This window comes from Tiliqua scincoides, chromosome 1, assembly GCF_035046505.1.
Source record: "Tiliqua scincoides isolate rTilSci1 chromosome 1, rTilSci1.hap2, whole genome shotgun sequence".
Classification (NCBI taxonomy): domain Eukaryota; kingdom Metazoa; phylum Chordata; class Lepidosauria; order Squamata; family Scincidae; genus Tiliqua; species Tiliqua scincoides.
This window is the reverse complement of record NC_089821.1, coordinates 229,822,445-229,942,716: the sequence shown is the minus strand read 5'-3', so window position 1 is coordinate 229,942,716 and position 120,272 is coordinate 229,822,445. Positions and strand designations below refer to the sequence as shown.

The following is a 120,272-nucleotide window of genomic DNA, read 5'->3' as shown; positions in this document are numbered from 1 at the left end:
TTTCTGAGCAGATCCAGTTTTAAAATTCGTGTTTGGAACAAAACTCCCCACCTACTGAGCTACCAAACCTCTTAAATGAAAGGTTTCTGTCTGATAGGAGACAAAACTCATGCCCAGAATAGCTTGGCATGTGACATTTTGCTAAAAATGCAGTCCAAATGTTACTGAGATCAGGCTGGTGCAACTGACAGCTGTACCTGCTGGCTTGCAGACCATCTCTTCTGCCTGTCTTGAGTACAGAAATGGGCAGTTGTCAGTCATCTAGCCAGCTGCCCTACTTGGCTGGTGGGCTGTATTTTTTCATTGGGTAAGCTGAAAATTGTATGGGGAAAGTTTTCTTCCTTTGCTCCTGGCTGTTTGAAAATAACTTCAGAAAACATGGTGCAGTACTTGTTGCTGCCCTAGAGAGTGGAACTAGATCTCATGGACTGTATTTTAGTTGAACAGGGGGGCAAATTTTTTAATGGTAAAAGCAGCTTGACAATGAAACTAGTTTCTGGTGTGTGCGTTTGGGGAGGGGGTCTCTGGAAGGTCTTTAAGCAGTGGCCAGAAAGGTATCTGTTGGGAATGCTTTAGTTCTGGATTTTCTGCATTGAGCAGGGGATTGAACTAGCTATCCCACAGGCCCCCCACCCTGCTTCAAACTCTCTAGCAGGCTGATTCAGAAGTACTGAAATGTGTTTTTTCAGAGCTTAACCAAGCAAACCATTTCCACCCACTCATTTGCATGCTTCTCAACTGCAGTGCTCTTGAGGCTGTCTACTTGGCTGCATTCTGATAACTAGTCCACAAAATAGCCAATGAGTCATAGCTGCAGCACCAAAGAAAGTAGCAAAATTTGTTTCAAGCCTGCAGAAGGCTGAGAAACATCTTTCCCATGTTCATGTTTTGGCGATTCACTTACTCAAAAACCATTCTTCCACATGGGGGCATATACAAACAAATCTTTGTGTGCTGTCTTCTCAATTTTTTTCTTCTATGCCTACTATATGTTATACTACTTGTTCAACAATCCTATGTTTATGACATGGTAATCGTAATTTTGTGCAGACAATGAAGAGGGTGTAAAGGCATGGTTCCTTTAAGAGATCAACTGAAAGGAAAGCAGATGGAGGTGTTCAAGCTGGTGTGTGTGAACAACCCCACCACATAAGAATAAACCTGTTGGATCAGTACAAAGGCCCATCTAGTCTAGTTTCCTGTATCTCGGCAAATGCATCTGGGAGTTCACAAGACAACAATACCTGTATCCTGCTGCCACTGTGATAGCCTTTTCCTCCATAAATCTAATTGGCTTTTAAAGGCATCTGTGCCAGATGCCAACACAACATCTTATGGCAAAGTGTTCCACAGATTAATTATGCATTAGGTAACAAATTTCCTTTTGTCTTTACTGACCCCCCTACCAGTCAATTTTAGTGGCTATCCCCTGGTTCTGGTGTTGTGCAAAAGGGAAAAGAACTTCCCTCTATCCACTCCATCTCATGCATAATTTTATGAGCCTAATCCTACTTTCCAGCACCAATGCAGCCCTAAACAAATGTTCCCTTATCCTGAGGAGGCCTTATGACACTGTCCCGCTGCAGGATGCAGTTCACACCCGATTGCCACACCTGCATCAGTGCAGGAAGGTTGGATAGGATTAGGCCATCAATCAAGTACTCAGGCACCTTCTCCGGGTGTTGTAGCCTTTTCTTGTATTGGCAGTTTTATTCTCAATCTCTTTTTACATTATCTTGAACATGGAAATGGAACTGAACACCACCACCCTAAAGTCTTTCTCCCAATCTGTCACAGACAGCTCAGAACCTGTCGGCATATATGGGAAATACTGATTTCTTGCCCCAATGTGCATTACTTTACGCTTACATTGAAACACATCTACTAATTTGCTACCTATTCTTCCAGTTTGGAAAGACCTTTCTGGAGCTCTTCACAATCCATTCTGGACATTCTGAAATGAATGGTGTCTTGGTTCTCTCCAGGTTGAAACCAGGAGAACATGGTAGAAGGTTCTCAGTAATGGAATCCACAATGTATAATTTTCCTGTCAGTGCTGTAAATTGGGTGTTGTCACTATTCAACAGGACTTGTATTAAGAAAGGAAACATAGATGGAGCCCAGATGCAGAGAACTGAGCTTGACATCAAATGTTAAAATAATTCATTGACATTCAGGTGACTTGTGATACAGATATTTATAAGAACTACAGACAATGGTTGGAAATGATTTGCCCTAGAATCATTTTGGGACAGGCGTGGGTATTGGTCAAAAATAAACTGTGGCTTTATCTAATAGGATAGAGGATAGACGCAAAGTTCAGTTTTCCATATTACACAAACTTGCACTGTTAGAATTTTTATTAATTTTTCAAGGGTAACTTGTCTGTTTTGCGAACAACAATTCTGCATATACTAAACATCAGACTCTAGGTTTTTGTTTTTTGAGTTTTTATTAGCTGTCCCAACTTGCTAAAGAACCATACTTTTCTTCACACTCCCTCATTCATGTTAGGATAAATACACGTTAACAGTAATATTAACAAAATGAGCCTGTTTCTTATGACTCACATAAGTGACAAAATTCACTTGTCATGCCAGTGAACCCTCAGTGTAGTGGGCCTTGATTTAACAGACTGGAAATAACAGGTGTTGGTTGTCTCTTTAAAACTAGTCATATGTTTTGTGCATCTGTGTGTGCATTGTCATAAACTTTCAGCATTAACAGACACCCTCTCCCTCATTAATCAAGGATTCACTGTAATTTCTTTCATTTACAGCTTCAGATTTCTATAGCTTCAATGGAGTGAGGTGGGTTTGGCTTCTTTAAAAAATAAACATTTTGCTGTTCAATAAACTAGTTTTTAAATATTTTTATTTGTGAGTCAATACTGGTCAAAATATTTTTGTATAACCTGGACATCTTGTGTCACCAGAAAAATTAATCTGAACAATGTTCTTTATAATGTGCATTGGCATTTTAAACAAAGCAACTTCTGTACACAGTGACAATACGAGAAGTCTATAAATTTAAAGCACTCTTTCCAATGTAAAAATAGGTAATCAAAAATACAGAACACCCACCTTTTCTTTGAAGGCAGAGTCTTAAGACACTCTTATAGCGAGTCTTTGGTATAAAAGGAGGCTCACTGACTGAAGAGAGCTCTTCTGTGTACATGTGTCCATGTGCATTAAGTACATGTGCACATTTTTGCAGGATCACAGCATAGACACAGCATCTTGGAATGAGAATATAACTACTGTAGATACTTGCCTATAAGTTGAGAAATTTCTACCAATAAATCAAGGCTAGACTGACACCTCGTCTTATCTGTGGGTCACTCAGGGATCAGGGCTGTTCAGGCTGTCACGGCAGACAGGAGAAGCCTGGAGGAGCTTTAAAAGTGCCTGCTGAGGGTCTGTGAAGTGTCTGAGGAACATTTTCAGTGATTGCAGACATCTTGCGACAGGCAGCTTTTGTTTACATTTGCTGGAGCTCCGTTGTAGAGTCTTCTGAGCATCCTCCTTAATGCCAAACCCAGCAGTGCCTCTTAAAATGACAGTGAACAGCATAAAAAGTCATCAGGCAGCAACTGAAGTAGGGTATTGTGCTGTGGTAAGCTGTTTATGTTGCTTTATATTGGTGCTGTGCTTGTTTTGGATGGTTTTTTAAAACTGCAAATGCTTTTCTGCAGATTCAAACCTGGATTCTTTTAAGCAATTCAATGCGATATTCAATTATGTTGCTGGGGGTGGGGGAATGGCACACAGTACGACATAAGCACCTTGTTAATACTTTCAAAAACAGTGGCATGGCTCATATTCTTTCCTCTTTCAATCAGTCTCCAGGGCAATCAGGCTCCAGGGCTAGCTGCAACTCCTTCTCACAAGAACCATTCCCCAAGTTTTACCCCCAATTTATACGAGGTCATAGAACATTCCGTGATTTTGGCAGAAAACCTGTCCTTCACTTATCTGTGAAATTGCTTTATAGGAGATTATCTGAAGTGCTGCCTAGTTTCATAAAGTAAACCTGACACTTTTTTTTCCTCCCCTACTTTTCCATGAGTAATGCTACACACCTGACCCTTGTGTACCATTGCTAATTCACAATAACAACATCTCACAATTCTGAGAACCCCAGACTTGCCATGCTTTGATGTTACTTGGGGCTTGGTCGTTCAGTCTCTGACAGATAATCTTGCTGAAGGGATCCAACGTGAGCCATAAAGCTGTTAGTCTGATATCCCCAGTCATAGCAATCAGGGGAGAAACTAGAAAACAAAATTTTAAATTAAAGATAACTTTGCTAAGAGTGAAGATAAAGCAATGTTTTAGGTCACACACTCTTATAAGATTTCTTCTATGCACTATTCATATTTTGGTTTCATGAAATGTGTAGGCATGTTTTGCTGAAATCCTAGAATGGTTCCTAGAATGAATTCCAACTATATGTGCCCAGGAATTTGCTTTGAGGCCCCAGGATTGAAAGAAAATGTACCACGAGTTTCAACTTAAGAGCGCAATCCACAACACATGCTTGGCCAGCGCATGTCCTCCTTGCCCAGGAGTGTTGCAAGAATGCCATAAAGCATGTTTGTGACTCCTCAAAAGCCAGCTAGGCTAGTGCAAGGACATGTGGCAGCCCCAAATCTAGACCTGGAGGGAGTATGTTTGTCCCGGCCAAAGCAGGCTGGCACAGGGAGTGGGAGAGGGTGACTGGAGGGAGGAATGGAGGGGGTGTTTTGGGGTGGGACAGAAGATGGATTGGGCACAGGAGAGGGTAAGATTGGCTGTGGCACCACAGGCTAACCCCCACCTAACCCCCATCCCTGGCCTGATTAGCCTTACCCGGGCTGCTCAGATCTGCACCTGCAAAATTGCTGGTGCAGATCTGAGAAATCCCACAGGGCTGGCTGGGATGTCGCCTGAGGCAAGGGGAAAAATATCCCCTTACCCCAATTTGCCTTCCAGCAGGCCCTTAGCTTGCACTGGAGGCAGCCTCCAGGATTGGGCTGTAAATTTTAAATTGTTAAGCCAGGTATTAAAAGTTTCACACTAAAAGGTTCCAAATGTACTATGAAAATAAATCAGAGTACAGGTTGTGTTGCCACACATGATGTGCCACATACAGGAAAGAACATTGCAACAATCATTATTTGTGTGTTAAAATAGCCAGAACCTGTTTAACTGGTCTTCTCAGCAACCCATAGGGTAATGTACTGTGGGAAGTAATTCCTATTCTTTTGCTGCCTCCCAGCATTGTTCAATTTAGTGATGCAGGATGAAAAAAGAAGCTCCAATTTCCCTGGAGTGTGTATGAAGCGAAGGCTAGACCTTCATGCAGTTGAGCATCATCCGTGGTTGGTGATGTGCTGCAAGGAGTAAATTGCTATTGTAGGCAACATGTACTGGATTTAATCCAGCAAATTTATGCATTTATAAACCGTAGCATTTCAATGTTAAGAGTGTAGCTGACACTGACTGAAAAACAAATTGGGTCCGCTTTTAATGAACCAGCAGAATCCATTTGCAATGGTAGGTGGAGCTCTCTAAATGCATACAGTATATGATCACGCCACTCTTTTCAGCTTTTGGTGCTGTTGTCTTCAGTTTCACCAGCTGTGTCCCTTCCTGCTAGCAGCCCATATACACTGTATGCATGTCTCCTTTCTGTACTTGGCTAGGAGACTTAAGACCCATAAGAAAACAAGATAACAGAGTGCTGTGAGGAACCGTTCGTTTCTGACATGCACCTTCCATTTTCATCCATCTGCCTCACCTGCCATGCATGCTGTGTGGTGAGATGCTCCATGCCAAGTCATCGTCACTGTCATATCTACGAGGATTGTCAAAGAAGTAAGACCTTGGACTGAATGCATGAGTTGGTACTATCCCTGGATTTGTCTGGGTGAGAAAGAGAGGTTATTTGTCTTGCAACCCTTTTCACTGTAGAGGTCTGTGATTTGTGTCATTTAGAGAGAAAAACAGGGAATTCTTCTCATGGCACTGGAGTCAAAACCCTCATCCATTTTCCTCATTTCCCCAGACACCTTTTCGAAAATGTCTGCCTATGAATACCACAATTGCTCTCTCTCTACAGCTGCTGCTACTCTTTTTCCTTATCACCTTTACTGGGAGGATGGGAGAGAGGAGACCAGGCAATATGAAACTTGGCAAAGTTTCTGCAAAGCCGATTGTGGCAGTTTCAGAGGCTTAGCTCCATTTGGTAACATTCTGAAATCCATCTTCCCTCCTAGAAGAGCATGACCTGTCATTTTTTGAGTCATAACAGCCTGCCAGGTCTTTAACAAGTGTTATGTATTAGTGCCAGAGTTCCCAAAGGGTTTGTTTGTTTGACTCGTCTCCTTCAGGAGCAAGACTCTTCATGATCTTCCACTCTTACTGTGGGATGGACATTCAGTACCAGCACTCCTTGCAACACACCCTGTGTGTGCTTCCAAAACTGAGTGAAGTCACTCAGTGAAATCACTATCAGTTCAATCCTCATTTTTAAAGACATTCATGGTCCTGCAAGAAGTCTATGTGGCTACAGTAGCAAAGCATTTAGGAGTTAGGTGAGTTACATATCAAACAAAAACCAACCATTTCCTGTCCAGACCCAGGAAATATTTTTCTTGCCTGTATCTGACAGGTGCCTCTTCAGCCTATTCTTCAAACTTTGGCTCTTTCTACTATTGAATCATTCTTACAATACGTATTTAGAGCAAACATTTGTGGGGCTGGAGGAAGCTGTGACACTGCTGTGTGTTCCACCTGCAGGGTACAGTCAAGAATTACTCTATTTTGTGTTTAATACTGTTCCCTTTTTCAGTTTCAAAATTTTTTTTGAACTGTAATGAGTATGAATGTCCAATGAGGCTGGCAATGATTAAGCCAGGCTGAACACCACAAAGATCCAACCTTTCTGTTACTATATCTTAAAATGGACATAGCATCACACAGTATCTGTATATAAGCTGACAAACACTAGGTTACCTTGGCATTATTTGGTATTTTTAGCTTTGAATATGTTCTACTTACATCTGGAGTGCCTCATTATTATGGTGACACACGTCTTCATATAAAAGTTATGTAAGTGGTGGAAATAGTGAACTTAGATAGATGTGCAGCCCAATCCTAACTAAGAACGAAATCCTGAGCTCTTAGCACTGGTCCACCACTGGCACTGAGTGTTGCAAACATGCTGTAAGGCACATCTGCAGCCCTCCGCATTGGTCCACTACTGGTGCTAGTTCAGTGTCTGCCAGTGCTGGGTTAGCACCAGTGGACTGCTGCTGCTGTTGCCTGAACTGCTGGGTAGCAGAGAAGTAGGTGGGGACAAGGGGAGGAGGCATTCCAGGGCAGGGGAGGCGTGGAGAGTGTGGTGAGGAGGAGTGCCAGGGGGAGGGAGCGAGGTGGGAGGGAGGTGGGACTGGAGGAGCTCTACTCCTCCGCATCCAGAGCCTGGCCCGACATGGAGGTTCTTGATTCTATGGCAGCCCAATGGCTGCCGCAGAACCAAGTAGCCCCATTGCGGGGGAAGGGGATGAAGTGGGGGAAGCGGTGGCTGCCCTGTTGCATGCAGGATGCCACAGCAGTCGTTTTGGTGCCAGAGAAGTCTGGGTCCAACAGGCCGCTCAGGATTGGGCTGTAAATCCTTAGATAGGCAGTTAGCCTAATCCTAACTAATCCTTAGACGGGCAGCCCAATCCTAACTAAATTTTTGCACAGTGATGGAGACGTGCCAGCACAGACTATGCTGCATCCTACAAGGAATTTTGGCTGCTGGAGGTCTCTTTGGGATGAGGGGACATTTCTCCCCTTACCCCTGGGTAAGCCATAGCAGCCCCTATGGGTCAACTCAGACCTGCAGCAGCTATAGTACTAGCACAAGTCTGAGTTGATCTGTGCAGGCAGTTCAGGCCTGGAAGGGGATAGGATATATCAGGTGCTGGTGCCGCCAATCACACTTACACTCACCTCCTGAGCCAAATCCGTCTACGCCTCTGCTGTCCCCCCCACCCTCTCCACTTCTGAACCAGACTCACTGTCCTTCACTCTGCCAGCATGTGGAGGAAGGCTGTTGCAAAGTGCTTTACAGTGTTTTGCAACAACATGTGCCAGTAGAACACATGTTCCACCAGTGCTTTAATTCAGTAACGGATTTACCCGTCACCACTCCTGGGGCAAAAGTCTGCGATGCTGCCCCCCCCACGCTATGCTGCCCCCATACTTACCCAGCACAACGGAGCCTCATGCAATTCCAGGACCAACTGGGGAAGCATTCTGAAGCTTCACTGCAGTCTTAAAAAGTACTTCTGGGAAACCCAGATCTTCCCCAGATCTGCAAGGACTACTATTACATATGATATTTTCTTGAGAGCAAGCCCCATTGAATACAATGGAACTTACATGTGAGTAGACATGTATAGGAATGCTCTGTTAGATAATAAAAACTTGGAGCAAAGAGCAAATGTTGACATACAGGAAAATCAAGCGATGTCATGAATTTTCATTGTTAATTTAACAGCTCTTGTTACATACTATATTGCTGTTCTCTTATGTGGTTTTGCCCTCTAGTGGCTAATTACCAGACCATCTAATGTTGATGCTTTATTAAAAGTATAAATTGGAACTCTTATTTGCCTTTTAGTATTTTGGGTTTTGTTTTCTTTTTAAGTAATTTTAGAATTTTTCAAAGATATAGGAAAAAGAAACTATAACTCATTTTTTAGCATGGGTCATGACATAATATGAAGAAACTACAGACATGCCCCCATATCCGTGGGGGTTCAGTTCTGGAAACCCCCTGCAGTTACCTGAAACCACAGATACAAGGGAATGCCTGCCCTTTCCCTCCGGAGCCGATGGAAGGTTAGCTCCCCTTGACTCTGGAGGATCCTCTAAGCCCAGCAGACTGAACTCTACAGCTTAAAACACATGACTTCCAGTTTCATGGAGAAAAAGAAAGTGACTTTTTAATCCCTAATAAGGTATCAGGAGGCCTGGGGAAGGCCTCTGGGTGCAAAGGAATTCGTGGATCTTAGTGCTCTAAGTGTAAGTGTATAAAAAGAAGAGTTCTTCAATGATATCATTGCGCATTCAGATTTTTTGCAGTGGGGAGGTCCCACCTGGGGATCCCACCTGGTTGGACTGACCCAGTAGTGGTGACAGTGGTACTACACCAGGGGTAGACAACCAATGGATATACGTGAACTACTTAACAAAATGACTAACTGCCAAAGATCTACTAACAGGATTTTTCATTATTTGCATACCTTTTTAAAAGCAAATTAAAAGCAAATTCTGTTTGAACAGTGGACCCAGTGCCAAAAAGTACCAAGTCTAGAGTGTACTATCTTAGACACTGTGGCACATCATGTACCAAAAAGGGTTTAGCATTCACTGGAGATGCTCTCTCTCTCTCTCTCTCTCTCTCTCTCTCTCTCTCTCTCTCTCTCTCTCGAGAGAGAGAGAGAGAGAGAGAGAGAGAGAGAGAGAGAGAGAGAGAGAGAGAGATGGAATGCACACTAAACCTCAACTCAGCTTTCTGGAAGTTGAGTTTTTGGAGCCAAGATGCTCCAAAGACTGAGAAAGAACAAACATACGTATTTGCTTTGTTATTTGTGCAAACATACAGTTCAGATACTGGAGGAATGTGTAAGTTGGGGTGGCTCCATCTAGCATGGAATGGATGTATAACTCGGTCCACCTAAAGGTTGCAAGTACACAAGGAACAACATTACCTGTGGAAGCCACTGCCTGTAGATAGGTAATGTCTCAGGAGAAGTCAGAAATGAATACAAAGCTCTGCTATGGATTGCCAACACAAACCTAACAGCCATAACAACCTCTGCCATTCCTGCTACCTAGCCCAGCCACCAGCTCTTTGGGGTGTGTGAAAGAGCTGAAGCACACAATCTTTTGGCCTTCTAAGTACCCAGGACATACTCGGGTATTTCAGCGATAAGGGCCAAGGAGATACCCAATTAAAGAGTGGTGCCTGAAAACTCTGCACACATGCAGAAGCAACTCCATTTTATTATTGCTTCACACATGCCTGCCATCCAAAACATGTCTGTAATCAGCCCTGGTTTAAATTATATGCTAAAAGAGAACCTAGAATAGTGACCAAATAGCTCACACAGCAGTGGTAAAAGCAAAACATTCTTCTCTTTTTCTCCTCAGGATCTTCTCAGAACAACACAATCAGCCCAGGAACAACACAGAACAACTTATCCCCATTCCTGGATTGTACCCTTCCCCCCACACACACACTTTGAAGAAGCAGCTGGGGGAGGACGTTCCTGGATTGCTATAGACAGACTATAGACAGACTATTGCTATAGACATACCCAGCAGAAGTAAATAATATGGAACAGGGATCTCAGAGCCAATGGAAGGGAGAGGGAGGAAATTATTCTGGATTGCTGCAGACACAAACACTCACCCAGAGAAGCCCACCACAACCATGCACGCCACACAGAGAGGGAAAAACATGCGCAAGTTCCTCCTCCCTCCCAAGTGACCGGCTGCCAGCCCAATCAGCTGCAAAGGAGGTGGTCGCAGCCCTTTGTCTGCTGCGAATTACCCAAAAGTAATGCGTGAACTACCAGTATCTTGTGAGCTACAGGTTGCCTACCTATGTACTATGCAATGCACCATCAAGGCATGGTCAGAAGGCACTGGGGAGGACTTCAACCTAGGGCCACAGCAACATGACACTGATCCCCAATCTTGCCCCAGAAACAATATGTAGTATTTTTAAGCCTAAAACATCGAACCAGCTCTCAACCATGAGACAGTCTCTAACTTCAGAGGGATGTGCCATTCTGAGCAATGGTTATGGGTTAAGTGGAAGAATAACTATACTGAAGTGAAGTGTTAGTGTTGGATCCTTCAGACATAGTCAGACACGTTCATGCGCCCAGTAGCCCCTTGGACTTTAGAAAGGACTGGTTACACTGCATGTGACTTGAAAATAGTTTGAACTGTGGAACGTTAACCTGTAATGAATGAAAAAGGCAACTTACTAGGTCTTTCGTAGGGTTTCGAACACGGAAGAAGAAGACAACTAAGGAAGTGGGCAAGAGCTCCCACACAAATAGTATTACTCCAAATACCACATATCCAGCATCACCCAGCTGGCACTTCAGGTCTGCCTGTGGCAAAATTAAAGTTGAATCTGTTACACATAAACAACTGGATTCAATGTTTGCAAGCAACAACAACACCCACAGCAGTTACTGTAGACAATAACTGGGAAAATAAAAATTCCTTTCATGCAGTCCTGAGCCATTGCCCAATTTAGGTGCAAAATCAATAATGTGAACTAGATCTCTGGGGTTATCAGAGATAATCTGAATGCATCTTGAATTTTCTTGGGAGTGACTGCTGCTTCCTAGCTTTCACAGGGATCTCCTGACCCCCAGATTCTGCTCATCAGAATGTCCACCTCAGTGGGAACCTACAGACTACTGACTTGCAGGGTTCCAGACCATCTACTGCAAGCTATCCTGGGAGAAGTGGGATTCAACTATGAGAAAAACAAACCCTGAAGATTTGCCCTAATTCTAAGTCATAATGATGGAAGGATTACATTCCTGAGTAAGCCAAAATAATTTGATAAGCTTCTGAATTTCTCAACAAATCTAGACTGACTGAGGGTTATACATGAATATGAACTTGACTGACACCTGATATTTTCATCATTGGAGTGACTTGAGTGAAATATGTTTTATCAAAAGCCATTATTATTATTATTATTATTATTAACTTTATTTCTATCCCACCTTTCTCCCCAGAGGGACTCAAGGCGGCTTACAACAAGGTTAAAACAAATTTAAAACATAATTTAAAAACAGATAAAAGCATATTTTTATGCTAAGACCTTGTTGGCAGATGCTATGGCTTTAAAACTACAGTAAGCTTGAAACCCAAGATCTACCATTGACGGTCATGTGGCAAGGTAATTTTTGATGGAACCATGCCACAACAACACATATGCCCCTGGTTATATTTCTCAGGATTGGTGATCCCTTGTGCATGTGCAACTCTCCTGTTTACAGAAGGGGCTTCCATCCATGAAGCACTATAGAAGGGGTGCTCAAACTTTCAACTTTAGGGATGCTGGACCTTTAACAAGTGTATAGAAAAGAGAATTCAGCAGGTGTAGCTTGTCATCTGTGGGATGACAAGTTGCACCTGCTGCAATTCTCTCTTCTATACACTTGTTAAAGGTCCAGCATCCCTAAAGTTGAAAGTTTGAGCACCCTTGCACTATAGCATGGAAGGTTGGGATACCACCCAATATTTCACTCTGGGGCAAAGCAGCTATATTCGCTCTCTCCAAACTGTACACTACAAAAAAACAAAACCACCAGAAAAACAACAAACTATATGTCCTCCAGTTAAGATTTGACTAAGATTTGCCTCTTTTTAAAGTCTGGTAAAACTGGTATATAAAATCCTATGTACATCTTGCATAAGACACATCTACACTTCCTATTCATGTTCCTACTTTCTACAGTATTTACTGTAAAGTCTGAGCAGAACCTCTGGTAAAAACCTGCTTTTGACTTCAGAGTGTTTGTATGAGGGCATGACTTCTATATAGTCAAGCATCTGAATTAAGAATTTGTTGTCAGAAGAAAATAATATACTTGCCTGATCTGATACATTGTACCAGTCATAATCAAAAGAATTTACTGTCTTGTTCTGAGAAAATGTTAAAATGCACAGATTGTAACAGGCTCTTGATGTATAGAGTAATATAACAGTCACTCCTATGGTTGTTAACTGACATACAGATGAACCCTAGAAGAGAGAGGAAAATACACATTAGCATATTTATATTTGGAGTCTGCAAGTGAGCACTGAAATGGTGCAGTTCTGGTTCTTGGAAGAAAAGCAGATGCAAAGAACCCAGATGAAACCATCTCAATCCAACAAGAACTTTATTGGTTTAACAAGGTTTGTTGGACGGAGAATGAGTGCCAAGCTTTTTGGCTCTAATCAGAGCTGCCTTGAAAGGTGCATCTAGATCATAAAGGCACATGGCACAGTATGGGACGAAAAGACCAACAACTGTAAAAATGTTAATTGGAATTCTTATTTGCCTTTTGGTATTTTGGTGTTTTTTTTAAATTCATTTTATAATTTTTCAAAGATACAAGGAACTATCCCTCTTAACATTATATGAATAAACTATATCAGTTATATTCAGACAAGCCTTTTCTTAGCTATCCCTCTGGAATATATTCAAACAAACTCACTTGCACCATATATTCAATTTTAAAACCCAACTCCTATTTTTATCCACCTCTTATGTGGCAGGAGAGAAAAATACACAACTTTATCTATAGTGTATGTAGTACCTGAAGTGTTCAAAGTATTTTTCAGTCTTTATGTTTTTTGTTTCCACAACAAAACTGTGATGCTGAGGGCCTGGCTCAAGGCATGCTGGCCTTATAATTCAACTTTCATTCTCATAACTAGAACAGGAGCGGAGTCTGAAAGATAGAGCTTTGTGCAGGAGTCAGGGCCCCTCAGATAATTCCATATCCATGTCATTCTTGAATCTCAGTCATTTTGGTCAACACTCCTTGTGGCTTTTACTGGATCATGCTGGTTAAAGAGGGCAAATCTAAATGACTTTGTTGCACACCCTACTATTCTTTTGCCCTTCCACTATTTGAACAGTGACATACTCTACATGTTTACAGAGAAGCTTCATGAGGTTGTTCATTTTCACAAACAAGTGTCACTCTTTTTGCTAACAGTCACAACATGCAGCAATGAACCCTGTGCTTAAGTTCTTTTTTCTAGGGACATTGAACCCAGTTCTTGATTCTCAAATTCTCAATGCAAATGCATTGATTCCCAAATGCATAGCAACACACAGAGAACAAAACATCATATTGTTGTCTGCTTCAAAATCAGTCTGAGGTCACGGTACTAAACTCAATGGAGCAATAGTCTGACTCGATAAAAGGCAGCATTATATAGTAGGGAACCTACAGCGCAATCCTATGCATGTGTACCCAGAAGTAAGTCCCACTGTATTCAATAGGACTTACTCCCAGGTAATTGTGTACAGGATTGCAGCCCTAGTTTCATTTTTTTTATAATCCAAAAGAACTAAGGGCACAACACTAACCCACTTTCCAGCACTGACATAAGGGCAATGCAGCTCCGAGGAAAACATTCCCTTACTTTGAGGAGGCCTCTGTAAGTGTTTCCCAACTGCAGGATGCAGCACATGCCCCATTGGCACAGCTATGCCAGTGCTGGAAAGTTGCTTAGGGTTTGGATCCAAGTCTGACTGCATCAAATGCAGAGCACAAAAAAAATATTATAATTTTAAATCCGTTACTTGAACAAAGCAAATCACTTAGTAGGAAAACATAACCATAAACTATTCTGTCAGCCTACTCCTACTACTACTACAGCATTTTTGTCATTTTTTAAGAGATGACATTTAGCAGGCCTCCATAGGGAATGAGGTAATACATAATCCACCACCATAATTCAATCTGAAAATTGGGTGTGGGAAAGCCAAAATGGGTAAAATTTGAACCTGCAAAGTAATGAAGGGGAAAGAAGGGCAAAGGCATCAATTACATTTTTTGTCCATTATTGAGGGATGAAAGAACAGCAAAGAAATAAAAAAGAGGATTCCCCCACTCATCCTGCTCTTTTCACTGCAATGAACTGAGGAGAACTTGGCTCAGAAAAATTTATTGGGCCCAATCCCACCCACCCCACCCCCACAATCACCACAGAAAGAGACAGCTTTCTTCCACCCACCAAATAATGGTGGTGATGAGAAATAAAACTGAGCTCAGAATTAGCACACAATGGGTATACTTTTTCTGAGCTCAGTTCTCCGTTTCCTTGCCCCCACCCAAGCATTTTAGCAACAAAGAGAAACAGCCTTCCTTCACTGCAGAAATTGTCATGGGATGAAGGAACTGGTTTCAGAGAAAGCATGCCCTTTGTGCACTGTTCAGGGCCCAGTGGAACCAGAGTTGATCAGGTTGAACACTGGTCAAGAGCCCAGGCCCATCACAGTGTCCACCAAGCTAGGTTGACCCTGAATTGTGATCAAGGTAGCACCCAATGCACCATCATGGAGATAGGTGTTCCACAGGAGGAGGAGTACACTATAGGACTTTGCTGCAGGTCCCCAAGTAACCTGACACCCCCATTACTTCAGGAAAGCTGCCATCTTGCTTGCTGAAGCAACCATAGTGGAGGAGAGGGGAGAGAGAGAAACTTCCCGGAATCTTTTCACTTCATGGTTCCTTGTGTTGACTGAGGGGAAATGAGCTAAACTTCTTACCCCTCAAGCAAGACATTCCCATAGATCCAGGCTTAGCACATGCCCCACTACCTTCTGTTTCTAGGGATATTCCTGATGATATGAGGGAAGGGTGCGTGCACAATCCATGTGGATTTTTTTTTGTGGTGGTGGTGGTGGTATTACATTCTAAATTATTTTTCTGTAAGTGTGGGAGGTCTTTACTATTGTGATATTGTGCTTTCCTTGCCCTCTCTCACTCCAGTTTGGCACCCACAATGTCCTCACAGTTGACCTCTACTTTAGAGACAGATAAGTGTTCCTTATTTTCCATGGTTCACCTTCAGTTTTCACATGTTAAAAAAACCCCACATTAAGAGTTGGAAAGGCATTCTGAGTATATGTGGGGGGAACAGGCCTAAAGTTCACAAAATGAGCATGAATTCATATAGGTTTAATGGAATAATTTTTGGAGTTAAAGCAGGGCTTTTCAAACTGGGGCGTCGCGACGCCCCAGTCTGTGGGCCCTGGCCACTTTCACCTTAAGGGGCTGGGGCAGCCAGGAGGCAGGGAGGAGGCAACTTTGAAAGTGAAAGCAGAGCGATTGCGCCCCGTCTCCGCTAAAGTGGAAGTGAAGCTGCTGCCTTCCCTCCACCCCTGCTGTCTCTCCCCGCCCCTGCAAGAACTTGGAGCGGCTCAAACTCTCCAAGATAGTTTGAAAAGCACTGCGTTAAACTATAAACTGAAACGGCTTACTTTAATTTATGTTCAACAAGGCAGAAAACAAACTTCAGACTTTAACATCACTTATCTCTACTGGGAATACCATTCCTCCAGATGTTTTAAAAAATTCTAAGTTGTTCTTTACCTTGGATTCCAAGTAAATATTTGCTAAGGACATCTTGGAAATCTTGTAGAGACAGATGGAGAGTGAGATGGCGCACAGGACGAACAGCGTGTCATTAACAGCAACCCTGACCAATACAATGACTTCCCGATCTGAATTCTCTTTTTTCACAAGCACAGCACATGTCAAATTCACCAAAAGGAAAAGGAGACTGACAAAGAAAGACACAAGGTAGAGAGGCAACCTAAAGGGAGGGAGGAAAAACACAGAATATTTTCAAACACCAGAATATCTTAAAAAGTGATAACTGATTACATTTTCAGCAAGTTGCTGAATTTTCAGTAAGTTGCTTAATAAGTTGCTTAGTGTTCTCCAGGAAGATATACTTCCTGTGTTGCATGGACAGGTATGTGGGTTAAGAACAAAAACAAAACAAAAAAAAGCAAAAACAAAAAGAAGTCTCCATCTGTTCCAGTATCCTTTTTGCCACAGTGCCCAACCAGATGCTTCTGGAAAGCTCACAAGCAGGACACGTAAGTAAACAGCACTCTCTTTTGGTCATTCCTTCAGTTGGTATTTAGAGGTATATTACTGCTCAACCAGGAAGTAACAGGAACATTACTCATATAGCCAATGACAGACTTGTCCTATATGAATTTGTTTAATCTCCTTTTAAAGCCAACTTCTAAGCCTATGGACATCAATGCATCTTGTTTACATAAATTAAATGAGATTAGTATTTGTGATATGAGATTAGAACTTCTTTCATCTTGGATCCTAAGGCAGTTTACAAATAAAACATAAAACAATGGGTTGCATTACAAGGTCCTTCTTCAGTTTATGGAAGAGGCTCTAGCTGGGGGCTTCTAGTGGGGGAGGATGACTTTCATGCATGCTCTCTTCCCACTGCAGCTCCCTGCACCTCCCAAGTGTTCTTTTGGGACCCCAAGCCTTCAGGAATAGATTTTCAGATACAAAGGGCTGGAAAGACTGGTACAAATCACCCTGCTTGCTTCTACAAACAGGTTTTTCCACAAACATAAAAAAGCAATGAAGCAGGGGTGGGTGGGTGAAACGACAGGAAAAAAAGGATACCACCCAATATTTACTTTTTAAAAATACAGACTTTAAAAACAAGAATGATAAAGGAAAAAGCTCTCCATAGAGGAATAATCCACTCCCTGCCTCCAAGAGTACTAAACTAGCTGCGCAGAAATGACTGGAACTGGATCACAATGGATGTCAATAACATATAACACCTGCTGATCCAACTCGGGAATTCCAGCAGGCATAAAGGACAGCCCTATATTTACACCAAGGATTGAGGAAACAGCTTGTATATTAGCACAGTGAATCAGGCTATTCCCATGATAGCAGGCTAGTAAAAATATAATATATTGCTGAATTTTGGTGCATATAAATACAAAATAGATGCGAAGATGACTGTTTTGTCATCATGAGGGGAAAGCTGTGATTGAAAGAGCATTTTGGGTGTGGTGTAGTAGGTCCACATGCTCTGGATATCCTCAGATTTTTTTTTTTCTGATTACATCCCCTTGTGCTATGTTTGACAATGCTCATTATGTTCCCACATGTTTTAGGAGCATGGTGGGGAGGCTGTATTTGGAAGGATAGTTCTTGGAAACTTTTTCATAGCAGCGTTACAGGCCATATCCACAGAAAGCACCACTGTTAACAGAAATGTTCCAGGAAATGATACAACAAAAGCCTAAACATGTGCACCCCAATCAAGCAAGGAAGAGCCATGTGCACAAGCAACCTTCTGCACATGCAACCAATGTGTCTCTAGAAGCATATTTGCATCTTTGGTGTAATACCCCTAAAATCCCCAATAAATTGGATGCATCTGTCTTTTGATGAGGATGTGGATGCACCTCTCCTTGTTATGTGCAACTAATTGTGAATTAGTAGATTGGCTGACTAAGGCAGAAAATGATCAGAGGGCTGGGGCTTTTAAGCTTGGAAAAAATGAGATTAAAGGGAGAAATAATTGAGACTTAAACCTGGACAAGAGATGCAGAAACCCAAGTGGAAACAAGCATTTTCCAACAAATAATGCACATTTTGATGCAAAATCCTTGTGGGTTTCCTTATCTGTTAGGCCATTTCCCATGACATGACCCAAGTACCATTTTCATTTTTTATTCCTAAGTAGCAAGTCTTCCACATGGGTTTTGAATTTATGGTTTGCAAAGCTCATGCGATTGTCAACAGCTGTGAGTCTGGAGTCTTCAGAGGAGGTGAGATGGATCCACCCCCTATCACCACAGCTCATCCTTGTTTTCAGCTTTAAATGGCAGCCATCTCCTCCCCCTTGCTTGTGCCAAGTAGGTTACTACTTACCCGGAGAACATGATGGGTTCATGATGGCCACTAGCTTGAATGTCTTTAAAGGGGGATTGGACACATTTATGGAGGACAAGTCTATCATTGCCTATTAGTTATGATGACTATATGGCACTTCTGGGTCCAGTGGCAGTGAGCCTTTGTATATCAGTTGCAGGGGGGCAATGGTGGGAGAGAAGTTTGCCTCTCTCTTCTGGCTGTGGACTTCCCAGAAGTGGCTGGTGGGCCACTGTGGGAAAAAGAATGCTGCATTAGATGGGGGGAGGCCTTTGGCCTGGTCTAGCAGGGCTTTCCGTGTTTTTATCTTGAGCTCTTGAAATACTACTGCAGTTTTTAGTTTTTCCACATAAACTACTTGATCTGGGAACTTTGCCCATAACTATTATTTTCTGGTCTGCAGAAAAGTGTAGAACATATGCTTGAGAATGTAGGTATCACTTAAATAGCAAGAAGGTTTTAAATGGTTAAAATGCACTGTTTTTCTCTGTTTCACAGCAGCAATGAATGCAAACATTGGAAATAAATACAGAATATTTTACTACTACCAGTTATTCTACTGCTTCAAGTGACTTTTACATCTTTTGGGATCCAGCATGGTGAATAGATTCACACTTTTTGGCTTCTCACAACATGCATTAAAGGTGCTACAAGGGCTCAGATGGGGGCAGGCATTTGTAGCACCTCCTTAGCTACATTTTAAAATGTTTGATTTGTTTTATTTTTCACATCCATATACCACCATTCCTCCAAGGGGCACAGGGTGCAAGATGAAGGGCTCCTCCTCCTCCTTTTATCCTCATCACAATCAGTGTGTTAGAAATACCACTGCATTTGTTTCAAAGGAGGAGAGACTGAAATGCTCCCCCAAAGCACTAAATTCTGCTAGAAAATATTTTAATGAAAGAATGACTTCATTGAGTAAATGAAAATAACTCTTACTTGATGTATGGACCACCTCAGAATATGTACTTCTTACCTGTATTTAAGTAGTTCTGGTGAGTATTTTGACTTAGCTTTGAAAATCACCTGCAATAAAATGAGAACACATATCGTATTACACTTATAATAAAGATGACAAATGCAGATGCATGCAGTGGCATTGCTAGGAGGGTGTGGGGGGTGCAGGCGCTACTGGGTGACACACACAGGGGGGTGACACCACTACTGGCCAAAATAGATAAAATCATAGGTTTTAGGAATAGTACCATCATGTTATGTATCATTTGATGTGTAATTTCATGCAGAATGCAGTGAAACAAACCACGCTGAAACATCTCTATTATATCCAAAGTTATAGCCAAAAAACCAGAGGGGGTGGGATGATGATATGTTTTCCCACTCACCACCTGGGGTACTGCCACACCCACTGCATGGGAGCAGGTCCATCATAGAGGTGACTGCTGGCCTCCCACACCGGGTGACAAAAAACCCTAGTGATGTCACTGGTTGCATGCTCTTGTATTCTAGACACACGTTCTGATTTCAAACAAATTATAAAACCACACCCATGCGTTTTGTGGGACAATTTTAATTTACATGAAAAGTACTGCATTGCAGGGCATTGGGGCAAAAAGTCTCTTTGTATTGCTGATTTGCAAATACAGTATCCATTTTCTTAAGGACAAACCAAGTGTTATATGGGAGCAAAAACAGATTTGCTGTAAAGTATACACTCAACAAGGTATTGTAGCCAATCCTGGCCCTGTGATGTGATATACCTGTATTTATTTATTGAAAATATTTATCTCACCTTTCCCCATGTAAACAAAGGTAACCAAGGCAGCTTACAATAATAATTAAAAACAACCACTGAATTAAAAGACATCCAAATAAACCATTAGAAAATATGGTCCAGCTGGAAAGCCAACAGAAATCCATTCATAAAAGGGAAGGCAATGATACATGTGCTTCTAAATATGTGTTTAGGCTTATCTCATTAACAAATGACATATTTATACATGCAGCTGAGAATGTAATGCATGAAGCAATCTCTAGAGAAGTTGAGTAATGGAACTTCCTTGTCGGGGAGACTGAGATGGAGTCCATTGGAGACATTTTCTCACCACCTCATAAGAATTGTGCTGATTTACCACTCTTACTGCCTGCATGGGCCTTTCCCAAAGAACTAGAGCAGAATTCAAGTTTAGGGCATCAAGGTGAAAGAAGGACACACTGGATCATGCACCAACTTCCTCCCTCCCCTATATCCTGCAATGAATGCTATCAGCTTTTAGCTTGCAAGGAGGCAGGAGATCCAAGGCAAAGCTAACCACCACCTCCTGCAGAAAACCTTTGTGAAGTGCAGTTCATCACTGTAAGCCAAAACCATTCTTTCCTGACCTGGAAATGTGGGTACTGCACTGCGACTGCATCAGTCCTGGAGAGTTGGATAGGACTGGGCCCTGAGACCAGGAAGGGGTTAGGATATCAGTGTGCACTGCCACTGCTGATAATGCCCCTTCCTGGCCCCTGCCCATTCCTCCCCCTCCCAGCATTGTTCTGCATCCCCTCACCTTCCCAACTCCATACATGAACTTACCAGCACCGGCTAGTGTCTCCAATCCACTGGTGCATAGACTTGGCTGCTCACCACTCACTGCCTGGTGGTGGTCATGCCATGTCATGCCAAATGGCTTGTCATCTTTTGCAACCACTGTAAAGGGCCTTACACTGCCAGAATGAACGTTCCAGTGGCACAAGGTCTGCTTAGAACTGGGCCATTATACATAAAGAATATAATACAGTTCAATCAAAACCCTGAGTTCAAGTATCTTGTCAAGAAGCATTGCATGGAGTCATATATCTGGAATGGACCACAAGGTTCACTGCATTTGCTCACATTCACCAGTAGCTATTCTTGCCACTTCCTTTCCTCCCTGCATTCCATGGTTTTATTACCTTGCCTGCCTGCTCCTGTGTTGTCTTTCACAACCACAGTGGAATTTCAAATTGCAAACTTTGTGAGCCAGGACCTGTCTTCTACAATACTTTCTTTGCTTATCTTCACCCATAAAATGCCATGTACACACACAGCTAGTGCTGTAAAAATAGATAAGAAGCTATGCTAGTTACATCCCTTGCAGATGAGTTCAAAGTCTCTACACTCACAGCGCAATGATTTGCATGTCTACTCGGATGGAAATCCTGCTGGGTTGATCCTCCACTGCCTTAGTGCCGGCGCTGAGACTGTATTGCCAGCACTGGGTATCGCAAACATGCTCCAGCCCAGCAGGGGTGGAACTAGAGGAGGCCAAATCCTATCATCTCTCCTGGGCTCAAAAACCCAACATGGGGCTTCTTGAGTCTGTGCCAGCTATTTAGCTTGTGCAGCTCCAAGAAGCCCCACTGAGCAGGTGGGGGCTTTACTTGGGGTAAGGAAAGGAATGTCCTCTTACTCCGAGAAGACCTCTAGTCTGCTCAAATCCAGCACAGGATGCAGCCACTGCTCTTGTGCTGGATAGGATCGCTAATCCCCAGTTACTGTGTACAGCATGGCAACATTAATCTATGATATATGCTCATTGTTTCTGGCACATGTGTGTTGGGGGAGCTCTTTTAATATCCCAGGGCTCCTGATTGTTTGATTGCTCAGCTGTTTTAGCTGTATGACAGATTTCCTGATATCCAATAAATAAATTCAAAAACCCATTATTTCTTGCCCTTTTTCTCAATTGCGTCACATATTACTGTTAGAAGCAGGTGTGTTTTAAACATTTAGCGTGCACCCACTACTACCCTAGAACTAAAGGCGTTCGAAAAGTGTTATTTATTTTTACTCAGAAGTAAGCCCATTGTGTTCAGTAAGACTCTGTGGTGTAAATGAGTGCACAGTGTCATTTTTCATTGCCTCCCAAATGTGCACAATGAGGTAGACAGTGAATTTCTCTCCTTCCACAACTACTGAGGGCACAATCCTATACATGTCTACTTGAAAATAAATCCCATTGTGTTCAGTGGGGTTTACTCCCAGGAATGTGTGCATAGGATTGTAGCCAAAGTCACATAGCCCGAGTTCTAAATGGAAGCCTTTTAAATGCCTAAAATCTGACATATTCCCCCTTCTTTTCCTCTTTGCTAAATATATCTTGTTCCATTTCCCCTTAGTGTGTCATGCCTCATGTGTCATGTTTTCCAAACTTTTTAGTCATATTTATTGCTATCCTCTAAAACTTCCTCATTTTGTTTCATGATCCAAAAGAGTTCATGAGTAGTTTTAAGGAAGGGGGTTTTGCTGCCATACTCAGAGAATAAGGGTGAGTACCATAGATGTCTTCACAGAAGCTCCATGTGAGCCTGCTTTGACATTTCAGTGTTAGAGCAGGGAACTGAAAAGTGAGAGCAGGAAACAGTACATGGGGAAAGCAGGCATATTTTCTCTTGCATCCATGCTATGAATTAGACAAATCCCCATTGTGGAGGCACCATGGTTCCATTGTAGAGCACATGCTTTGCATGCAGAAGTTCCCAGCTTCAATCCCTGGCATCCCCAGGTGGGATTGAAATCCTGAATCCCTGAATGAAATCCTGAAAAGCTACTGCCAGTCAGCGTACACAGGGCTAAGCTGACGGACCCATCATCTGACTCATCAGAAAGCAGCTTCCTGCATGCGTACAATCTACTGTGCTTCCCACAATTGTCCCATTTGCAGTGTGAACTTTCAATCTGGGGGAAGGCGTAGGTTAAAGACCAGATTCATGTGTCAAATGAATTCACCCAGTAGCCTAAAAAAGTTTGCCTGGCCAGCCCAACACTCTTCCTTGCCGCTCACAAGCTATAAAACTCAAAGGAGATACCATTGTCTTTTGATGTGAAGCAGAAAGCAAACTACACAACTTCAGAAATCTCTTCAAGCTGAAATGAAAAGCAGAATATGTTACCGTCCCCATAATGTAGCTTAAATCTGGCTTGCATAACCACTCAGTCTAAAAAGGCAAAGATTTTCAGCTATTTCAGGAAGATTATATCTTAACAAATCTTTTGAGTATCAAAGATGTGTTCACCACAGTACAAAGAACATGGAATCTGAGGTAGTTTTCACAGAACTCAACGTTATTCCTTCCTGAATCTAGCACACTTCTGTATGTTTTTGCCCAGTTGTGCCTCTTAAAGATATTGTTCAAGTTCTCCTTGGGGGTCAGGACTAAAAGGTCAGTGATGCTGTGAGTAAAGTTCTGATGACAATACAATCATCGCATATCCAGCTTGTGACACTGCAGAGCAGAATGCCACTTTGAGCTTGTCGAGAACACACAGGTTGCTTTTCTTCTGTACTCCAGCTCACACTGGGAATCCAGGGCCAACTTTGGATCCTTCAAGCACGTCCAGACGGTGAAGAAACATGGCTTGACAAATTGTAGGGTTTATACTCCATGTAGACATACGAAGTAGCTTTCCAACAATGGGGGGATGCCCCGGTTTTTAACTGAAGTGAAGAAAACTGGAAAAACTACAGTATGTTCCCAATGATCCAAAGCAACTGAACTGAGTAGAATGTGGAATGTCCATGTAGCGCCGTGCAATCAGTCAGGTCATCTTGGACATGCAGTAAGGGTCTGCAGTTGCTCTAGATTCTCAACGTGAGTACATTCAGTGAAAAAATAGGATATACAGGAAGGGCCTTGGTATCCATTGAATACACTCACCACCTTACTGAGGTCCACCTTTAAATGCCTTGTGACAAGGAACAAAAGCACCAAAATTCAATTTCCTACCTATGCACTGTTAAATAATTATAATTTCAATCCACTAGATTCCATTATTCCCCCATCTAGTGGCTGAATGTGGTTTAGAATCTATACCAATGCATTCTGGGGATACAACGGAGAAGCAAGAAACCTGGAAGTAGGTCTTTAAAGTTATTTTTCCACTGATTTGGTATCCACTGATTTATTTATTTTTTAATTCACTGGGATTAAAAAAACGGAACCCTGGTGGATAACGAAGCATGTATGACCTGTATGAGCTTCAGGAAAGGAAGCAATGCAGGTAAGAGATATGCTAATCAATCTGTTGTTAATTTTGGAAACCCATCCTTGGGCAGACTGAGATTAATTGCACCTGAAGAATTAGCATTTAAAGGGCACAATCCTAACCAACTTTCCAGCACTGACATAGCTGTGCCAATGTGGTGTGCACTGCATCCTGCAGTGTGAAGGTAGTCAAGGGGGCCTCCTCAAGCTAAGGACAAGTTTGTTGCCTTACCTTGGGGGCTGCATTGTGGCTAAGTCAGTGTTGGAAAGTTGGTTAGGATTGAGCCCTAACTTATTTGTGCTATTAGTCTCTGGGCATAACTATTTTGCTATGTGCATTCATTATATTTTTTGCTCACTTTGATAGAGTATTATAGTGAATTTCCTAACCCGTTATGTCAGTGCTTTCCAGTGCTTTCCAGCACTGACATAAGGGCAATGCAGCTCTAAGATAAGGGAACAAACATTCCCTTACTTTGAGGAGGCCTCTGTGAGTGACACCCAACTGCAGGATGCAGCACATGTCCCATTGGCACTGCTATGCCAGTGCTGGAAAGCACTGACACAAGGGGTAAGGATTGCGTCCTGTATTGATTACTGCTTTGACACCTTGTATTTAGCATTTATTATTAGTCACTTTGGGCTTCCTTTCAGGAGAAAAAAGCAAGAAAACAAGGTATTTAAAAATAATGTCATGTTCTCATGACACACTAATCTTGTTACATGTAAAGGGGTGACTGCTTTAGGACATCTTCACACATGAGATTTCAAATGGTTCTTGCTCCAGTTAAGTTATTATGTGAAAGTAAAGCCTACATTGATCAAGACACTCCCTTGCATTACAAATACCTCCCTTCCACTTTGCCTGAACAGTTAGCAGAAATTCACAAAAGTATTGCCAAGGGGCTGTGCTGGCCTAGTGCCACTCCATGGCCCACTTGAAGGGTAATTTTTACGCCAAAAATTAATAGATTATGTTGCCGTCAGGATGGAGAATTTGCACTCCCAATCCTAGGGAAACGCTGGGGGTTCCTTCCTCCTCCCATTTCTCATCTAGGATAAAGAACCATGGTTCCCTCAGCATGGAAACCAGGTGATATAGGAGCAGTCTGGGAAGTCAACTGACCAAGCTAACCCCAACTCTTCTGCATCCACACTTGCTCTGGGTGGCAAGAGAGACCACTAAGGATAGGGGCAGGGAGATAGCTCTGAGCTCTGAACAGGTAAACCAGGTAAGCAAACTCATGAAAACAGAGTTATTTAAATTAATGAAAACAATGAAGGGAAAACTGTACATAAAAAGATACAAACAGGCCCTTGCAATGGGTTAAAAACAGGTCTTAAAGGCAATGAAAGCAATAAAAACTGGACACAACATGTCTAGGCAGTAAACGCTGCCTAGAAAAGTACTCACAGAAGCAAATTCTCCATTCATCTCCAGGAGCAGCTAGAAGGACCATCAAAAATGGACAAGTAACCTTTGTCAGTTCTTGTACCAAGATGCTTTCAGATTCAAACTGGTCTGCGCCTTTTAAGCACTTCCTCTTTTCCCTTCCCAGATTCTGCTGATCGGCTAACCCAAAGCTGTGCAGCCTAAAGACAGTCCCTCGAACCTTCCCTTGGCCATGAGTGTATGGACTTGACCAATGGACTGGCAGATGCAAAATATGGCAAGTGTATTAGCTAGAATCTAGCATTCCTCTTCTGCCAAATGAAGAAGATAAGCAATATACAAAATAGCTAGCAGAAACCAACAATACAGCCAGCCTTAATGGGAAGGGGGGGAGTTCCAGCATGACTCAGCGGAAACTTTTACATGGTAAATCTACCTAGCAGGGATGGCCCAATGGGATCCGCTGCCTGAGGCCCATGACCTACCACTGCTGCCACCACCACATGCACTGCCTCCCTGTAAAAATCCCACAAAGGAGCAAAAATGTAGCCTTGCTCCTTCCTACATGATTCTTTTTGACAAAATAGGAAATAGAAAATGTGGGTCATTTTGGGAACTCCCAATGTTTCCCAATGTACTTTCTGTTTTATTTAAAGGGACTGCAAAAAACGAGTGAGGTGAGGGGTTTGGGAAGCAGAATGATGCAGCTCTGTCTATGGAGGGCTAGAGGGAGGTGGTGACAGTCAGTGCGAAAGACACCCCGAGTCTGCTACTCCCCCTGCCTCCTGCTGTGCAAGATGAGCCGTATCATTCCTGTCAGGGATTCACTTAGGGATTCACTTAAGGATTACCTTAAGGCAGTGGCTCTCAAACTTTTAGCACTGGGACCCACTTTTTAGAATGAGAATCTGTCAGGAGTCAGGACACACCAGAAGTGGTGTCATGAATGGAAGTGACATCATTAAGCTGGAAAATGTTTAACTACCCTAAGCTGCAATCCTAAACACATTTACCCAGGAGTAAGTCTCATTGACTATCATTGTTTAAAGCATATACATTGTAGCCTGTTAAAAATAAAGATCTGTCACATTTCCCCAAATGCAGTCACATACCATGGTAGCATCAAACCTAATATATATATATAAAAGAATTATAGCACACTCCATAGAATAAGCTATACACATTGTCCCGAGGGTACATCATGGGTGGCAGAGTTCAGGGGCAGCAGAATTTTGGAGTGAGTTCAGCCTGCAGATTGCCTTGGGCCAAGCCTGGACAGACAGACAGACACACACCTTCAGCTAATAGGTCAAAGTTAAGATGACTGCTAGTCATCAAACTATGTTTTAGATGTGAATCTGCTGCTTTTCTGGAGTGTTCCTCCTTCTGCTCACCCATGTTTCAAGCAGTGCGTTAATGAATAGCACAGATTAGCCCCATTGTGGGCTTCCAGAGCCCTCTCTTTGTGCTAACAATCAGTAACTTTTCTTCAGACTGAAGCAGCTGCTTCAGTGCATGATGAGGCAGTCTGCCGTCTTCTTTTTATTTGGGTCAAAGTTGCCTCCACTCAGGTAGTGATTTCCTCTCCTCCCCTTTCCCACTTGCCTTTGCTTGTCTGCTATGTCAATGTAGGTGTACAGGTATTTTTTTTTAACAGGGCAGTCTTGACTCTATGTTGAATTACAAGCCAAACTTGTCACCTCTTGATTATAGTGTGAAGTTATCAATTAAAGTAGGAATGTTTGTAGCTTATTCTGTGGAATGTGCTATAATTCTTCAGAGACTTTTTCTACATTTCTCAGCTTCTTGCTTTCTTTTATAAGCAAAATCTGGCACAACTGCATTTTCGCTTTTGGTGTTCTACTTCTGCAAATCCCTTTTCAATGCCAACAACATAATATCCTAGCCACACGTAGGCTAGGGGGCTATATTTTTTTTAATGCGTAAAAGTTTTTTCAGCTCTCTTTATGGCCCACCTCCACCATCATTCTGTGAGACGTCTGCATTTGTCCCACTTTACAAATGGGGAACTGAGGACAAAAATCCAATCCTATGTACATTTCCTTGATACTAATATGACTTCCTTCCAAGTTAACATGCGTAGAATTGGATAGTAAATCACAGACATTCCCAAACAACTCAGTAAGTAACTAAATAGGTATAGGACTTGAACAGAAGTTTCCAAGGGCCTTCACAAACTTTCTATATGATGTGTTTTAAAGAAAACACACACAATTGCTCGACCACACTTAGACTAAATAACTGTTTCTGAAACTGTCCCACTAGGTGGGTCATGAGCCAATTTCAGATGGGCCCCCATTCATTTCAATGTTTAATTTTTAGTATATTAGACTTGATGTTAACATAGTATGTGACTGCATTTGGGGAAATGTGACAGATCTGTACTTTTAACAGGCTGCAATGTATATGCTTTTAACAATGATAGTCAATGGGGCTTATTCCTGGGTAAGTGTGGATACAATTGCAGCCTAGGATTGTTAAAAATTTTCCTGCTTGATGATGTCACTTCTGGCCATGATATCACTTCCAGGTTAATGACATCACTTCCGGTGTGTCTCAACAAATTATCATTCTAGAAAGTGAGTCCTGGGCTAAAACATTTGAGAACTACTGGACCAAATATTAGGACTAAACAATCCAGTTAGGTCCTATGATCAAATTGCTCAGATATTAGTCTTTCAAACATACAGCGTATTCCAGGTATTCAAAACTCCATGTACATTATTTGTTATTCTTACGATAGCCTTGGAAAAAGGCCAGAAAGGGGCGACGGGGGGGAGGGGGGCTGAGATATTAATAATGGCTGACCTAAGACCACCTAGCAAGTTTGTGGCTGAGGTGAGAATGAACCATAGACTTCCTGGCTCATTGCTAACACTCTTTACCCTCGCACCACCTCAGCTTTCTTCCTGCACATAGTTTTGCACCATTTTTTTAAATAGCCAGGAATAATGAAATTAGTTTAAAATTATTCCAACATGCAACATCTTCTTCCCCGTGGAATAGCATTCTAAAGTTCAGCTTGATGGAAGAAACAGCTTCTGCATCAAAACAAAGGACTGTATGGGGGTTTGCAGCATCTCTCATTCAGCTTAGATTCACTTTTTAACATAAATCCAATGTAATTCTGTGTGAGTGAGATCCCAGAACGGCACTAAAAATCAGATCAACAGATGAAAATGAATTGAGAAGTCTTCTTTTGCGTTGTTGTAAGATCAGCTGGCCTGCTGAATGTGCTGAGCAAAGTGATTTTCACAGTATTCCTCAGAGGATCAGGATGAACCATTTCATCTGTGATTTTTAGGGGAGGGGTGGTAGTTCAAGGGTAGTGTATATGCTTTCCTTGCCTGTTGAAGAAACCAAGTGCAATCCCTGGCATCCTCAGGCAGCCCTGAGAAAGCCCCTTTCTGAAACTCTGGAGAGTCTTTGCTAATCAGTGCAGACAATACTAAGCTAGATGGATCACTGGTCTGACTCAGGAGAAGGAGGGAGCTTCTTAAGCTTAAGGTAACTTCCACATTCCCAGGAATGAGAATTCCATTAATACTTCATGCAATAAACAATAAACCGGAAATGTTAGGTGCTGTACCTTCAATTTTTTCCAACGACGCAGAGAAAGGCAGAAAATTGAACTTCCTGCAGAATCCCTTCCAAAACAACTCTGCCACAATCCCATCAACCCAAGTGCAGAAGTGACCATTCCCTTACCTGAGTGAAGTAAAGGTTCATCAACGTCAGTGTGAAAAACTGGAGGCACACTGGGAAGCAATAAAGAAGCCAGAAGATGAAGGGGCTGAGGGAATTTGCAGTGACAAAGTCTTTGAAGTAAAACGAAAAAAGCACTGTCCTAAGAGAGGCCCAGAGCAGGCACAGAAATAAAAAGACCGTTTGATAACTAAACCTCTTGTGCCTGTAGTGGAGGACCAGCCAGAGCTGGATGTAGATGAACACAAACAGAAGTGAATAAAAGACACTGTAGGCAATTGTCAGACCCAGCTTGACATATGGAGGCACAGCCGGGCTCAGAGTTGGTGGAAAGGTGTCATTGGTCAGCAAGTCCCATTCCAGGGCCTCCATCTGGAAGCAGGCAGGCCCCCCTGGTTAGCTCTGCCTGTTGCTGCTTCTGCCTCCTTCGTCTTTCATCTTCCTACAGCAGAGGAACCAAGAAAAAGAAAACAAGCTGCACTTCCTCTTTAGCAATTCACTGATGGCTTGTAGCACATGATCATAATCCAGAATGATTCATTAGGACTGCCTCCGTCAGCAGTTGGCAAGGAGCAACTCTGAAAAGCTGCTCTTTGTGTTCACTCCTCTACTTGCCCTTTAAAATGAAACGGTCCTCTCCCCATTTTTCAGCCAAGAGTTTTTTTCCCATAAATGTAATCATGGTTTTTTTTACAAAAGAAACAGACCTGAAGGCACAAATATGAAAGCAAATCAGCAAACCAGTCTACTGTATTATATTTATTATAAACATGACACTTGATGCTTCTACTTAATATTGCTGTTAAGTATTCTGAGCTCTAGGAAAACTGGAAGATTTAGCATCAGTGTGCTGGTGAGTGGGAGATTTAGGGGGAACAGGACAAATCAGCACCTTGCCTCATTTGTTCCTCCCTAAGTAGCTGTCTGGATCTTTCAGAGAGGCCTGACTCACACTGCGAGAAACATGGATGTTCCAGATGAACTCCTTAGCCGGAAACTATGAAAATTCCAGGCAAAATGTATGACAAATTTACATATAGAAATAATGATGGGGAAATACAGTGGGCAATTTGACCATCCTAGTCTAAAGCAGCGACATTCAACCCATGTGCTGTGGCACACTGGTGTGCGGTGAAAGATCTGCAGGTGTACCACAGGAGTTGGGAGCACTGTGGCTGAAAATCACTGAAAAACTCTTCCAGGTTCTGCGGTTCTGTTTTTAGGGCAATTGTCTGTAAAAATCGGCTGTCCCACTTCCTCTCCCAGCTCTAAGGAGGCAGCTGCTTCTAATTTCTTGGTGCATCTAGTCATCCAAACATACATTTTAGTCTTAATCAGGAAAGTATCCCCCACACGCTCACACTCACATAGTATTATCATAGAAGCAAGACTTTCCAGTTCTTGGTTGGCTGCCTTCATATACCCAATTATTTAAAGGTGCCCATGATAATAACAGTCTATATAAATTAGCATCTTTTTGTCAGTGACTCTTACGTATTGTTTGTCCATGTGTGTTTAAAGCTGCAATCCCATATACATTTACTTGGGAGTAAGTCCCATTGAACTCAATGAACTTACTTTTGAGTAGGCATGCATAGAATTGTGCTGTATAAGGAGATGAGAGATGAAAAGTGAAATCTAGCAGTGGTTTTGACTTCTGCCCTGTGAAAGCAGCAAAAGTGTTTTCATATCTATTTCCTGTATAAATAAAAAGTCACAAAATACACATTATAGACCAGTGGTTCTCAAGCGTTTAGCGTCGGGACCCACTTTTTAAAATGAGAATCTGTCGGGACCCACCCGAAGTGTCGTCATGATCAGAAGTGACATCATCAAGCAGGAAAATTTGTAACAATCCTAGGCTGCAATCTTACCCCCACAAACCCAGGAGTGACTATCATTGTTAAAAAGCATATACATAGTAGCCTGTTAAAAGTACAGATCTGTAACATTTCCCCAAATGCAGTCACATATCAGTCTAATCTATTAAAAATAAAATATTGAAATGAATGGGTACGCACCTGAAATTGGCTCACGACCCACATAGTAGGTCCTGACCCACAGTTTGAGAAACTATTTTAAATGCTTGTGGGAATTACAGAGCTAAGAGCTGATGCATTCTGTAGGATTACTTTCCTTTAGTAAAATAAAGAATATTGTCCATATTGAATTTCTGCCAGTGAAAAACTGGGAAGCAATGAGTGCAGTGCAGCAGCCACTGATTTTGTGACACCTCCATTCATTTCAGTGGACTTTGCTTGGTTGACTCTCACCATTTCGACTTCCTATTTAAGAAAGGACTGTTTACTAGCTGTAACTTCTCTCAGAGGTCACTGCCCATTTGTAAAAGTAATCTACAGACTGGGAGGCCACTCTAATACAATCAGTCAGTTTTTTTGAACCCCGTAGACAAAAAACAACAACACCCAAAACAAAACGATTTACTGAAAAACCACACATCATAACGAGCAACTATGACATGAATGAAAAGGTGCAGTTCAGTGGATCAACTGCAAAAAAGAAATCATCAATACAAATCACAATTCACACGTCACATTGGATTACCTCCCAGTCACACCTGCAACCAGCTGGCAGGCCAACACTGGTACGTAGGTTGATAGACTGACCAGAGGGCTATTTTGTATGTTTAGTGGGACATCCAGAAAGTCTGCACCAGTTCATGTCCTGCAATAAGCAACACAGTTTTTTTCAGGCTGAGAGGACAGGCCAGAGACTGCCATTCTATTAAGACAGGAAGAACCCCATTACACTTTTAAGCACCTGATCCTGCTGGGCTTGAAAGCTGCAGTATGGTGTCTACTCATCTGTAGGGAGAGACCAGGCCAGCAGTCCCCAGTACATCAAGCTGCCCTGCTGACCTGCAGAGAGGGTGTCAGTGCCCCATTGGCAGCATCTTCCCTGTCTTTCCTTTGCTGATGTATTCTTCCTGGATTCCAGCTATGATATGCAAATCTTGTAATTTTATTGGTCATAAATTTATCAGACTCTTTTAATAAGCAGCTCATCCTGTGCAAAACAGATTGCTAATATTTGTTTCAGGGAATTACATAACATCAGATGCATATTATATCTGCCTATCAAATGCCAAGCAGGGAGTGGAACTTGGAGCTCCAGCATTTGTGTTCACTCATTCATCCCCCACAAATTCACTGAACGTTGGAAGAGTGAAGTAGGACCATGTCCACAAGTCTGGCTCCCCCATGTCAATGCACCCACTGGGACCCCTAATGGACCCCTAATGTCCCATAATGGACCCCATAAGGACCCCTAATGTCCTTATGTTCAATATTACTGCAAAAAGGCCTGTGTGCTTACAGCTCTATGCCCATAAGGCTCCTTCATGTGATCAGGAATCCTGATTACCCCCGGCTTCCTGATCATGCATGTTCAATTGTATGCACATAGTCCCATTCCACAGTGACCGGGGCCAGCCTATTCTCAAGGCCAGCTGATACAGGTTGCATCAGTAGCAGATTGGTAGGGGTCAGAGGGGCCACAGATTCAGGGCCCCTTTCACCCTAAGTTGCTGCTACTGCTGCTGCCAGCTCCCTCCAACCAGCCACCAATGCAAGCTGCCAAGCAATTATCTGCTTCCCACTCACTCAAATGAGGAGCAGATCATTCTTCGATACAGGTGGGGTCTCGGTATCTGCAGGGGGAGGGTCTGTTCTCAGATACCCCCCCCCCACAGATGCTGAAACATGACGTTAATAAAATCCTTGATTGGCCCCTTAAACCCTCCAAAGGGGACCCTTCATTCCCATCTAGAGCGCTTTCTGAAGCCCGCAGAGGCAGCAAATGTCTGCCCGCTGCTTCTGAGGGATTTAGAATGGCTTGTAGAACCAAAAGAACACAACTTCTGGTTTCCTGAGGAAACAGAAAGTGATGTTTTTATGCGTTTTAAGGCCTTCTGAGGCCTGGGGAAGCCCTTAAAAGGCATAGAAACATCACTTCTGGTTTCCCTTGGGAAACTCTCTGGTTCCCCTCACATTCTTTTGGTTCTACAACCCATTCTGAAACCCACAGTGGCAGCAGGTGGACGCGCGCTGCCTCTGCAGGCTTCAGAAAGCCCTCCAAAGGGGACCAGAGCATAGCTCTGGTCCTTTTCAGACAGTTCAGGTGGGGCCTGATTCTGGCTCAACGCAGGACCTGCGCTGATCTGTGGATTTAAAATCCATGGATGAACATGCTCCACCTGTACGCTTAGAATGTGTTTCCTATTCTAAATGAGGGTCAAGCTATTGTCTATGGAAGGCTTAGGTGTATATACAATTGCAGCCCTACACAAATAAATCTAATATGATATTCATCTGTTTTTGGGCAGGACGGGTTTGCCCAGCACATGTAACTGAATTCACGCAAGTTAACTGTGCCTAGTATGAGATTACTTTAGGATTAGGATTAAGGGATTTTCCATAAAGTTTTGGTCTCAGATCTGGACCACATACTTCTCGGATGGTGGCAAAAAATCATAATCTAGTTTTCAAGCCTAAAACAGATTCTGTTTGCATAATTGTCCAGCCCAAGACCTCCTGGCACCTGAGGTGGCATGCCATGTATTGTTCCTCTTTACCCAGTGATGTGCCAGCCTCTGCTCCTTGCACTCTCCAATGTTCAGGCTCAGCCGTTTTCTCCTCTCCACATTTCCTCTTCGTATCTCTCCCCATCTTCCCTTTCCAATCCAGGGATGAGGAGGAGGAGGAGGAGGAGGAAGAGAAGATGCCTGTAGGAGCACAGAGATGGGCACTGCTCACAAAACTGCTGCTTAAAGCAACCACTTCAGTTGGCCTCATGGATTGTCTGGTCCTAATTGCCCCTGTATTTTTTTATCTTTTAATGTTGCCTTTTTGGTTGTTATCCATCAGCCCAGATACTGTCTGGACCGAGTTAGCAGAAGAGTTGTGTTAACATATTCCATAAAGATTTTCCTTTAAAAAGATTGCGTCTTCCCCCTTAAAGAAAATTCTTCAGGAAAGTAATTGCACTCCCTTCCCTTTTGACCTCAGTGCCCACATACTCAGAACAACTTCTGTTCTTGATGTAGGAAGGGGCTTTGAAGATTTATTTTCACCGTACCTCTCAGAAATATTTTATGATTTATTTACATGGTGTGAGTCAGGCACATGGTTCTGGTGCTTCATATAGGGTGAAAACGTTCTGTGCTAGAAGCATATTGTGCTTTGTGTTGTAAGCTTTGAACACCCAGGCAAAAGGGAAGTAGAACATTCAGATTTATGATTACAAGTTGGTTGCTAGGTTACTCTGCTCGTGGTTCCCCTCAGCTAGTTGACAGTCCACACCTAAAATAAGAATGCAGAAGTAAATGTAGTCAGTGTGAATGCTATAATAGCAAAGACCAGTAGATGTCTCCATCATATGAAGACTGACATATGGTAGGGTAGGAGGAATCCTCACGTTTTAGAGACTATGGCTGCAATCCTAATCACACTTTCCTGAGAGTAAGCCCCATTGAACAAAATAGGACTTACTTCTGAGTAGACCTGGTTAGGATTGTGCCTGATGTGTCTTTGTAATAAATCTCGTTACAGTATGTCTCATATAAATTCACAAATTAAAAAAAAAAAACATTTCCTGCAAATTTTTTTTCAAGTTTTCAGTTAAGTAAAAATGACAAACATTTATTATTCAAAAAATTAACTTTAAATTGCTTTGTCTCAAAGTATTTATACTCAGGTTAAAGAGTTTGTTCACCTCTGATCAGTGGAAAAGTGATCCGTAACAGTACTCATTTTGTCAATCAGCTGCCCCAGATCGTATCTTCTCTGGTAGCCCACCAATTGTAGCTTCCAAGTTTCACTGCTACATATATACGGTATGTATATATGTAGAAGTACAACTTTAAAATGACCCTGTCTGTAAAATAAACAACTATGGTAACCATGAATTGGCTGTATATAGGATATTTTACAGTAGTAACACATGTTGAGCCAGGGTTTCAGAATCATCACTGGAGGCAGGAACAGGCTTTGGATCTCTAGCATCAGTTAGAGGTCTTTCTCAGTGCCTGATTCAGACAGTGGTCTTTCCCAGCTCTACCTGGAGACGCTAAGAATTAAATTGAGGACCCTCTGCCTGTAAAGCAAGTTCTCTATCACTGAGCTATGGCCCCTTTCTGAAACCTCTCTCTGACACAACTTATTCTCACTATACATAGCTGTCAACAGTTGCGGACCTCCCATTATGTTCTGTGGGACAAATGCTCCAGGCGCAAGCTTCTAGGACCCCGCAGAAGCCTCTCTGAGGCTCCCAATGGGGTCGGAAACTGTGCTTCCGGTTTCCCAGAAGCATAGTTTATAGCATGGGTGCCCAAACCCCGGCCCTGGGGCCACTTGTGGCCCTCAGGGAGCCCCCAGTCTCCAATGACCCTCTGACCTTCCAGAGATTTGTTGGAGCCCACACTGGCCTGACGCAACTGCTCTCAGTGTGAGGGTGATTGTTTGACCTCTCGCGTGAGCTGTGGGATGAGGGCTCCCTCCACTGCTTGTTGTTTCACATCTGTGATGCAGTAGCGGCAGCAAAGGAAAGGCCAGCCTTGCTTTGTGCAAGGCCTTTTATAGGCCTTAAGCTATTGCAAGACCTTCATTCATTCATATAAGTTCATCTTTAATATATTCATTTATGTAAACTTATGTAAATTTATTCAAATTTGAAATGTAAATTAATTCTCCCCCCCCCGGCCCCCGACACAGTGTCAGAGAGATGCTGTGGCCCTCCTGCCAAAAACTTTGGACACCCCTGCCAAAGACTTTAGTGAAAATGCATGCTGCCGGACTGTCTTGTTATGTTCTTTATTGAGTAGTGGGGTATAAATACAGTAGGTAAGAAAATAAATTTAGTGAGAATGGCAGGACTGTACCACCACATGATTGTAATGCAAGCAAGCAAACATATAGCACAGCAGAAGGCTATCGCTACCTTATGGCAGATGTGAACTTCTCAGTCTTCTGATGTTCTGGCAATGGACCCATGCTGCCTCCTGCTTTGGAGTATGGCCTTGGCCTGCAGCCACTGAATTCATCAGAGAGATTGGAATGCTGCTGCTGCTGCTGTGTTAGTAAGCAGCAAGATCCATGCAACAAGCACAATTCCCCTTTCAAGGAGCTGGTACCCAGTTCCACAGGAGCTCTTTCCACTTGGCAAAGCAGCTGCATTTCATTCAAGTAAATCAGAGTCAGGCCAATTTCTTTGTAACAAAATCCATTTTTGTAGCATTTCTTGCATATTTTTCACCCTGCTCTGAAATGAATGCCTTTCCGTCCTCAGAATAATTGTATATTATGAAGATTCAGCATTGACTGGCAGAGCCCACTTGATGAGAGCTGCAGATGTACTTAGCAGTTGTTCAGTAATACAATATCATTAAGTAATGGGCAGCGCAATCCTATCCTGTGCTGGAACAGGCAGGTTGGCTGGCCTGTGCTTTATCTAGTGCAGAGTTGGGGCTGGCAGCTTTGCAATACAGGACAAAAAGAATTGACTCCACTCCCCCCCCCCCCCGGGTAATGCAGCAGCAGCCTGTATGGGGCTATTCAGATCTGTGCCACCTAAACAGCAGATGCGGATCCAAGCAGCCTGACACTAGGGCAGGCCTCCTGTGAGGGGGCTTAGGATCCAGGTGCTGGATCCTGACTCCACTCCCCCAGGTCTATTCTGCCCAGGGGCCTGTCTGCTTCCCTACCTCCCCCCACCCTGGAATGCCCCCACAACATCTTCCCCCGGCTCTCTCCAGACCAAACTCACTCTCTACTGGGGCACTGCTGGGGCTGCATAATCCCCTTGCACCGGCCTCCCTACTCACCCAGTGGTGCAGAACTGCCTTGCTCTTGCAACACTGAACTTGAACTCTTGAACTCTTGCAACACTGGAGGCCAGTGCAGGGAACTTGAGCTGGTCTAGGGTGCACTTTGGATTGCGCCCTAAGTAATACAATATTGTCATTATCCTTGAACTTATTGTTCCTTTTTTAGCCTGGCAAATACCTTCAAAACATGTTAGTTTTACTTTAAAGCAGCAGTTTTCAACCAGTGTGCTGCGGCATATTGATGTGCCACAAATGGTCCACAGGTGTGCCGCAGGAGTTTGGGGAGAGTCATTTAGTAGTAGGACCATTGATGGATGTGAGCCCCCCAGACAGCAGTGCTGTGTGTTTTGTCAATTGTCCAAAGTTGATGGTGGGCCTTGACCATTTTAGTGCCTTATCAGTGTGCTGTGAAATGAAAAAAAGTTGGAAAATATTGTTTTAAAGAGACTTCTAAAAATCTTGGGGGCGGCTTAGAGACATGTTATCCCAGAAGCAGTGTGGTTTGCTCACATCAGCTTATTACATCAAACTCCTGAAGTGGTATGGGGGAAGGGGTGGATGGCGGTCATCTGATTGAATTAAAAGCACGTGAGTATTTGGCAGACAGACTTCTGTCCTCTAGGGATATCTGATAAACAGTAAACTGGGGCCAAAGCAGAATGCAAAAGTAAATAGATAAGATTTAACCCTTAACAACAGAATGCATTTTTTGTGTCTAACAACTCCTAGATGGAAGCTCCTTCTTACCCTGTTTCAAGTCTCAGCCTGCTTAATGGGGCAACTCAGATCTCCATTAGTGAAATTTGCTGGATTGGAAGGATGTTGGGAGCAAAGAGTTTCTGTTCCTGGGATCCTTGTCATCCAGACAGTTTACCGGAAGCAGCAGCAGTGGAGGAGGTGAACCAGTACTGATAATGGTGATGGAGATGTGCAAGCACATGCTGGCAATGGAGAGGGGGTGTGTGGAATTTGGTGCTGCTTCAGATGCTAGATTGACTTTACCTGTTATCTGGAGATTAACACCCAGCCAATGTCAATTGACTCTGTGACTTTCACGACAGCAAAAAGACTTAAGACGCAATCCTCTTGTGCTGGAAACAAGCAGGCCAGTGAGCCTGCAAAGCACCTAGCACAAGTTTGGGGCCGAAAGCATTGCACCCCAAGGCAAGGGGAAATCTTTTCCCTTACCCCTTGTCATGCTGCAGCAGCCCCAATGTGTCTACTTGGATCTGTGCCACCTCGTCAGGTGGAGCTGTGCCATACTGCCCAGGAACAGGGTCAGGATCCAGCATAACTGAAGGATTCTGGTCCCACCTCCCACTCCCCACCCACACACCCCTGGGGAACACCCACCGCCCACCCGCCCCGCCCCGATTTGCCTCCTCCTGCCTCTTCCCCGCCCTCCCCATGCCCCCCCGACCCCTGTATCAGCCAAGCTTGGCTGACACAACTCACCCTTTCACCAGGGCCCGTGTTGGCACAGGGAAGCTGGCGCATATCTATGCGCTGGCCTAATTCCCCTTTGTGTGGCACAGAAGTGCTTTATAGCACTTTTGCAACACTCCCTGGCCAGTGCAAGGGACTTGCGTCAGCCCAAGCACAGGTCTGGATTTGGGCCCTTATACTATTTAACTGGAAGGAAAGATGCCCACCAACATATGCCCAAAGGATGGATGATATCTTGTGTTTATCAGCATTTGAGTAAATAGCATATTGGCGTCAGTTGCACTGGGACATACCTGAGAATTTTTGGAGGCCATTCCTTGATATACTAACATTATAACATGATATAATAAAAAACTGCATGAAGTGTGCTAATATACAGATTAATTTTGATCATGTATATATCTGTGTTTTTCTCCCACATTTTTTTTTCTTTTTTTCCTAATATGCAATTTATATCCATGTAATGCTCTTTTCTGTTGGTATTTTTATTCGCATAGAACAAAAAAAAGCATTAAAAAAGCCTGGATATTATTGAAGCATCCATTTGACTTGGTTTAACTTTTAAAGGAAAGAATGGACATACCTTCTAAAGTTCATTTAGATAACATAAGAACATAAGAACAGCCCCACTGGATCAGGCCATAGGCCCATCTAGTCCAGCTTCCTGTATCTCACAGCGGCCCACCAAATGCCCCAGGGAGCACACCAGATAACAAGAGACCTCATTCTGGTGCCCTCCCTTGCACTGGCATACTGACATAGCCAATTTCTAAAATCAGGAGGTTGTACATGCACATCATGGTTTGTAACCCGTAATGGATTCTTCCTCCAGAAACTTGTCCAATCCCCTTTTAAAGGCATCCAGACCAGATGCCATCACTACATCCTGCGGCAAGGAGTTCCACAGACCAACCACACGCTGAGTAAAGAAATATTTTATTTTGTCTGTTCTAACTCTCCCAACACTCAATTTTACTGGATGTCCCCTGGTTCTGGTGTTATGTGAGAGTATAAAGAGCATCTCTCTATCCACTCTGTCCATGCCCTGCATAATTTTGTATGTCTCAATCATGTCCCCCCTCAGGCGTCTCTTTTCTAGGCTGAAGAGGCCCAAATGCTGTAGCCTTTCCTCATAAGAAAGGTGCCCCAGCCCAGTAATCATCTTACTTGCTCTCTTTTGCACCTTTTCCATTTCCACTATGACTTTTTTGAGATGCGGCAACCAGAACTGGACAAAATACTCCAGGTGTGGCCTTACCATCAATTTGTACAATGGCAAATTTTGTTTTGTTCTCAATACCTTCTCTAATGATCCCAAGCATAGAATTGGCCTTCTTTACTGCCACCGCACATTGAGTCGACACTTTCATCGACCTGTCCACCACCACCCTGGTGGACAAGATCTCTCTCCTGATCTGTCACAGACAGCTCGGAACCCATATGTAAAGTTTTAATTTTTTGCCCCCATGTGCATGACCTAACACTTACTGACATTGAAACACATCTGCCATTTTGCTGCCCATTCTGCCAGTCTGGAAAGATCCTTCTGGAGCTCCTCACAATCACTTCTGGTCTTCACCACTCGGAAAAGTCTTGTGTCGTCTGCAAACTTAGCACACCTCACTGCTCAACCCTGTCTCCAGGTCATTTATGAAGAGGTTGAAAAGCACCGGTCCCAGGACAGATCCTTGGGGCACACTGCTTTTCACCTCTCTCCATTATGAAAATTGCCCATTGACACCCGCTCTCTGTTTCCTGGCCTTCAACCAGTTCTCAATCCAGGAGAGGACCTGTCCTCTAATTCCCTGACTGTGGAGTTTTTTCAGTAGCCTTTGGTGAGGGACCGTGTTGAACGCCTTCTGAAAGTCCAGATATGTAATGTCTACGGGTTCTCCTGCATCCGCATGTCTGTTGACCTTTTCAAAGAATTCTATAAGGTTTGTGAGGCAAGACTTACCCTTACAGAAGCCATGTGTAAGGCTTCTCCCTCAGCAAGGCCTGATCGTCTATGTGTTTTGAGATCCTATCTTTGATGAGGCATTCCACCATCTTACCCGGTATAGATGTTAGGCTGACCGGCCTATAGTTTCCTGGGTCCCCCCTCTTTCCCTTTTTAAAGATAGGCGTGACATTTGCTATCCTCCAATCTTCTGGCACTGTGGCCGTTTTGAGGGACAAGTTGCATATCTTAGTCAAGTCAATGATCAGCAACTTAATTCTTCAACAGATATACTGTTCTGTAGTTCGTAGTGCTCTCAAAATCATGCAGGCAGTCAGCTTTTTGTATTGTCACTGAGTCATACCTCTATCTGTCATACTATCCTATTGTATCCAGTCCTTCTCAGCAGCACTGCCCTGTAATCTTATCATTAAAAACTTTTCAAGTGTTTCCCATTGTCCTTTTCCTGGATTTGCCATATAAGTCAAATACGCACTGTGAATCCTAGATAAAAAGGGAAGTGGGAGAGAATCTTGCATATTGCCCTTAGCTCCCTGGGGTTGCAAATGCAATAAATGAATAATGTTGGCATGCCAGCCCTTCTGTACTGACCAAAGGATATATAAGCTGTCAATTGAAAAGCCAAGTTCCAGCAGGAACAATGCAAAACTCAAGTGTACAGTACATATTCCTTGCTTCTTTGATTTTAAGGGTTCTTTACCTTCTTGCCTCTAATTTTCAACCTTTTCCATCTCACAGCACACTGGCAAGGCCATAAAATGTTCTGTCAGGCCTTTGGCATCCCAGGCCCTGAATTGTTATAAACCAGGATGTGGCAGGAGGGGCCTTGATGTCCAGGCCCGGTATGAAATGCAAATAAATGAACAGTAGTACTTTATATGTATGTGATTAGCAATCAAACTGCACCTGTGTTAGGTGGGAGCCATGTGACCTGGGAGGCTGTGTGCAGAGTCACGTAGGCTATGGTGGAGTGGTGCAATGCACCACTGGACAGCCAATCAGAAAGGGTCACATCTGTCTTCAGGGCAGAGGACCTCGGGCAGATACTGCTGCCCAAACGGCCCCTCCTGACCAAGGAATTATGTCAGATAGAGGTTTAAAGAGAAGATGTTTCAGACCTAATTGATCATTTAAAGATCAATAAGTCACCAGGTCCTGATGGCATCCACCCAAAAGTTATTAATGAATTGAAGAATGAAGTTGCTGATCTCTTGACTAAAATTTGCAGCTTGTCTCTCAAAACGGCCACGGTGCCAGAAGATTGGAGGATAGCAAATGTCACACCGATTTTTAAAAAGGAAAGGAGGGGGAACCCGGGAAACTATGGGCCGGTCAGCCTAACATCTATACTGGGTAAGACGGTGGAATGCCTCATCAAAGATAGAATCTCAAAACACATAGATGAACAAGCCTTGCTGAGAGAATCAGCATGGCTTCTGTAAGGGTAAGTCTTGCCTCACAAACCTTACAGAATTCTTTGAAAAGGTCAACAGGCATGTGGATGCGGGAGAACCCATAGAAATTACATATCTGAACTTTCAGAAGGTGTTCGACACGGTCCCTCACCAAAGGCTACTGTAAAAACTCCACAGTCAGGGAATTAGAGGACAGGTCCTCTCCTGGATTGAGAACTGGTTGAAGGCCAGGAAACAGAGTGGGTGTCAATGGGCAATTTTCATAATGGAGAGAGGTGAAAAGCGGTGTGCCCCAAGGATCTGTCCTGGGACCAGTGCTCTTCAACCTCTTCATAAATGACCTGGAGACAGGGTTGAGCTGTGAGGTGGCTAAGTTTGCAGACAACACCAAACTTTTCCGAGTGGTGAAGACCAGAAGTGATTGTGAGGCGCTCCAGAAGGATCTCTCCAGACTGGCAGAATAGGCAGCAAAATGGCAAATGCATTTCAATGTAAGTAAGTGTAAAGTCATGCACATGGGGGCAAAAAATCAAAACTTCACATATAGGTTGATGGGTTCTGAGCTGTCTGTGACAGCTCAGGAGAGAGATCTTGAGGTGGTGGTGGACAAGTCAATGAAACTGCTGACCCAATGTGCGGTGGCAGTAAAGAAGGCCAATTCTATGCTTGGGATCATTAGAAAAGGTATTGAGAACAAAACGGCTAATATTATAATGCCATTGTACAAATCGATGGTAAGGCCACACCTGGAGTATTGTGTCCAGTACTGGTCGCCACATCTCAAAAAGGATATAGTGGAAATGGAAAAGGTGCAAAAGAGAGCAACTAAGATGATTACTGGGCTGGGGTACCATCCTTATGAGGACAGGCTACAGAATTTGGGCTTCTTCAGCCTAGAAAAGAGACGCCTGAGGGGGAACTTGATTGAGACATACAAAATTATGCATGGAAAGGATAAAGTGGATATAGAGATGCTCTTTACACTCTCACATAACACATAACCAGGGAACATCCACTAAAATTGAGTGTTGGGAGGGTTAGAACAGTCAAAAGAAAATATTTCTTTACTCAGCGTGAGGTTGGTCTGTGAAACTCCTTGCCACAGGATGTGGTGACAGCATCTGGCCTGGATGCCTTTAAAAGGGGATTGGACAAGTTTCTGGAGGAAAAATCCATTACGGGTTACAAGCCATGATATGTATGTGCAACCTCCTGATTTTAGGAATGGGCTATGTCAGAATGCCAATGCAAGGGAAGGCACCAGGATACAGGTCTCTTGTTGTCTGGTGTGCTCCCTGGGGCATTTGGTGGGCTGCTGTGAGATACAGGAAGCTGGACTAGATGGGCCTATGGCCTGATCCAGCCGGGCTGTTCTTATGTTCTTATGAAGTAAGTCCCATTAGAGTCAAGGGGGCTTATTCCCAAGAAAGTGTGGCTAGGATTGGACTGTTAGACTACTGGATGGATTTCTCTGTGATGACCAGCAAGGCAATTTCTGCCTTCTTCAGTGGCATGCAATGCAACATCTCTTGCTTGTCTCTACAGATGTTTACATGCACAAAGCAACACTGGGCCTATATCAACAAAGGACAAACAGGCCTTGCTGAGGGAGAGTCAGCATGGCTTCTGTAAGGGTAAGTCTTGCCTCACGAACCTTATAGAATTCTTTGAAAAGGTCAACAGGCATGTGGATGCGGGAGAACCCGTGGACATTATATATCTGGACTTTTAGAAGGCGTTTGACACGGTCCCTCACCAAAGGCTACTGAAAAAACTCCACAGTCAGGGAATTAGAGGACAGGTCCTCTCGTGGATTGAGAACTGGTTGGAGGCCAGGAAGCAGAGAGTGGGTGTCAATGGGCAATTTTCACAATGGAGAGAGGTGAAAAGCGGTGTGCCCCAAGGATCTGTCCTGGGACCGGTGCTTTTCAACCTCTTCATAAATGACCTGGAGACAGGGTTGAACAGTGAAGTGGCTAAGTTTGCAGACGACACCAAACTTTTCCGAGTGGTAAAGACCAGAAGTGATTGTGAGGAGCTCCAGAAGGATCTCTCCAGACTGGCAGAATGGGCAGCAAAATGGCAGATGCGCTTCAATGTCAGTAAGTGTAAAGTCATGCACATTGGGGCAAAAAATCAAAACTTTAGATATAGGCTGATGGGTTCTGAGCTGTCTGTGACAGATCAGGAGAGAGATCTTGGGGTGGTGGTGGACAGGTCGATGAAAGTGTCAACCCAATGTGCGGCAGCAGTGAAGAAGGCCAATTCTATGCTTGGGATCATTAGGAAGGGTATTGAGAACAAAACGGTTAGTATTATACTGCCGTTGTACAAATCTATGGTAAGGCCACACCTGGAGTATTGTGTCCAGTTCTGGTTGCTGCATCTCAAAAAAGACATAGTGGAAATGGAAAAGGTGCAAAAGAGAGCGACTAAGATGATTACGGGGCTGGGGCACCTTCCTTATGAGGAAAGGCTACGGCGTTTGGGCCTCTTCAGCCTAGAAAAGAGACGCTTGAGGGGGGACATGATTGAGACATACAAAATTATGCAGGGGATGGACAGAGTGGATAGGGAGATGCTCTTTACACTCTCACATAATACCAGAACCAGGGGACATCCACTAAAATTGAGTGTTGGGCGGGTTAGGACAGACAAAAGAAAATATTTCTTTACTCAGCGCGTGGTTGGTCTGTGGAACTCCTTGCCACAGGATGTGGTGCTGGCGTCTAGCCTAGACGCCTTTAAAAGGGGATTGGACGAGTTTCTGGAGGAAAAATCCATTATGGGGTACAAGCCATGATGGGTATGCGCAACCTCCTGATTTTAGGAATGGGTTAAGTCAGAATGCCAGATGTAGGGGAGGGCACCAGGATGAGGTCTCTTGTTATCTGGTGTGCTCCCTGGGGCATTTGGTGGGCCGCTGTGAGATACAGGAAGCTGGACTAGATGGGCCTATGGCCTGATCCAGTGGGGCTGTTCTTATGTTCTTATGTTCTTATGGGCGGGAGGGAATAGCTTAGCTTCTCTAAGAATGTGGGAATGGATTGTAACGTGTACAACTAGGGAGGGCGGGTGCGAGAGGGCTCCGGCTGCGCTCAGAGGGAGAGTGTTGGGCCAGCCCAGATCCCTCACTGCCTGGCTGGCTCAGGGGTGCAGAGAGGGAGGCAGCCCCCTCGTGGCGATAGGGTGGCTTTGGGCGAACTCTCTGTTGATTGGTTGGCTGCCCACCCGAGCAAGCGTCTCCCCTCCTCTCCTTCCACCGAAGCCCAGGCGAGGTTTAAACTTCGGAGGTTCCCCGGGCTGCAGCCTCACCCCGCAGCAGAGCGGAGCGGCAAGGCGCGAGAGCATGGGCAGCCTGAGCGGCTGGAGCCTGTGGGCGCTGCTGGCGCTGTGGGCGCTGCCCGGGGGCTGCTCGCCTCCCAGGGCGCTCCTTTTCCCCTTTGGCTTGGAGCGAGGAGACGCCGAGCTGGAGCCCGGGGACGACGCGAGCTCCCCGCCGCTGGAGCTGAGCACCCCGCTGCACTTCTACGGCTCCCGCATTCACTCCCTCTATGTAAGTGCGCGCCTGGCTGGGGGGCGCGGGCTGCGGCGGGAGGAGGGGACGGGTCCGCTCTGGACGGGGGACCCAGACAGGAGGCGCCAGCGGAGGCGAGGGGCAGCAACGCGCCCCTCGTCTCCCTGTCTCCGGACCCCCGTGGTAAGTGGGGGGAGAGCTTCTTTTCCCCTACTTGGAGCGCCTCTCTCCATCATCTGTGTAGATCCCTTGCCGCCCAATCCTATGCATGTCTACTCAGAAGTAAGTCCCATTCTAGCCAATGGGTCTTACTCCCAGGAAAGTGTGGCTATCCGCGTTTACTCAGAAGTCCCAATGAGTCTTACTCCCAGGAAAGTGTGGTTAGGTTGCAGTCCTGTTTCTTCTTCCAGCGACCTAAGCTGCGGGGCAAAGTTTGCTCACCCCCCAGGGTGCCCAGATGTCATAAACGCAAAAGAGGACCAAGCACCCCACAATGTAGGACGCCCAAGAAAAATTTAGAACATGACAACATAAAAGCTACAAACGCTCATCTACTGATTTCATGTGGTTTTAAAACACTAGGTTACTTATTATTACTTTTAAAACTACATTACATATAATTTATTAATTGCAAGAAGGCTCTGTGTTGCCTGCTCACAGGAGCATTTCAGTTCCTTTCCAGGGGTGAGGCTAAAAAAGAGGACATGTTCTGGAGAAAGAGAATGTCTGTTCTCCCTACTCCCCTGCACTTTGCCTCTTCTCTGCCCCCTCTCTGGGCCATGTCCACACATGTGCAAGGGCACAAGGGGAGGGGGCAGCAACCTGTGATATCCCTCAGGGAACCCCTTGGAGCTCATCTCACCCCAGTCCAGAGGAGTGAGGTTTCTGTCACTGCTTTTGAGAATGAACAGGGTGGAGGGTCTGCTGCTGCCTGCAGGTGGGGCCAAACCCTGTGCCTTTCTGGGTGAGAGGTGGGATGGCTGCTTAATTCCTAAAAGTGAGGAGTGCTGCTCTCAAGCCTGCTTGGAATTCATGCCCTTTGATCCCTTTGAGAACTTTGTGTGGGAGGGTAAAGGATGATGGTTGTATTTCCTTGTTGGTTTAATGGCATGTGCTTTCTGCCCATGCTCAGAAGCACTCTTATTTCTCTAAAACAGTGGTACCCAAGCTGTGGGTGGGGCCCACTGGTGGGTCACGGCCTAATTTTTGGTGGGTTGCCTGAGGATGTTGGAAAGATCAAATAACTAGTTGCCTCAAACCCAGAGGCTTTTCAGAAAGCAGATACTGTAGCTGCTAATTATCCTGCAAAGAGCTCAGCTCCTGCAGTTTGTAAGCTTATGTAGATATAGAGAGATACATGTTTATGGATCTTTTTCTTGTTATTATTAATTATAAATATGTAATTCTTATTAAATCTTCTTATTTTTTTAAGCCTGATAAACCCAAGTGGGTCCCGATAGAGTGTCATTTTAAAAAGTGTGTCCCTGTGCTTAAAAGCTTGGGAATCATTGCTCTAAAATATATCTTTTCATTCATATGTCTCAGGGTGATGGAAAACTATGATGGAAAACGGATTCTTTCCCCTATGATGGAAAACGGATTCTTGGGCTAAGACCAGGCTCACTTTAAACTCTGGTATATAAATTTCCATATAAAAATTCTTAAAACAAGACACCCTGCTGGACTAGTAATTCTCTGCAGCAGGATGTTCCATACTGAACAGGACCACTTGTAACTGTGAGGTTGGGCTGTTCTGTCATCTAACATAAGCAAAGTTCATCCCATAAGAACAAGGGGGGGGGGAAAATCTGGCAGCTCCTGTCAGATTGCAGTGCTTATTGTGAGAATAAAGAGCTGTGCAGCAGTAAGTCAAGGAGGTGGTTGATGGGTGGGAAGGGAAGGAACTGTCCAGAAGGCTCTGGCATGTAGAATAGATTTTTGCTAATTCCAAACAAAATAGAAAGCAGATGGGCCTTGTCCTTTCCAGAACTCGCAACTGTAAAAGGCATTGTTGCTGTCATTTCAGCAGTTTACTCCACTGCACTGTAGGTCAAGCAAAAAAAGAAATTATGACTGTATGTTTGAGTACAAAGGGTCAGAGCCTATTTGGATGTAAATAATTGGCATTCCTCTGTTGAACTACAGCAGCTAAGGATTTAATTTTTGACTCTCTTAGATTGAACTCTGAATTAGTTTGTTGATTCTGTACTTTCTCAGAACTGTTATGTGTTGGAGCTGAACTACTCGTAGATCTGAATATCTGGCTACTCTTCTAGAGATCACGCACCTCTTGTAGCTTTGAAAACTTTCAAGCACAAAGTTTACATCCAGTCCATTTTTATTTCATTTAAAAGGCTGGCAGCCCGATCCTACAGGGCTTCAGTGCTGGCGCTGCAGCCCTGGTGCCAGTGCTGGGCGTAGCAAACATGCTGTAAGGCACATTTGTGTTACCCTGGATGTAAACGGCGGGGTTGTGTGTGTAGCCCCATCAGGACTGCATTGGTAACCCTATCTGCTAGAGGTGAGGAGGTAAACGCCAAGTGACACAGGGGCATGGGGAGGATTTGGGGGGCATTTCTGGGTGGGGAGGGTGGAATAGGGGGAAGGCCATGCCCAGGAAGGGGTGGGGCTGACTGGGGCCTCCTCTGCTAATACTATCCCTTCTGTCAGGCTTAGAAGCTCAATACGGAGCTTCTTGAGTTCTCACCAGCAAAATAGCTGGCACAGACTCAAGCAGTCCCCTTGAGCAGGTTGGTACTTTGCTTGGGATAAGTGGGCGAATGTCCCCTTTCTCCAAAGAGATGTCCAGCCTACTCAGATCCAGTACAGGATCCAGTGGTAGGCAATTGGAGCCACTTCTCATGTACTGGATAGGTTTGGGCTGTTAAACTCATTATACTAGCAGAGAATGCTGTATGTCAGACCTGGCTTCTCATTGATAGTGCAGTTTGTGTGATGGATTCTGCTTTTCTGGTTCTTTTACAAGAAGTAGTTTTGAGTCAGTGTGCCATATGCCACTGGAATTGGGGGGGGGATAGAGTCAAAATACAAAATAAACAAACACAAGAACAGGTGGAGTTTGGACTAACAAAAAATGCATTATGCTAAATTCCATAGAGTTAAGCAAATACGCTGCAGCCTGACACTTCCATATGGAAGGAAACTAAGGCAGCTGTTATCAATCCCCTCTGACTCCCCCTCCTCCCCCTTTCACAGGTGGGATGCTGATACAGGTAGGAGTCCAGTCCTATGTGTTTCTACTCAGAAGTAAATCCCATTCTAGTCAATGGGGCTTACTCTCAGGAAAGTATGGAGCGGATTGTAGCCTAAATCTCCTGCTTTGGCTTGCTGGGAAGACTTGTTTAGAGGCTGGAGGAGGGAGAGCCTGCAGCATCTCAGTGGGGGGGGGGAGAGAATTTGGCAAACACTCCCTGGGTTTTTTAAAGCAATCTCCTCTCCTCCCCTTCCTGCCTCCCCCTCCTGAGCCCTCCCCATAGCCAGCTGTCCCACTGAGCTTTTAAGAGTCCAACCCTGTGCGTTTCTACTCAGAAGTATGCCCCATTGTAGTCAATGGGGCTTACTCCCAGGAAAGTGTGGAGAGGATTGTAGCCTAAATCTCATGCTTTGCTTGCTGGGAAGGCTTGCTTGCTGGACTGTTTTGTTTCCATAGACTGGAGAGCCTGCACCATGAGGGGGGGGGGATTGGGCAAACACTCCCTGGGTTTTTTAAAGCAATCCCCTCTGTTGCTATTGAACCTGCCCCTGTGTGTGTGTGAGTGAGAGAGCGAGCTTGGCATCCGCACGCTCCACCTTGCTTCATGTACTCTGGCTACAGAGGTTTTCCGCCCCCCTTCCCCTCTTCAGCCTGTTTGCTGGCTCAGGGGTTCCAGGAGTCTTACTGTTCCTTCGCAAGGGGGGCCTCTTCCATGGCTCCAGGGCTATTTCCCTGCCTGGTCGAGGTGGAGCCTTTTTGCAGTGTTTTGGGCTGCCTGGAAACCAAAGGAGAAGCCAGCGCAGGGCAAAGGAGTGTGTGACTTTCAGTTCCCCCCACCCATCAGCAGATAAGAAATCTGTGGATAAATAGGTTGCACTTGTTCTAGAACTGATAGTAAGGAACCATTAATTTTAGATGCCTTTCCATGTAATTCTGTGGATGTCTACTCAGAAGTGAGTCCCATTGTGTTTAATGGGGCTGACTTCTTGGAAAGTATAATAGGATTGCTGTCTTTGATTATATCAATAGTCTAGATTTAAAAAAACAAAACACAGGACTTGTATTTCAGAATGTAACTTCTCTGCAGTCCGGACCAAACAGAGACCTGTTAAAGTGTGTCTTGAAAGCATCAGATAGTTTAAAACGTTGGCCACAGTTTCAAATATACAGCATGTAGACCCTTCTAAAATATCTGTTCTGCAAATCTCTACAATGTATTTTTTAATTAACATAGAAGCTGCCTTATCAGTGGCTCATCTAGCCCATTACTACGTATTATGACTTTCAGGTAAAAGTCTTTCCCAGCCCACTTATGGGACAGCCTTTTCATTGGAGATGTCAAGAAGCTGAATTTGGGACCTTCCCATTCAAAACATGATCTCTGCTGCTGATCTGTGATCCTTCTTTTATTACAGAGTGGTGGTCCCTTGATATTAATTGTGCTTTATGTAGACATGTTAATGTCCTTATTTTAGATGGATGAGGCTCTGAAAATTCCCCATTGTTTAAAGGATTGGGGACGCAATCCAGAGGCGCCCTCGGGTGGACGCAGGTACCTTGCGCCAACCCAGGAGTGTTGCAAACGTGCCGTAAGGCACATTTGCGCCTCCTTGAGAGGAAGCTGGGCCGGCACTCCTGGCTTGCCTGTTCCAGCACAGGATAGGATTGCATCCTGGGTTACTTTCCCCCAAAACTTTGCCCAAGCCCCAGAACTGTGCACTGGCTTTCTCTCCCATTCTACTTTCTACTTTTTAATAAATTCTTCTAGATAATTGAAGCAGAACTATGTATAAAATGTGTATCTGTTTTTTAACGTCCCATAAATGTAATTTTGCCATCTATGTAATTTATGTTGAATCCTAAAAATATATCAGGTGGTTGTGTCCTGCAAGATTAAAAGGAATTATACCCTAAAAGGAAATTGTGAATTCTACAGCTGTTACTGTCTCCAGTCAAGCACCAACATTCAAGGCTCTTTTTCCCTCCTACAGTTCATATAAATATACCTCTCTAATAATAATCAGTCTCACTCTAACAAGAATATCTTGCTTTGACATGGCATTTGATTACTTTTGCGTTATATTTTAAATGTGCACTCATGCATTTTTAAAATTCACATACATTTAATCAGACCTTGAAAACATTTCCTTACTTGGATTAAGTCTGTGGAATCATTCCTCATCCACTAAAACACATAGCAAGATTTTTATTATTAATAAATCTCAGTAACACTCTAACATTATTAAACTACATTAATTTAAAAATAGGTCTTATTGAGTTTTATTGTAACATAAGAAATAACACATGTTCACAATTTATTTTTCTCATTTTGATACTTCCCTCCTACGAGCAGCTCAGTGTGGTAAGCATGATTCCTTCCTTCCTTCCTTCCTTCCAACCACCCTGTGGGGTAGGTTAGGCTGAGAGTCCAATCCTAGCCAGCACAGGAGCAGTGGTGCCAAATGGCTACCACTGCATCCTGTGCTGGATTTGAGCAGGCTGGAAGTCTCCTCAGAGTAAGGGGACATTTGTTCCCTTACCTTGAGTAAAGCTGAGTCTGCTCAATGGAGCTTCTCAGAGCTGTGCCAGCTATTTAGCTATGTTGGGCTTTCAAGCCCATGTTGGGCTTTCGTTGACCAAAGGTTTTTAGTAGTATAAATTTATTGGCTAAAGTGGGGAGAATTGGAGAAGTGGAATGACTTATTAGTCAATTCTGAATTACAGATGCTATATGCTGACACAAAGCACATGTCCTGCCTCTGTCCTTGAAGTATGATTGTTGGTGTAATGCAACAAAACCTTCTTGGTTATTGGACCGAGACTTCGGAATTCTCCCGCTTTTAACCTTCTGTAGGTTCCCTGTTAATCATACCTTAAGTCTGCATTAATTTTTGCACCCCTGAATTAATGGCTTTTATCTGATATTACAGTTGCTAGTAGTATTGTGCTTCTCTTTTTATGATTTTTTTTTTTTTGTATTTTGAAAATCTGATTGTACTTTGCTTTAGAGACTTTTGCTCTAAAGTGATGTATAGTTGTTAAAATACATAAAAATCAGCTTATGTCCACATGTGCTTGCTATGTTTAGGGGAGAGGAAAGGTTCTGGTTAGGATGTGTAGGGGGAGTGCTGGTTTAGCTAACTTGTCTGTTCTCTAAGAACCTTGACTTCCAAGGTTTTGAAATGCTGTATTACCTCTCCCCTGCCATGCAACATGCAGTTGGATATGGGTTAAGGCTAATTCATGTATGCAGATCACCCACTTTTTTCCTCACGCAATCTCTCATATGATTGCAGAAGTGGCTGCAGTTTGTTTTCAGATACACATACAGCCTACTGTACACAGGGAGGATTGTGGGGGGTTGGGGGAGAGATATGTGCAGTTCACATTTGTGTAACAGCACTGCTGTTAATATTGTAAACTCAAAACCTAGATTCTTCTTTCCCTAAGTAGAGTTCAGAACATCTCTTGCACGGTCTCTCTTGTTTCTCAGCACAATATTTTTCCTGAGGTCAACCAATTTCGGTTAACAAATGGTATAATTTAAACAGTACAGGTCCAGCCTATTTATACACGGATTTTTTATACACAGAATTGACACGAATGGCCCCTGCAAATGAGAAGGAATGTGCTGATCCCTGGAGAAGGGGAAAATGCACCCCTTTAAAATCAGTTTAAAATACTGAACAGTCCTTTAACAATAGCCTCCTTAATGTGTGTGTGTGAGAGAGCGGGCAGCTGGCTGACAATCCATCAATCCTTCTCTCTCCAGCGGACCCCTCCCTTCCCCCTGAGCATGTAAAAGAAAGGCGATCACTTTGCATTGGTGAAGGGAGGGGCTGAGTGAAGCTTTCCAAGCTCTTGGAGGAGGACTGGTTGATGGATTGTCTTCTTAATGAGTCTTATCTTAGAGTCAGAATGTCAGCAAGGCTGTTTCGAAATCACCAGAGTGAAGAAACTTTGTAATCCTTATTTTTCAACCATCAATTTTTTCAAAATTGTTATGCAGAATATGTATTCTTTGTTCCTAAGCTCAGTTCAATGTATAAATATTAATAGGACCTGAATGAACACTATTTTAAACTATGTCAATTTTAAAAAATTGTGCCAACTTCTTTCTTTCCTGAGAGAACAGTCCTATGCATATCATTCAGGCGCAAGTTCCATGGGGCTAACTCCCAGGAAAGTGTTCATAGCATAGCAGCCAGGTTTTGCTTAGGAATATGAATGTGTTTGTTTTTGTTTGTTTGAACACTTGTAAAATAGAATTTGATTTTTCTGAAGTTTGAGTTTCCAGTATTGTTGCACTAGAATATAACTTATTCTTTGTGCGTGTTTGAACTTTGTAGCCTGTTCACACTATTTAAGGAAATTCTGTTTGGGAGTGTGATCTTTTGATCTGTAGTACAAACAGATGGAGAAGCTAATCATGGTTTGGAAGACTCATGCTTGTGTCACTTCTCCAGTCTACAAAGGACATAACTGAGGCTTGTCATCTTATGCTCATTCTCCTTCGAGAGTTGTAGGAACCATTTCTCATTGCAGGTTTACATACCAGCCAAGAATCTGTAATGCCAGATGTTCCTATGCTTGTCATTGTTTCCCATTCATTGATATAAAAGTTTCCTAAGTAATTCTTGCAAACATTCGGATATTATCAGAGTTTTAGACCAGCTGTGCGATTTTAGTGTTTGCTATCTCACCAGAAAGCATGTCTGTGCTATCTGTTCATTTGGTATCCTGTGTACATGTTCGAAATCAGTGCAGCTGTCTCTCAGTGAGAAAAGCCTGGATGTTTGGTGTGTTGGCCTGGGAAAGTTTGTCTGCCCTGGTGATCTTATCTTGGTAAGGAAATGTCAAGGTTTCAGTGTAAATAGCAAAGATGGAAATTTTTGAGGTTGTTCTCTCTGAGGTCTCTGTTCCACTGCCACCCATGCAGCAGAATAGTGAGAAGCCTGCTAGATCAATATCTTTGTCCTGGTCTTACTGTGGAATTAGGTTGTTAAATGGACTGTACTACTTCAGACTGTAGGTGGAGATAAAAGAAAGTCTTATGGTCAAATTCTTTTTGGGCCTTACACGGCCAGAACAAGCGTACAGCAGTGTAAGGCCCTTTGCCACTGTTACAAAATGCAACACCCCAGGAGACCTCCAGAGGCTGAAACTGTCCTGCAGGATAAAGTGCCCACCACATTGGCGCATCTGCATCTTGAGCTGCCTGGTGGGTGGGACTTCCATGGTGCCGAAAATGGCTGCCTTGGCATTCTAAGCACACTGGGCAGGTCGCAGCGGCTCCTCAGAGGAAGGGGACTTTCATCCCCTTCCTCTGGGTAGCCAGCGCAGAATCAAGGAGTCCCATGTTGGGCCACGCAGTCCAACAAAGGGCTCTAGATCCAGTGGAGCTGAGCTCCACTAGGCCAGTTCCTCCTGCTCCCTCCCCCCCACGCCTCCTCCCCGCCTCCCCCCTGCCCCCATTCACTGCTTAGTGAGTGCTTAGTTTCCGCTGCTTAGTGGTTCAGGCAAGCCACCAAGTGGCTAGCTCATGCTGGGCTAGCTCTGGAGCTGGGCCCATGGTAAAGTTTGCAAATGTACCTTACGGCATGTTTGTGACACTGCATGCTGGTGATGAGCCAGCGTGCAAGGCTCAGGATCTGACCCTGAGTTGGTCACTGCATAAGCATATGCATACATGTGTCCCCGTCCCTGTCCCCCCACACACAGCATGACAGTTTATCAGTGAAGGTGATCAGGCTCGGGAAGGGGGTCAGGATTCAGTGTGCACCACTGCACCCACCTCCCTCTGGGGTCTGATCCACCCTCCTGCCTCCCCCTGCCTCCTCCCCCTGCCTCCATAAACACCCCATTCTGCCCATCTCCACTCCATTTAACCCCTTCCCTGCCTCCCTGAAACCCCCTGCATTCGCTTACCTGCACCAACGGGTATTTGGCATCTGTCTTTGCACAGAGCTGGCCATTTACTACTTGCATTGGTGACCAGGTCCCGCACACTGGCGCTATCACATTTGCAACAGCCATATTTTAGTTTATGCTGTAGTTTATGCCAGTTGAACACATGTTCCACTAGTGTAAAGGTAGGTTAGGATTGACCTGAAAGACTTGGTACAAGGACATGGGCTTGATGAATTCCCCTCTTAGTTACGGTAGTAGAGCAACTTTTATTTTAGCAGTAACTGCTTTATTTCATGTGATGTTGATTCACATTGTAAACATGATTTGGGGTTAGCTCTGGATTTCCTGATATTTATGGCATACATGGAAGCATATATTTAGGGCAGAAGATGCTGCATGTAATTGGTTTCAGGCTTGCAACCAAACTTAGTTTCAGACCAAAAAATTATATGGAGCATTGTAGATGTTTGTAGATGTTAGTCTTGGGTTCTGCTTGGGCTGATGTAACATTTTACTAAACTTTTTTTTCTGTTAGGTTCTTACTAATGGCATCATTGCAGTGGGTGAGCCATCAAGAGAAGAGGATTATCTTGGTCAATTTCCTCTCGGTTTTGGAGGCATTGCTCCCTTTTATGCTGATTTGGATACTACAGGTGGACATGGGAAGGTCTTTTATAGGGAAGAGTCATCACCTGATGTCCTCCAGCTTGCTAGCCACTATATTAAAAGAGGTTTTCCAGAAGCTAACTTTGAACCAAGCAGTGCTGTCATTGTTACCTGGGATTCTGTGGCTCCTTATGCAGGACCTGGAGAAGATGCCATTTTTCAAGACAAGGTGAGCATGTGGTGGCCTAACAGTAGACAAATAAAGGGCACAATCCTAACCTGTGCAGGAACAGGCAAGTCAGGAGGCTTGCACTCTATCCAGCGCAGAATTGTGGATAGAAGCGGCTCAGCCAGAGGTAAGGGGAAATGTTTCCCCTTACCTCTGGGTAAGGGCTGCTAGCCACAATGGGTCTCCTTGGACTTGTGCCACCTCTGGAGGTGGCACAAGTCAGAGGAGAGCTGAGCGGCTTGAAGCTGCTCTGTTCTCCCCCGGAACAGGGGTTGGGATCTGGCATAGGGACTTGGGCTGGCATAGGGCGCAGTTTGGATTGCACCCAAAAAGATATAAGCATAGTGTTCCTCTAGGAGGAGTGGAGTCCGTGCCAAAGTTATACAAAGTTTTGCAAATTATGTAAGAATGCCAAGGTATAGTCTTTTGGAAGAGAGGCTCCCTCAAGGGAAATGCCTATGTAAACTAATGTAAATGGATCATAGTTTTCATGCAAATTTAGACCTTCAGATTGGGTGTGTGTTTTTTCATGTTTACACAAAAGTTTTGTGCTACTTGGGATAAAACTTCTCAAAGATGGCAAATAAGATACCTTGTTTAAGTATAGTAAAAAGAGAGTGTTATGTTTGTCACCTCTCCTTATTCAAGATAAGTTTCAGTCCACATCTTATTGACTTTAATAGTTCATTTCCCATTGATTTCAATGGTTGTAGTTTGTATGTATATAATTTGATATGCACAAACAGCTGAAAGTGGGGTGAACTTGAAGCAACAATTGCAGTGATATGAATATATTTTGTATGTATCCACACATGAAAGCTACTTTCCCAAATAAATTGTTTATTTTCTTCTTTGTATCCCTTTTCTATAAAAGCACTGCAGTAGACCCATATGAGTCCCTATAGTTGAAACCCTATTAACTTCCAAGTCTTCCAACCCTGTTAACTTACCATTAAGTCAATGGGACAAGCTTTCAAATAAGCAAGTTTTATATGAGCTAATCTAACAAAATGGGGAGATTATTAAGGGCCTGATCCTAAACTTTCAGTGCTTGGCAAGCGCTGGCACCGGTTTAGCGCAAGTCTGTGCTGAGTCAGCACCAGCTGGAGATCCACCTGGAGCCTGCAGTCAGAGGCCCCTGCCAGCTGGAGGCCCACCCAGAGCAAGGGATAAGCTCTGGGTGGCGGAGAGGAATGTCAGGGTGGGGAGGGGGAAGTGTTCCGGGGCAGGAGGAGGATGTGGAGGGGGCAGGGAGCAGGGCAGGACTGGCAGAGTTCTGCTCCGTCAAATCCAGAACCCTATGTCAGACCTCTCAGCCTGACATAGGACCTCTCAACTCTATGCTGACAAAATAGCCAGCACAGGCTTGAGTAGCCCCATTGCAGGGCTTGGGCCTTTCCCTGGGGGGAAAGGGACAAATGTCCCCTTCCCCCGAGGAGATGCTGGCGGCTGTCCAAAACCCGTAGGATGTAGCGGCAGCCATTTTGGTGCCACTGCTCTTCTGGGCTGCTCAGGATTGGGCTTTAAAATTTTCCTAGATTTTCTTGTTGATTGCTGAAATTTTAATACTTCACAACTTTTGCTTAAGAATCAAGCTCATTATTTGAAATGTAACCTTATTTTGAATGCAAAAAAAAATTTGACACCTTATTTCATAATAATTGTATTTGCTGTTATGTAAAATCCATTTGTATTTAAAAGATTTGTAAAGTATTGTCCTTATGTTGCCCATTGCACATATTTCTACAAATAAATGAAATCTGAATCTTCCCCACAGAGAAACACATTCCAGGCTGTTTTAGCGTCTTCTGATTCCAGTTCCTATGCTGTTTTCCTTTATCCAGAAGATGGTTTGCAGTTCTACAGCACACATTCTAAAAATGATAAGGAAATGGTCCCAGCAACTGTTGGCTTTAGTCAACCCTCTACAAATTACTATTTATGGGTAAAAGCTGGAGCACACAATATAATTGCTAATGAGGAAGAGATCATTGGGAATCTGCACAAGTATGCATTACTTCTTAATCAGTTTTTCACAAATAGTTTTGAACTGTCTTTCGTATAAGAAACTGTTTTGATAAATGCAAACTTTTGAGAAAAGTGCTATTCTAAATCACACGCATTAGGATTTATCTGCATTAAATTGAAAAAAAAGATTTTGAATATGAGTTTCTACAGTAGCACTTGTATGTTATATAAAATGTCTATTACTTCTCCAAAATATTTTTTGTTTTTGAATGAAGTACCATCACTAAACATGGCTGAGTATAGAGATAAAATGGCGCCCAGTTATTTGTCCTGCCACTCGTGCCAGTGCAGCCATACCATGGAGACACATTCTGCATCCAGTTGGGGGGGGGTAATCAGGAGGCATGGATATTATTGTAATTAGTGGGGCAAGAAGTTTTAAATTTCTGTTATAACAGGTTTATACAGGTTTAAAACAATTTTATAGTTAGTTTCTTTTTTTTTTTTTAGGAGCAGCAATTTGGGAAAACAGGGTGTCTGGGCATTTGAGATTGGTAACTCAGACAATATCCTGTCAGCCAAAATCACTGAAACTCCTTCCAGCATAGAGTATGGGGACTATGATCAGTTCCCAGAAGTTACTACTGACACCTCCGTATCACACCAGGATTCCATTGAAACAAGTGAGCAAGAAGTATCCTATGATATTTCCAGGAGAGGAGATCAGCTGCATATTAGCTACAGTTTACCTCAACCAGGAGCAGAAGATGGCTTGCAAACTCCATACCAAGTTTTAACAGAGCAGCCTCCAGCTGAGCCTCAACTTCCTACAGGGAAGATCCCACCTCTCCAGTTTCCAGACCAACCATTTCATCGGCAACAGATAATCAATGTGGAAGAAGAAGAAGAAACTGGAATTGGTAAGGTCATTTTAGGAACTATAGAATGAGTAATCTAATATAATAGCTATTTTAACAATACCAGCTCTTAGGACAACCATTGCCTTCACTCTGTTTGAGCTGTGAAGTCCCCAGCTCAAGTAAAGCTGCTTCAGTGAGTCTCTCTGTGTTACGGCTCCATGAAACTGACCCTAGGAAGAGCAACTTCTATTCCTGCGCTCCAGCTGAGAAACAGTGGCTTGAGGAGAAAAGCTGCAGTGGCATCAGATTCTGCCACTCCACAATTCTGTAGAGCTGAATTCTGAAAGATCTGCAACAGCCCCTTTGTTCTAGCTGGGAATCTCCTGGTTTGAGTAGAGGAGCTGCAGATGCAGTTGTTGAGATCCTGTAATGGTTGTGTGGAGTTAATGAAAGGTGTGAATGTATGTGCATTTGGCAGTTTGATCTCTGTCCTGTACCCTCAAAGCCATTGTGGGACCTTCTGCTAGGCTGAAGTGGGAGGGGGGTTTAAAGAGGAGAAATGGACCTTGGAGAACAAGTTTGTATCTTCTGAGGCCAATTCTCATCCCCTGACATCTTTTGAACTGTGATGTGCCAGTTCCTCTCACAGTATAAAATTTCCCGTGAGATGAAATTGGGCGTACATCCTCCAGTTTTTTCCACCTTCCATTTGAAGCCCCTCCTTGAGTAACTTCCTTATAAAACAGTCTGCTAAAGGCTTATTCTGAGGGCAGCTTCATATGATACAAAATGTATGATGTTGTACATTGTGAAATTGTCCTCAAGTTATGAGTTGCTTATGCTGAGAAGTATGTTTTTCCTCTCTGTAGTGTTCCGCTACAGTACAGATGTCCAACAGACCTGTGCAAACAACCGCCATCATTGTTCAGTTCATGCCACTTGCCGGGATTATCCAAATGGCTTTTGTTGTACTTGTGTTCCTGGTTACAAAGGAAATGGCAGGCAGTGTGTAGCAGAAGGTAATTATCAGTTGTTTCAAAATGAAATATTTTAAAATACAACAGCGCATATTTTGAAAGACACTTTTATTTTCTGAATACATATGGGTACAGTGCTGCTTCAAAGAAAATTAATAATTCTTAAATGGTTTTTCAAGCATCTGCATCAGAATATCAGAACATATTTAAATATCTTGTTTAGAAATATGTTATGAATGAGCACCTTGTGTTTAATTTTAGTCAACCGCTGATGAATTTGTGACTTACGTTACTTCTCTGTTTTTCATCTTTTCATGTTTTTCATTTTTGTAATATGTTATATATCAGTGGTTCTCACACATTTAGCACTGGGCCCACTTTTAAGAATGAAAATCTGTCAGGGCCCACTGGAAGTGATGTCATGACCGGAAGTGACATCATCAAGCAGGAAAATTTTTAACAATCCTAGGCTGCAGTCCTACCCACACTTACCCAGGAGTAAGTACCATTGACTATCATTGTTAAAAGAATATACATAGTAGCTTGTTAAAAGTACAGGTCTGTAGCATTTCCCCAAATGCAGTCACATTCCATGGTAGCATCAAGTCTAATGTATTAAAAATAAAATATTGAAATGAATGGGGACCCACCTGAATTTGGCTCACGCCCCACCTAGTGGGTCCCAACCCACAGTTCAACAAACCCTCAAATTATATATATATATCTCTCTCTAACATTTCAGTTTAGATTGACTTTCTGACGGTGATGTAGTTTTGTGTCATTTAAAATGAGAATTTTGATAAAAAAGCACTGTTTATTAAAGGTAAAGATCACAGCAGGAACCCACAACTTTAATATTCTGCCACCTACTAAACCACGGCAGTTTCTGTTTAGATTGTCACAGTTGTTGTGGAAACCATTCCCAGTACTGCAGGACAAGGTTATCCTCAAAAAGGAGACCTACTGAATCTTCTCTCCATAGAACTAGATTTGCTATTATCTTGAACTGCTCATCTGTACTTATCAGGATTAGCAGAAAACACCCACGAGGCTGGATGAAACAGCCACTTCAACCAGGCACTCTTCCCTGTCATCAGGTCCATCTTCTTCTTGCTTGGAGAGAGCAAGGTAACATTTGAGGGTAGTGGCGGCTTACATCCTTTTCCAGCACTATTGCCAAAGATCACACCAGTGGAGCCGAGAGGTGGCAGGTGCCATCACTGATGAAGCTGGTGATGAAAATTGTTACATATTGACTTCTGTCTTAATTTTTTTGATTCTCTGAATTATTCACAATGCAGGCAAAACCATGAAAATATAATCCTAACTGATCTGCATTAGAATGTTTTACATTAAGAGAAATGCTTGTGCTATAACTTTGTTTTTTTTTGTAAAAGGTTCTCCTCAACGGGTCAATGGGAAAGTCAAAGGACGAATCTTTGTAGGAAACAATCCTGTGCCAATTGTGTTTGAGAATACTGACCTCCATTCTTATGTTGTGATGAACCATGGGCGAGCCTATACTGCCATCAGCACAATTCCAGAAGCTCTAGGCTTTTCCTTGCTCCCTCTTGCCTCCATTGGGGGTATCATTGGATGGATGTTTGCTGTGGAGCAGCAAGGATATAAAAATGGATTCAGTATTACTGGTAAATTTTACATTTCTTAAAAGCGACTTCATATTTTTGTGGCTAGAATTAGAGGATGGATCTGCACTAGCAGAATTCTGTAGTAAAAAGATGTTGCTGCCACCAGCAATCTCTGCCCCAGGAGCAGACGTGGTATTTTGTATGCCTCAACATTCTATAGTATTTCTGCTGGACATACTCCTCCATGGACTGTTTTTGCAGTTAATACCTGTGAAGCAATGGAGGTTCGACCGATAGAAACAAGTGGCAGCAAAAAGTCAGTAGGTACAGATCATAGAGGTCCAGATGAGTTTACTGATCCCTTACTGGATCACTTCTGGTTTACTGGAAATGGTAGATGAGAGTGTTAGAGCAGTGTTCCTCAACCTTTGTCTCCTGATGTACCACTTATCATGGTACATCTATCTTAAGTACTACCAATACCAACAATGTCAACCCATGGCTCCACTCCTGGTCTGTCCCTTCCAGTCCTGCTGTGCGAAAGCTTCTAAGTAATGGAGAAAGTGGGGAATTTTTGAGCTCTTACCAACCAGCAGGTCACCAGCTGTTTGTTGACAGTGCTGCCAACAATCAGTTGATGAGTGGGAGCCTGCGTGAGACAGAAGCTGATCCTCCAGCCAAAATAGGCTAGGGCCACGGAGGGGGAGCTTTGCGAGGAGGTCAGCTCTGTGTACCACAGTAGCTCAGGTACCATTGGTGGTTTGTGTATGACTGGTTGAGAAATGCTGTGATAGAACGTAGGTTGAGGCCCAAATCCTAACTAACTTTCAAGCGATGACACAGCTGTGCCAATGGGGCTTGTGCTGCATCCTGCAGTTGGGTGGCAGTCACAGAGGCCTCCTCAAGGTAAGGGAATGTTTGTTCTCTTTCCTGTGAGCTGCACCGCCCTTACCTTGGTGCTGGAAAGTTGGTTAGGATTTGCACCCAAAGTTGCACAGGGTCTTATAGACTGAGGCTGCAGTGCTATACACACTTTCCTGGGAGTAACCCTCATTGAACATAATAGAACTTATTTCTGAGTAGACATGCATAGGATTGTGCTGTAAGTCAGGGAAAAAGAAATGTAAGGAAAGGCCAGTTGGTTACCAGGAGGCTAATAATGAGAGGACTGCTCTGATGTAACAATGGAATAATCACTACAAAGCAAAGAAACAGGAAACTTTCTCTATCAAAGACCAGCTTCAGACATTTCTTGAATTTAATTGTTTACATCTTTTCCCTTAAAACAGCTGCTACCCACTGATATTTCTTCAGATGTGATTTTTGTTTGCCAAGCCGAAAGTGGAGAAGTTCTAGCCTAGAGCAAAACTTTTGGCTGATATTTAGGAGCAACATTATTTACCCCCCAAAAAGTGTTTTTAATTTTCAGGAAGGTTTAAGCTGGTCTGCAGGGAGAAATGATTCTGGAATCATTTTCATTGAAACCAGACCTATTTGCCAACATCGCTTCTTGAGCAAACAAGTGTATGAAGATGTTCCTCTTCTAACTATTGGTTAAAAGTGACTTTTTTCCTAATATTTAAGTCCTGCCTTGATTCAGTGCTAATTACACAATATATAGTCTCCATACAATCGGTTACCTTTTTCAGAAAGGAAAATGATTATAGGAAAAGTCCCTTCACTCTTGACTGGCTTAGTCAGCATGGTCATTGCTACATGGGTACAGTCACATAACGTTTCAGTTAACCGTAGACTGCATATACGAATGTGGTCCCATAATATTATAATGGAGGTGAAAAACTTACGAATCTTGTGTAGCTGTGTAAGCTTGTGTAGGAGGTAGACCCAGTAGCTTTAATTTTAAAAAAATTTGCATATTTATTGCATATTTAGGGCTCAGTCCTAACCAATATTCCAGCACTGACCTAGCCACAATGCAGGCCCAAGGTAAGGTAACAAACTTGCCCGTATCAAACTTGCCCTCCTTGACTGCCTGCCACTGCAGGATGCAGCGCATGCCACATTGGCACAGCTATGTCAGTGCTGGGAAGTTGGTTAGAATTGCGCCCTTAGAGTTACAAATGGTTCTGATTTACCTGGCTACCCAAAATGAATTGTTCTGACTCATTTATTTACAAATCTACATTTTTAAATGAATGAAGTGCTTTTTAAACATTTTTTGGTTCTGTTATGTTTCACCATCTATTCTTAAAAGGTGAAGATAACCAACTAATTACAGAGTAGTTTAGAAATGATTAGTTTATTATTATTATCATTATCATTATGGCCTGCCCTTTTATTTTCAACATCTATCAATGGGCTGTCTGCACAGTGCTTGTATGGAGAGGGGTACAAGAAAAAGATGGATAAGCAACAAGAACAACTGTGCATATTCTAGCCCATATATCATACCAGAAGTCATTCTGGGGACTGCTTCATTCTTTTTCTGTTGTTGATGATATGCATTTTTTCATTTTGAGTAAGAACGCTAACATTCATTGGTAGGATCCTGTAGTTTAGTTTTGAAAGAACCTTCAGTTTGGGGAAGGTCTTGACTATAAGTACTTCAGGTGAGAGGTATATGTTTCTTTAAATGCATAAATAAGAAGAGATTTAATTACTATTTTAGGTGGCGAGTTTACAAGACAAGCTGAAGTCACATTCCTCAACACTAATGACAAGGTGACTATTAAGCAGAAGTTTAGTGGGATTGATGAACATGGGCATCTTACAATCAGCACAGAACTCGAAGGCAAAGTACCTGAGATCCCATTTGGTTCTTCAGTGCAAATTGATCCCTACACCGAGCTCTATCACTCTTCTAGTTCTGGTGAGTTGGAATACCTTAAAAACAAGTTGTAGGTTCATGAAACTTTGCTCTTTCTGTTTATTTTAATGTGCTTTCTAAACCTGGACCAAGAGAGAACATTGCATGCTGAATTCTCTATTTGTTTTGGATGTGATTGGGCTAAAACGATTATTTTCTTGATGACAGGAGGCCTGCTATGACATTTGAGGAACCTCTGCTTTAGATTAACTGTAGCCTAATTTATCGTACCTATTGGGTCCATGGTTAAGTTCAGACATATGTTTTTCCAGATTAACAATATTAGAGCTTTCCATTTACCACATGGTTGACTTTGTGATTTCAGGCAGGAACTGGAAACTATCAGATCTGTTACTGTGCTGTAGTCAGCAGCTGATCCCCACATTAAATCTTCAGTGGAAAATGGGCTTCCCATCAGATAGCTTATTCCTGTTGATATTCTCTACAGATATTCTCTATATGATCATTTACAACAGGAAAAGTCACCATACAGTGACATATTCTTATTATTCTAGCTTTTGTCTCATCATATTCAGACATAAAATCTGACCACTTGAGGTTCATCAGAAGAAAGTGTCACCAAAGATAACTCCATGTAGTGACATTTCAAGGCCAATCCTATTCTTTCCCCCCACACCAATGCAGTGGTGCCAAAATGGCTACTGCTGCAGCCTGCAAAGGGGGGGGGGAGAAACATGGAGGACTCCTCAGATTAAGGGGACATTTGTCCTTTTCCCAGACATAAACCTTCACGACATGGAAGGTGGGATTTTCTACTTGGACCTGCAACACCGAAATTGCTGGCACAAGTCTGCATTGTCCCAGAGTGGTAGATTGGGCCCAAGAAGGTGGTTAGGATTTGACAGCTACTGAGCCTGTCTATTTCCTAAACCCAATCTGCCCATCTCCTGCCATCTTCTCCCTATTCCATTGTCCCACTGCCCCCATCACTAGCTCATGTAGTGTAATGTAGAAGGAAGGAGATTGGAGAGACTGAGAGGATGGACAAAGAGAATGAATGAATGAAGACTGTGGACAACTGCTGGAACAGAGAATGTTGGAAACTTATGTGTGGATGCCATGCCCAAGAGCTGCTGAGGTCCAAGGTGGTGCTGTGGTGGCCAGAGAAGCTGCTGGTGGGAGAGGGAAGGAAGGAGGACCTCTGCAGGTTGAGCAGGCGGGCCACCTTGGTGGTGGGGCAGTTTTCTGCAGAATTAGGGCTATTTTGAGTGAAGAGGGGAACTAATTAGCATAAAGTGGGCAGAAGTTCTCTTGGCCAAGTTTGGAATGGGAATTTGACAAAGCATCATCCAATTGCACCTGAAGCAATCAATTTGGGTAGATCGCTTTAAGATGTCATTTTCTACTGTGCTATTCTTCTTTTAAGTGTTTCAGCATCTGATGACATGAACTGTAGTCTTTGAAAGTGTATAACATCAAAATAAGATTTTTGTCTTTTAGTTGTTATAGAAACAATAGATAACTGAATTTTAGGTAACTGAAAGTGCAGACAAGCAAAAGATGGGCAAATTGCCACTGTGTGGGACACTACTTAAATTGTCGCATAAAAGCAAAATGATCTCAAATTAAAATTTTCCAGCCTAGCAGTATGATAGTTCAGCTACCTCTCTGTCATGTTTTAATACTCTTTTATGTGCAGCTACAGAGAATTGAATGAGTTCCAATGTAATTGTTCCATTTTATATATATTTTTAGTTTCCTTCTTAATACTATGTTCTCTCTTTGTTGCAGTTATAACCTCATCATCTACCAGAGAGTATACTGTGACAGAACCAGAAAGGGATGGAGTGTCTCCAGTGTATACTGTTCCCTTCCAATGGCGACAGACAATCACATTTGATGAGTGCATTCATGATGACTCTCTTCATTCTGTTCCAGCCACTCAGCAGCTATCAGTGGACAGTGTCTTTGTCTTGTATAACAGAGATGAACAAATTTTACGATATGCAATGAGCAATTCTATTGGACCTATTAGTAGTATGTTCATTGATAAGTATTTGGTTTTATGGCCTTTGCACTGTTTTGGGATTAATTAGGAGCTTGTATTTTTAACCTTTGACTACATGGTTGTTGGCTGCAAGATGGAAGAAATAATATAGTTCTGTTGATTGGCTGTTCTTCAGTATTTTGACATTTCAAAGAAATTTTGTTTTTAGAAGACTGAAGAAGTTTTGTGATAGCACTGAAAATAGCAATGCCCTGGATCAAGCCCTGAGGCAAAAACGTATATATTATTGAAAATTTACCTTAAATCCTATTAACAGTGCAACCTTATGTGTGCACGACTGGCCCAGCCATGAGGCAATCTAATGCAGCTTGGGGGAGCAAGGGGGAGCTGATTCAGGATACCCTTCACCCCAAATCTGTTGCTGCCTCCATCCAGCCTTCCATACACCTTTTATGTACATTACTGTACATAATTATGTTTAATGTTCACAGTCAAAGAACTGGAACCTGCCTCCCTCCAGCTTTTACAAAAAATATAACCTTGGAGATTCTTAGTGTTTTAAGAAATGTTCTTCCAACTTGTATTACTCGCCCAGAGTCCACTCCTTGTATACTCTTAATCTCCATAGTTCCTGAGTCAGTTCTAGCATAGACAAATCTAGCTTTCAACTACTGGCGTACCTGGGAGGTATCAGGGGGGCAGAGGGCAGCTCCACAACCCCTCCACCCTGCCACCCATTATTAAACAGGCCTTTATAGGTCCTTCCAAGGCCTTTTGAGGGCTGAGGAGGCTGCCTGTGCCCTCCACCGCCCCAGAAGACCTTCCAGAGGACTCAGAAGGCTGTCCAGGCTCTGGAGGCTGCAGGTGGCCTTTCTGGAACCTCATAGGTTTTCCAGACGTGCCTGGTGGAGGGTGGACCATCATGGGGGGGATGGCATTTTTTGGAGCTGACCCCAGGCAACACAGGGGTCTGGATCGCAATTACTTTCAACCATATTTTCATTTATGAGCAAGCAGATCTGTAAGTACTAATAGTGGGGTCATTCATTGTATTCTCATGTTGGTTTCTTCTGTGGCCTTTTGACAGATGGTTCTGCTGATATAAGCCGTAATCCATGCTACACAGGCACCCATGGCTGTGACACCAGTGCAGTTTGCCATCCAGGACCACGCAATCAATTCACCTGTGAATGCTCAGTGGGTTACCAAGGAGATGGTCGTGCTTGTTATGGTATGAAAATATCTCTATAGAAAAGCGTTCTAATTCCATGGTGTCAGTTTGGTGTGGTGGAGTCACTTTGCATTCCGTTTTAGCAACCTTTTTTGTTGTTAATACTGCCTTTGCTGTGGTATAAATGAGGGGTGTTCAAAGTTTTTGGCAGGTGGGCCACATCATTTCTCTGACACTGTGTTAGGGGCTGGGGGGGAAAGAATTAATTTACATTTAAAATTTGAATAAATTTACATAAGTTTACACGAATGAATATATTAAAGATGAACTTATGTGAATGAATGAAGGTCTTGCAATAGTTCAAGGCCTAAAAAGACCCTGCGCAAAGCAAGGCTGGCCTTTCCTTTGCTACCGCTACTGCATCACAGACGTGAAACAACAAGCAGTGGAGGGAGCCCTCATCACACAGCTCACGCGAGAGGTCAAACAGTCGCCCACACACTCAGAGCAGCTGTGTCAGGCCAGTGCGGGCTCCAACAAATCTCCGGAGGCCAGAGGCTCATTGGAGACTGGGGGCTCCCTGAGGGCCGCATTGAGAGGCCTCAAGGGCCGCATGTGGCTCCAGGGCTGGGGTTTGGGCACCCCTGGTCTAAATCATCAAATGTCAGATGTTGCCATATTACTCTTTATTGTTTCCTTATTCAATGTAAACAGATAATCTTACCTATGCTAAAAAGCAGCTGGATGTTTGTGTATGACTTTGAGCAGAAGACTGGCCAGAGAGGAAAGAGTTAGCAGCCCCTCTGTTCCACCATTTCTACACTAAAACCCACAACCTTCCAAGTCTGCTTCTGGTTAAAAAATAAAAAGAAAAAATATAGGAAAGTATACCCACAAATTGGGCCACATGTCATGAGGTTAAAATACCACTCTGAGAGTCAGATTGTTTGTTTATAGGAACATGGGCTATAGTCATGCTTCCAACTGGAAGTGTCTCTATTTTGTTTTGTTTTAAAAAACAGCCATGGAGGTTCTCAGCTGAGAAGGGGAAAGCGTTCCTAACAAAAATCCCCCCAAATGGTAATTTGCCAGCAATGCAACTATTTGAGGAAACGGCTTTTTCAGGAGCAAAATGTTGCTTTGGCAGAAATGTTCAGCAAGAAAATGGTGCAACAGGGAAAAGGTGTCCTTCCTGTCCCTTACATCATAGTCCCAACTGGGATCCACACAGCTATTTTTCCATTCTTTATTGTATATGTCTTGATGTATCATTTGGCAGGTGTTTCTAATCTGGTAGTTAATTAAGATGCTGTTGATACAGCAAGTGCCCTTGATACCTTTCAGGGATTATATTAGTCAAATCTTTTAAATAAATGTGCTTCTCCATACAGATATAGATGAATGTCTTGAGCAACCAACAGTGTGTGACAGGAATGCAGTCTGTAATAATCAGCCTGGAACTTTCCGATGTGAGTGTCTAGAGGGATATCAGTTTGCAGCTGATGGACAAACTTGTGTGGGTGAGTTTGTATTTTAAAAACTTCCATTGTTATGTTTGCAATACTGAGACCTGTTGGAAAAAGTCCCAATGTGTGAGTTCCACTATTCTCTTGATTTTTTTTTTTTTTTGCTTTCTTGGTTTGGAACACAAGTAAAAATGAAAATAGTGGTTTTACGGTTTTGTATTAAAAAAAAAAAATCTTCCCCCCCCCCCGAGAAATATCAGTAATGTCAAGTTTTCTTTTCTTGAGCTTTATGGCAGAAAATTTCTGACTCTTTTATTATTTTGAGTGATAGTACAATCCCACTATGACCTTTGTCCTTTCAGTATTACTCCAGATGTGAAGCTAGCTTAAGTTAGGCCAAGGTGTTTTTTTTTTTTTTTCCAAAACTCATGTAAAATTCTGGTCCTTCCCTTCACTTCCCTTGACTGGTTCTTCCCTTCACTGGGTCAGATGCTGACCCAGAGACAGTTCCAACTGCTTTAAAAGCGTCACATACCCATAGTGAATGGAATCTCCACTTCTATATTGAATCGGTTCATTACTCGCCTCAAATCCTCCTTGAGGCAAATGTGTAGTGTGCTTGCAATAGCAACAGAATAAAGAGGTTGTGATGAATTACATCACCCAGGCAGGGGACACAGTCCTTGACTGCCTTAAGAGCATAAGAAGAGCCCCATTGGATCAGGCCAAAGGCCCATTTAGTCCAGCTTCCTGTATCTTACAGTGGCCCACCAAATGCCCCAGGGAGCACACAAGACAACAGACACAACCTGAGTCCCGGTACCCTTTCCTGCATCTGGCAATCAGAGGCAGTCTGCCTCTAAAACCAAGAGCTTGACTATACCTACTATGTCTTGTAACCCGTAATGAACTTCTCCTTCAGAAATTTGTGCAATCCCTTCTTAAAGGCATCCAGGCAAGATGCCATAACTACTTCTTGTGGCAGAGTTCCACAAACTAATTACACACTGGGTAAAGAAATATTTTCTTCTGTCTGTCCTAACTCTCCCAACACTCAACTTTTGTTGATGTCCTCTGGTTCTGGTTGTTATGCGAGAGGGAAAAGAGCGTCTCTCTATCCACTCTGTCCATCCCCTGCATGATTTAGTATGTCTCAATCATGTCTCCCCTCAGGTGCCTCTTTTCTAGACTGAAGAGGCCCAAACGCTGTAGCCTTTCTTCATAAGGGAGGTGTCCCAGGCCAGTAATCATTTTTTTTGCTCTTTTGCACCTTTTCGATTTCCACTATATCCTTTTTGAGATGCGGCAACCAGAACTGCATGCAATACTCCAGGTGTGGCCTAACCATCAATTTGTACAGCGGCATTACAATATTAGCTGTCTTATTCTCAATGCCTTTCCTAATGATCCCAAGCATGGAATTAGCCCTCTTAACTGCTGCTGCGCAGTGGGTCGACACTTTCATCGAGCTGTCCACCAGCACCCCAAAATCTCTCTCCTGATCTGTCACAGACAGCTCAGAACCCATTAGCCTATATGTAAAGTTTTGATTCTTTGCCCCAATGTGCTTGACTTTACTTGCAATGAAAGTGTAAGTAATTCTCTGTGATTGAGATGGGTCAGTGTCTACCTGTTGGTTCCTCTAAAATAATCCCTGTGATCCATATACAGTACTATAACCAGTAAGAAGCAATGAAAATTTCTATTAGGTTTTCCTAAATGAGAGGAAGGGGAAAGAAATTTAATTATAGATCTAAGAATAAAATTATTTAATACATGGAGACTGATGAAGTCTGATGAAATTATGTAGCATGAGAAGGTCTGTGTTGATGCTTTACATTCATATCTTTGCAAGATCAGCCAAGTAATTGTATTAAATGTTTCCTTTCTTACATCTTAGTTGTTTCAACATCTTTTCAGTGGGACTATAGCTTAATGGGCTTAAGACTATAGCCAAGCATTTCCTGAATAGTTTTCTGTCTTCCTCCCTCTCTCAGAAACAATTGGTTAGCTCTAGCTAAGACTACTGGGGCCAAGTTTCAGGTTTTTCCTAGCCAATATGAGGGCTGTGTTGTGGTATTTTTAGGACTGTTTTTAATGTGAATGCTTTTAATGTGAATGTATACATAATTATTTGGGTTGAAGTTACCTAATCCTATCAGATGCGTAGGCTCCATGCTTCCCCTGCTATCTAGGAGATGAATTCTCCATCATATGTTCTTTCCCACAGGTCCACTCTGTTGAGGTCAGATCCTTGAATGTTGGTATTGTAACACTTCTGCAGATAGAACCAGGGCAGTAGCATTTTACCGTGTTGATATTCTGTAGTGTACCCTGTTTCTTGGATCTTGAAAGAATGCGTTCTTGGATAAAATACCTTTCCAGATGCTAACATGAAAAATAGGTGCTACTGAAGTGTAAGCTTACATTTAGTCTTTGCACAAACTCTAGCAAAGCTCCCCTTCCTACCGATTCATTTATTTATTGCTTTTATTAGCTATGGAAACCACTCTGTGAGTACTTTTTGTTGAAAAGTGGAATATAAATGTTCTTAAGTAATCCACTGCAATGTTAGTTCTATTCAATGCCAGAGCCAGGTTTTTGTAAAAAAATTTACAGAAAAGTTTTAAGATTAAATTTTTTAATATTTGTGCATTTTTAATTTTCAGCTACTGAACATGCCATCAATCATTGTGTGACAGGCACACACACTTGTGATATTCCTCAGCGTGCTCGCTGCATATACAGTGGTGGCTCTTCTTATATCTGTGCATGTCTTGCAGGCTTCTTAGGAGATGGACGATCTTGCATAGGTGGGTAGCCATTAACTCCACTTTTCATATAGTCCCTGGAAGACTTTATATAACTCAGGGCCCAATCCTATTCATCTTTCCAGCACTGATGCAGCCATGTCAATAGGGTGTATGCTGCATGCTGTGGAGGGCTGGTAGCAGTCATGGAGGCCCCCTTGTCATTTGCTGAATGTCTTAAGAATGTAAGAAGAGTCTCGCTGGATTAGGCCACAGGCCCATCTAGTCCAGCTTCCTGTATCTCACAGTGGCCCACCAAATGCCTCAGGGAGCACACAAGAAAACAAGAGACCTACATCCTGGTACCTTCCCTTTTATCTGGCATTCTGAGGTATCCTACTTCTAAAATACGAGGTTGCACATACGAATCACAGCTTATAACCTGTGATGGACTTTTCCTCCTGAAATTTGTCCAATCCCCTTTTAAAGACATCCAGGCCAGATGCCATTACCACATCCTATGGCAAGGAGTTCCACAAACTAATCACTGGGAACTCTGGGTAAAGAAATATTTGTTTTGCATGTCGTTATTCTCCCAACATTCAATTTTAGTAGATATTCTCTAGTTCTGGTATTGTGTGAGAGAGAAAAGAACATCCTTCTATCCATTCTGTACATAATTTTGTATGTCTCAATCATGTCCACCCTCAGGCTTTTTTACTGTACATGGAGCAAATGTAAAATGTGCTTGCTTTAATTTGGCTTGTGCCCATGGAGTCCTTTGAGACACAGGCAGTCTCCAGGGCAAATCTGATTTTTCGAGGGTAAATCAGTGGTCACTTACACTAATTGTCCCACTGTACAAAATTGACCAACAAAATATACAGTCAGGGTTGTCGTACATATTGGATTGTAAGACACTTGTCCTAAAGCAGCACAAGAAAAAGGAAAGTGCCAGCCTAGGTTTTTGTCAAGGTGACTGAACTCTGGTCCTGTATGCATGTTTTTCACTTTCCCTAGAATAGTTCTCACACATTTAGCACTGAGACCCACTTTTTAGGATGAGAATCTAGTCAGGACCCACCGGAAGTGATATAATGACCGGAAGTGACGTCATAAAGCAGGAACGTTTTTAACAATCCTAGGCTGCAATCCTACCCACACTTACCCAGGAATAAGTCCTATTTACTAGCATTGTTAAATGAATATACAAGTACATAGCAGCTTGTTAAAAGTACAGGTCTGTAACATTTCCCCAAATGTCACACAGCGTGGTAGCATCAAGTTTAATTTATTAAAAATAAAATATTGAAATGAATGGGGACCCACCTGAAATTGGTTTGCAACCCACCTAGTGGGTCCTGATCCACAGTTTGAGAAACACTGCCCTAAAAGTTATACAGGCATAAGCTAATAATCCATGGGTTGTGTTTTTTTTACCTACCTTTGGTTTTATCTGATGAGAAGGGCCCTTTAAATTAAAGGAAAAAGTTGTTTAACAATAGCCTCATTAATGCGAGAGAGGGAAGCCAGCTGACAATCCGTCAGTTATTCTCTCTCTAGGCACTTAGATCAGCTTCACTCCCAGGCAAGCGACCCCTCCCTTTCCCCTGAGCATGTGAAAGAATGCAGTCACCTCTTCCATTCTTTCCCTGCAAGGGGCTCCTGGGGAAGGGAGGGGTCACTGCCTCTTGCCATCCAATATAGTTCTGGTAAGGAAACCTGTGCAAATAGAGACTCAATCTGTACCTTGAGAAGTTACTTATTCTGGAATTTTTGGTTTTACAGATATAGATGAATGTCAGCAGAACCGCTGTCACCCAAATGCTATCTGCTATAATAGTCCAGGATCCTTCAGCTGCCAGTGTAATGCAGGCTATCGTGGGGATGGTTTCCAGTGTGTTCTAGGAGGTAAACTTTCAGAAAAACATTTTAACCAAGGCAAAGTGTTGATAGATAACTTGACTGGGATTCCTCTGAAGGGAAGATGTTGGGAAAATTCTTGTATTATGTATTCTTGTGGGTGGGTGATTATTTAGTATAGCTTTTTCACTAGTTTATCAAGGTTTTTATTTTAAAACTTGTTAAAATTTTGAAAGTACAGTATTTTTAGTCAGTTCAAATATTAAAAAAATATTGCTTGCAGCATATCTAAATTATTTTGAAACACGTTTTAAATTGTATGCATTCCATATATGTTCAGCACATAGCTTGCTTGTTAGCAAAAGAGTTTCTGATGTCAGCAGTGGCATTCCAGCAGCTATTAAGAATGTCTGTACTTCATTATTCCCTCACGCTCCATTGTTTCTCTTCAAAAAGAAACAGATGTCGCAGTCTTGTCACCCCTTCCATCTCCCATAGGCTGTGTTTACCAAATAGAAATAAACCCAGACGCTCTGGCTGGGGACTATGACCACTAGAAGTTATTCCCCGGAATTGTTAGTGTGTGCAGTTGAGTTCACATGGGACATACAGTGATGGCAAAAGCCTTGTTGTGTTTGCAGTACTTAATGCTAGGAGCAAATTAAATGGATTATAAGAGCAGCATTCTAACAGACATGGTCTAATCTGCTGCATTTTTTTAACCTAGCAGTGCCACTTTAAAAGCATAGATGAATTCCTGTTATACCCTGAGCTTTCTCATCAGACTGAGAAATTAGATTGGGTTACACATTGCCACCATACTGTAGGTTCTTTTAAACTACTCCATGTAGTAACTGTCACCACATGGTCATAATTTCAGCATGTGGACTAGGTAACTTTCTCCACACCATTACAAACTGTAAAATAAATAAAACAAAGCCACCTGTTGGGAACCAGTGGACCATTGCTGATTTAGAAGTGTAAACTCATGTTGTGCTTTTTTGTAGTGAGAAGTGTTTTGCTGATGAACAAAATGTTTGACCTTGTTTTCCCATTATTGCAGAGCTTGTATAGCTTCTTGAAATGATACATTGCTGCAGCACCCAGCTGTGAGCCAATTATCTTTTTTGTTGAGTGTTTCCTTGAGGAATTAGCCTTGAAGGTGGGGGGCTAGTTCCTACTATTTGAAAATATTTGTGTATCCAGTCATCCTAGCTGAGATTCATATAGGCTGTGAAATGTAAATTAAATAAGTGGAAGTGTTTAGGATGTTTTTCCTCTAGCAAGTTATACTGACTACTAAATATGGAGGGGAAGCTTTCTGTGGAGGCCAAAAAAGTTTTGAAATGGGAGGTGCACTCATTAGTGCTGCACCCTTCTATCAAACAAATGACTGCAAGAGCCTCAAAAAGAACCCCTCCACAAACGCCTTATTTTTTGTCTTTTGCTTTATCCCATTTGTTTTACTGTTTTTCAATTTGAATAAAATTAACTCTTTATATTGTTATTATTTCATCGGCCTTATCTCAGTTTACTCAGGAAGACGTTGGTTGCCCAGTCTTCCCAAACTGACAGTCTTCCCTACTCCCTGGCTTTCAGAGGAACCCTCAGGGATTGTGGGGTTTTCCATTTTTCTGGGAGGGAGGTCTCCTCAAGACAGCCCTTCTGTCTGGTTCTCTCTGGCCTTGAGTGGTAGCAGCAAGATCAACCATCCCAGTTTAAATCCATTTCCAGGATGGTGCAGACTGAAATTGGGTGCTTGTTGCTAGGCACTGTGCCCACCCATCCATCACATGTGTACACAGTATTGACTGAGTTAACCCGTGCTTGCACTGCTGTATCCTGATGTTTACAGAACATAAGAACAGCCCCGCTGGATCAGGCCATAGGTCCATCTAGTCTAGCTTCCTGTATCTCACAGTGGCCCACCAAATGCCCCAGGGAGCACACCAGAAAACTAGAGACCAGCATCCTGGTGCCCTCCCTTGCATCTGATATAGCCCATTTCTAAAATCAGGAGGTTGCACATACACATCATGTCTTGTAACCCATAATGGACTTTTCCTCCAGAAATTTGTCCAATCCCCTTTTAAAGGCATCTAGGCTAGATGCCATCACCACATCCTGTGGCAAGGAGTTTCACAGAGACCAACCACACACTGAGTAAAGAAATATTTTCTTTTGTAAGGTAAGGCTGGAAATTTCTCCCCAATCCTGGTCAACCCAAGTGACAAACAACAGTTTTGACTAATAAACTACCTCACAGACCTCTTCTGATGAACTCATCTACCTTGCAGAACTTATGGTCGCTACCTGTTGGATAGACTATGTTGGTCAGAATATTTTGTGGTGAGTTTTGGTAAGTGGTATACTGAATGGGAAAAAATTCACAACTCTTTGTCTTTTATTAACAGAACTAGAGAAGACAAAATGTTTACGTGAACAAGAAGAAACTGTGGCTTATGGTCCAAGAGGACCCAGACCTGTTGGCCAATTTATTCCTCAGTGTGATGTCTATGGAAATTATTTGCCAACTCAGTGCCACCCCAGCAGTGGGTATTGCTGGTGTGTAGACAGAGATGGTAATGAGATCGATGGAACCAGAACTGGGCCAGGAATTCAGCCTCCATGTAAGTTACTCTTAACTGGTGAAGCCATTGCAACAATTTTCTTCTGTTAAATTCTGATAAAATGAGCACTTGAGTCACAAACATGCTAGGACTGTTAACATGTTAAATTGTATCCAGGCACATCTGTACAATCGCTATACCTCTGTATGTTGGTACAGTTATTCATGCATTCTATTCAAAGCATGGGCAATCTATTTAGGACACTTCCCCCTTAAGAAGGGTAGTGACTCTACTGGGGATTTGTAGAGCCATTAGTGTGCACTTTTCATTTTAGCTGCTGCCACTGCCACTGCCACACATATGTAAGTAAAAAATACTCCTCTTTTACTTACATTAGTTCAGCAGCAGCAGCAAAACCCAGAAGTGCTGTACTAATGGCACCTATGGGTCCCCAGTCAGGTCGATACCCTCCTTAAGGGAGTAACGTCCCAAATGAAGGTTGGGAATGTCTGGGGCGATCACAACCCCCATGGTTTGGAAACACTGAGCTAGAGTTTAAACCTTGTATTGAAATCTATGGTACTTAAATGTGTTTTAACTTTGACTCGATAGTGTCCAGTGTGTTCAACAGTAATCTTGCCTTGCGGATGCAGTTCAGCCTCATTCTGTTTGTGTATTCTGTCTGACTGCATGTGTTTTCTATCATTTGTCAACAAGGTCTGAGCACAGTTGCTCCTCCTATTGCAGTTGGACCCTCTGTAAAACCAGATACAATTCCTCTGCCTCCAGGAACACACTTACTCATTGCCCAGAGTGGAAAAATTGACCATGTCCCTCTGGAGGGGAACAGTATGAAGAAAGTAGATGCCAAAGCTTTGCTGTATGTGCCAGTAAGTATGCATTGAGCATGATGAACACTTGCATTTTTTTAACTGAAGAAAGAGTTTAGAAAAATGAAATGTTAAATCCCAATTTCTAGCACAATCAAGTATCCAAATCTCTGACTTAACTCTGGTTTCCTGTAAATGTGGTGGCTGTGAAATCTTTTTTTGTGTTAATACTTGCAAGAAAACTACCAAGAAACTACTGAGAAAAAAATAAGGCGCCTGAAATCTTGATGATAGGGGTATATCTTTATAGAAGGAATTAGAGAAAAGTGTGTTCCTGTTGCATAGTGTTTTTATAGCCTTTCTTGCTTCCTGGACAGCCTCTCAGACCTCTTATAAACAAATTTGTACTGTATGTGGAGCTAAGTTTTATGGGCTTCCTACGCATGTCGAAATCTCTTACAAACTTTCAGATGTCTTACAGTGCAATCTTCTGCATGATTACTCAGAAGTAAGTATCATTGTGTTCAGTGAGGTGTCCTCCCACAAATCTGTCTATAGGATTGCAGTGTTTAAATAGTGTTTGAGACTTGGAGTTACTCATACAAGAAGGCTTTAAACCTTTACAAAGTTCTAAACATCCTCCTTTCTTTATCTTCCTCTCCTTCATGCTGTCTCCCATCCCCTGTAAATGTTATGATCTGTCTTGATAATTTCCTGTACTTTGGTAAGTCTCTTATAATTTTCTCCACAATTTTTTCCCTGATCTCTTTTCTATATGCTTTATAGACAGAGAAATCTGTTTTTTACTTAGAGTTTACTATTAACATTGTGCACTCAAGATGTACTGCATTTCCCACTCCATTTTCAGTAATGTATTTACAGATTTTTGTGGGTGTTTTTTAAAAACAATTGTGGGAGTTACTTAGGACAGCCAGAAGGTGCAAAGAAAACTAATGCTCCTCTTAGCAGTGGCACCACAACAGGTAGACCCACCCTGGCAGATTTAGCAAGCGGAGGTTGAGAGCAATGCCAGCATGTTGCTATTTTAATCCCTCCCCCCACAGTGTTCCCAAAGCAGTACTGCATAAGGATGCAGGAATTATGGGGAATTAAAATGGTGACGCTGTGGCACTGAAAGGAGCACCAGGAAGGATTAGTCCAAGTGGCACTAGGGACTGGACCTTTGCATTTGCCTGAAGGTGTTGTGAGCTGATGCCAGGCCTGGATGAAAGTCTTGGTTGAGTGCTGTAAAGGTGATAAGCATGGATAAGTATAGGGCAGAAAAGGCGAACAGAGGCAAATTTTCACAAACAAAACCTGGAGAATTCAAGGGAAATTTATAAGGAAAATTATGGAGGACAATGGAAAAAATAAATTTCATGCCAAAATACTGTTGCATTACACTGTAAGTAATATGCTACATTCTGTTATATACCCTCTGCACTGCTTCTTCAGATTATTTTCACCCAGGACTGACGTAAGTCCTGCTGCTTCTCACTGGGCAGACCAATCCTAACTAAACTGCCCCGAGCTGATGCAGTGCACTGCGCTGCACCCTGGGGGGAGTTTTGCAGGTTGGAGGTCTCTCCAAGGTAAGGGGACATTTGTACCCTTACCCTGGAGTAAGCCCCAGCTGCTGGGATTGGTCAGTGTGGACCAGCACCAGTTATATAGCTGGCGCAAGCCCACATTGATCATTGTCACCGAGTTCGTCCTGGGAAAGGGGACAGGATATGGCACATGCCAGCATTGCAGATACTTCCCCCTCCCAGGCCTGATCCCCCCACCCCATCACCTTGTGCCATTCGTCCTCATTCCACCTCCTGTGCCAAACTCACCTGCTCTAGCAATCATTGCTCTGACATGACATGCAGGTGGATCGTGCACTCCACTGGTGCAGAAGAGGCATCAAATTCTGCCATAACTCTTCTCCTTTCCTAACTGATATGATGCTGCTTCACTTTTTTTACCAGCTGTCGCCTTCTAATTGAGCTTGGGTTTTTAACGGTAATTTATGTTGAATCCTTTTGGCTAGTTTTCTCTTTAACCTTCTAACATTCACTTTTCCCCTAAAAGTAATGTAGTTGCTTTAAACAACCTACCGTTTAACCATTTTTTCTAGTAATAGAAGGTTGACATATTTGACGTCTTGTAATAGATTTTTTTTTAAACTTTCAGGATAAAGTTGTCATAGGTGTTGCTTATGACTGCTTAGAAAAGATGGTTTACTGGACGGATATCAGCAGCCCATCCATCAGCAGAGCAAGTCTGGGTGGAGGAGAACCAACATTCATCATAAAAACAGGTAGGGCTGTATAGATTTCATCTTCACAATACCATCTCCAGAATCATGGTTTATCTTTTCCATTGTTGTCAGAACAGAGTGTTGGAAGGAAGGCAAAAAGGTTTTTAAAAGTGTCTAAACTGCTGCTTAAAAAAGCAAATAAATCTCTATATCTCATATAAGTTACTGAGAACCGAATCCTGAGCTCTTCAGCAGTGGCGGTATGAGTGTATTGCCATTGCTGGGTCTCGCAAATGTACTGTAAGTTGTGCTCATGGCACCCTGTGCCGAGTCGGCACCAGCCCAGCACCACTATGGGTCTACTCAGACTTGCGCCACCTCCTGAGGTGGCATACGTTTGAGGACAGCGGAGCAGCTTGAAGCCGTTCTGCGCTGCTCTGGTATGGGGGCTTCGATCCGGCATAACAGCCAGATTCCAGCCCCACTTCCTGTTCCTGGGGCCATCCTCCCCTGCCCTCCCCGCCTACCTCCCACCTCCTCCCCAGAGGCCTCCTTCCCACCTCCCTTGTTCCCCAGATTGTTCTATTTTGACTCATTGAATATTGCCTTATATGAAACCTTTTAAGTTTCCAGAAGCATGTTCATAATCCTTTTATTTCAAGAACCTGTCTGAGCCTTGAACCTATAGTTGTCTTATTGGTGAATGTCAGAACTGGTTTTAAAACCAGTTGATCAAGGAAATATTCCTGATACTAGACCAGGGGTGTCAAACTCATTTCATAGAGTGAACCGAATAGCATTCATGATGCCTGTTGATGGCCAGAAGTGATGTCGGTAGGCAGGAAGTGATGTCATTAAACAGGTCAGAACCATAAATAAGCACTTAGGAATTCATTAACTGCAAATGACAGAAGAGAAAATACACAGAACTTGATCATATTTCAAGATATGGGAGAGCCCAGTTATCCTGCAGGCCACACTTTCAGCAGTGACATCTCAGCACTGCTCAGCAGCTGAAAGCCTGAGGGCCAGATAAAAAGCTTCTGTGGGCTGCATACAGTCCCCAGGCCTCATATTTGACACCCTTGTACTACACTGTGTGGCATTTTCCAATTATGCAGTAATTTTTCAGCATAATTGTTGTAATTTAGTGGATATTTATTTAGTTATTATATGGATTTATACAAGTCAACTAAGGCAATGAACAAGTCAAACAAAATAAAATAGTATCTAAAAATTACGAAAAGAAACAGGCAAAAAAAATTCATAACTTTTTGAAAAAAATTCAAAAAAAACCCACAAATTTTAAAAACCAAGTGGAACAGAAATAAGTTTTTTGTTCATGTTTAAAAATGGATTGGGAGGGACCCAGGCACTCCTCTCTAGGGAGGGGGTTGCAAAGCCATGGTACTGCAGCCAAGATGGTCCTGTCTCTGATACCAACCAGGAAAATCTCACCCAGAGGTGCTCCGGAACAGAATCTCTGAGGCTGATCTCACAGGTTCATATGTGATCAGACCATCCCTTACCTAACCTGTTTTAGAGCTTTATTTAATGAATTCTGTAGATTTTTATCTTGCTTTTTATTTCCAAGGAGACTCCCAAGGCAGCTCACATCAATTAAGTATACAAAAACAAAGATAAAAACCAAAATCATAATATAATTGACACTGTAAAACCATTACAACAAAAAACGTTATGGAGGGGGCAGTATGCCTTGCTTGCCCTTTTTGCCCTCACAAGGCAGGCAGGCGGTATTGGACCATTATGAGGGGAGAGTGCCATGGTCCAAGCTTAAAGTGGCATATGCAGGTGAAGGTGGCAGTAGCGGCTTTTTGCCTTGCTAGCTTTTCTTTCTTTCTCTTCTCTTCCTCTCCACAGGAAACTTGGCATTTCTGTGGACACTTTACAGCCATTGGACTAGATCAGGCGTGTCCAAACATTTTGGCAGGAGGGCCACATCATCTCTCTGACACTGTGTCAGGGGCCGGGAAAGAGAGAATTAATTTACAATTGAAAATTTGAATAAATTTACATAAATGAATATATTAGAGATGGAACTTAATGAATGAATGAAGGTCTTGGAATAGTTCAAGTCCTATAAAATAGGACTGCTGCTGCTACTGCATCACAGACATGAAACAGCAAGTAGTGGAGGGAGCCCTCATCCCACAGCTCAGATGAGAGGTTGAACAGTTGTCCTCAAACTGAGAGCAGTTGCATCAGGCCAGCACGGGCTCCAGCAAGTCTCCGGAGGGCCAGAAGCTCATTGGAGACTGGGGGCTCCCTCAGGGCCTGATTGGGAGCCTCTGAGGGCCACAGGTGGCCCCTGGGCTGGGGTTTGGGCACCCCTGGACTAGATCATTTAGGGATGTCAAGAATAGTACATTTCTTAGCTCCTAATTGTCTTCTTTCCTGGTTAAATGTATGTCTAAGAGTTTAAGAAAATGTAAGAGCATAGTAATAATAATAATAATACAGGTATTTATATACCGGCTTTCTTGGTCGTCAGATTTCTCCTCAGACTTTAATTCAAGGCAGTTTACATAGGCAGGCTGTTCTAAATCCCCATAGGGATTTTTACAATTGAAGAAAGGTTCTGTCTTTCAAGAACCACAACATTTCAGATGGATCTTTTCTGATCTGGTATCACATTCTGGCCTCCAGTTTCCTCCCAAGCAGACTGACAAGCAGCTCCTTCATCTCTCACTTGAAGGGCAGCCGATTCTTCGCTCACACCAAAGAGCAGGTGGAATAACTCGACTTGGCTTGTCAGCTGCTTCAAGGTCTCACCATTCACTGTGCCTGTGGCCTCGAACCGGCGACCTTTGGATGTTATCTTCAGGCAAATGGAGGCTCTACCCTCTAGACCAGACCCCCTGCCCATGAGTAGTGCAGCTGCTCATTATTTGATTAACAAGATCTCTCAAAAACAAAACAAAAATGATTCAAATGTTGTTCTTTTTTCTGGGATAGGTAGATTGCAATGAGTATAGATTAATAGGAATAAGCAAGTGTATTTGTTTAACCATAGGTTATTAACATGATATATGAAACCATGTGAAATTATATTAATGGCAAAAAAAAATACAAGTAGAGGTGGGGCCTCCATATCCACAGATTATTCATCTGCAGATCTGACTCAATGCCGGTCCCCCTAGACTCACATGGAACCAGACTTAACCCCTGGAGGGCTTCCTCTGTGGGCTTCAGAAAAGCCTTTTCAGCCAAAAGATTACTGCTTCCCATTTCCCAAAGGAAATGGGAAATGACATTTTAATGCCATATAAGGCATTCTGAGGCCCAGGGAAGCCCACAATGGTCTTCAGCAGGCCTCAAAATGCCTTATATGGCATAAAAATGGAGAATCAGTTTCCTTCGGGAAATAGGAAGGAAACAAAAAAAATGCCGCAATTGTTTCGCTCTGGAAACCAGCAGTATAGGTCGAACCTTGTTATACATGGATTTTTTATACGTGGATTTAACTCAACACAAATGGTCACTGCAAATGAGAAAGCATGTGTTGTTCCTGGAGAAGGGGAAAAATTAATTCCTTTAAAATCATAGTTTAAAAAACAGCTTTTATTGCTGTTGCAGAGAGACAGTCATGGAAGCCATCATTCCATTTTTCAGCTGAGTCTGGCAAAAGCAGGGGGATCTTTGCATTTCTAATTGCTGACTGCCTCTCTACAACAGTAAGAAAAGAAAAGCTGTTTTTAAACCACAATTGCACTTTTTAATTTTTTAACTGCTTTTGTTTTATACATTTTATGGTATCAGCAGGGAGTCCCAGAAACCCACATCCCCTGTGGATGTCGAGGCACGATTTTATTCCATTAGGAGCAATGGAGGGGCAAGAAACCTGGAGTGGGTCTTTAAATCTATTTTTCCACTTTTTTTATCTACAGGATTTTTTATACACTAGGGGTTCTGGAACAGAACCCCAGTGGATAATGAGGGACAACCTGTAGTGTTTGTTTTTTTTTTTTTGTTGGCTGAAAAGGCCATTCAGAAGCCTGCAGAGGAAGTGGGTGCATGTGCATTGCTTCTGTAGGCTTCAGAAAGGTGACTTGAGAACAGCTCTGGTTGCCTCCAGAGGGCTCAGGTGGGGCCAATCGCGAATTTAATTATCTGCAAATTTCGACCTCCCCAGGGGATCCGAGAATGGATCTCCCACGGATACCAAGGCCCCACCTGTACGCATAAAGCAAATTGGACCATGGGGATTAAAAATACTTTTGAGATCTGACTAGGGCCGCAACTTAAGTTTCTAAGTTAAGTTTCTATTCCTCATTACAACATATCTGACGTTTCTTCAGTGTAAGAATATTAAAATAACATTGTGGTGCCCTGATGCGGATTATTTAATGTTAATATTCTGATGTTTTGTAGTTGGCTTGTTCTGCGAGGTTGTGTGTTATCATTTGGCCCCTTCCAGCTTTTATTGGTCTGTGCAGCTGCATTGCCTGTGTATAAACTGCCCAAATTCCACAGCTGTAGATACTATTCCACGGGGAGAAATTCTCCCTCCCGTTCTGCAGTTGCATGAATTGGATCAATTGTACCACGTTTCATAAACCTGCTCCTTGCCAGGCTCTGCAGTTCCTTCCAGATAATCTTGTGGTAACACCAATAATGCAATCACATTGCAGCAAATGATTGTTGAGCAGGGAGAAGGAATGTTCGCCACATGTATTGTAAATTACACAAGCATCCTAACATGGGCTGGGTTTGTGTCTGGCTGATTGTCAACCAGCCTGGAAAGAAATTTTACTCTAGGTCACACAACTGTTTCAGACCTCCTGACTGACATTTCAGACATGGCAGATAGCCAAGGAGTAGATTATTCTCATTTTCTCAAAGCATCTAAAATCCAGTCAAAAATAATCCCAAGCATTCAATATCAAAGCTCCTTTCAGAAGCCCTAATAATACAAGCAGTTTCTCAGACAGTAGTGAATGGATGCGCCATTGTCTCTCAACCTTGGTGAAAAATGGAAGAAATACCACTCTCCTGCCACTGTCTCAAGACTGGAGTGTTTTACCTTGTCCCTCTCCAATCGAGACAAGCAGGCAGTGGAAACACCCTATTGGCTGCTTTGTTGAAAGGGAGCAGGTATAAGGCAGCCATTAGCACCATCTGCCTTCCTTCTGCTCAATGTGCCTCAAGTGTAATATGGGACAGGAAGTATGAGAGAATTTTGCTGTACATTCTGAGTCAAGAGTCAATGGGGAGGCCAGTACAGATCTCCAGAGGCTGGCTTGGAGATGCTGGCTGGTAACCCCTTGGGCTTGGATTGCAAAGGTGACTTCATAGGCTTTCCACCTTGGGGAAGGCAGGGTAATTCAGCTGCCTCAACCCCTTTGGGGTTGGCATTGAGAAGTGAGGATTGTTAACAGATAGTTCCTAGCCTTGGGTCAGGGTGGTAATGCTTGAAAGGGGAATTGATAGTTGCTTGTTGTCTCTTCCAGGGAGGGGACCTAAACTAAAGGGGGGAGGTGTTTGTGGGAGGTAGGACCTGCTGTAGGGTTTTGTCAGTATCTTGTTGACAGTTATTGATTCAATAAAATGTGGACCAATTATAATCCATAACCCTGTCACATGTGTTTATTGGGCGGCACCATGGCAGAAAATTTTTTATATGAGAGCACTCATTGCATTTGCTCTTAATTTTTTGAGCAGTGCTTTACAAAATATCTGGCCTTCTATACTGGTAGTTTATACTGACTTCTGTTGAATGCATATCTATCCTGTGGTGCCTGCCCCATACTCAGGATTTTGTTGGAACACTCCAGGGAACAATTTAGAGTGTTGACAAAAATTGTGTATTAAGCTTAGAAGGAATTGGCCCTTGTGACTATTTCGAAAGAGTTGTTCACAACACTGCTATTTGCCTAGCTGAACTACTTGGAAGTGAAGCCTACAATTATAACATGCGATTGCTGAAAAAAATGGCATAACTAAATGTAACTGTTCACTTCAGAATATGCTTCTGAACCTTATAACGAATATTCATGGAGGTTCATGCTCACATTTTTGACAGTTTCTGGTAATTTTTTAAAAAATTTGTTTAAATTTTTTTTTTAAATAATGGTTGCTTTTGTAGCTTTCAGCTCAAATTGAATTGTGTTCACAATCTTGCCCTCAGCTGGAACAGCCCTTTTTCTTATTCTTTCTTTAAATTGCTCTGTGCTTTGAATGCATCAAAGCATATTTTTTTCCAAGTGGAAGAAACCAAAACCTGTATTTTGAACTGAAATGGTTTGTTTTTAAGTGTTTGTTCTTCAATCTGTATTTGAGCTCAGCAACCCTTGGGGCAGGGTAGTAGGTCATTATCTGCTATTTCCTGTTGCTTTTAGACCTGGTCACTGTCCAAGGAAAACTGTGCACATGCAGTTCTCAGAATTGTTCCAAACGTAAATCCGTTCTGTAAGATTGCTAACTGCACTGAAGTCTAAATCCCCTCCTGTTGGCTAAGATCAACACCGTTGTCTCCATAGGGAAATTGTAAAGCTGGATTACTTTTCAAAAGAGGGTTATTGCAGAACGGCCTGTTGAACCCACGGACCCTGTTATCAGAAGGATGTATTGTTTTTCTCAGCTCTTTTTATTGGCATACTTCAGATATTTGCATACCCGTCCCAATTCTTCACAAAGCCTATTTTTGTTTTCTAATATGATAGAACAAAATGTGGTTGTGTAATGGTTTGGGGGGTGTGTGTGAGAGAGGGAGGGAGGGAGGGAGGGAGGGAGGGAGAGACATCCGTTCTTCCTGTTCACCAAAGTGATTGAAATAGCCATTATCGATTATTTTCTATATAAGTACTGAAAGAGCAGTTATTTCAGAATAAGATATTAAGGGTCTTATGTTACTAACAGGAATTCAGTTAATGTTTGGCTGCAATCCTATGCACACTTTCTTGAGAGTAAGCTCCATTGAAGACAATGAGACTTACTTCTGAGTAGACATGCTCTTAGCCGTTTTTTCAGATTTAATGGAATCTGTCCTGTATTTTCTAGTCTTCATTTATTCAAGAATACCATATAATAATCCCTTTTATTATTTCATGGATGAAAATATAGTCACTTGAATGGATGAAGCTAGAGGCAGAGGCCAGCAGACTAGTGGTGTGGCTTAGTAGACACTGGTGGTGCCAACACATTCCAGACACAAATGTGTAACAGACAGTGTGGGAACTAAATGTACATACCAACACATGGCTTCGAATGAGAAAAGCAATGAGACAAGCCACTGACTCCAAGTAAAATACTATTGAGCACAGTGAGACTTACTTCTGAGTAGAACTGCTTAGGATTGTGCTGTAAGAGGAAATCGGTCCCAGCTTAGAGCAGTGGGGAACACTGGAGCACATCATTTGAGACCAAGATCTATGAGTAAATCTGTGACAGAAAGCTAAGCAGAAAATACTGTTGCCTTTGTAGCGTTAACAATAATAGAGTGTCTCTGAGCATATGCTTAACAATCTATTTCTAGTTTTCCCCTTCATTTTGCTTCCCACAGCCTTCTACAAAAGTTTATTCTTTTCTCACAGTTATTTCCGGAAGTGAGAAGGTGATGAAGGCGAGCGAGGAGGATGGATTGGGAAGGGGGTGGATTCAGCAGCAGCAGTTCCCGCCAAATCCTAACCCCCTTCCCAGACCTGATTCATGTTCATGGGTTCATGCAGGTTCATGGGCAGGAGGTCTGTTCTAGAGGGTAGAGCCTCCATTTGCCTGAAGATAACATCCACAAGGTCGCCAGTTTGAGGCCACTGGCACCGTGCGACCTTGAAGCAGATGACAAGCTGAAGCCGAGCAATTCCATCTGCTCTGAGCATGGGAGGATGGAGGCCAGAACGTGAAACCAGATCAGAAAGAAACATCTGAATGTTGTGGTTCTTGTAAGATAGAACCTTCTTTCAATTGTAAAAATCCCTATGGGGATTTAAATAGCCTGCCTATGTAAACCGCCTTGAATAAAGTCTTGAATAAAGACCAGGAAAGGCAGTATATAAATACCTTTATTATTATTATTATTTATTGCACCAGCAATATTGATTGTGCAGGTCTGAGCTGACCCACTGGATCAGCAGTGGGTTACCCTGGGGAAGGGAACAAATCTTCCTTCCCCTGAGGAGGCCTCAGAGGCAAACTTCCCTCTCAGGACGCAGCAGACACCTCACTGGTACTGCTGCATCGCCATGCAAGGAGTTAGGTAGGACTGGGTGATTGTTTTCCCATATGGAAACATTGACTGAAATATATTAGATGAACAATTATGTTGCATTTATGGATTTCTTTCTGTCTTTGTCTTTTATTCCAGATTTGGAAAGTCCTGAAGGAATAGCTCTTGATCATCTTGGGCGCAACATTTTCTGGACAGATTCTCAGCTTGACAGAATAGAGGTAGCAAAGCTTGATGGCAGCCAGCGCCGAGTGCTGTTTGACACAGAGCTTGTGAACCCCCGAGCCATTGTAGCAGACCCTTTGAGAGGGTAGGCAACATGCTGGTGTTTTCAGAAAATGTTCATTGATAACTTGCTCTATTCCTGGGCCTTGTATTGGACTGTTCCACATACTGGTTTTATCTGTTGGACACACAAAGCTGCATGCTAGTGAGTCAGACCATAGGTTCATCGTGCTCAGGACACTGACTAGCAAGAGTGCTCCAGAATTTCAGTTGGATCTTTCCTAGCCTATCTCGAAATGCCAGTATTCTCCTCCCCCTTCCACATATATACAGCCATTCTAAAGTCATGTTTCTGTCTGACCATGGAGAAAACCTATTCCCAAACCCAACTATGGCAATCAGGACGATCACATTACTTCTTGTTCCTTAACTCTCAAAGGGCACAATCTTATCTTGCACTGGAACAGGCAAGCTAGGAGGCTTGCATTGATTCCAGCGTGAGACAGGGCTGCGAAGTGGCTCAGCCAAAGGTAAGAGGAAACTCTTCCCCTCATCCCTGGGTAAACCACTGCACCCCCTACGAGTCTCCTTGGACTTGCACCACCTCAGGAGGTGGCAGAAATCCAAGGAGAGTGGAGTGACTTGAAGCCACTCCACGCTACTCGGGAACGAGGGTTGGGATCTGGCATAACAGCCGGATCTGGCATAATAGCCGGATCCCAGCCCTGCCTCCCACTTCCCACTGCCTCCGGGGCCACCGGGGTGCAAGGGACTTGCGTCAGCCTAACTCATTGTTAGGATTGTGCTGAAAGTAAGAGCTCCTTACTGAACACAGCTTTCACTTCATATTTCTTTAAGTTTCCAAATATATCGTAACAGTTATTGTTTGTTTAAAATTGAGCACTATACTTGTTTGGAGACTAGAATATGTTAGCAAAGTCACTACTGGCTATGCTATGCTTCTGTTTCGCCTCAGTCCTCCACCATCTTCTGTGCTGAAAGAATGCACACTGCTTGCAATGGTTCCCCCCCCCCCAAACCAGATACCCAGCAAGAGGTAAGTAAGAATATCTTTTCTCTTGGCAGGCTGCCTATTTGCCAATAGGTCTCCTCAGACTTATGCCAGCTATTTTGCAGGTGTAAGTCTGAGGAAAGAAAGATAGTAGTTTCAACTGGAAAAATGCAAATAGGATCCTGGCGAACGCAGTTGCCACTGAGATCCATCACTTCCTTCAGTGAAGGCAGGGGAAAGGAGGATTCTCCAAAGAGCCATGCGTTTATTTTGTGTTATTGAAATAGAGTGAAGCTGTTCAAATGCAACAAGGACAGCGCAAACCTGGCTTGCACTGGAATGGGAGGCCTCCCCCATGTCCAGCGTGATTTTGGGACTGACTCAGCCCAGGACAAGGGGAATCGCTGCCCCTGACCCCGGGGAGATCTGCAGTAGCTCCAATGAGTCTACTTGGATCTTTGTCACCTAAAGAGGTGGTGCAGATCCAAGCAACCTGGAGCTGCCCTGGGCTGCCTGGGAATGGGGTCAGGATCTGGCATAACTTCTAGGTCCTGGCCCCGCCCCCTGCTGTCCTGCCGCCTGCCTGCCATGCATCCTTCCTACCTTTGAATGCCTCCTCCTCACTGTCCCTACGCCCTCCCAAGACCCCTGCACCGGCCAAGCTTGGCCGGCATGGACCTACCTTCTGCTGTCAGCGGAAAGGCTGGATTCAGCCTCTGCTGGCCGGCGCACATCTTTGTGCCGCTTGGGCTGATGCTCGAGGAGGTGCAGATGTGCTTTATGGCACGGTTGCAACTCTCCTGAATCATTGTTCAGCCCAGCCCATTGTTAGGGTTGTGCTCGAAATCAAGCCTTTTACCTTCATGCTCCCTCCTTCCCTCCCCTTTTCTAGCTCTCCTCCTTTTGCATGTTGAAATCAGAAGTATATATTCCTGATGAGTGGCAAAATAGATTGCCATTTCATCCAAACCTGATAAACTATGATTTGTGCAAGCTAGGAATAAAAACTTTTTTATCTCTGTTTGCAAAGGCTGGAAGGAGGAGCAATGGGAAGAGGGTACACATTTTAACTAAAGCTTAATCGATGTTGCTCATGCTTGTAATGCTTAAACTATGAGTTAGGATTATGCCTCAACATCCCCTGTATGTCTGTGCCTGGCCAAATTCAGAAACTGGCTATGATAAGAATACTTTTAAATGCTTCACTGAAAACAGAATTAAATAACTTGAATAATACAGGCTCAGTATACTATTGAGGTTGATACAAATTTTTGTGTATCAGATTGTTTCTTATTCCTGCCACCTTAATCATAGGCAATAGTGTGTTCCCTTTTAATTCTATTTGTCTTTGTACATCCAGAAATCTTTATTGGACAGATTGGAACAGAGAGGCTCCTAAAATTGAAACTTCATACATGGATGGCACAAATAGAAGGATTCTTGTTAAAGATGATTTGGGGCTGCCAAACGGGCTGACATTGGACACATACTCTTCATTGTTGTGCTGGGTGGATGCAGGTAAAGACTCACCCAATTTACAGTGAAATACAATGCTTGACTGTTTTGCCAGTTCAGTGTTTTATTTCAGCATCAATGTATTCTCCATTTTCATCATCTTCAAGAATATTTATACAGCACCCTTCAACAAAAAGTAATTCACAAAGCAGTTCACATAGCAAAATAAATCAATAAATGTCTCCAAAGTGCTCACAGTCTTAAAAAAGACACAGTGGAGACACCAACAGCAACAGTCTTGCTGGATGAGTAGGAGCTCCTCCCCTGCTAAATTTCAGACGAATTTAAAAGGTGCCCCTTTGCCCAGTTATCAAATTTAGTTTCTAGTTAGGGTCCAATCCTGAACCCTCCCAGAGCTGGTGCTGAGCCCTAGCGCCGGTGCTGGATGCTGTAAACGTGCCATAAAGTATGTTTACGGCACCAGGAGAGTAGGGAGTGCAGACACTGAGCCCATGCCAGTTAGGGCGCTGGACCCAGCAAAGGCAGGAGAAGAATGTGCTGCCACCAGGGGTAAGTGAAACAGCTGGACAGTGGTGTAGTCTCTGGAGGGCAGAAAGAGGATGGGGTGAGCAGATGAACTGGGGCAGGAGGAGAGTGGGACCAGCAGAGCTCTGGTCCACCATATCCTGAACTCCGTGTCTGGCTGAAAAGCCCAACATGGAATCTCAAGTCTTTGCTGGCAAAACAGCCATGGGGCTTGGGGCTTTCCCCAGAGTAAGGGGACAATAGTCCCCTTTCCTTGAGGAGACTCTCAGCAGCTTTCCAGCACCCGCTGGATGCAGCAGTACTAGCTTTGGTGCTGCTGCTACAGTGGGCGCTGGGAAGCATAGAATTCAGCTGTTGACTTTCAGCCCAACCCTATCAAAATCCTACTGGAAAGAGCTTTAAGATCTGATATAGAAAAAGTTGGGGATGGGTGAGGCACAAAATAAACTTAAAGAAAACCAAAATGTTCCTTTCCTTTTTCCCCCTACAAAGGAACTGTTTGTCCCATACAAAGACTAAATTGTTTTATTGTTTTCAGGCACCAAGAGAATTGAATGTATGGACACCAACCAGCTTGCTCGACGAAAGATCCTTGAAGGAATCCAGTATCCTTTCAGCATTACGAGCTATGGGAAGAATTTGTTTTACACAGACTGGAAAAGGTATGATAATCTGCATTACATATTCAGTTGTGATTTAATTTGTTTTACTTCAGTCTCATAGAAACTGCATTTGTCATTTAGGCATTTGTGCATTTTTCCTGAGAGATGTCATTCTTTTCTTCAGACATACAACTGAATTAGAAAGCAGATGTACTGAGGGGATGAATTTATATCAGGTTTTTTTTCCCAGAACAGGGAGAATTTGTATTAGAAAGTCATTATGGCAGCACTTACTCTAAATGTATAATACAGAAGCTAGTAATATGAAGCCTTTCTTCCTATTAGTCAGTATGCAGAACATAATAAAAAGCCTCTACATTTTATCTATGAAAGGTTGAAGAGTCAATCTGAGGATAGTTCTGGCAAAATTTTAGAGACATTCCTTTGTAAACAAAGGTTGGGACAAACAAAGATGCAGCAGCAGCCAGCCTTTCCAGTGTTGACCTGTGGTCTAAAGCAGGGGTGTCCAAACATTTTGGCAGGAGGGCCACATCATCTCTCTGACCCTGTGTTGGGGGCCAGGAAAAAAAGAATTAATTTACATTTAAAATTTGAATAAACTTACATAAATGAATTTATTAGAGATGGACCTTATATGAATGAATGAAGGTCTTGCAGTAGCTCAAGGCCTATAAAAGGTCTTGCACACAGCCTTTCCCTCACTGCCACTGCTGCATCACAGATGTGAAACAGCAAGTTGCAGAGGGAGCCCTTGTACCACAGCTCAGGTGAGAGGTTGAACAATCATCCTCATGCTGAGAGCAGTTGTGTTGGGCCAGAATGGGCTCCAGCCAGTTTCCAGAGGGACAGAGGCGCATTGGAGACTGGGGGCTTCCTGAGGGCCTGATTGGGAGCCCCCAAGGGCCACAAGTGGCCTGCGGGCCGGGGTTTGGGCACCCCTGGTCTAAAGTCTTCTCAGGCACTGTTGGTGGAAAACCAGAATCACTAGCAGAAGCACCTATGATCTTTGTGTGAGGGAAGGAGCACAGTCTTCTTCCATACTTCTCAAAGAGATGAGTTTAACTTCAGGCTTCTTGATCTTGGGGAAATGCATTGCTAAAACCTACTTGCATACAGAATTCCTTATTGAGTTAGGGATTCTTCTGCGCCAACAATGTGTGCCTGACTGGATTGAGGCAATTGTCAATCTGCTTTTCAATCCAGAGGATCTGTTACACCAGTCTCCAGCCTTGTCAAGATGTCCCATTCCTAACTGTTTGTGAGATGTGCTTTACTCAAGGAAAAGTTACATTGCCCTTAAAAATCTGAGCAGTTCAGATTAAAAGAGTACAAAGTCACATTTCTTTCCCTGGAGGAGGAAGGGTGGCATTCATGACCAATGGGAAGACCCTCCTCCTGGTGGCAGTAGGTCCTTAAAGAAAGAATCTCCCTCTGGGAGCTTCCCCTTTCTTCCCCAGACCAGTCCTGCCTAGGAAAAGGACATGGCCTCCGGTTGAGCTGCTTCCCAACCTTTTATTTAAAGAAAAAGAAGAAAAGTGAGGAAGATTTGCTCCCTCCCTGCCTCATCACCTGCACAGCATGGTTGAGGGAGCAAGCTCATGCCAGTCAGGGACAAGCGGGTACTTTGCGGAGTGCATCCTGTCCCGTCCCCCCAACTCCGGGCAGAGAGCGAAGCTGTGGCGAGGAACTGGGGTGAGTGGCCACGTGGAGCGCAGTTCCTCCTGGCTCCGAGGTTCAGCGGCAGCCCACAGCAATGGCGATGACAGGGCCCCTGGATTGGAAAACCTACCACATAAATCATCATAATTCATTGTATAGAAGACTTCTCCTTCCTGCTGTTGGAAGTTCTGTGTAGAACAGTTAAAATATTTTTAGTCTCCTTTCATTCCTGTCATTTATAAGTTCTGCTCAGGCCTTCACTCTCCCAGTCAAACAAATCTGACCCCAAGAAAGACTGGGATAGTGTGCAGGAATCATTCATTAGCGAGGTGCAGGACTAGCATGCATGTTCCTGGGAAGACCCTCATACGTTCCCTGTCCCTGGGAAAGCAAGCGCCTGAATAGGGCTGCTATCTTATACTGTTCTTAATTTATCTTCCCAAATTGTCATCATTATTTTTGCTCTTTTGCATGCTTCAGAGATGCTGTGGTAGCAGTGGATCGCACAATCTCAAAAGAGGATGATGACTTTCAGCCCCACAAGCGTACTCGCCTTTATGGAATAACTACAGCTTTGGCTCAGTGCCCACAAGGTAATTCAAGAGTCTATTTTAAGCCATTAAAGAATCTGAATATATGAATAAGTAGAACTATACTGTGTTTTGCGGATAGTTCTCCACAGCATTACTACTGGGGTCAATAAATACTAAGCTGGTGATTCAGTAGTATATATATGGATAACTTTTACTTTTTTCCTTTTGATTGAATAATTTAGAGAAACTAAAATATGTAAGTGTTGTTGACTACTACTTTTTCATTTGTTTCCTTGCCACTGGAATATTATTTTACTCTCAGTAGAAGAGATCAAAATCCCTTGTGTTATTGTGAAAGTCATGATATAAAGTTTGGACATAAAGGACATAAAGTTTGTCCTTGACTGTACTGGTTCAGATTTACTTTGGAATCAGACTTGGGAAACATCATTGTGTCTCTCTAGTGGTCCATCTTGCCATTCTAGTTTTGACAGACAGAAAGGAGGTGACAATGAAGTTTGTCATACTAGACTTATGTGCAAAGCTTTCAATATCAATAAACACGTAGTTGTGTCCAAAATGTTCTCTGTGGAGTTGAGAAATCCTTTAGAGATTATATTACTATTCATTGGGGGGGGGGGGAAACACCTTTCTTTGTCATATTCATAAGCATCTAGAACCACCTGTGACAGAGGGCATATTTCATGTGGAAGCATACTAGTTAGAAAAAGAGTTCTGAATAAGTGGTTGGATTTGTAATGGGAAAATTCTAACTGAATTTTGTAATTAAGTTTTTTGCACAAGCAGTTGTTCTCCGCTTGCTTTCTTCCTTCCTATTTGCCATTCAAGCAGGGGGCAACATGGTACAGAGGGGAAGAACACAACATGGTGACAATCTGTTTCCCATTACAACTGATTTCATTCATACTCTGTGGTTATTGCCCTCCAATCCTTTGGTGTGAGCTCTACAACAGCTGGGGGCAATTTCTTCTTTCCCCCACTTTTGCTCCTGTTTCTGGAGAGGGCCAGCTTAATGTAGTCACCATTTTTTGATCCATGTGATGCCATTCCACTGCTGACAGCCAGTTAAAATTGAATAGCTAATATTACCATGTTTGACTGGAAAGAACTACTGGACCCCATACTGTAAAGTTGGGAAGCCCAAGCAAGAAAGAAGGAATGCAGCCCAGTATTATTTCCACTATTTAGTGGAAAATGTGACCTGTACCTTTATTCTCCTTCCTTTATTTCCAGCATATTGCTGCTATTCGGCAACCAGTGACCTGATGATGAAAAACAAAAGCTATGGCATCTCTAACACAATATTTATTTTTAAATGTTTTCTTTTGAATACATGTGTGCATTTGCCCGTTATATTTTTAATATATTTTTATTACCTTATAGGACATAACTATTGCGCAGTGAATAACGGAGGTTGTACTCATCTTTGTCTGGCTACCCCAGGAGGCCGCTCTTGCCGCTGCCCAGACAACACCATTGGAGTGGATTGTATAGAAAGAAATTGAGAGCTACAGCCCGGAGTGTGTTAAGGCAGCAGCCACCTTTTGAAATGTACTGTAAATAAATAGTTAAAAGGCCAGTCACATACAAGGAAAGATCCTGATAAGCTCTCCATGCTGCTTGCACCTCAAAATCACAAAGTACACAAGTTAGGACAACAGTGGCTACCTAATAGAATGTTGGCACATCTGTGCATCTCATTCATTGTCCACCTCTCTTTTTTAAAGATGAGTCTGGTGACCAGCTGTACCTGTGCTGGTCAGATAGCAACTCCTTGTCAAATTGTTGAACAAACTACAGTATGGAGTATTGGAAAGCACAGGAGAGCAAGATCTCAAACACACAAAATCACTTGGTGTGTAAGACTACTTTTTGTCAGTTCATGTACCCCGCCCCCCATAGCCCACCACAGGTGCAACTGAGTTTTAAGTTCACATGAGCACTAAACAATAAAGCTCAGGAAAAGGGTGGGGTGAGGTAGCTGGACACCCCAAAGTTAAGATTGTGTTTGCAATAACATCCCATAGCCAGCATCTTAAGCAAACAAATTCCTATATCAAACAGGTCCTTGTTCCAGAGGCCCCAAATAGGTCCTTGTTCCAGTGATTTATAACCACTGTTCCTTCAAATGTTGTATTGCTTTACTAAAAGAATTAATGCAGTGTGGTACTAGAGAAATAAGAAAAAAACCCTTTTCCCCACCAGTGGCGCAATTGTGGTGATCCTGTCGCCATTATTGCTGTCGCCCCTTAAGGGGACAGAGCTGGGGCTTCTTGGGTTGGGGCGTCATGACATCCCAGTTTGAGAACCTCTGCTTTAGTAGGTATTCTTAATGGTTCACTGGATTTTCTAAAAGGGGAGCAAAGGGATGTGTTTGGCCTCTTACTCTTTGAACTGTTATACTGATCTAGTTCCACTGATTTCCATAGAGCAGCATCAGGGTAAACTGTCTCTGAAGGACCTTTCTCTGTCCTTTTTAGTGTGGACTTCCGACATTCTACAAAGCAATAATGAATTTGACCTCAAGAAAAATGACTATTTTCCAAAGGGATCATGTCAGGTGTTCTTCAATAGCTTTAAAATTTCAGTCAGCTTTAATACTTTTTCATAAATTTGGACAACTTTTCCTTTCTGAATGTTGCTTGACCACTTCGTTGCAATCTTAGATGTTCTTTTACATATGAGCAATCAAGATGACTAAACAATCCCTCAACCCCACAATTCTCAGGCATGGGTCTTTGTGTCCCAACTTGCTGGATAAACCAAAAACTTAGACCCATTTTTCTGTGCCTGTTGCTAGTAGGCACAGTGAAATTATCAAAGTATGCTGTATAAGCAAGATGGAAAAGAAGAACATCTGCAGCACAACAAATCTGTAGTGATAACAACTGCTTCTAATTTAAAGCATCTTTCAGGTACAGTGATTTCATTAAAAAAAATCTTTAGGCTGTGGTAGACATTGCTTACCAGGCTGCAGTATTATTATACAGAGCCAATTTTGAGCCTTCAGCTCTGTGACAACTTTTTAAATTTTATATTTATCATTATCAAATGCTATATTAAATGTTTAATTTGTGTATAACTCTTATATACCTTTAATGTAGTTAATTTTGTATACTTTATTAAGACATGTCTGAAAAACTGTAAATACCAAAAGCTGTGCTGAAACAAACCAAAGGTGCTTTTAATAACTGTTTTTTTTCAGAGTGATTTTAATTTCAGGTGACATTAAAGTTTACACGCTGTACAGCTAATCACAGAACTGCCAATAAAAAGATTCTTTTGTTTTTGTAAAAAAAGTTTTCTACTTGCAGTATTTACTCTGTGAGCATCTGAGCCAAATGTTCTTTTAGAAGACACAAGCTGTGTCCTATGAATGATTACCAGTCTTCCCAGCTCATAAAATATTCTGAGCAAATGTTTAATATGTGCAACTTGTTGCTGTAAAAAAATGTATGGACTGCTCAACCAGCACTCAGAATCCAGTCGCGTGAAATAGTTGTGTATGAGAGAGTATATAACCCCAGGGTCTTTTAAAAATAATGCACAAATGGCTTCAAAGAGACTTTTCTGAGAGCTCCATTTTGCAGTGGGCTATTAGGTCAAATGATCCTTTTATCTGAAATGCATTGTGAAGACACTTCTCAAGATCGGCAGTGCCTCTTAATTAACAATAAACAATCATGGGAAGGCAATCTGCACTGGCACCATGGCATGTAAGAAGTGTGTTTTTTTTCTAGAGACACTAGCATTCCTCTTCAGAAAAATTTCCCCTCCCCCACCCCATGCAATAGAAGCTTGGGATGCAAAGCGCAGCTTCAGGGATCAATTTTCTTTCGGAAAACATAAGAACAGCCCCACTGGATCAGGCCATAGGCCCATCTAGTCCAGCTTCCTGTATCTCACAACGGCCCACCAAATGCCCCAGGGAGCACACCAGATAACAAGAGACCTCATCCTGGTGTCCTCCCTTCCATCTGGCCTTCTGACATAGCCCATTTCTAAAATCAGGAGGTTGCACATACGCATCATGGCTTGTACCCCGTAATGGATTTTTCCTCCAGAAACTTGTCCAATCCCCTTTTAAAGGCGTCCAGGCCAGATGCCGTCACCACATCCTGTGGCAAGGAGTTCCACAGACCAACCACGCGCTGAGTAAAGAAATATTTTCTCTTGTCTGTTCTAACTCTTCCAACACTCAATTTTAGTGGATGTCCCCTGGTTCTGGTGTTATGTGAGAGTGTAAAGAGCATCTCCCTATCCACTCTGTCCATCCCCTGCATAATTTTGAAACAGTGAAAATTATGTGAAACAGTGAAATTATGTAAAAATTATGTGAAAACATTTGCATAACAGTGAAAGATAAAAGATTTTTAAAAACTCCCGAATGCATGGTCCTGATCCGAACCATAGAACCCCACCCCCTGACTGCTTTTTGTCAGAGGGAGTGCTGTTGCTGGTCATAAGCTTGCCTCTTTACAGTGCACTTCAGGTAATGTGTGGTTTGACATTTAACCTGGCCACATCTCTAGCACCACATCACACTCTGCATCACATGTGTTCTCAGTGTGGAGCATCTTAGGCTTGAACCATATATTATTAGAATAGTGAGGCAGTCACTTCCCATGGATCTGATTCCATATGTATCCAGTAACAATTGTAAGAAGACACTTCATAAGTTGGCTAAACGCAGTGTTCCTTCTTGTGCCACTGGTGCCAACCCTCAAAAGAGGTGAATTGCTGAAGTAGGATCAAACCACATTTGGCTGCCCTATGTGGTTTCTTTTCACAGTCTTACAGAAGAGGCACAAGAGTGGGACATGATGGTGTGTCTCATTTTCTTTGGTAATTTTGGGTGTAATAACTATGAGATTTCCAGTACTTAGAAAACAAATATTTAGATAGGGCTTGCAGCTTGTGGTGCTCAATACAAATCACATTACACTTCAACACTCTACCTCTGTAAAAGGTAAAAACCTTTTACAGAGATAAATTACTGAAGGCTCCACAGGAAAAGAAATGGACAGTGGATGATAATAAACCTAGAATTGTGAGACATGTTCCATGGAGAGTGAGGAAGAAGAGAAAAAAAGAATTGTCAAGGCAAGGTGTAGAGAAGGGCTGGTGGACGCACCTATAATTAGATTCAAGATTTGGGGGAGACAAATAAGAAGATTTCTATATGGAGCAGACACCATTTGATAGACTTGCTAGAAACAAAAGAAAAATATACTTTACATAAGAACATAAGAACAGCCCCACTGAATCAGGCCATAGGCCCATCTAGTCCAGCTTCCTGTATCTCACAGCGGCCCACCAACTGCCCCAGGGAGCACACCAGATAACAAGAGACCTCATCCTGGTGCCCTCCCTTGCATCTGGCATTCTGACTTAACCCATTTCTAAAATCAGGAGGTTGCGCATACACACCATGGCTTGTACCCCGTAATGGATTTTTCCTCCAGAAACTCGTCCAATCCCCTTTTAAAGGCGTCTAGGCTAGACGCCAGCACCACATCCTGCGGCAAGGAGTTCCACAGACCGACCACACGCTGAGTAAAGAAGTATTTTCTTTTGTCCTAACCCGCCCAACACTCAATTTTAGTGGATGTCCCCGGGTTCTGGTATTATGTGAGAGTGTAAAGAGCATCTCCCTATCCACTCTGTCCATTCCCTGCATAATTTTGTATGTCTCAATCATGTCCCCCCTCAAGCGTCTCTTTTCTAGGCTGAAGAGGCCCAAACGCCGTAGCCTTTCCTCATAAGGAAGGTGCCCCAGCCCCGTAATCATCTTAGTCGCTCTCTTTTGCACCTTTTCCATTTCCACTATGTCTTTTTTGAGATGCGGCGACCAGAACTGGACACAATACTCCAGGTGTGGCCTTACCATAGATTTGTACAACGGCATTATAATACTAGCCGTTTTGTTCTCAATACCCTTCCTAATGATCCCAAGCATAGAATTGGCCTTCTTCACTGCTGCCGCACATTGGGTCGACACTTTCATCGACCTGTCCACCACCACCCCAAGATCTCTCTCCTGATCTGTCACAGACAGCTCAGAACCCATCAGCCTATATTTAAAGTTTTGATTTTTTGCCCCAATGTGCATGACTTTACACTTACTGACATTGAAGCGCATCTGCCATTTTGCTGCCCATTCTGCCAGTCTGGAGAGATCCTTCTGGAGCTCCTCACAATCATTTCTGGTCTTTACCACACGGAAAAGTTTGGTGTCGTCTGCAAACTTAGCCACCTCACTGCTCAACCCTGTCTCCAGGTCATTTATGAAGAGGTTGAAAAGCACCGGTCCCAGGACAGATCCTTGGGGCACACCGCTTTTCACCTCTCTCCATTGTGAAAATTGCCCATTGACACCCACTCTCTGCTTCCTGGCCTCCAACCAGTTCTCAATCCACGAGAGGACCTGTCCTCTAATTTAAATGTATATGTTTTTATTGGATTTTGAGATGCAAGAAGAAATAGTAAAACAATGTATTGTTGCAACGCAATGCTACTTGGGCAGCACCCAGGGTTTAGAAACTTGGTGCCTGAGGAAAAGTGCTAAAAGCAGAAGCACTCTGAGGGTTTGAAAGTTAGAACTCGAGCAGCAAGAAGTCAGAGCAATGAATGAGACACAGCAGACATTCAGAGGGCTGATGCAGGGAGAGCTAAGCCGGAAGTAGGACGGTATGAGATCGAGAGAGAAGTCCGTCCTCCCGGCTAGCTTCCTCAGACTTTTATTCATTCTCAAAGCACATAATGACACCAGGGAAAATTACTGAAGGTTGCTGAAATCTGCACTGCTAAGAAACCTGCTGGCTCTGGCTTGACCGGAATACACATTCCTAGATATGCGCTTCTTCATAACATCCTCTGTTTACAGGCTCTGGGCGAAGACTCAGACCCACTCTGGTGTGCCTGAGTGGGGGGGAACCAGCAAGTTTGCCTGCCGGTTGCCATGTTACCAAGGCTAAGCCCAGCGCCTGTGTAGATAACCACTACAATGTATGATAAAATGGGCACAAAATATAGGCCATAATATCATAATAGATCAATGGGAACAGATCTGGAAGCATAATATAAAACTTATTAGGGCAACACATTTTAAAAACCTGAATTATTTTGTTTAAAACTATTTTAGATGTTATAGATAAAGAAAAAGATGTGCATTTAGTTATTATGATTTTAATTGTAGTGAGGATTTTATATGTTAGATATTGGAAGGATTTTAAAATACCATTGAAAGATGAATTAATAGAGAAAATAATGAATGTGGTGGAAATGGATAGGTTTTCAGAAAATTTGGATCAACGACAACTGACACAGACTGAGCAATGGAAATTATTTTATGCTAGGCTGAAAATGAAGTTTTAGAAATATATGATAGGGCATTTAGATGATTGTATTACATATATACTATGATATGATATAATAGGTGAATGATGAATGAAAAATAATATTAAGAGGTAAATTTACAAGAGGAAACTGATTAAGATATGTAATGATTTGTTAGTTTTAGGGATATATGATAATGATATATGATATCCTGCACCCCCTTTTTTTTGTGTAGTGAAGTTTGTTGTGTTTTTTGTGTTATGTGTTATGTGTGTTAGTTTATTTTTGTTTTTGGAAAATAAAAAAACAACACTCTACCCAGTTTGGGGCCTGCACCCATCGATGTGTTCCCATTTACTTAGATCTGCAGAGGTGATGCTGTTTTATGTCCAATTTTTTTCAGAGTTAAAGGCTACAAGCCATAAAATTTGAACCCCCTACCCTGTTTTGCCCCCTCCCTGCCCCACTGCTGCCTTATCTGCTCCAGCAGGTTCAACAAAGTCCAGCAACACCTGGGGGAGCACTGCCACTTCTTGTAACAGCATTCCCAAAATGGCCACCAACGGAGCACTTCACGCTCTGTCAGCAGCCATTTTGTGAGAGCGGAACTCTGTCTGACTGTCACAAAACACTCTGGCCAACAGCCCAGCCCAGCATAGGCTTGGACTGCCTGCGGCTGAGAATGCAGTATAGAAATATGGTAATTAAATGCTGCCATTGTGCAAATGTTTGGCATCCAGGTCGCTTGCAATCCAACCAACATCTTTCAAAATTTTAGCCATTTAAAACCACTGTCAAGGAAATTCACTCTAAGCAGCTGAAAGTCTGCAATTGACAATGATAGTATTTGGTAGATCTCATATTTCAGAATGATTGAAAATTGCCTGGAGAGGAATCTAAATCACTATGAAATGGTTGGCCTGGCACTCACCAATGCATCAGAGAAATATTTAGCAATAAATGTTAATTGTGTTATATTCTGTTTTGCTTCCTGTATTTTATTATCTCAATGGAATTTGCTCCTCAGGGTATTGCTGACAGTTCAAGGGAGTCTGCAAAGTCACAACATCCTCTGGGGGAGTATTCCAAGTTAGAAAACTGCTTGTTTGGCATTTCTCTGATTACACATTTTGTCACAATACATTGGACATTAACTCAGTGGAATATAATTGAGAATGACAGGAGATTATTAGAGGATAAGAGCGTAAATGGCCCCTCAATGAGAGTTTTTACCACTGGCCATAATGTGTGTCATACTTCATCAATTTAATCTAGGGCTAGACATGGTCTAATAATCAATGCTACATTCCATGGTGTGTTGCTCTAATCTAAGGCTTGGGAAATGCTGTGAAACTTGCTTCCAGCCCTTAAACAGTAATCATGACATGGTCACTTTAAATGAGTCTGTCCATTTTGACTACTTCTTTCCTGCTTCTAATCCAATGATTAAGACCATATAAAAAATGCAACACCAAAACAGCTTTAAACAAGTTTCAGTGCCTTGACATTCCCAAATAATTCTGGAAACTGGTTTGCTAGAAACCACATGGTGTGAGGCTGGTGGTATGGCTCTCTTTGCGATCAGATCAGGGTACTTAAACTATTTATATACAAGAAAGAGTCTTCATGCCTCACTGCAGGGTAGTTAAGCTAATCATTTCCACATCTGTGCCTACAGATTGATGTGAGTCAGTGGTTCCTAAACCATGAGCCATGGCTCCCCAGGGGGTCATGGAAATCAGCCAGGGAAACTGCGGAATCCTCCTGAAAAATCCACTGCCCGATACAATGTACAGCAGGGGTGCTCACACTTTTTTGGCTCAAGAGCTACTTTGAAACCCAGCAAGGCCCGGAGATCTACCAGAGTTTTTTTTACAATGTTCGCGACATCATAACATATAACATTTATGTGTACAATGTATGTTCCCCTGAGGGCTGGGGATAAGAATAGGCCCTCAGTTTGGCTGTACTTGTCGTAAGAGGCGACTGAACAGCCACCGGGTAGATGGGACTCAACAACCTGGGAAGGCAGCTCATCTGAGAGAAGGAAAACTCTGATCCCAAACCTCCACTGCCTTGTGGCTACATCCAGTTATGGAAAAGGCTTCAGGAGTCAACCTCGAGGCAAAATCTGGAGCCAGAGTCCCTGAGGCAGTTCATGGCTGAACACAGTCACGTTCTGGCAACTCCTGCGATGTCGCTGGAACCAACTGTATTGGCTTCTGCCTTTCCATTGGACCATTTCAGCAACGTGGAGAGGGGGGATTTGCTGCATGGGTAACAGTCTATCCTCCATATCTACTTTACTCAGGCTTCGCACACTGGAGAGGACACTCTGTTCCAGAACACTATTCAGAGCGCAATACCATAGTCTTCCGAGACTGAAGGATGCCAACAAGACAATGTATGTTAGTGTACCTTGAGCCCCACTGAGTATAACAGGACTTACTCCTGAGTAGACATGCCTAGGATTAGGCTGTGAGGCTGCAATCCTAGCCACACTTACCTGGTAGTAAGCCCCATTGAGTACAATGGGACTTACTCCCGGCGTTTCCTCCCAGAGGCACCTGAAGGGGGGGTCGGCACTCCGCAATCTACTCATTTTGCCTCGCAATCTACCGGTAGATCGCGATCCACCTATTGAGCACCCATGATGTATAGGATTGTAGCCCTAATATGAAGCCATGGCTAATGGCCCAGTAGATCAAGGGAGCTGCCAGTCAAAAAAGTTTGAGAACCACTAATGTAAGTAGCCATTGGTATTGTCAGGGAAGGTATAGGAGTAGACAGACTGATTGAGAATAGTAGTGCCTAGTGATTAGTGCTCATGCATCCCTTCCTGCTCCATTTTCCCTTTTTACTCAGTCAGCAACTGAGTAGGGGAGAAAACTGATAGTTTCTATCTGCTGCCACCATCCCAGGCCAAAGAGAGCTAACAGAAGGGGATTGTCTGGGGAAAAGACCCTTTCCACCCCCAAAGTGAATCTCAGGGGTTCTTATTAAAAATCAAAAACAACAGTAGCGTGTGTGATGAATCCCTGTGTTTCCCCAAGTTCCTCTGTTTCTTTTTGTGTATTTGCCGTCTATATTTCCCATATTCTGAAAAAGTTTAACTCATTAGCAGCTTCTGTGTATTCAGCTGCAGGGAGCAGCAGGCTTGCAACCCATGTCCATTTGTCTCCGTTTGTCTCCTTGTCCGTGTCTCCTGGATTGAGACCTGGTTGAAGACCAGGAAACAGAGAGTGGGTGTCAATGGGCAATTTTCACAATGGAGAGAGGTGAAAAGCAGTGTGCCTCAAGGATCTGTCCTGGGACCAGTGCTTTTCAACCTCTTCATAAATGACCTGGAGACAGGGTTGAGCAGTGAGGTGGCTAAGTTTGCAGACGACACCAAACTTTTCCAAGAGGTGAAGACCAGAAGTAATTGTGAGGAACTCCAGAAGGATCTCTCCAAACTGGCAGAAAGGGCAGCAAAATGGCAGATGTGTTTCAATGTAAGTAAGTGTAAAATCATGCACATTGGGGCAAAAAAATCAACATTTATAGGCTAATAGGTTCTGAGCTGTCTGTGACAGATCAGATCTTGGGGTGGTGGTGGACAAGTCGATGAAAGTGTCGACCCAATGTGCGGCGGCAGTAAAGAAGGCCAATTCTATGCTGGGGATCAAACAATTCAGAAGGGATGAAGTAGATTTGTAGTGAGAACTCCATCTGCTGGTCACTGGCAGCAATTTTACCCCATCACATCAATCCATTAACCTTTTTCATCCCACCTTTTCTATTTGACTTATTCTTTTGCTATTCTGTTTAAAGCTTTTAAAAAAAAACTCCTTCAATAAAACTGTTTATATTTTAACCCTGGGTCTGTCTGAGTACAGTGGATTCTCATGTTTCCTCACTCTGCAGATGCTACTGTGAGACTGATTTTAATAGGAACCCCTGAGGTTCATTGTTTTCCTGGAAAGCGGCTTTGCCCTGATCACCTTGGCTAGTGGCAGCAGATCCACTCTACCAAGGCTTTTCCCCATTCAGCTGTGTGTCCATACAGAAGAGAGAGGGGAACAGGAAGGGAGTGGGCACATGAACCACTAGGCACTACTGCACTGGAACAGCCTGCAGACACTGAGAGCCACTCCCTACACTTCGACAGCATCTGAGAATGGTCAGACATGATAACCCACTGCGCGATTACCCATGAACATGGACTAGGCAGACGACAAGTCAAACGATAACATCTGGATACCAGTTTCCTCTGAAAAGATATACAGGTGGAGCCTATTTATCCGCGTTAGTTCCGTTCCATGACTTGGTGTGATTAACAAAAAAACGTGTTGTGCTAATTTCCATAGAGTTACGCAAATACACTGCAGCCTGACACTTCCGTATGGAAGGAAACTAAGGCAGCTGTTATCAATCCCCTCCATACTCAGCCCTCCCTGTTGCCAGCTACCCGGCTTCTTTGGCAGTTGGGATGCTGATCTTTTAAGAGCCCTATGCATTTCTACTCAGAAGTAAGCCCCATTGTAGTCAATGGGGCTTACTCCCATGAAAGTGTGGAGAGGATTGTAGGTTAAATCTCATACTTCGCTTGGTGGGAAGGCTTGCTTGTGTCCACGATAGCCTGCACCATGGGGGGGGTCTGCTTGTGTCAGTGATTGCCTGCACCATGGGGGGGGATTCGGCAAACACTCCTGTCAGGCGCTCGCTGCCTGGCCAGCCCCTGCCTTACCTGGAGGTGCAGAGGGGATGGAGGACAGGCGGGGGAGAGCCATGGGAGACGGAGAGCAGACCCCACCAGTCACCCCTGCAGGCTGCGGGCAGTTGCCCCTGCGGGCTGGCACAGCCCTGGCACCCCAGGGCTGGCGGGGAGCCGTGGGTGGGAGGAGGAGCAGCCCCCAGAGAGACACTCCTCCCTGAGGTGCAGGGGTGCCGGGGGACGGACGGACGAGAGCTGGGAGAGATGCGCAAACCCCCAGCAACCCCAGCAGATGACCAGGCACTGCGGGGAGCCAGAGGCAGGGGGAAGGGAAGGGAGCCCTGTGGCTGGGTCCGGTGAGGGAGGATGAGTGGGGAAGAATACCGTCCGCAAGTGGCGCCCCCAGGGAGGGCGCCTCCCCCCATGGACGCCGCTGGGTCTTCTCACCCCATGGGGGGGTTCAGCCAGAAGCAGGGCAGCGGGGAGGAGGAGCAAGAGGCAGGCCGGGGCTCAGAGCCACTCAGCTGGCAAGCAAGCCTCCCCGCAGACTCAGACAGCAGAGCGGGGTTGGTTCCAGGACCAGGTGCACAGGCTGACCGGGTGAGAGGGATGGAGCCGGGAACTCTATAAAGGCCGGGGAGGCCAATGATGATGAGGAAGCCGGGCAAGGCTAATAGCCAGGAGGAAGGCTGCATGCCCATGAGGCCCAGGCTACCTTAGAAGCCAATGGGTCCCTTAGAGGGGGACCCAGGTGGATCTAACCCCCCCTTTTTGGAGCTGAGGCCACTCAGTCTCACCCCAGGGACCTGCCACATGGTGAGTCTGAACCCCTTTTTGGCTGGAGGACCCTCAACCCCTTCCCCAGGATCTGACAACTCCTTGGGTTTTTTAAAGCAATCCCCTGTTGCTAGCATACCTGCCCCTGTGTGTGAGTGAGCGTGAGCGAGCGAGCGAGCTCCACGTGTTCTGGCTACAGAGGTTTTCTGCCCCCACCCCCACCCCACCCCTTCAGCCTCTTTGCTGGCTCAGGAGCTCCAGGAATGTTACTGTTCCTTGCAAGGGGAACCTCTTCCAGGGCTATTTCCCTGCCTGGGCGAGGCGGAGCCTTTTTGCAGTGTTTTGGGTTGCCTGGAAACGGAGCTAGACGCAAAGGGCAAAGGTGTGTGTGAGACTGTCAGTACCCCCCCTCCACCCCATTTGACAAATCCGCAGGTAAAAAATCCATGGATAAATAGGCTGCACCTGTATGTTTGTACCTACTTGTTGCATGTCCCAAGGTCAAATTGAATGGTTCATCACATCACTCTGATCCCTGTTAGGTGAGTGAGAATGTAGCAAAATATAGATGCATAATACTATGAGCAAATCAACATGGAATGCCCCTGTGACAAACACCTTTTCCTTTCTCCAATTTTTTGCCTATTGTTCCTTATTTTTGGAAACTTTTAACTACTCAGAAGCTTCTGTGCAGGTTCAGCAGCCTAAAAAACTGTTAGCAGCAGCCTTTTTCCTGTGTCTGAAATTCTGTTATCCACCAGCCACATGTAGATGAGAATTCAGAGAAATTATTTATTGTCTGGGGCAGCTAGTCAGCCTAGAGATAGACATGCCCAACCAAGTGTGCAGCAAACATGTCTGTCTAGGATGGAGAGGGCAGGTGGGCTCTAATCAGGTAACTCATCATCATACTTTGGTTAGTTAAGCTCAAGGAAGCTCTGTGTGTGTTCTGCCAGGTTCTGCCTGTGATCGCAGAGAATGACCCTTGGGAAGTGCACTTGTGTACTCTCCAGTAAGTGTAGGGATGAGGATTCCTGGGACAATGTAGGTAGCTAATGTTAGGGAGTGTAATCCTAGCTAGAGTGTCAGGAAATTATTTCACTCAGTTCACTTTTTTCACTCCAAGCCAACTTGCAAACTTTACTAGTTTAGCAAGGTGGTATGCTGAGTGTGTGTGTGTGTGTGGGGGGGGGGTTGTCTTCTTGAGCATCTGCTTGGTGTTTTTGGTTACTGTATCCATTTGATCAAGCTCTGTTCTGTGCAGAGGCATCACCAGGGTGAGAACTCATTGCGTCACTCCCATGATGGACCTCCTCCCAAACCAGACCATACAGAATCAATTATAATATCATAAGCACAAGCTAAATTCAGTGGTATCACTAGGGTTGGTGTCAACCCCATAGCTTTAATTTATTTCTAAACAGTACAAGTCACCCAATCCCAAGTCACCCAATCGCAGCAGATGGGCTTCCTAGGGTTATTATTCTGACTATACCCAGAGGAAGAAGTCAGCAAACCGTAGAACAACCCGTCTGCCTGGCCATTTGGTTCTTCTGCAGTGACCCTGATTGCAATGTGTCACAGATGGGAGAAAAAAAGTGTGAATGAAACTCTATCATTACACTTGCTCTTTTACTTTTGTTCTAACATATGTCAATCTTCAGGACTTCTCTCCTTTACAACATCAGGCAACATCCTCATTTGAATGCACCCTTTGTCAGCTTCTCTTCTGCCTCATTAACTCTTTTCGAGTTTTCTTCAATAGTGCTTTCTCCTCTAGCCTGTGGAAAACCTTCTTATCCTCATACTTATCTGTCCAGCATTGATTGTCTCTTTACGGAATACTTCGGCATCTTCACACCTTTCCCCACTAGAGGGCTCTCTGGCTCCACAAATTCAGTTTCCTTCTTCAGTTTTGCACTTGCAGGAACAGTGTTCTGCACGTCTTTAGTCGCCCCCCTTTTCCAATAGCCTCCTAAGGGAGAAGGGCTTCATGCAATGCTATTTGGCTTGTCTCTTCCCTGTTACAACTGAATAAATAATGGAAGGGGTTGGGGGTGCCTAGATCTTTTTTAAAAAATCAAGCTATGCAGAGCTTATGCCAACCCTCTTCCTGGGTCAGTCTTGGTGCCAGCACATCTGCACAAACATTCCCACATTACTACTATGAGAAACAATCATGTCTATTCCCAGTAAGATTCAGGCCAAACTATAACTGCCATGAGAGATGCAGTTCACAAAGTTGTTCTTGAATTAAAAGCAGCTGCTGGAGACTTCATTCAGGAATGGTGGAGCGGAAGGGGAGAGTCTGTTGAACCTTTCCCAGTCAAAAACACGCTCTTGTAGCTGTTTTTCTACCTCTACCCCTATCTTTTCCCGACAAAGTGGAAAATGGGGGCAGGATTTGGAGCAGAAAAAGAATGACCAAAATGGAGAGGAAAGACTAAGCAACCTTACTCCCCTGCTGTTCTTCCATTGAGGATCATGGCTTCCTGCTGCCGCTTTTCCTTAAGCAAGAAGTTTTAAGACAGTGGCACACATCTCCCATATAGCATTTAGCTTGACCCCTCAGGATCTAGGCCCCAAAATAGTTTTTCCTCTGGCAGTTAATGAGGCATTTAATCATTCATGGTAGAAAGAAAAAGATGTTAGGGGATGAATCGTATCCAAGTAGCAAAATGAGTGTCACATGCAAAGGCAGTCTCTGCTGTAATTGTTATCTCGGTTTTCTCTAGTCGATCGTTCCAGTTTATGGTCCTGCAACCAGTTCTTGCGTTGCTATTTTGTTGCTATGTAAAAATCAATGAGGTGTTAAAAACGGATAAAAGCATCTAGGTGATGATTCTCAGCTAAATAGGGCATCCTTTAAAAAAGGGGGGGGGGAGTAACTGTGCCAGCCCATCCGTTATGCTGTCTTGCTCTGCTGAGTGAACACAGTCTCTGTGTGCGTCATTCAGAGGCTATGTTGCCCAAAGGAAAGCCAGGAGAATCATTTGTAATGTACATTCACTGTTGCATTTTCTCTCTTTGTCTCTCTGAAGACCTGTAGTACGTATATCAATGTTAAAGTGCATGCACAATGCATTCCTAGCTTTCCGTATATGTAGCGTGCCACATTACCAGTACATATCAATTTTCAATAAATGTTCCTTCTCCCCCAATATATCTGTGATTATTCCATGCTTTCTGCATACTTGATTCCAACATGAATATATAAGTATCCATCAAACAACAAGCTTTTGGTTTTTTGGGAATTATATCATGAAGACAGAATACACAAAATGCAAAATAGCTCCCTTCCCTTCATCTCCAGGAAATCATTATAGGAAATGCAAAGCAAGGATGACAATCTCTTCATGAAGCTATGATTTTGGCCACCAATTCAGCATAACCAGGGCTATGAGCCCTGAGTGTCAGAGCTTGCAAGTCCCTTGGATGTGGTCCAACTTTGAGTTTCAGTGTGTGTAAAGGTGCACACATACCATCCCAGTTCATCCCTGCCCAATGCATGCTCCCCATTCCCACACTCCCCCGTTGTATGAACTACCCCTGACTTGTTCTCTGTTTCCATTTGCCCACATGCAAACCACCCCCACATGTTGCCTCAGACTTCGCTCACTAGCCCCAGCTGACCTGAGCTTCCTTCTCAAGTGTTTTTTAGGGCCATCGTTGATCAAATCACCACTTTGGTGGCATTGCGTTTTTCTCGGCCAGCCCTTCGAAGCAGACTGAGGCACTGTAACCTACTCATGAGTAAACATGCACATGCAGCTCAATTTCACTTTCCATAGGGTTCAATACATTTTCTTGTCAGGTATCTGCTTGTCAGTTTTGCAACCCACCAACTATCAGATCCTGACCCACAGCTCTAAATCATTGTTTGCTGCTGTTCTCCTCCCCCCCCCCCCCCCCATAATTTGACTCTTTCAAAAAAAAAGTCCTGCACATAGAAAACTAGGTGCCAGGGAGAAGGATTTTAATCTCTTTGACGCAGTAGTTTTAATTCACAGAGGAACATTTTCTCATGTGAGCTCCCAGCATCAGTCTATAGTGTTGCAATTTGGATACAGGTTTATCTGTTCAGCTACTGCTATAAGAGCTAAGCCTCAGGTGCTGCTTAAAGGTGCCTATTCTTCTTGGGAAAAGGAAAGCAGAAGTGGAGATTTCCCCTTCTAAACCCTGATATAGGACAACACTATGCATGATAGACCCTGTTTCCATCACCTACATACACTTAGCAGACTATAAAGTTGTTATTCTTTGTCACACTATAACGGCAAATATACTCTCAAATTATTTTGTTAGAGTTACGTCAAGTGACTGCATTGGTTTTTTTTTGTATTTTAGCACCAAGAATCATTTTAGCATCAGTTCTGACTCATCAGTTAACACCTACAACCCACTTTAAAAAAAATTGTGCTCTTAGGCAGGTAGCTTGATTTTAAAAAATAACCTACTTATTCCTTTCCTAGTTAACCTGGGAAATAAGCTAGTTATTTTTTAACCAAGTTACTACTACCATCCTATGTCACAGTCAATGAGGTGTTAGTATGAGTCAGCTCTCATTTCCATGTATCAGAACTGATACCAGAACTCTTATTCAGTTGTGTGAGTACCATCAAGTTGGCCACTGTTTTTTTGTTGGTTAGTGATTTGTTGGGTGACCTGTACTGTTATATATTAAAATAAACAAAGTTAATGGGGTGACACCAGCCCTAGTGATGCCGCTGCATTTAGGATGTGCGTATGATATTGTAATTTATTCTGTATGGTCTAGTATGGGAAGAAATCCACCATGGGTGTGAAGCAATGAGCTCTCACACCGGGTGTTGCAAACCCTAGTGAGGCTTCTGATTCCAGGTCTCACTGAATTATCATCTAGTCCTAGACAATTATGGAGTGGTGTACTATGTGCATACAGCCCAGAGTCAATCTGGTGATGTTTGTAATGGTGAACAGCTGGATTCAAATCTCCATTTACCCATAAAGTTCACAGATTGGTTGTGGGCTGAACACTATTTGACCTAACCTGTCTCACAGGATTGCTGTGATGAGAAAGCAGATAGCCTTATATGTGCTGATCTCAGTATCCTTCATGGATGATGGAATACAACTGTAGCACATGAACTTACATTCTCAGGAAACCATAGATCTGCATTTGGATACAATCATCAAAAAGAGGTGAAGGCGCATATGCAGCTTCAGCCAACTCTGAACGTTAATGTCCTGCTGAAGTTCCTTCATCAGATAATAAACATACTTTCCACTCATATATTCATCAATTTGTGTTATATGCTGTTCTCTAGTCTTATTTCAACGAAGCAGAAACTACCATATATACTCATGTATAAGTTGAAAAATTTATGCCGTAAAATTGACCCTGAAAACTTGGCTTGACTTATACATGGATCAATAAGCAAATAAAGCTTCTAGGACACTGGTTCACAACCTGTGGTCCATGAACTACAGGTGATCTATGAGACCCTGTGAAGTGGTCCATGAAGTCTCAGAAAAAGAATCACCTTCAATTGCTTCCAGCATCTCGCTGAGTGAGTGGTCCCCCATGGACCACTAGAGAGGATGGAGCACTGACTACCCACAGCCACAGCTGACAAAGAAGACACTTCCCCACAGACACTTGGGAGACACTTCCCCATGGACCACCAGACAGGGCAAAAAATGGACTATCTGCAGCCAGCAGCAGCACTCATATCTTCTCTATAAAGGATAAATCTAATAAATCTCTAATAAATTTTCTCTAATTATTACAACTTAAATTGTATTTTTTGTGTGCTGGGAGTAGGGGGTTTGCATGTGGTCTATGATGATTCCAATTTTGCCTCAGTGGTCCATGGGCTTCAAAAGGTTGGGAACCACTGTTCTAGGAATAGCTGCCTAGTGAGGTGGGCTGTGAAGCAGGACACGGGGGTAGGGGAGAAAAGGAGCAATTTTATTTACCAGCAGTTCTGAGGCAGCAACAGAAAGCAAACAAAAAAAGGTAGCCATTTTAGTTTCTTCTCCAAACAGGAAGAGAAGTGAAAGCACATACGGGAATTGTAATTTGTATGAGGGGGGCTGCTATGGAAGTGCCACACTGTATTCCTCACAAAGCCTACAACTTCTGTAAGCACCTTCATCTGCCTCCCTGTTTGGAGAAAAAGGTAAGATGGGTCCTTTTTTTCTTTTATCTTTTTGGCTTTTGGGGGCTGCCTCAGAACAATTCTCAGTAAGTCATTTCCAAAGACTTTCACACACACCTAAGTTTTACCCCTGACTTATCCGAGGGTCATAGAACATTCCATGGTTTTGGCTCAAAAGCCGCCCTCGACTTGCCTGTGATATTGACTTATACTTGATATTTATGGTACAATAGCACCTTGTCTAAGGGGCCAGGGGACCGTAGGGGCCCAATCCTATTCAACTTTCTAGCACCAATACACCCACAATGTAGACTTGAGCTAAGAAAGCAAACATACCCTTACCATGAGGAGGCCTCCGTATCTGCCCCCTATCACAGAATGCAGCATCTGCTGCCCCACTGGCGCAGCTGCATTGGTGCTGGAAAGTTGGTTGGGAGTGGGCTGTCGACGTTTCCTGTGCACGAACACAAATTTGTCTAATCGGCTTGCAAGTTGCTCATTTCATTCCCTCCAATAAATTGTGCAGCCAGCTTTCTTCCCAGGAGTCTTGCAATATTACCTAGCTCACTCAGCTCAGTCTGACTCAACAGGTGAGTCAGGAGAAAACACTGTTTCCAGAGACCCAGGCCTTTTAACCATTGATGAGTAATTCTTTAGCGTGACTGCTAGAAGCAAAATAGGTTTAAGTACGTGCACTGGTATGTGAAAGCATTAGGAAGAATCAAATGGAGGCACCTCGGCCTGTCACATCAAGCCCACATGGATTTCCAATTTTTCAGAAAAGAACCAAACATCATTGTTTTTATAATAATAATATTGGACCTAAGATAGCTGAGCTGTCTTAATATTATTTTTCTCACAGTGCTCATAAAGGATCCTTTTCAAGTCTAACACAGGTAGCGGGAGACGTTCAAGTAACAGTCACAGCAGTGAGCTTCTTTGGATAAGGCCATTACAGAAAATATCCCCAGGGATAAAGCAGATGGCTGACAAGCAAACAGATGGCATGAGCAAGCTCACTTTTACTGGCTTAACTTCACTGGCCACAATACAGATTCTGTTTGTGTATGTAAGCATCTGTCTGATATTTTACCTGCCCACAGTCTGTTCCCCCCCCCCCCAAAAAAAAAACTTTTTTCTCCACAACTGAGCTCTGATACCAGAAATGAGCTCACCCCTCAGAAGATCACGTAGGGGGATGATGGAGACAAGAAAGTTCAGCCTCCTTCACCTGTGTATCCTTTTGCTCTTGTATTAGACTCCTTCCATCCATACATAGTATGAGTCAATGGGGTAAATGTGGTTTCAAAGTAATAAACGGGTCTGCCACCATCAAATTTCACTTGGTTTTGCATTTGTATTAACTTGTAGGTTCACTGTTTAAAATGCATGTACACACTTGTGCGCGCACACAGATGCCACAAATGCAAAGTCATAGTTATTCAGGAAGTTTCAGTGATGGTACGGTCGGTGCAAGCATATTTGTGCTTGAAAGCAGAAGTCAGGATAAGCATCAGTTCATGATCACAACATACAATTTTTTAAAATACTAGGATGGTTATAGGAAAATGTTTGGATCTAAATTAGTATAAAATATGCACATTGTTACATGCGCCCCACCTCCCTGAGCAGTGACAATGTTCTAGCGGCAGCACTGCTGGGTTTGCAGGACAATCCCAAGAATTTTTATTCAGAAGTAAGTCTCACTGTGCAGCTCCCTAGTAAGTACTGTGCTTTTTGTTTCCTTTGTATGAAAGGTCAGTGGTGACATAGGGTGTCATTAATATTTGCTTTATACAGGCATCAAATCTTCTACAAGGCATCCAGTCCATCAGATCTCCAGAGAGAGAAGCTTCATGTGTCAAGGTTTTTCAACTTCAGCCAACTCACAGCTTGCTCTGTGCTTGTCTCTTCCCATTCCAACAGCAAAAACTACTGTTTCCCTGCCCAAAACTCATCTCAGACTGCACCCCATAAGTGAATTCCAATTCAGTAAACATCCCTAGCAGTTAATGTGAAGGTTCTGTCAGTTCAGATTCCTGACACTCATCTAGGGTCACCTTAAGCCAGGGGTTCTTCCTCATAGGGGCCAGACATCAGTTCCATTAATTGTAAGAACACAAGCACATTGGATACGCATGTGTGAACCTCCTGGTTAGGCCATAGACATAGAGCTAAGAAAAAAGAGAGGGGCATGGTACAGAGAGATGCATGCCCCCACAGAGAATCTGGATGGCCTACTCTGGATGGCCTACAGCTCTTCCCAGAAAAGATGATAAATGGCAAAGATGATGAAAAATCCAAAACCTGCACACTGATTAATCATTAGCTGTTAAAAACATAAGAACATAAGAACAGCCCCACTGGATCAGGCCATAGGCCCATCTAGTCCAGCTTCCTGTATCTAACAGCAGCCCACCAAATGCCCCAGGGAGCACACCAGATAACAAGAGACCTCATCCTGGTGCCCTCCCTTGCATCTGGCATTCTGACATAACCCATTTCTAAAATCAGGAGGTTGCGCATACACATCATGGCTTGTACCCCGTAATGGATTTTTCCTCCAGAAATTTGTCCAATCCCCTTTTAAAGGCGTCCAGGCCAGACGCCAGCACCACATCCTGTGGCAAGGAGTTCCACAGACCGACCACACACTGAGTAAAGAAATATTTTCTTTTGTCTGTCCTAACCCGCCCAACACTCAATTTTAGTGGATGTCCCCTGGTTCTGGTATTATGTGAGAGTGTAAAGAGCATCTCCCTATCCACTCTCTCCATCCCCTGCATAATTTTGTATATCTCAATCATGTCCCTACTCAGGCGTCTCTTTTCTAGGCTGAAGAGACCCAAACGCCGTAGCCTTTCCTCATAAGGAAGGTGCCCCAGCCCAGTAATCATCTTAGTCGCTCTCTTTTGCACCTTTTCCATTTCCACTATGTCTTTTTTGAGATGCGGCGACCAGAACTGGACACAATACTCCAGCTGTGGCCTTACCATAGATTTGTACAACGGCATTATAATACTAGCCATTTTGTTCTCAATACCCTTCCTAATGATCCCAAGCATAGAATTGGCCTTCTTTACTGCCGCCGCACATTGGGTCAACACTTTCATCGACCTGTCCACCACCACCCCAAGATCTTTCTCCTGATCTGTCACGGACAGCTCAGAACCCATCAGCCTATATTTAAAGTTTTGATTTTTTGCCCCAATGTGCATGACTTTACACTTACTGACATTGAAGCGCATCTGCCATTTTGCTGCCCATTCTGCCAGTCTGGAGAGATCCTTCTGGAGCTCCTCACAATCACTTCTGGTCTTCACTCGGAAAAGTTTGGTGTCGTCTGCAAACTTAGCCACCTCACTGCTCAACCCTGTCTCCAGGTCATTTATGAAGAGGTTGAAAAGCACCGGTCCCAGGACAGATCCTTGGGGCACACCACTTTTCACCTCTCTCCATTATGAAAATTGCCCATTGACACCCACTCTCTGCTTCCTGGCCTCCAACCAGTTCTCAGTCCATGAGAGGGCCTGTCCTCTAATTCCCTGTTCACTTATCAGGGATGGGAACTCAAGTCACATGACTTGGACTTGAGTCACGAAAGTGCATGTTTTTTGCTGACTTCTGAACTTGTGAGTCGCATGCATGGAAGACTAAGAAAAACACTTGAGTCAAGGGGCCCTTGGCTCAGCACTCATTCCCACACATGCAGACTCAAGTCTGTCTGGCTCTGACTGACCCATATGGGTCTGTCTGGCTCATCTGGGTGTGCTTTCTAACTTTTTTTGTGGTGTGAAAGACCTCATGGGGCCATCATTCAGACCAGGTGAGCAGCAGGGAAGTTCCAACTGGGAGGCAAGGAAGGGTTAATGTTTCCTTTTGTTAGGAGGGGGAAGGTGGGACTGGGCTCTCTTGCCCATCTCTGGTAGGAAAGAAGGAACCAATGATCACTGGAGAAAGGATGGGCGTTCTGATACTTTCTTAGGCTGAGGTAGGACAGAAGGAGGAGCCAAGGAGTTCTTGCCTTACGATTGGCTGCAGAAGCCCAGGAAGGGTGAGGGTGGCAGGAGCAAACTATCTTGCCCATCTCTGAAAGAACCGATAATCATTGGACAAAGGATGGGCACCTGATATTTTCTTTGGCTAAGGGAGGACAGAAGGAGGAGCTAAGGGCGTTCTTGCCTTATGATTGGCTGCAGAAGTCCAGGAAGGGGGAGAGAGGTTTTTCCCTGAACGAATAAGGGGATAAGGCGGGGGGAGGCGGTTCCTAGTCATCAGGAGAAGTTCATGGCATGGCTCCAGCAGGCTCATTGAATGATTGGCTACAGTGGGACTATTTCTGAGTAGATCTGCCAAAGATTGGGTAGTTCAGGTAAGCCTCGCAGCTGCTGCGCATGACCCTCCTCTGTCCCCGCTCTCTCGCAATCTCTCCCACCCGCTCCTGCCTTGTTTACAGATGGGCGGGGACAGCAGACGAGTGCTTAAAGCGAACTCTCTCTCTCTCTCTCTCTCTCTCTCTCTCACACACACACACACACACACACACACCCTCGCAGTATCCTCGTTTTTTCCACAGCCGGGTTTTTAAAGGGGGCAACTCAACTTGAGTCCTTTAGAGCTGCAAAAGGGCAACTCAGCAACTTGAAAAGTGCCCCCATTATAACTTGTTTTGGAGTCGAGTCACAGGGGGCAGTAACTGTGGACTTGGCTTGAGTCAAGCCACCCTGGATTTGCCCATCCCTGTTGCTTACTGCTAAAGTATTAGCCATCAACTAGAAATGTTTTTCCCTGTAGCTTAAAAATATTCTTGGGGCAGCTGATGTACTCTGCACATGCCTGATCTTGTCTGATCTTGGAAGCTAAGCAGCGTCAGGCCTGGTTAGTACTTGGATGGGAGACCACCTGGGAATACCAGGTGCTGTAGGCTTATACCACAGTCTTTCGAGACTGAAGGTTGCCAACCAAAAATATTCTTATTGTGACATCCATTCAGAGTAGAACATTCATGAAACAACAATGTTTTCTGGAACAGCGAGGGGCCTCAGTGATATCAGATTCAACAGGTATGTAAGAAACAAATTGCCAAGGAAGTAAAGTACTGTACTATCATATTTGACTTCAAAACTGGAAACTTCTTAACAATCAGGGGACATGTTGAACCGAAGCTGACAGGGAAAATTTTGAGACACAAAACTCTCCAGAAGACTATTCAAAATCTGACTCCTTCCTTGCCCACTTATAGTCACTGAGGCTGCAACCCTATACTTACTTTCCTGGGAGTAAGTCCATTGAATACAGTGGGACCTGCTTCCTATTAGACATGCATAGGATTGTGCTATTAATGTCACTTATAGTTACAGGTCTGGGAGTTCTAAGGACTTTTTATTTTGCCTGTTACTTCTGCTTTTGAGGGTTATGGTGATCTCCAGGGCAGCACCTGGAAGGGCCATGTTCCCCTCTGGGAAATCTGGTGCTTTTTTCAGAGGGAACAAGTCAAAGCCAAGTTGTGCCCTGACTGTACATAGGGGTTAGTTTCTATTGCCACAAGAAACATAGGATAAAGTGCCAAATTCCTCTCTTGCACCCAGCTGAGGGTCTGTCTGCCAGCTGACAGTTATCACATGGGCTGCCCAATCCTAACTCTCCACATGGTGATGCGGTGGCACCAACATGGCTACCGCTGTATCGGCAGAGGAGTTATGTCCTCCTCTGCATGCGGGAACATTTGTAAGCCATACAGAGACAGAATTACAAGCTTGAATACTTTTTAGGAGCACACTGGGCCTAACATTTTGAGAGAGAGAGAGAAGACTGCAAGGGTCGTGGGAGGTGATTTGGATTGGTTTTGGTTCATAGTCTGCCCTTCATCATTTTTTCCAAATTGCCCCTCCCTCCCAGCTGCATTGTTCCCCATTAGAGAAACTATACACATAAATTATCCCTAACAGGGCAAATGGCAGCAGGGAGGGAGGAATTTTAATTAAGGAAATGGCACAGGGAAAAGTGTTAATCCTCCTCCCTCAATACGACAATCTGAAAAAAAATTTCCACACCAGAACAACTTTTTTCAGACATTTAATGTGAACAGTGGTTCTCACACATTTAGCACTGGGACCCACTTTTTAGAATGAGAATCTGTCAGGACCCACCGGAAGTGATGTCATGACCGGAAGTGACATCATCAAGCAGGAAAAATGTTCACAATCCTAGGCTCAATCCTACCCACATTTACCAGGAGTAAGTTCCATTTACTACTATCATTGTTAAAAGAATATGCATAGTAGCTTGTTCAAAGTACAGGTCTGTAGCATTTCCCCAAATGCAGTCACATTCCATGTCACATCAAGTCTAACAGATTAAAAATAAAATATTGAAATGAATAGGGAACCATCTGAAATTTGCTTGCGACCCACCTAGTAGGTCCCAACCCATGGTTTGAGAAACACTGTGATAGAAGATCTGATTCCAGATATTTCATTGTCTTGCCTGATTTGCTCCTAAGGCACAGTGTTGTGAAGCAGCAAGTCCCCAATCACAATGTTGCCTCTCCCATGGCAAAAGTTAGCCTCCTATAAATTGCTATCTCTTTGTGTTCCTGGGGATAAAAATATTGACCTTCCTGATAGAGTTGTAATAAAGATTACTTAGGTAGAGAATGTGAATTACAATACACATGATAAGTGCTACTATGTTTCCTGCTGCACTCATATAATCAGCCATTAAGAAAGAACATCTCTTTCTTCTTCTATTCATAGTGCATACCTATATATAACCACTGAATAACAAGAACAATACTTGAAAGCAGTGAAGTGCTCACTTCAAACAAAAGCAACAGAGGCTGCAATCCTAACCACACTTTCCTGAGAGCAAGCCGCATTAAACAAAATAGGACTTACTTCTGAGTAGACCTGGTTAGCATTGTGCCCAGAATCTGGTTACATGAGCCTGTTGAACTGTATTGGTTGAACAGGCTCAGCATCATGCATTTTTTTTTTAATTGTAGCCCAAATTTGAATTATTCAAAGCATATGATTAGCTGAAAACATTCTATGGAACACTGAACCTTTTTGTGCGAATGCTAAGCAAGCCATTTTTTCTTAATGCACAACTTAGATTGTGAGCCCGTTAGACTACAGCAGTGGTTTGCACACATTTAGCGCCGGGACCCACTTTTTAGAATGAGACTCTGTCACGACCCACCAGAAATGACATCATCAAGCAGGAAAATTTTTAACAATCCTAGGTTGCAATCCTACCAGGGAGTAAGTCCCATTGACTATGATTGTTGAAAGCATATACAGAGTAGCTGTCTGTAACATTTCCCCAAATGCAATCACAGACCATGGGAGAATCAAGTCTAATAAATCAGACTTGAAATATAAATATTTTATATTTATTATACCCACTAGGATCGGGACTAGTGGGTCCCGATCTGCAGTTTGAGAAACTCTGGACTAGAGGAAGCGAAAGTGTTCACATTTGGAAGAACTGGTGGAAGTCCTCTGACGCCACAAGATAGAGTGGGATAGAAATCTAATAAACATACTCAACAAGCAACCTTTGATCATACCATTTTTTCCATAGAGGTAGACATTTGGGAGTGGCTCTTTTTCACATTTTGACCTTCCCATTACATAAGAAAGTTCTGTATATCTCTTTGGTCACTATTAACAGGAAGGAATAAGGATGATGCAATAAAAACAACCCTGATTTTGAATCACACTCTTTTCTGCCTTAAGAGAAAGTAAGGGGAAGTAGGGTAGAGGTGAAAAACATGAAGCCAACATCACAAGTTCAGCAAAGGAAAAGAAAGCATACTCATTTGGTCCCCCTAAAAGGAATAATTATTTACTACTGTACAGCTCATTATACATCTGAAATAAAGGACACACATCTTCTTCCATACCTGCAATTGTGTTGTTGGAAAACTTCTCAATTATGTGTCCTTTGCCCTCCTGCCTCTCTTTTCCAAGGTCCCAATCCTCAAGTACTCTTAAGATCTATTTGCTTGTATGATTAAAAAGCCATGTGTGCATGTCAGTATACAGGGTGGGCATCCCTTATCCAAAGTGCTTGGACCAGAAGTGTTTTGGATATCAGATTTTTCCATATTTTGGAATACTGCATATATATAATGAGAGATCTTGGGGATGGGGCCCAAATCTAAACACAAAATTCATTCATGTTTCACATGTCCCTTATTCACATAGCCTGAAGGTAATTTTATACAA

At 43.3% G+C, this 120,272-nt stretch overlaps 2 protein-coding genes across 2 annotated transcripts; one reads left to right on the top strand and one right to left on the bottom strand.

Moving 5' to 3' along the window:
- Positions 1-2,363: 2,363 nt before the first annotated feature.
- Positions 2,364-30,044, bottom strand: GPR137B (G protein-coupled receptor 137B). Its single transcript, XM_066617097.1, has 7 exons — positions 29,610-30,044; positions 19,494-19,543; positions 16,172-16,394; positions 12,665-12,818; positions 11,036-11,160; positions 5,782-5,906; positions 2,364-4,273 (listed from the first exon to the last, which is right to left on the bottom strand). Exons 1-7 carry the CDS (start codon positions 29,976-29,978, stop codon positions 4,162-4,164), a joined length of 1,158 nt encoding a protein of 385 aa, XP_066473194.1. The 5' UTR covers positions 29,979-30,044; the 3' UTR covers positions 2,364-4,161.
- Positions 30,045-45,504: 15,460 nt separating this feature from the next.
- On the top strand, positions 45,505-96,389 carry NID1 (nidogen 1). The gene is made up of 20 exons (XM_066617086.1): positions 45,505-45,826; positions 55,447-55,746; positions 57,524-57,753; positions 58,225-58,634; positions 59,444-59,593; positions 60,949-61,200; positions 63,770-63,970; positions 65,720-65,965; positions 67,024-67,167; positions 68,499-68,627; positions 71,243-71,386; positions 73,112-73,234; positions 75,601-75,816; positions 76,474-76,646; positions 78,765-78,891; positions 87,155-87,326; positions 89,614-89,771; positions 90,793-90,916; positions 93,017-93,129; positions 94,474-96,389. Exons 1-20 carry the CDS (start codon positions 45,620-45,622, stop codon positions 94,593-94,595), a joined length of 3,741 nt encoding a protein of 1,246 aa, XP_066473183.1. The 5' UTR covers positions 45,505-45,619; the 3' UTR covers positions 94,596-96,389.
- The last annotated feature ends 23,883 nt before the right edge of the window (positions 96,390-120,272 follow it).

Excerpts from the sequence above, each read along its gene's own strand:
- GPR137B (XM_066617097.1), bottom strand. The coding sequence starts at position 29,978 with ATGGAGGCCCTGGAATGGGACTTGCTGACCAATGACACCTTTCCACCA. Across the intron at positions 11,161-12,664 it reads CAATGTATCAGATCAGGCAA|ACCTGAAGTGCCAGCTGGGT; the intron begins GTATATTATTTT and ends TGCCACAGGCAG. Across the intron at positions 4,274-5,781 it reads CCACACAGCATGCATGGCAG|TTTCTCCCCTGATTGCTATG; the intron begins GTGAGGCAGATG and ends TTTGTTTTCTAG.
- NID1 (XM_066617086.1), top strand. The coding sequence starts at position 45,620 with ATGGGCAGCCTGAGCGGCTGGAGCCTGTGGGCGCTGCTGGCGCTGTGG. Across the intron at positions 67,168-68,498 it reads AGATGGTCGTGCTTGTTATG|ATATAGATGAATGTCTTGAG; the intron begins GTATGAAAATAT and ends TTCTCCATACAG. Across the intron at positions 87,327-89,613 it reads GTAGCAGACCCTTTGAGAGG|AAATCTTTATTGGACAGATT; the intron begins GTAGGCAACATG and ends TTGTACATCCAG.